The following is a 144179-nucleotide window of genomic DNA, read 5'->3' as shown; positions in this document are numbered from 1 at the left end:
TCTCTGCTTGAGCAGTTGGATTACTTACTGGACTTTGTGTTTACTTCGTTACAATGCTGTTGCTCTGTAAACACCCAATTTGCACTCTTGGGTTTAAAGTGTGGTAGAGAACCAATTTATTATCACAGAAGCAAACATACTTTGGGGTCACCAGAGTAATTTTAATCATTTGCATTTCATTACAGCATGTGCATTATTAAGTCTTGACAGCGTGGATTCTGTCTGATACATTGATGTTTCCCCATCACTGCTCTGTCCATGATTTGTTGGATTTAGCTTGTCATTGACCAACTGATCACCTTTGGCCACCAGATGTGAATTCCATTTGCAACTGCTTTCATATTTCTCTGCACCAAATAGTCTCATGAATCCTGGAAGTTAAAGAGCAGGGTTGTAAGTAATGAGTCCAGCCTCAATAGTTTATGCTGACTCCTGTTTGTTCAACTTCATCCATCTTACAAATACCTCGAATCATAGAATAGCACATCACAGAAGGAGGTCATTCGGCCCATTGAGTCCGTGCCTACTTTTTTGAAAAGCAACCCAGTTAGTCCCATTCCCTTGAGCTTTCCCCAGGTCCCTGCATTTCTTTTTCCTTCAACTATTTATCCAATTTCCTTCAAAGGCTAACATATTCCCGAACACATCAGGCCGTGTATTCCACATCCTAGCCCCCTGTTGCTTGAAAAGGTTTTCCTTCATGTTTGCCTCCTGTTCTTTACCTTAAATCTGTGCCCTCTACTCATTGACATATCAGCCATTGGAAACAGTTTGGGCTGGATTCTCTGGCTGTTCACACCAGCAGGACCCTTCCGTCCCACTGCAGTGAATGGAGATTTGGTTGAGGGTCAAATTCTCCATCCTCTCTGGCAGTGACGGCAGGGCATGAATGGCCAGAAAATTCTGGCCTTTATCTCTATTGACTCATAAAATCGTAGAACCTCTACACTGCAGAAGGATACCATTCAGCCCATCAAGCCTGCACTGACAACAATCTCACCCAGGCCCTAACCCCATAACTCATTTACGCAGCTAATCCGCCTGACACTAAGGGTCAATTTAGCATGGCCAGTCAACCTAACCCACACATCTTTGGACTGTGGGATGAAACCGGAGCACCTGGAGGAAACCCACACAGACACTGGGAGAACATGCAAACTCCACAAAGACAGTAACGCAAGGCTAGAATTGAACCTGGGTCCCTAGCGCTGTGAGGTAGCAGTACTAACCACTGTGCCATGGTGCCGTGAACCCATCATAAGTTTGAACACCGCTATCAATCACCGGGAAATAAGAATATTGGTTTGAACTGCTTTTTCCTTCTGGTCAAACCATGATTTTTTAATTCTCATCTTTGATTTTAAATCCCTCCATGGCCTTGTCCCTCCCCATCTCTTCAATTTCCTCTATTCCCCACAACTCTCCAAGATATCTGAACTCCTATAATTCTGGACCCGTGTCCAACCCCAGGTATAACTGCTCTGCCATTGGTGTCTGTGCCTTCAGTTACCTGGGCCCCAAACTCTGGAACTCCCACCCTACAACTCTCTACCTTGCCTTATTCTTTTAAGGCACATCTTAAAGCCTACCTCTTTGACCAAATGTTTGGTCATTGGATACAGATGGAGGTTTTGTGGAGCAGTGGATAGTGTCCCTGCCTCTGAGTCAGAAGCTTCAGGTTCAAGCCAAATTCCAGGATTTGCCGGTCATGGAAGGTATGTTCATAATGTGGTTGAACAGATTGATTGTCAATCTCTGTATCCTTCCAAGGCAGTAAGAGTGAGGGAGTCTTCTGGTCTGCCAGAGTTGTGTGGTTGCTGCAGTACAACAGCCTCCATATGTAGACTCTTGCCACATGCTGGACTCTTTGTTTTTAGGGACTGCCCAAGAAGAAGATCGTCTGGTGTAATATCTCCTGTTGTGGCTCGGTGGAACTTGGGTTTCTTGCTTGTCCTTTGATCTGAAGATGTTCATCATCTTGGTGTTTGGTAGAGTTCCAGTGGGTATATAATTAATGATTAAGGCCTATCTGTACCCAGAAGGTCCTTCTGCCTGTAGGGCAGGATATTGCAGGTGATTAAGTTTTCCTGGCTCGCATTTTCCTCTTGCAATCTCTCTGCCTCTGATCTGTGCTTGCTTTTGAAGGATTTTTAAACCATTTTTTATTTGGTTGCTTGAGGTGCAGTGATCCTAGGGGAGCTTCCTAGGACTTGAAGCTGATATCAAAACTCTTAAATGAAGCCTTCAGAGTGCCTTTGTAGCGTTTCCTTTGACTGGTCTGAGACTGCACCCCAGACTCAAGCCCTCATTAGACGATTCATATTCACCTTCATATCAACATCCTGGGGGTTACCATTGACTAGAAACTGAACTGAACTAGCCATATAAAAACTGTGGCTACGAGAGCAGGTCAGAGGTTAGGAATCCTGTGGAGAGTAACTCACCTCCTGACTCCTCAAAACCTGGCCACCATCTGCAAGTCAGGAGTGTGACATATCAGCCATTGGAAACAGTTTGGGCTGGATTCTCTGGCTGTTCACACCAGCAGGACCCTTCCGTCCCACTGCAGTGAATGGAGATTTCGTTGAGGGTCAAATTCTCCATCCTCTCTGGCAGTGACGGCAGGGCATGAATGGCCAGAAAATTAATCACCTGCAATATCCTGCCCTACAGGCAGAAGGACCTTCTGGGTACAGATAGGCCTTAATCATTAATTATATACCCACTGGAACTCTACCAAACACCAAGATGATAAAATCCTACACTAGCTTTTCACCATTCTTCTTGTCACCTGATGAAGGAGCAGCACTCTGAAAGCTGGTGTTTCCAGATAAAGCTGGTGGACTTTAACCTGGTGTTATGAGATTTCTTACTGAGCCCACCCCAGTCCAGTGCCGGCATCTCCACATCTTGTAAAGAATGTGTGACCTGCACCCATTTCCTTGAGCTGACCTTCCTCAGGTAGACAAATCAGACTGAGGGCAGCGATCTGGAAATTGTACCCAGCCAGTTCTCTCCTGACAAGAGCATTTCTTCTCTCTGCTCTGCCTGTTGTGGTGTAGTCCATGAGAATGCGAATGTTCCATGTGCCAATGGTGGCCAGTGTCACCTTTACTTTTGTTTAATCGAGATTGTCTGACTACAGCATTGATGGACCAAGTTGTTACTGTTGTTGTCTGATGTATCCAATTCAGATTGCGTTACTTATCTACTTAAGATATAGCCATGCTTCCCAGTGCTTCCTCATTATCTATTTTTATTCTGTCCATTATCCCTACATTTGGCATAGTTCTGACATAGTCCTGTTCCTCGGTAAATACCAATGCAAAGTATTCATTTAGTACTTCAACCAAACCTTCTGTCTCCACCATCAGGTTGAAGTTTTGATCTCTAATTAGTCCCGTCGTTCCTCTGACAATCTCTTTTGAGTTAATACACCTGTAGAAATCTTTATTCCTTCCTATATTAACTGAGATCTATTCTTGCCCCCACATTTCCTCTGTCTTCTTTGTATTTTCAAGCTTGTATCTATCAAGTGCCATCATTTTCTGCTTCATCCTCCTCTCCAATTCCTTGGTCATCCAGGGAACTCTGAGTTTGGTTTCCCCCACATCCCCCCTTTTATAAAAGATGTGATTTCTCAATTATTTTATGCAATTAGTTATTTTGACACAGTCTGACTTGTGCATGTGTTTAGCGTAGAAATTAATCCATTGATGGTGTGACCTAGGCCATGTTGGTTAAGGAGGTTAATTATTCACAGATTACTTACGTTTCACAAGAAGCATTGCAGATTGGGAGAAACAAGGCCATGTGTATCAAGGGATAGGGATTAAAGGAAGGTACATAAGTAGATATAGATCAGCCATCATCATGGTGCATCATGGGGCTGAATGGCCTGCTCCCATCCCTTATGCTCTAATGTTAATATATTCAGCCGTTCCTGAAAATTAGGAATTGTAATTCGTGTCAAAATACTCCCCCATGATATATCCTCCATGGGATGTGCTGTTTTTATGTGCATTGGGATGTTTTGAATGTCGGCTGGTTAGGAAGCACAATTGGGAAAATTGATTTTTAATTTGTAAATGTTAGCAGCAGCCTTCTGGGTGCTTTATAACCAGTGGAAACAAGAAAAGAAAACACGATGAGAACTCCAGCTGCAGCTGACAGCCAGAACTGGCAGGATAAATTTCAGCTGTAGGATTGCAGACTTGTGCCTGCAATGCTAATGTTCCCATTCTCTCCTCACCAGCTGAGTGTGTCCACTTTTCTCTGATTTTAGAAGCCAGGTTTGACCCTATCATTGATTCCCAGTCAACGTGATATCAGGCGGATCTGTTCCACTCACTCTCTGGGAAGTCCACTCTGAAGTGCTGCATGGGCATCTACACCAGGAGGTTATCATCTACACCAAATGAAGCATTTCCCACTGACAAACACTTAGGAAGCCCCTGGAATCCTGCAAACATGCAGTCTGTAAGATATGAAAGTTTCTTAGAGGGCAAAGACCTGAGATGTGAATAGAGGCCTCTCTAACCTCTCTAGTGTTCATTCCTAACCTCAAACCTTTCCTGCACTGATTACCACTCCTTTTCAGTTTGAGAAGGACGGGGGTGGTCAGCCACCCTCTGCCTAGCATGCCCAATGAGCTTAGGTGGTGAGTTTTGGCAGCCTTTTGGACTGCATGAGGCATCATAGGTAGGCTCAGTGTTCACCGCCCCTGATGACTGCCCATGCACACTTCCAGCAGTGATTAGTTTATGCACATATTCTAATACTGTCTTGCCTATACTGACTAATGAGGTACAGGAAGCTGCCTCTTTACTCCAGTTAGTGTGAGTTGGGAAACTGATGTACTTGTGGGGCCCGATTTTACCAACAATTTGCGCTTGTTTTCGGGCGCGAAATCGCGGTAAAGTCGGGTGTGAGGCCTTTATCGCAATCTGCACCCGCCTCCGCGCAGATCGCCACTTTACCGAGACCCGCGAATGGTGGGGATCCGTTCCACATCCAAATCGGACACAACGACGATTTAAATGCATTTGCATGCATTTAATTTGAATTAATGAGCTGCCCGCCCAACTCTATCAGCATTTCCCCCTTTACCACCGCGCTTGCCGATCCGGAACCGCGCTTTTAGGGACCTGCTAAATAAAAGTCTGAGTCGGGTGCTCCAGCCTCTGAAGAGCGCGTTCAGTGTTTCCAACGGCTCTCTGACTCAGATCAGTGGTGGGGGGGGAGGAGGGAGGTGGGTCAGATCATTCTCTGGTTGGAGGGGGGAGGAGGGGAGTGAGGTCAGATCGTTGTCTGGTTAGGGGGGGTGGAGGAGGAGGAGACGGGTCAGATGTATCTCTGGCGGGGGGGAAGGCCGATCGTTGTCTGGTGGTGGGGGGGGAGGCGGGTCAGATGTTCCTCTGGAGGGGAGGGGGAGTGAGGCCAGACCATTCTCTTGGGGGGGGGGGGGGGGTGAGTGAAGCCAGACCATTCTCTGTGGGGGGGGGAGGGAGGGAGTGAGGCCGGATCGTTGTGTTGGGGGTGGGTGGGGAAGAGAGTGAGGCCAGATCGTTGTCTTGGGGGGGGGGGGGGCGGGGGTGGCGGGTAAGATGTATCTCGGGGAGGGGGGGGCAGATGGATCTCTGGTTGGGAGGGGGGCAGATGGGTCTCTGGTGGGGGGGGCAAATGGATCTCTGGTGGGGACGGCAGATGGATCTCTGGTGGGGGGGCAGGGGGGTCCGCTGCCACTCTGCAGGCGATCGGTGGGGGGGGGGAGAGGGGGGCAAGGGTGGCGATTGGTCTGGGTAGTGGGGCGGGTAAATAATGGGGCACACACACATCACTGTCCCCCTTATCCATCACCCCCCACTACCCAGACCGATCGCCACCTCTGCCCCCTCCCCCCCCACCAAACGCCCGCAGAGTGGCAGCAGACCCCCCTGCCCCCCACACCAGAGATCCATCTGCCCCCCCCCCCACCAGAGATCCATTTGCCCTCCCCCCCCCACCAGAGATCCATCTGCGCCCCCCTCCCCCCGCCCCAAGATATACCCTCGCTCCCGCTTGTCACTCCCGGGCCGCTTTCTCTACTTTCTGCGGCTCGGGAGCGATCCGACACAGGCGCGCTTTTTCCAATTTCTTTTGAAGTGCGCATGCACAGTTCAGAGCTCCGATCATTCTAGCAGCGCTAAGCCCCGCCCACAGCGCAAATCGGACTGGAGGTGGCTGAGAGCATAGGGGGGCGCCTGAAAGCGGATTTCTAAGTCGGATCTGTACTCCGCCCAGATTCGGCACTTAGAATGAAAATGGTAAAATCGGGCCCGTGGTCCTGCTGTCTTTTGAATTAAAGGAACTGGATCCAGTTGTTGCTTTGTGAAGATTGTGTTTTAAGCTGCTGAGGCCCTAAGCTCTTAAATTCTCCCCCTTAAATCCCTCTGCCTGTTTCTTCTCCCTCAAGACACTCCTTAAAACCGACCTCTTTGACTGAGCTCATCTCTTTACGTGCTAAGTTTTGTTCAATAGCATGTTGGGATGTCTTCCATCATAAAGGTGCTATATAAAGTCATTTATCAATTTATTAACAAATTGACCAATTTACTCACAGTTGCAAATTTGGGGTGGATTTATGCACACTGTAGGAACAAGACTCTATCAGTGCAAACTTATCAGCTGGAGAGATAGGTCAAGTATGACCTAGAGAAGCAGTGCTGCTTCTACTGTTGTCCTGCAGTGCTTAGTGAGGGTTACACCTTCAGGAAACAGTCCTGCGGCTTCCTCCCATACAGGGTTGATGTGATGGCTCAGCCTCTTCCTGTTATCCTCTGGATAGAGGATTTGCCTCCTGGCCTCCACTGCATTGAGCAGCACCTCCAAGCATGCATCACTGATTCTGGAGATTGGTGGGCCATCCCCGGGTGCCTTTTAAATATGGCATCTGGAAATGATGACAGGGTGCACACCATCCAACCCTCCCTGCCGTGGAACAGTTGGGAAATCCCTGACTGTATCATTAATGAGGTCTGTGTTGTGTAATATGGCATGAATTCCCAGCCCTAAGGCTGGAAACACTCATGGTTCTTCCTCCCACCACCCACTGTTCCTGTCCCAATTATCACCCAGCTCCCAAACACCAGTTTTTAAACAATGTACTCCTGGGGTCTGGGTGTCACTGGCATTGATCACCCATCCCCACCTACCCCATTATAACTGGATGGCTTGCGAGGCCATTTCCGAAGGCTGTTACCAACCTTGATTCCCAGAGTACCTTCCTGACCCAACTAGCCCCACCCAACTATCCTCCAACCCGACTATCCCGATGCAACCACCACCCCCTTGAACTGACAATTCCCAACACCCACCCCTGGCTACCAGCCTAACCACCCTCCTGCTCCTCCCGACCACCTGACAACCCAATCCCTGGACCCAACTGTCCTTTCAACTGACCTACCCCCAACTACTCCCTCACCCACCCCTCTACCTCCTCACTCACCCACCTGTCAACCTACCCACCCCCCCTCCCCCCGCCACACCCACCCACCCACCTACCCACCTAACATACTCATCTTCTCTCCATCGTTTCTCAAAATGGCTTTGGGACCTGTAAACATCCCGGAAAACAACAGTTAATAGTGTAAAAAGGGGGCTTCACTTGGCTGCCCCCAATAAACCTACCCAATGAAGATTTGATTTGATTTATTATTGTTACATGTACTGGGATACAGTGAAAAGAATTGTTTCTTGTGCGCTATACAGACAAAACATACTCAGAGTATACAGGAGAGAAGGAAAGGGGAGGGTGCAGCATATAGTATTACAGTTACCAATAGGGTGTAGAGGAAGAGCAGCTTAATATATGGTAGGTCCATTCAAAAGTCTGATGCAGCAGGGAAGAAGCTATTTTTGAGTCAGTTGGTACGTGTTCTAGGACTTTTGTACCTTTTTCCAGCCGGAAGAAGGTGGAAAAGAGTATATCTGGGGAGCGAGGGGTCCTTGATTATGATGGCTGAACTCACCAGTAATCGCAACCCATATTCGCCATTTACCGACTGCCCCACATCTCTCAGCCACTGACCGTGGCAGCATCTGCTTTGCCACAATGCAAAAATAAAACATGAAACCATGCCATATACAACACAAAACTCAACTCGTCATCATTGATCCTTCTTTTAGTGCCAGGTTTTGCATGTGTCTTTACCCAGGGGCATTGGCAGCAACTGACTGGGCTGGTTAACTGAGAACTGCAAGGGCACTGGTGAAGTGGGTGGAGTGGGAGGAATGGGAGGACATGCTGCCATCCTGAGAGAGGACAAAAAGAATGTGCACCATGGAACCACTGCCACTGCCCTGGTGCAGGATCTCAGCAATCCTAGTAACCTGTTGGAGGACAGATTGCTGAACTGTTTGTGAGATCGGTGCACATTGTAATCGAAAGCCATGATGGTTGCAGTGCAAGCCTGCATGTCTGTAAAGTGATCATCCATGCCCTCAGTCTGAGTTTCCCTGCCGCAGAAAGACATTGATTGGCTTCCACTTGTGCTGTAGTAGAAGCTGAGATGCAGCATCATAGTTGTGTCCTTAAGTGTGCCAATGGAGTTTGCCACCACTCCCACCCTGGAAAGGATGGGCACCAAGCTTGGCAAAAAGCCCCATGCCAAGTTCAGACTGGACTCCTCCAAGCTCCTCCCTGTTGAACACAGGATTTCTGGCAGGCTACACCACGCATTTCATGATGTATATCCACCATCCTTCTTCTGTAGCTCAACCTTTTGAAAGGTTGTTCTGAATTATTCACAGCAGCACACTTGTATGGGACTTTAACCCTCTGACACTGTACAGATTTCCACCCTTTTGCTGTTCTCCAAGTGATTGTATAATCTACTTCATGAAATATAGTTTGCTCTGTGATGTTTATGGTACAGGACTTTCCTGAATTCTTAATTACCCTGACTGTTTAAATGTTGATTACAAATAGTCTAAGAACTCGAAATGTGATCCACAATTATTAAATGATACATGTCTAACTCAATTTATCAAATGGCCTGAATCGGATTTCCATATTGGAAAAAGGGGCATGCATGTTGAAAGTTGAAAGTTTCTCTGCTCTGCATCAATCATTTAAATGTATAACTGAACAGGGAAGGTCCTGTGACGCAGTGGGTAGCGCCCCTATCTCTGAAATAGACTCTCCGGGTTTGAGTCCTATCCCAGGCCTTGATTGGCAAGGTGCATTCATAACATGGTCAAACAGGTTATTAAAACAGCAAAACAGTTTTTAAACAATGTATTCCTGGGGTGTGGGTGTCACTAGCATTGATCACCCATCCCTACCTACCTCATTATAACTGGATGGCTTGCTAGGCCATTTCCGAAGGCTGTTGTTACCAGTCATCTGAGATTCAGTTGGTAGTGCTCTGTCTCTGAGTGCAAAGGTTGTGGGTTCAGATCAACACCGGCACACCAAAGTAAAGGATAAGACTTTCAGTGTGAAGGGAATGATGCCCTATGATGCCCCTGCCATTGTATAGGGATGATATTAAACTGCTGTCCTATCTGCCCTCTCAGGCGAATGTAAAAGATCCTTTACACCATAGAATCCCGACATTGGAGAAAGTGGTCATTTGGCCCATCGGGTCTGCACCGACTCTCTGAAAGAGCATTTTACCCAGGCCAACCTCCCTGACCTATCCCCACAACCACGCGCATTTGCCATGACTAATCCACCTAACCTACACATCTTTAGATGCTAAGGAACAATTTAGCATGGCCAATCCACGTAATCTGCATGTCTTTGGACACAAAAGGACAATTTAGCATGGCCAAGTCATAAGAGCAGAGGAATGCTTCTTGGTGTCCTATAACTATCCCTCAAGCAAATAGAGGCCGGGAGCATTTCCAGGGCCCGGGGCCAGCATGTGTGCAGGAAGTGTCTCCAGCTGCAGCTCCTGGAAGCCTGTATTTTGGAGCTGGAGCGGCGGCTGGGGACACTGTGGCACATCCGCAAGGCAGAGAGTATCGCGGATAGCACGTATAGAGAGGTGGTCACACCACAGGCTCAGACTCACAGACAGGAAGATAATGGGTGACCACCAGGCAGAGCAAGAGAGCTAGGCAGGCAGTGCAGGAATCTCCTGTGGCTATTCCCCCGCAAAACAGATATACTGTTTTGGATAAGGTTGAGGGGAATGGCCTTTCAGAGGAAAACAGCAACAACTAAATCCATTGCACCATGGTGGATTCTGCTGCAGAGGGGAGGAATAAAAACTGTGGGAATGCAATAATTATAGAGGATTCAATTATAAGGGGAATAGATAGGCATTTCTGTGGCTGCAAACAAGACTCCAGGATGGTATGTTGCCTCCCTGGTCCTAGGGTCAAGAATATCTTGGAGTGGCTGCATGACATTCTGAAGGGGGAGGGCGAACAGCCAAAGGTCATAGTACACGTTGATCCAACAACATAGGTAAAAAAAGGAATGAGGTCCTAAAAGCAGAATATAGGGAGCTAGGAAGCAAGCTGAGAAGTAGGATCTTAAAGTTAGTGATCTCAGGATTACTACGGTGTGCCACGTGCTAGTCAGAGTAGAAACAGCAGGATACATAGGATGAATACGTGGCTGAAAAGATGGTGTGAGGGGAGGGTATCAGATTCCTCGGGCATTGGGACTTGTTCTGGAGGAGGTGGGACCTGTACAAACTGGATGGGTTACACCTGGGTAGGATTGGGACTGATGTCCTTGGGGGGGTACTTGCTAGAGTGGTTGGAGAGGGTTTAAACTGATATGGCAGGGGGATGGGAACCTTTGCAAGGTTTCAGAGCAGGGGGAATTAAGAGCAAAAAGAAAGACAATAAGGAGAATAATGAAAGTGATAGGCAGAGAGATCAAGGGCCAGAGTCAGATAAGGACCGAGTAAAAAATAGTAGGAAAGGGAAAATAAATGTTAAAGTGCTTACCTTAAGGTTTAGTACCTGAATGCTTGGAGCATTCGAAAACAATGGATGAATTAGTGGCACAAATAGATGTAAAGGTGTATGTTATAGTTGGCATTATGAAATGTGGCTCCAAAGTGACCAAGGATGGGAACTAAACATTGAGAGCTATTCAGTGTTTAGGAAGGGCAGACAGAAAGGATTTGAGTACAGGGATAGGGATGTTTTGCTTCACTTGTATAGGGCATTGGTGAGGCCACATCTGGAGTATTGTGTACAGTTTTGGTGTCCTTATCTGAGGAAGGATGTCCTTGCTATAGAGGGAGTACAGCGAAGGTTCACCAAGCAGGTCTGTCACATAAATTGGTTAAGATTATATTCACTGGAGTTTAGAAGAGTGAGAGGGGATTTCATAGAATTAGACAGGGTAGATTCAGAAAGAATGTTCTCAATGGTGGGGGAGTGCGAACTAGGAGTCATTGTTTGAGGATGTAAAGGGGTAAACCTTTTAGAACTGAGGTGAGGAGAAATTTCTTCACCCAGAGGATGGTGAATGTGTGGAATTCACTACCACAGATTGTAGTTGAGGCTAAAACATTGTCTGATTTCAAGAAGAAATTAGTTTTAGCTCTTTGGGTTAAAGGGATTAAGGGATATGGGGGGAAGAGGGAATCAGGATATTGAATTTGATGATCAGCCATGATTAAAATGAATGGTCGAGCAGGCTCAAAGGGCCGAATGGCTTACCCCCGCTTCTAGTTTCTATGTTTCTATTATCTGATCTTTATCATATCTACTGAGAAATCGGGGTGTGCTGTGCAGGTTGCAGCCAGAATCTCTGTCTCCCCCTAGGGAGTGGCAGTCCTCTGTGATGTGCTGTTTTGAAGCCTTGCTACATAGATTCTGTCCCATGGTTTGGACCCTTCCCCACATTGCTTCTCTGTGTTGGTAGTTGGGGCAGGCTAGGGCTTGGTTTGTTAATTCCTGTGAAATGTATTTATTTATTTTAACAATTCGACCACTTCCCCCTCCCCAAGTTCCGAACAAGGAGAATATTTAAACAAAATCACTGGTGTAAGGAAGGGAAGGTTATTCAGAGCTGTTGACAATCTCTGCAATTCTGTCTGATTTTCTCACCCTGATTCCACTCTCTAAGCTGCAAGGATTTCTGGAGTGTGTCAGTCATCACTCTTGGAAGCATCACGAGAAAGGACACGGAAGAGTGATTCTTGTTGAAAGTTGTCTGTGTGTGTGTGTGCCTGTGTGTATATGTGTCTGTGTGACTTTGTCTATGTGTGTGTGCCCGGACTGTTTCTATGTGTATGTGTGCATGTGTGTGTCCGTGACTGTGTCGATGTGTCTGTTTGTGTGCATGTGTCGGTGCCTGTCAGTGTCTGTGTGTGCATATGTGTATGTGTTTATATGTGTGTGTGTGTCAGTGTCTGCGTGTTGGTGTATGTGTGTATACGTATATGTCTGTGTGTGTGTGTCTGTCTGTGTCTCTGTGTGTATCTGTATGTGTGTGTGTGTTTGGAAGCTGAGGCACTGCTGCCCCCTCCTGGTCATTTTCTCCACTCAAGCAAGAACAAGGGCTGGATTTTCCAGCAGGCTTTCCGGTGTTGGGATCAAGTGGGAGATCTGAGCTCGCACTTGTCAGGTGCCATACCGGCTCAGGAATATTCCTGGGCTGGCCTTCTATTTAACTGCCTTTGAGCGAGCGATCCTGAGGGAGGTTAGAAATCGCGAGAGCATCTCGGTATAGAGATGCCCTCAGTAGTGAGATAATTTAAGATTTTAAAGAAGGCAAGCAGGCAGGAGCCTCTAATCAGAATGGAAAACCCCTCCTTTTGTTTCATTCTTTCATGGGATTTGGGTGTCACAGCTAAGGCAAGCCCATCCCTAATTGTCCTTTGAACCATCTGCAATCCATCTGCTTCCGTATAACTGAAGGGTTTGCTCGGCCATTTCAAAGGGTAGTTAAGAGTCAACCACATTGCTGTGGGTATGCACACATATATTGGTCAGATCAGATAAAGACTGCATATTTCCTTCTGCAGTGAAGTTTTGCAACAATAGGTAATAGTTTCATGGTCACCATGACCATGAAACTATTACCACGGGCGGCACGGTAGCACAGTGGTTAGCACTGCTGCTTCACAGCTCCAGGGACCTGGGTTCGATTCCTGGCTTGGGTCACTGTCTGTGTGGAGTTTGCACATTCTCCCTGTGTCTGCGTGGGTTTCCTCCGGGTGCTCCGGTTTCCTCCCACATTCCAAAGATGTGCGGGTTAGGTTGATTGGCTATGCTAAAATTGCCCCTTAGTGTCCTGAGATGCATAGGTTAGAGGGATTAGTGGGTAAATATGTAGGGATGTGGGGGTAGGGCCTGGGTGGGATTGTGGTCGGTGCAGACTTGATGGGCCGAATGGCCTCTTTCTGTACTGTAGGGTTTCTATGATGACTGGGACTAGCTTTATTAAAAACTTAATGAATTTAATTTTTAAAAACCCGCTAGCTGCTGTGGGGGGATTTGAACCCAAGTACACAGAACATTAACCACAGCTTCTAGCTTGCCAGTGCAATAACATTACAATGCACTGCAGTCCTCTGCCTGTGCCTGAATGTAGGCCACACGTTGCCCGGTGGCGGGATCCCCTTTGGGAATGGGGTCTCTGGTGGGATTTTATGACCCAGCCCCAGAAAACTTCCTTGATGTTGGGAATTCTTCAGGGAGCCTGTTAATGTGGCTCCCCATTGCTTCCCCAAACCCATCTGGCTCTCCTAGAGCCCTCCCCCCAACCCCCACCCCAATCCAGAGACAAAACAGATTCAGCCTCTTCAACATCAGGAGATGCTGAAGCACTTTGCAGCCAATGAATTAATTCTGAAGTGTAGCCACTATGGTCAATTTAGAAACGCAGCAACCCATTCATGGGGAGAAGCAATAAATACATTTCCAATCAATCAAAGGAAGGGTCTGGTAATGAATTAATAACTTACCCTTTACAACTAGTAATGCCCATATACCCTCCATATTTTATCCCATATCACCCCATATTGTGTGGCAGCCTTAGCTCAGTACATTATGCACATGCTGCTGGCTTACAATCACACAATGTTACCTTCCCCAGTTGATCTAATACTTCAAGAGGAATAGGATTAGGGAGGTGGTAGTGTTAGAACAGTTATGGCAGTGAAGGATAATACATAAATTCATATCCTTAAATATTGACTATCAAATAGAATGTGATCAAAGGAACTTGAAATGAATTGAATAAAGCTCAGAAAGCCACAGTAATGTCCACTGTGCTGCATACAAATTAAAAGAGGTCCATGCTCAACCTAAAAATTTAACATCAGGCAATCGAGAACATACAGCAGGGAGATCAAACTGAAAACCTTCAAGCTCCACATCAAAAAGCAGTTCATTCTGTATATATAAGCATTTGTATTGATGTCTTTCATTGCACAGAGCTGGGTCCCAGACTACTGGCTGGGAATACCACCACACCTTTTACAATTAACATATCATAGAATCCCTACAGTACAGACGGAGGCCATTCGGCCCATCGAACTTGTACCAATAGCAATCCCACCCAGGCTCTTTCCTCTTTACCACATGTATTTACCCTCCTAATCCCCCTGATACTAAGGGTCAATTTAGCACGGTCAATCAATCTAAGTCGCACATTTTTGGACTGTGGGAGGAAACCAAAGCACCCGGAAGAAACCCACGCAGACACGAGGAGAATGTGCAAACTCCACACAAACAGTGACTTGAGGCCGGAATTGAATCCGGGTCCATGGCGCGGTGAGGCCTCAATGCTAACCATTGTGCTGCCCCAATGCTCAATTCTCAGTAATGAAAAGGGGCATTCTCCATGTGATTGAACTAAAAATCATTCGAGAAAAAGACTCAGATTCACTCCCGTGACAATCTGTCCAGTGTGTTTCTCATCCCAGCAGGGACACGAGAGGCCAGCACATCCCACAGCCAGTCAAGGAAAGTCAAATTGGATGTGTCAATTAAGAACAGCCACCAATAATATAACAATACTAACCTGGTAAAATGCCTCAATGCACCTCACAGAAGTGTAATCAGACGGGATTTGACACCAAGAAGGAGATATTAGCACAAGTTGATCAAAGAGGGGTTAATTAAAGGATGCTAAAGGAATGGGGAACATGAGAGGCTTATGGAGTAAAATCCAGGGCATGGCCACTGATGGTGAGGCAGTGAAAGAGATGGAAAACAGACCAGAATGATTAGAACATCGAGTTCTCAGTGGGTTAAAGAATGGGAGGAAATTAACGGTGAGGCCATGGGGGGATTTGTCACAAGGTTCCACTGCTACCAAGCCCCCACTCTTTCTCTATTGCCCATCAAAACAGCTGCAGAGCTCAAGGTCAACTCCCTTCTCTGTTCCTTAGGATAATCTATAGTTTTACAAGAGGGTGAACATGCTTTTAACAATGCCCAGGTGCAACGTGATGCGAAGCAAACATGAAGAGAATGATCCAATATCTAGTCACAGCCAGTTGAAAAATTGTCTGAGTCAATATGCTGTGATAAACTTTTCTCTCCCAAAATTCAAGAAGGGCAACTATAAAAAGTAGTCAATACTCTTAATTTACGTGCATTACATGATTAGGCAAATTACTTGGATATTTAACTGCAACAGATAGTCTTCTTCGTGTCAAAGAGATCTCTATTTATCTTGTTATCTGCCACGTCTATACTCTGTGGGCTATTCAGTGTATGTTTCTGTTCACCTTGCTTGCTAATTAGCCTGCAGATATAGAAACAAAAACACAAAGGCTACAATTAAAAACAGGGAAATGCTGGAAATGTGGCTTAGTCACTCCTTGAAAAATTGCTTGAGACTGGGCCTTTGGTACTTTCATTGCTGGCTCACTGAGGAAGCTGTTGCACTAGAGAGACCCAATTGGGTTTATCAAGGATCTGGTCACACCAATAGTTTGAGAATTTGGAAACATGGGATATTTGGTTAATGTTTTGTTTATTAAATCAAGTCAATTTTATAATGAAACAAAGCCCATTAAAGACAATGTTAATAGATGTAAGTACTGATATCACAGATCAAGGATTTCTTCAGGAAACTGCAACTGTATCATGTTGAATGCTTGTGATAGCCTCAGCAAGATTAGACTGGATGTCCCCTATCGAGCTCCAGTTTCCGTATCTTCCATGTGTTTAATTACTTTTTCAAAAGGTGGTTTTTTTATGTTAACACATTCTAACTATATTTGGTGAACCTTCCTTCAAAACGTCTGTGCAGTAACATCTGTCTCTTGTCCATTCTGCGCACATACCTGACCTGATTCTAGGACACAGTGGAGCAAGAGCCCCATGGACCCCCATGTAAATGCTGCCTTACAGCTGGTTTTGCATTGGACTCCGGAAGACTCACAGCCAAACTGATTGCTGCCATAGACGTCCTAAATCCACCTTCTTCATACCTACAGATTCTGTAACAGGATGGATTCAATAGGCCAACAACCAGTGGGATAGTAAGAGAGGAGCAAATTTGCAGGGAAAATGCAAAAAAGGTGCAAGAAGTATAGAGTAGTTAACTGATATTAATCGTGTATGCTGGAATAGACTGAGACTGTTGGCTGAGGATGTGCATGCTTGTAATGTACACCTCTGCAAACAAAAGTGTTCAAAGATTGGCTCCAGTTCTGTGCATCACCACCTGGCTTCCTGGCCTATAACAAGTCCGAGCTGGGATGGCAAGCAGCCTGTTAGCAGCAAAAAGCCAATTAAAATGATCATGAAGACAATTTGCAGACATTTTTAGAAGACTGCAGAACTTCGAGAATGACACATAAAATCCATAGAATCCCTACAGTCCAGAAGGACTGGAGGAAACCTACGCAGACACGGGGAGGACATGCAAACTCCACACAGACAGTCACCCAAGGCTGGAATCAAGCCCAGATCACTGGCACGGTGAGGCAACAGTGTTAACCATTGTGCCACCATGCACTGTATCTGCAACTTGTCAGCTCACAAGAGACTAGAACAGAAGACTAGACTGGGTAATTCACTTTCACTAGAGTTGAGTTCACACTGTGAGATAGGCACGCAGAAATGAATCAGTCTTGCAAGTGATGGTACAGAGGTTGCAGTAGACACCATTTAGATGGGGCCAGATATTCAATCTGGGCAGAGCTCCTTTTCTGTGAGGCTGCCAGTCAGATGGTAAAATGGCAGACTGAGAGTTTGAAATATAACAAGGCAATATTACTGGTTACACCAGGTAGAGGTCCATGTTACATGACTCCCACCTCTCCACATTGTCTTTGGCAAGGTTTGTATATCCCTTGTCTGAGTCTCTAACATTGTTAGATGGGGCGGCACAATGGCACAGTGGTTAGTACTGCTGTCTCACAGTGCCAGAGACCTGGGTTCGATTCCCAGCTTGGGGTCAATGACTGTGTGGAGTCTGCATGTTTTCCCCATGTCTGCGTGGGTTTCCTCCAGGTGCTCCGGTTTCCTCCCACAGTCTTAAAGACTTGCAGATTAGGTTACCCGAACAGGCGCCTGAATGTGGCAACTAGAGGAATTTCACAGTAACTTCATTGCAATTTAACGTAAGCTTTACTTGTGACTAATAAATAAACTTTAAAAAACTTAATATCCCAAACGTTAAGAATTGAAAATAAGGTTGTGGGGCCCTTTGTCCCCACAGATGTGTAGACTCCAGTTAGCCAAACTGGCTTATGAAATGAAGATAGCCTTTGCATAGTTTTCTTTGAATTTGTGCAGCCCACGGGGATGCAATCATTGCCTCTTCAGAGATAACGAGGTACATGTTTCCCTTATACTGCCAGACAGCTTTTTTTGTTTGAGAGTCACAGACAGGCATGACTTCAACCATTCAGAAGATCTTTGTCCTGCTTCTTAACATTTTAGAAAAATCCATAAATATATTCCCTTCCTCTTCCATCAATTCTGTTCTTGTTAAAGTTCAACTAGTAGGTGAAGGTCACCTCACTTTCACCACCCCTGTGACCCATGGAGGCTCAGGTCATTACTTCATTAATCCAAGGCAGGTTCAGTTTCCTATCATAAGAATTATACAGGGTGAGGTCTTAGTTCCTTCACAGTAGCCTAACCAACAATACCCACATCCTATGAAGGAATGATAGAAGCTAAGGTTTGACAAGCTATTGAAAACTACAACCTAAAGCAGTAATTATAATAAGTAGTATGAAACCTCTCTCAGGTATTGTGTTGTAGGAAGTTGAGAAATAAATACATAAATATATTCCCTTCCTCTTCCATCAATTGTTTCCTTGTTGAAGTTCAAGCAGTAAGTGCAATATTTCACCACCCGTGTGACCCTTGGAGACTTGGGTCATGACTTCATTAGTTCCAAGACATGTTTAGCTTTCTATGCAGGGTGGCACAGTGGTTACAACTGATGCCTCACAGCACTAGGAATCTGGGCTCAATTCCGGCTTCAGGTAACTGGAGTTTGCACATTCTCCTATGTTGGCGTGGGTTTCCTCCGGATGCTCCGGTTTCCTCCCACGATCCGAAATGCATGCTGGTTAGGTTGATTGGCCATGCTAAATTGACCATTAGTGTCAGAGGAATTAGCAGGGTAAATATGTGGGGTTATAAAGATAGGACCTGGGTGAGATTGTTGTCGGTGCAGGTTCGATAGGCTGAATGGCCTCCTTCTGCACTGTGGAGATTCTATGATTCTATTAGGTTGTCTACATAACTAAGTATTACATGTTTCCCTAAAGCCTCTTGTGAGAATTGCTCCCTGACACTTGTTGAGCTATTACCACAATGAACCTTGAAATAAATTACCTGCTGCATTTTTGCATAGAGTTCACAGTAGTGCATTCAGTCTTAACAACTTCTTCATTTCACTTTCAATTAACCGCTTACTCCAGTTCAGGTTTGTGGGGAGTCGGAGCCTATCCCGACAGACACACATTTCATTGCCAATGATCCTCAACATGAGTGCTATTTCACAGTATTATTTACCTTGGTGTCTTCTCAGATGAAGAGTCACAATTTTGGCATTTGTGATGTCATTTTACACCAATGCACTAATCGTGTCCTTTAGCGAACGACAAGAGAATGGTCCCAAAGGAAAACAGTTTTGAAACAGTCTCCAGTTTACTCAACTCATTCCCAGAATCCAGAATGGATTGCCAGTAATTCTTATACTGACCATTATTGAGATCCACTTTGAACTTAGCCTTGAACACTGTCAGAATACAAATTCTCTCAGAATTAAAGATCCATGGGACAAGGGAGAATGACGAATTGAAGGGAGTTAGCATTGGTAAGATCACAAGACGATAAGACATAAGAACAAAAGCAGGCCATTCAGTCCATCAAGTCTGCTCAATTCAATAAGGTCGTGACTGATCTGATATGCAAATCCTCAACTCCACTTTCCCACCTTATCCCAATAATCCTTGATTCCCTTACTGATTAAAAATCTGTCTATCTCAGCCTTGAACATACTTAATGACCCAGCCTCAACAGCCCTCTGCATTAAAGAATTCCACAGATTCACTACCCTCTGAGAGAAGAAATTCTTCCTTACATCTGTTTTATATGGGCAATCCCTTATGCTGAGACTATGCCCTCTGGTCCTAGACTCTCCCACAAGGGGAAACAACCTCTCAGCATCTACCCTAAGTGCCCAAAGAATCCTATATGTCTCAATAAAGTCACCTCTCATTCTTCTAAACTCCAGTGAGTACAGCCCTACCTACTTAGTCTCCTCATATAAAAGCTTTCCATACCCGGGATCAACCTAATGAATCTTTGGACTGCCTCCAATGTCACTATCTTTCCTGAGATAAGGAGACCAAAACTGTTCAGAATATTCCAGGTGTGGTCTAACTAATATCTTGTATAATTTAAGCAAGACAGTCCTATTTTTATATTCCATTCCATTTGAAACAAAGGCCAGTATTCCATTTGCCTTCCCTATTACCTGTTGAACTTGTATCCTAGCTTTTTGTCATTTATGCATGAGGACCTCCAAATCCCTCTGTGCTGCAGCTTTCTGCAGTCTTTCTCCATTTAAATAATATTCAGCTTCTTTATTCTTCATACCAAAGTGAATAACTTCACATTGTCCTACATTATATTCCATCTGTCAAGTTTAATAATAAAATTGTTGGGCAAGAAGCCCAGGTTAATGCTTTGGGAAAACAAATTCAAATTCTACCAATGCAGCTGGTAACTTTGAATTCAATTAATAAATCTGGAATATAACGCTAGTCGCAGTGATGGTGACCATTACAACCTTCAATAATTGTTGTAAAAACCCATCGGGGGTTCGTTAAGGGCATCATTAATTAAGGGTTCATTAATTCTTTTTAGGTAAGGAAATCTACTATCCTTACCTAGTCTGGCCTACGTGTGACTTCAGACCCACAGCAATGATGTTGACTCTTAATTGATCCTCTGAAATGGTCCCATAAACTACTCATTTCATGATCAATTAGGGATGGGTAATAAATGCTGGCCCTGCCAGCAATGCCCACATCCCATGAAAAATAATAAAGAAAAAATTGCTTTAGCGTAACTTCCCTTTAGAAGTAAAGCATAATTCTTGGTTTTCTTTTTTTCTAGTGGCTTTGCTGACCTTGATGTATTTGTAGTGCAAGATCTCTTTGTTCCTCATTAAAATCATAAGAACTAGGAGCAGGAGTAGGCAATTCAGCCCCTCGAGCCTGCTCCGCCATTTAATATGATCATGACTGATCTCATCTCGGCCTCAACTCCACTTTCCTGCCCATTCACCATAACCCTACAAACTCTTACTAATTAAAAATCTGTCCACCTCTTCCTTAAATTTACTCAATGTGCCGGCACCCACCACACTCTGGGGTAGTGAATTCCACAGATTCACGACCCTTTGAGAGAAGTAATTTCTCCTCACCTGTTTTAAATCTGCCACCCCTTATCCTAAAACTATGACGTCTTGTTCTAGATTGCCCTACAAGAGGAAACATCCTCTCCACATCTACTTTGTCAATCCCCCTTATCATCTTGTACACCTCAATTAGATCTTCTCTCATTCTTCTGAACTCCAGGGAGTATAGGCAATAACTGCCCAATCTCTCTTCATAAGACAAACCACTCATCTCTGGAATCAATCTAATGAACCTCCTCTGAACCGCCTCCAATGCAATTACATACCTCCTCAAGCAAGGGGACTAAAACTGCGCACAATATTCTAAGTACAGTCTCACTAATGCTTTGTACAGTAGCTGCCATATTTCACTACTTTTATATTCTATTTCTTTAGTGATAAATGCCAAGATTCCATTTGCCTCCCTTATTACCTGCTGTACCTGCAGACTAGTTTTCTGCGAATCATGCACTTTACCTGCCTAGACTTAGATCTTCCAATAACACATGACCTGCTTTAATTCCTATCAAAATGAACTACCTCACACTTATTTGTTTTGCTGCGGAGAACTCAGATGAAGACTCTGATGGGTCAGTATTCAGAAAAAGAATGATGAGCATGCACAATGTAATGCTTTTTCTGCATTAGCAAGTTATGTATAGTAAAGCAATGCAGCTCTGATTATTGACATTACATGCTGTGACATCACTGAGGCATTCCCTCTTGCATCTTAAACTGTGATGAAGCAACATCTCTCTCAATAATCTCTGACCTGTTGGTTAAGTAATCCACACCTATTTGTTTGCTCTTTGCTGTAGAAGAGGCTAAAGCCCCAAAACATAATAGTAAGGAACAAAACTGACAAGGGTCAACCAAACTCAAAACGTTGGCTCTATTCTCTCTCCACAGATGCTGCCAGATCCGCTAAGATTTTCCAGCATTTTCTGTCGTTGGTTCAGATTCCAGCATCCGCAGTAATTTGCTTTTATAAAACTGACGACGAAATATGTTTTCCAGCAAGATCGTCGACAAAGACCAGTTTTAAATAAAACTGGCAACAAGGAAACAGAAAAGATAATGCATCTCAGCTTCGAATCAAGAGTCGATTTTCAATGGACCACCGCACCATTGATCAAAAGTGCTGTAGTTTTAGCCATGGAAATGGCTTTTTAACATTTGCTCTGGGTGAATACTAACTTTTAAGTTGCTAAAGACACTCTGGGCCGTTCCACTATAGTTTTTTATTTGACGCGGCCTTGAGACGGCTCGGAGAATTGGAGCGCGGGAAAAGTAATCATCAGTAAACATAGCGGCAATACAGCTTAATTAAAGAAATCAGTGGGCTCAAAATCCCTAAAAATGAGAAAATCATGTAAATAAGGGGGTAAAACTAAAATTAATAATTTTACTTACTGAATTGGAGAGTCCTTACGGGCTGTGCACCATCGCACGTTCCAACATCAAATATTGTGTCTCACAGAGGGAGAAAACCTGATTTTTGAAAGGATACTGCTCCAACAAAGATAGAATAATAATAAAGATAAATCAGAATTTAAATTGAAATCTTCTGGTTTAAAGACAACTTGGTGTTTGCTATAAGAATAAATAGAACAAAATAATAAGAAAAAAATGAAAAAGATTTCTCTTGATGTCACAGTGCTTTCATCATGTCTACATCGGCTCTCCGACAGAGAATCTTGCCCATGCCCTATCCGCATAACTCCACACATTTATCCCGCTAATTACCCTAACCTATACACCTTGGGACACTGCGGGGCATTTTACATTGGCCAATCCACCTAACCTGCACATTTTTGGACTGTAGGAGGAAACCGGAGCACTTGGAGGAAACCCATGCAAACACTGGAAGAATGTGCAAACTCCACGCGGACAGTCACCCGAGGTCAGAATTGGAGCTGTGAGGCAGCAGTGCTAACCACCATGCCAACCCCTGGCCTTCCATTTCTGAAGTGGGAGTGCTACCAACCTGACATTGGTGCGTAATTACAGCAATTAGATTCTTGCGGTGTAGAGGATGTACCTGATTGCACCCAGTTAACAGCAGAATAATACATCTCTGGTTACATAGGACCCCAGCCCTTCAAGCTGGCTATTATATTATATTATATTATTATTCATGTAAATTGAGTCTGTGTCTTTATAAGCTCTGTTTGTGAACAGAATTCCCACTCACCTGAAGAAGGGGCTTAGAGCTTCGAAAGCTTGTGTGGCTTTTGCTACCAAATAAACCTGTTGGACTTTAACCTGGTGTTGTTTAACTTCTTACTGTATTATATGACCAGCAAGTGTCATGGGAAATCCATTTACCGGTCCTGTACATATTTGGGTAAAAATGCCAAATGTTGCAAGAGGATTTAAGAATCAAGGATGGAAGTTATACAAACGTCCCTAAGTAGGACAATGTAGTAAAAACCCATCACAATATCAATCGATGGGTCAAAAATGTCACTGAGATTGAAATTGGTACTCAAGGGACAAGATAAGGAGCAGGAGGGCTGTCTCTGATTTCCGTGTTCATTGGTAAAAGGCTGTGACATGTTATAACCTGGAGCATGAGCAAGCTGTACTGAGAACACCATGACTAATTATTCTCCGTTTCAGCATTCACATTGCAGAGCTCTTGAGCTCTTGAGAAAGATCACATCAGACTGGAGTACCAGGCAGTGTCTGAGGCACATCACCAGCTTCCGTGTAAATTCCCTTTTTCGTGCTGAGCGAAATCAGGAAGTTCCCCAGGAATTATTCCTCTGATTTGATTCAGGTAGCCTTCTTTTTCTGCTGATGTGATTGCTTGTGTGCATTGAATAAGTTAATGAAGCTGATAGATATGCACAGATATCACAGACTGTGACATGGGTGAAAGCAGAAAGAGAAATGAATGTAAATCTCTTCAGTGAACAACATATTCAGAAGAATTGCATTTTAAAAGATTAATTTGCTTCATAAGTTATGAAAAGGCTCAGAGAGGCAGGGACATTGTCTGCATTTTAAAACAGCGTTATGCTTTCTCAATAGGAATCATTTTCCATACAAAATCTTTCTCTTGAGGGCTGTAGTTTTCTATTTTTAGTATTCAGTTGTAAACAGTTGTTGAGACACATTAGATATGTAAAAGTTGTTGTTTACCTCTTTGTAACTATGAAAGTGTGGAGATTTTGGCAAGAGGCTCTCAGACTTCTGCGTGGAGTTTTGGTCAACTGTGATCTTATTGAATGGGAAAACAGGCTCGAGGGGCCGAGTGGCCTACTCCTGCTCTTAATTTGTATGTTCGATCGTTCATATGTATATCTGTTTATCAAACCGCATTATAACGTGTAGATGGTTTGAGAAAAATATAAAGAAGAAAATCTTGCATTTATACAGTGCCTGGGGATGCTCCAAAGTACTTTATAAGCATTGAAATGTATTCACTGTTGGTGTAAGAGAATGCAATCACTAATGGGTGCACAGCAAGGTCCCGCAAAGAGCAATGTAACAAAAGATCAGGACACTTCTTTTTGTTTTCATTGAGGGATAAGGATGGGAGAATGTCTCACTCAAAGAATAGTGCATCCAACTCCCTCAGTTCTACACTATGGATGTTACCCTGGATTATGTGGGCCACCCATAAACTACATATGATCCAAAGAGCTTAACTCTCTTGGGGTGTCTGAGAAAATTGAGCATGGGGGTGTATAGTACTAAGGGAAATCAATCTTCCTGTGCATGAGCAAGATGATTGCTCCTGGGAAAGTATCCTGAGGAGAAAACAGCTATCGCAAATAATACGAGGCAATTGGCTTCCATTCGGAAAAAAGTTAGCCTTGACAATTAATACATAGACACTTAACTCTCTCTACCCTGATCACCAGATATTATACTTGGGTTCGACTAATCTGTTAACCAATAAGATGTGTTTCCATGTTTTAAAGTAAGGGTTACTCTCTCACCTTTTGCACCCCCCTTTCATACCCTGAGCACATTGTTCACTGAACTGCCTCCTTGGTGCATTCAGCTCGCTTATTTCTGGTTCTTTAGGGGTGTTTAGTCATAACTGAGAAACCATTTGCTCTATTTCCCTTATGCCTTCAACTTAATGATACATAGAAAAAGGATTTGATAGGGTAAATAGAGAGAAAGTGTGCGGGGGAATTTAGAACAGGGGGCAAAACCTCAAAGATGGAGCTGGTCTATGTAGGAATGGAATGGAGCTGGAGTTTAAACCCCAACAATGCCACCCTCCCCCCACTCCCCCCCCCCCCCCGCCTCCCCCCACTCCCCCCACTCCCCCACAAACATCCAGAACAAAAAACTAGTTCAAAATTTTCAAATCCCAGTAAATTTCAGTAAGATGTGCACCAGTAACACTGGAGTTCCATTTGAAGGTATAAAATATCAGTTCAGAGCAGTAATTCCTGAGTGTGCAGCAGACGAGGCACCAGGCAGCATGGCAGCTAATGGTGGGGTGAAAGACAGGCCAGGTTCAGAAAATCCGAGAGCTCTTTATGGCTGGAGGAGGTTACAGAGATAGGGAGGGGTGAACACATGGAGGGATTTAAACACAGTTACCAGGTTGAGCAGGTGGGGATAGGGAGTTAGGGCACTTAAAATATGCCATGTAGCTATCCAACCATCATCTTATACCAACCCCCGCCAAGAAAAACAGTTCAACTGACCTTTTTAAACCAAACTTTTAAGAATGTAACAAGCAGGGAGGAAAGGTGAGGGGTCATCCTTTAGGGAAGTGCCTTGTGCACATCAGGAACATTCTCTCCCCCCCCCCCCCCCCCACCCCCAAGATGTTACCCCCACCCCTTCAACTTGCCACTTCTCCCCTGACCATCAAAACCCCCCCCCCATCCCTGAACCCCCTTTGTCCTCTCCCAGCCCCAGGTTCCTGGATCATACCCTGTCCAAAACATGGGATTTTCCTAGCTCCAGATGCCATTGTTGTCTTCATCCTGGGGCTTGCTTGTGGCACCCTCTACTGAACACTGGCACTGGCGTGACTGCCAGAGATATCTGTTGATTTGATTGGTTGGCAGCTCCTGAGGGTGGGGCCTTCCGCCCGCTGAGGGGCTGAAGTCCCACTCCCCCCTACTTGAGACTGCCTGCAGTATGTCATTGCTGCAGGGCAACCTTGTTTAATGTAAGTCCAACATTTCTTCCAGGTGGTTGGCTGGTTGGAGGGGTGTGAAGGTGAGCAAATATTCCCCACCCCCACCCCCCACTCCTGGAAGCACTATTTTCGCAAAAGGGCAGATGAAAGAAAGTCAAGAACTCTCTCCTGCACCCATTAGTGCTAGTTAATTGCATTTAAGAGATCAATAGGTTTTTGTTGGGGAAAGTTATCAAGGATTTGAAGCAAAGATGTGAGAATTGAATTGAGGTACAGGCGAGCCATTATCTAATTGAATAATGAAAGAGTCTCAAGGGGCTGAATGGCCTCCGCCTGTTCCTACATTTCCATCCTCTGCATACTTGCACCCTGATTGATTGACTGTCTTGTTTTTATTCTAGCTTTATTAGAATTTATTTTTACAATGTTCTTTTGATAGGATTTTGGTAATTATATACGAGGGTAAAAGGAGCTCCAGACACAGAATAGTCTTTGCGATTGTTCAGCACTCTCCTCGAATCTCAGTGACCAGTGGAAAGATGCTGCATCTGAGAGTCCAGCTTTTGGATGACACCTATGAAGTATTTGAGGTGGAGGTAAGATTGAAGACATTGATATGGTATTTTTTTGACTACTGGGGGGGGGGAAGAGTTCTTGTCATGGCGACTTAGAATCAAAGATTAGAAGTGAAGAGTAAGACTCTCTGGCCTCCATTCAGCGTTTTTCTCGGCTGTCAGAGGGGGCGCGCTGTTCACTGGCCGAGGGATCCTTTGGTCCTGCACTGTCAATTGAAATTCCCATTGAAGCCACCTCACGCCATCAGGATACCAGCAGCAGGGGGTGTGCCACCGGCAGGACTAGAGGATCCCACCGGCATTAACGGCCAGAGAATTCCGGCCAGAATTTAAAAATTGATTACTGCTCTGGTGACAGATTTATGTAATGGTTCAAAACCTCCTCTGAGTGGCACCCCTTTTAAATATCTATACGTTTCCAAAAATCCCCTATAAATACTGACACATTCCCAGGAACCCCCCTGTAAGTACTGGCACACTTGCAGGAACCCCCCTGTAATTACTGACACACTCCCAGGAACCCCCTGTAATTACTGACACACTCCCTGTGATCCCCTGTAAATGCTAACAGATTCCTAGGGACCCCCTGTAACTACTGAAAACCTACTAGGAGCCCCCTGTAAATACTGACGCACTCCCCAGGATCTTCTGTAAATACTGACACATTCCCTACATAGTCAACCCTCACTAGGGTCCTCCTCACTAATATCTAGGGATTTGTGGTATAATTAGAGGAATTGTCCTCCAGACAAGTAACAGCCTGATGTAGTCATATTCACCGAATCAAACTTTACAGTAAACATCCCCGATTTCACCATCACCATCCCTCAGTATGTCCTGTCCTACCAGCAAGATAGACCCACCAGAGGTGGTAGGCTGGCACAGTGGTATACAGTCAGAGAAAGTTGCCCTAGGAGTCCTCAATATTGACACGTAGCCCCATGAAGTTTCATGGCATCAGGTCAAACATGGGCATGAAAACATCCTGCTAATTACCAAACACCACCCTTGTTCAGCTATCTATGAGTCCTTCTCTATGTTGAACACCAATTGGAACGGTAACACAAGAACAGAATGTGCTCTAGTTGGACTTCAAGTCCATCAGAAAACATGGCTCGTTAGCACTTCTACTGACTGAGCAGGCTGAGCCCTGAAGGGCATATCTACCTGACCGGACCTGGGATAGGTGGCAAGAAACCAAAATGAGAGAAAATCCTACTTGAACAAAGAACAAAGAAAGGTACAACACAGGAACACACTCTTCGGCCCTCCAAGCCTGCGCCAATCATGATGCCTGCCTAAACTAAAACTGTATGCACTTCCAGAGTCCGTATTTTTCCATTCCCATCCTATTCATGTATTCGTCTAGTTGCCCCTTAAATGCCGCTATTGGACATGCTCCCACCACCTTCCTGGGCAGTGAATTCCAGACATTAAGCAGCCTCTGTGTAAAAAAATTGCCTCGCACATCTCCTCTAAACTTTTCCCTATGCACCTTAAACCTATGTCCCCTAGTACTTGACTTCTCTACCCTAGGAAAGAGCATCTGACTATCCACTCTATCCATGCCACTCATAATCATGTGAACCCCTCAACCTCCGTCATTCCAGTGAGAACAAACCGAGTTTATCCAACTTCTCATCATAACTAATACCCTCCAGACCAGGCAACATCCTGGTAAACCTCTTCTGTACCCTCTCTATGTTGAACACCAATTGGAATGGCAAGGATAGATAATTTTTTGAACAGTAAAGGAATTAAGGGTTATGGTGAGCGGGCGGGTAAGTGGAGCTAAGTCCACAAAAAGATCAACCATGATCTTATTGAATGGCGGAGCAGGCTCGAGGGGCCAGATGGCCTACTCCTGCTCCTAGTTCTTACGTTCTTATGTTCTCTCCAAAGCATCCACATCCTTCTGGTAGTGTGGCGACCAGAATTGTACACAATATTCTAAATGAGGCCTAAGGTTCTATACAGCTGCAGCATGACCTGTGAATTTTTATACTTAATACCTCGACCGATGAAGGCAAGCATGCCGTATGCCTTCTTGACTACTTTATCCACCTGTGTTGTCACTTTCAGTGATCGGTGGACATCTCTCTGCCTGTCAATACTTCTAAGGATTTCATCATTTACTGTATAATTCCTACATGTATCGGACCTTCCAAAATGCATTATCTCACACTTGTCCGGATTAAACTGCATCTGTCATTTCTCCGCCCAAGTCTCCAGCCAATCTATATCTTGCTGTATCCTCTGACAATCCTCTTCACTGTCCGCAACCCACCAATTTTTGTGTTATTTGCGAACTTATCAATCAGACCAGCTACATTTTCCTCCAAATCATTTACATATAGTGCGAACAACAAAGGTCCCAGAACTGATCCCTGTGAAACACCGTTAGTCACAGCCATCCATTCAGAAAAGCGCCCCTCTACTGCTACCCTCGGTCTTCTATGGCCAAGCCAGTTCTGTATCCATCTTGCCAGCTCTCCTCTGATCCTGACTTCACCTTTCATACAGTCTAACATGAGGTACCTTGTCAAAACTTTATTGAAGTCCATGTACAGAGCATCCATTGCCTTTCCGTTATCTATCACCTTCATCACTTCCTCGAAAAACTTGATCAAGTTAGTGAGGTATGACCTCACCTTCACAGAACCATGCTGTCTATCACTAGTAAGTCCATTTGTTTCCAAATGTGAGTAAATCCTGACCCTAAGAATCTTTTCCAATAATTTCCCTACCACTGATGTAAGGCTCACCGGCCTATAATTTCCTGGATTATCCCTGCTGCCCTTCTTAAACAATGGAACAACATTGGCTATCCTCCTGTCCTCTGGAACTTCACCTGTAGCCAAAGAGGGTACAAGGCCCCAGCAATTTCTGCCCTTGCCTCCCTCAGTATTCTGGGGTAGATCCCATCAGGCCCTGGGGACGTATTTACTTTAATGCTTTTTAAGAAGCCCAATACCTCCTCATTTTTGATATCGACATGACCCAGAGTATCTACACAACCTACCCTATGTTCCTCATCCATCAAGTTCCTCTCTTTGGTGAATACTGAAGCAAAGTATTCATTTATTATCTCGCCCATTTCCTCTGGTTCCATGCATAGATTCCCTCCACTATCCTTGAGTGGACAACCGTTTCCCTGGCTCTTTACATACATATAAAATTCCTTAGGATTTTCCTTAGTCCTGTTTGCCAAGGATTTTTCCTAACTACTTCCTTAAGCTCCTTCCTAGTTCTTTATATTCTTCAAGGGCTTCATCTGTCCTAAGCTTTTTAGGCCTTACGAATGCTTCCTTTTTCTTTTGACAAGGCTCATAATATCCCTCGTTATCCAGGGTTCCCGATACTTGCCATGCCTATCCTTCATCCTCACAGGTACATGCTGGTCCTGAATTCCAATCAACTGACATTTGAAAGACTCCAACATGTCGGATGTTGATTTACCCTCAAACAGCCTCCCCCAATCTGCACTCTCCAGATCCTGCCTAACGTTGTTGTAGTTAGTCTTCCCCCAATTTAATACCTTCACCCGAAGACCACTCTTGTCCTATCCACAAGCACCTTAAGACTTACGGAATTATGATCACTGTTCCTGAACTGCTCTCCTACTGAAACTTCGGTCACGTGGCCGGGCTCATTCCCCAATACCAGGTCTAATATGGCTCCTTCCCGAGTTGGGCTACTTACGTATTGTTTCAAGAAACCCTCCTGGATGCTCCTTACAAGTTCTACCCCATCCAAGCCCCTAACAGTAATGAGTCCCAGTCAATATAGGGAAAGTTAAGATCACCCACTACAACAACCCTGTTGTTTTTGCATCTTTCCAAAATCTCTCTGCATATCTGCTCCTCTGTCTCCTGCTGGCTGTTGGGAGGCCTCTACTAAACCTCCAATGTTGTGACTGCATCCTTTCTATTCCTGAGCTCTAACAATATTGCCTCACTGCCTGAACCCTCAGAGGTGTCCTTCCTCAGTACAGCTGTGATATTCTCCTTAATCAGTAAAGCAACTCCCACCCTTTTATATCCTCCTCTATCCTGCCGGAAGCATCTAAATCCTGGAATGTTTAGCTGCCAATCCTGTCATTCTTTCATCCAAGTCTCTAATAGTAACAACATCATATTTCCAAGTACTAATCCAAGTTCTAAATTCATCTGTCTTACCTGTTCTACTCCTTGCATTGAAACAATGCACTTCAGATCACCAGTCCTGCTGCGTTTAGCAACTACTCCCTGCCTGGTCTTCCTCTTAATCTTAACTGGCCTTAGTCTGGAGCTCTCCCTCAGTTATTTCTCCTGCTGACCTACTGCTCTGGCTGACTTTACCCTCATTAATATACTTGGGAAGAAACGGCAAGATTCAGGAAGAGGCCATAAGAAGCAGAGCCGCTGCATGTACTATTAAAACATGGATTCCTTTATTCCCTTCAGGACTCCCTCTGCTGGTGTATGCAGTAGCCTTATGTGGAGAAAATGTACAATGCAATTTTCAATGCACTTCACTGTCCACAATAGTATTTGTAGGCGAGACCCCCCCCCATTACACAATCCTTTCAGAGATTAAGCCCATTCTCACATTGAGGAAGTCCTCCACCATCTGTGTGGCATTGCCGGTGAGCTAAAGAGGATAGATTAAGAACAGATCTAGCAGCTCAAAACTGAGCACCATATGACACTTTGGGCCACTCATAACTGCAGAATTGTGTAAAACCACAATCTGTAATTTCATGTAAGCTTGTCCATTATCTATAAGGCATAAGTGAGGTGATGGAAAAACGTCTACTGTAATATCAGTAACAGTTAAAAGGGTCACTACCAGCCAGGGCAAAGCAGCCTGCTTGATCAGCAGCCAATCTGACAATTTAATCATCTAACAATTTCAGGACCAGTGGACTGTGCCTCCAGTCTGTGCCATCTACATGTTATCATAGAATCATAGAAACCCTACAGTGTAGAAGGAGGCCATTCGGCCCATCGAGTCTGCACCGACCACAATCCCACCCAGGCCCTACACCCACATATTTTACCCACTAATCCCTCTAACCTACACATCCCAGGACACTAAGGGGCAATTTTTTAACCTGGCCAATCAACCTAACCCACACATCTTTGGACTGTGGGAGGAAACCGGAGCACCCGGAGGAAACCCACGCAGACACGAGGAGAATGTGCAAACTCCACACAGACAGTGACCCGAGCCGGGAATCGAACCCGGGACCCTGGAGCTGTGAAGCAGCAGTGCTAACCACTGTGCTACCGTGCCGCCGTTATGCTGCAGTAACTCATCGAACTCCATCAGTAGCACTTTCCGAACCCGTAACCTCTACCACCTACAAAGTACAAGGACAGCATTTACCTGGGAAATCACCACCTGCAATGTTTCCCTCAAAGTTACACACCATCCTGACTTGGAACTATATCGCTTCACTGTCACTGGGTCTAAATCTTGGAACTCGTTCCGTAACAACACTGTGGATGCATGTACAACACATGGACTGCAGTGGTTCAAGAATGCAGCTCTCCACTACATTCTCAAGGACAATTAGGGATGGGCAACAAATACTGGCCTTGCAAAGTGATGACCATGTCCTCGAGATGAATAAAGAGGAATCCTCAGTGATTCAGTGAAGACTTTCTCCACAAATTACTGAATTGACTGGACAGATGAGACCTCAAGTTTGATCTCAGTCAGAACTGAGTTTTTCAGTTAATGAGGAAGACCCTTCAATTGATTTATCATCCCTGACCTGGAGAGAGAGAGAGAGTTTCCAACGATAATCTTGTACTGGAAGACAGTGGCCACGATTTTCCTGCGGGAAAATCGTGGCCACTGTCTTCCAGTACAAGATTATCATCAAGTAGCGTAGCAGGAAGAGAAATTTAAGCGGGAGGCCAAAAATGGGAATTGTGACTGGCGAGGATGATTAAAATGTGTGTCTCTACATTTGCATCTGTTTAGTGAGCCCAGGATGCAATTGTCTGTTACACAGAGTGCGGTAAATTCATTTAACAAAGTTTGCCCAGGAAATAGGCTTTCCTGTCCAGTGGACATGTATTTTGGAAAAATCACGCCCAGTGTCTGTGTGTATTCTTGCATAAGTGTGGGTGTGAATATATGCATATGCGTGTGTGTGTGGTACATGAGTGAGTGTTTGTGAGTACCTGTGTTGTGTGTTAGTATGTACGTGTGTGTTTGGTGCGATTCTCCCACCCCGCCGTGCTAATTTTTTAAGGCAGTGGACCGGGAGAATCACACGACAGCCGATTCATGGGATTCCAGCAAGCATTCGCACCGCGCTTGCGTCTCCCAGGCCCAGATTTCCGGCGGCGTTTGCGTGGCGCCAGAAATCGGCTGGGTGGCGGGGCTAGCATTTAAATAGTATTTTACATACTATTTAAATGCTATTAGCGGACCCAGGACTGAATTCTCCGAGTTCGCTAGCATCTCTCACCCCGCCAGAGTGTATCACTCCAGTGGAGATTACAGTTGCTCCGCACTTTCGGGGAGCTAGCGGCCTGACCCCGCTGGAGTGAAGGGGGGGGGTAATCGGGGTCCCCCAGGGAGTCGGCTAGTGGGGGAGGGTGTCCCCTGGGTATTGTCACCCTTGCAGTGCCAGTCTGTGCCCCCTGGGGCAAAGTGCTCATGCACAGTGGGCTCCTTGGCACTGCCCACGAGGCATAGGGCAGTGCCAAGGGGGCGGGCCTGATGGGAGGAGGCCATTTTTCCCCTTGGGCAGTGCCAGGGTGCAAGACTGGCACTGACAGACTGGCACTGGGCATCTCCCCTTACCCCCGATGTCCCGGGCGTGGGGTGGGGGGGGTGGCCTCTCTTCCCTCCAGCAGGGAGACACGAACGGGTCTGGAGAATTCATGGGCCCACTAATCATATGGAAATGTAGATTTCTAAATGATAATCAGCTCCGTGCCGATTTCCGGCAGACAGCTGATTACGTCAAGAATCTTAGGCTTGGAGACATGCGGAGGCCGTGATGCCCAGCGGGAAACTCACGAAATGGCCGCTGCTGATGTCTCCCGGCCCGCTGCACTACTAGAGCAGCATAGCGGGCTGGGAGAAACACCCCCCCGCCCCTTCCTCCCCCCCCCCCCCCCAGCCCCCAGTGTGTTTCTGTGTGAGTGTGTGTTTGCGTGTGTGTCTGTGCGAGTGTGTTTGGTGAGTGAATATATGCTTGTATGTGTCTGAGTGTTTGTGTGTGTTTGAGAGAGTGCATGTGTGGGAGAGTGTGGTTTTGTGTGTGGGAGAGTGTGTGTGAGAGAGAATGTGGTTGCGTGTGTCAGCCGGGGTGGGGCAGTCTGTCTCCGGGGGGCGGGGGGGGGGGTCTGCCTCCTGTGGCAGGGCAGTCTGCTGGGATGGGGGGGATCGTCACTGCTGGGGAGGGCGGGGGGGGGAGGAGGGGGGAGGTGGAGGTGGAGATTGGGGAACTCTGGGATGAGGGGGGCCGGAGCTGACCAGGGGATGGTCGTGTGGGTTGTGATCAGGCCATGGGGGGACTGGAGGGACAGCACTGGGGGGGTCCCAGGCTGGCCAGCGATTGAGCTGCCCTACAATCGGGAGGATGATAGTTTGGGGCCATTGCGCAGAGGCCCACAACTGTCAGACCTTGGCATGAATAGGCCCCGCCCCTGAGCTTTTAATGAAATTCATGATTGTGACCTCTGGGAGATTCAAGTTTGAACTTCCACTGAAAAAACAATCGTGATTTACACCAGTTTTCCCGTGAATTCAGCACTTAGAACCTTTTTGGGAGAATCATCCCCTGTGTGTCTGAGTGTGAGTGTGTGTGGGAAAGAGTGTGTTTGTGTCTCACCCACCCATCATTCCAATTCTATTGAGCTGCACTAGTTCCCAATTCAATAACACCTACTGTTTAAAATATCTATCCCTGTGCTTAAATCTCTCCATATGTTCACCCCTCCCTATCTCTGTAATTTCCTCCAGCCATAAAGAGCTCTCTGATTTTCTGAATCTGGCCTATCTTTCACCCCACCATTAGCTGCCATGCTGCCTGGTTGCCTCGTCTGCTGTACACTCAGAAATTACTGGCAGCAATATTCTGGCATGTGCCCATTTAGATGATGCTCTTAGTGGAGACAGTTAAACCCCATTAAAATAACGAGTTTAACTTCTGGATTAAAATACAGACAGACAATTGTTGTACAAACACTTCCTGTTCTAGGCTTTCATGTGAGATGTTATCACAAAATATCAACAATTTCACTGAGTATTTTCTGCTGGATTCTTGTTTGTGAAATATTTGATCAAATTAATACATAAAAATAGCACAGAGTTGAGTGAATCCACTCTTATGATGGGTTACATAATAGAGCTCTCTGGATGAAGACCCTTAGGATAATAAGGCACATGTCTTTCGTTAAGAAGCTGTCATTGTGGAATGAGCAGTAGGCACTGGCTGGAGCTGCTCAGTGTGTTATTTTGGTAAGTGGAGCACCAGTAATGATAGCAGTATGTCTCTGTCGATAATGGACTTGACTCTCCTGACGACAGTTGCTCTGCACATTAACAATAAGTGTATCTATGAATTAATTCATTTTATGTAATGCTTCTCTTTACTACAAGCAGTTTTCTAGGTCTTAGAAACCGTAGGAAATTGACTAGACGTGAGGCCATTTGACCCATTGTATCTATACAGGCTGAAAAGGGGCTATCCAGTCTAATCCCACTTTCCAGCTTTTGATCTGTATCCCTATAGATTACTGCGCTTCAATTTTTTTTTAATTCTGAGAGGATTTCTGCCTCTACCACTCTTTGGTAGAGTTTTGAGTTTTAGACCTCCACCACCTAGGTGGTAAATATTCTCCTCAATTCCCTATTAAACTTCCTACCAATTACTTTAAATCTCATTGCAATTATTGACCTATCTGCATAGGGAAATAGGTCCTTCATAACTGATAAGTCTCAATTAAATTTCCACTCGGCCTCCTCTGTTCCAAAGAAAGCAAGCTTGTCCAATATTTCCTCATAGCTGAAATTTTCCAGTCCCACGATAATCTTCACAAATCTCCTCTCTACCTTCTCTAGTTTAATCACATCGTTCCTGCAATGTGCTGGCTGTAACTATACTGGGTACTCTAGCTATGGTCTAATTAGTGCTTTAAAAAGTTCTAATATGACTTTCCAGCTTTTATATTCCATACCTTGATTGGTAAAGGAAAATATTCCTCATATCTTCTTACCCACCCTATCTACTGTCAGCAAGACGCCTAATTTATCTCAAAGTAATGCACAAATGACTCTAATTCTAAATCAACAACAGATTTAGGGGCGGCATGGTGGCACAGTGGTTAGCACTGCTGCCTCATAGGGTTAAATTCCTGGCTTGGGTCACTGTCTGTGTGGAGTTTGCACGTTCTCCCCATGTCTGCTCCAATTTCCTCCAACACTAAAGATGTGCGGGTTAGGTGCATTGGCCATGCTAAATTGCCTCTTAGTGTCCCGGGATGCATAGCTTAGAGGGATTAGTGGGATAAATATGTGATGCATAGGGCCTAAGTGGGATTGTTGTTGGTGCAGACTTGATGGGCCCGAATGACCTCCTGCTGCATTGTAGGTTTTCTATGATTGATTAACAGAACTCTAAAATATCCCAGAGCTTACAGATTCTTTCAGAAATCTTCTCAGTTTTCTTATTTCTCTGGCTCCATCCACAGATTTAAGCAATCAAGCACAGTTTCACAGATCAGAAAACTAACATAATCAAACATAGGTCAACCAAATTATAACATCTGCCAGTTTTGTTACATTTAGTAATTTGTGGACATTTACTCCGAGGTTCCTCTGCACCTTTACATTTTCCAGTATCCCAGCATTTATTGTATAGTCTCTTACCTTGTTTGTCCTTCCCAAATGCATTACCTCACATTGCTTCAGATTGAATTCCAATTGTCACTTGTCCACCTATCTGACAAGTCCATTTATAATTGTCGCAGTCAACAGCTTTCTTCCTCACTATCAGCCAGTTTTGTATCATCTGCAAATTTCTTAATAATGCCACTTACATTTAAGTTGAAATCATTGATATATACCAGGAAAATTAATGGTCCTAGTACTAATCCATGTGGATCCCCACTAAAACAGTCTTCCAGTTACAAAAACACCTATAGACCATTACCATTTGCTTCCTGTCATTAAGTGAATTTTGGATCCAACTTACTACTTGGCTCAATGAGCTTTTAATTTACTGAACAGTCTTCCACGTGACATCTAGTCAAAAGCCTTGATAAAATCCACATAGGTTGCATCATACCTGCTACCCTCTTCAATATCCTTACCTCCTCAAAAAATTCAATTAAGTTAATCAAAAATGGCTTTCCTGTAACAAATCCCTACTGACTATCCTTGATTAAACTGTGCCTTTCAACAAGATGATTTATAATGTCTTTTAGAATTTTTTCCAATAATTTGTCCACCACCGAGGTTAGACCGACTGGCCTGTAATTACTTAAACTATCCCTTCCTCCCTTTTTAAAGAATGGTCCAGCATTGGCTGTTCACCAGTCATCTGGCATCAGAGAGATTGGAAAATGATCAGAGAATTTAAATCCTCATTACTATGTCCAAGTATCTCCCTGGTCTCACCTAAGCCTTTCACTGTAACCTCCTCTTGACCTCTAACTCTCCAATAATTCTGTGTTCCTCCAACACTGTCCTCTTGTACATCTTCCACATCATTCACCCTGCCATTGGCTGCTGTATCTTCAGCTACCTAAGCTCTCGAAATCCCTCTGTAAACCTCTCCTCCTCACTCTCCTAGTTTAAAATAATCCATGAAACCTCCCTCTTTAACCAAGCTTTTGATCATCTGTTGTAGTATTGCCTTATCAAATGACGAGTCAAATTTTGTTTGGTTGTGTTACATTAAGAGCATTTTACAAATGAAAGTTGTTCTCTGGGGAAGGGTAGTTACAGGAACCAACCACGCATTGAATCAGTGACTAAGTTATTGGCAATAGTGACATATTGATAAATTATATTGGATACTTTGACTCTGTCAGCTGGATGTTACAGTATCATGGGCCTTTAAAGTGGCAACTGGGACCCAATTCTGACTTTTGGAACTCTCTGCCTCAGAAGGTGATGGAGCTGGGGTCATTGAATATTTTTAAGGCAGAGGTAGATAGATTCTTGTTCCAATTCCAATTCTCTTCCTACACCTTGACAGATTTTCAACTGTTTCCATACCTAGCTATTTCCGATACAGGTCGCTGGTCCGTTGCCAGGGGCTTATAGCTTGAAGGGCACTACTCCATGTCAAGCATGCCAGACCAGGAGTCTCTCCCACTCTTACCGCCAGCTATTTGTGTTTTTGGAAGGATTTGCAGGTTGACACCCTCAAACTGTTTGGCCATGACTAAAATCTACCTTCCTTGGCCATCAAGTCCTGGAGTGGGATTTGAACCTGGAGCTTCTGGCTCACAGGCAGGGACACTACAGATTGCACCACAGGAACTCCAATAGATTCTTATTAGGCAGAAGAATCAAAAGTTATCGGGGATAGATGGAAATGTGGAATTTGAAACACAAACAGATCAACCATGATATTATTAAATGGCAGAGCAGGCTCGAGGGATTGACTTCTGCTCCTATTTTGTACGTTTATATAATTCCTGGAATCTTAGCTCCCCCAGTTTTCAGCAACATGGGATAAGGATATGGATTGGTGCAGCTCACAACCAGGCCAGCATCCACTCCTGATCTGGCCTGCTCCATTGCAGAGTTGGGCTTCTTCAAGAAGTTAGGCCAGCTTTTCAAGGAGTTGTGGTCCACACCCACTCGGAGGGGTCATGAATCATAGTCTGGCTGAGGGAATCTTTTGCGAGGTAAGTTCGAAAGGTCCACATGCCAGCTGATGTTCCCACACCCAACCTCCTGGCCCCTTATGCTCTCCATGTCAACCTATGCTCCTCCACCCACCCCACTACCCCTTCATACTATCCACGTCAATCTATAGCATTTGTATGCCCATTCAACCAGCATATTCTCTATATTAAAGCAATGAAACCTACAGTGACAACAATGTGTGAGGAAAGCTTTTGAAACAACATGTGTGGAAAAAAGCAATCATTCATTCATAGTTTTCTTTAAAGATTGCTTTTACTGCAATCCCATGAAAGTCTCAATCATCCAGAACCGTATAGCATCAATAGCAGAAACTGCAAGCTCTTGACACCTTTCTTTTTTGTCTAAATAAACATTATGAAATTGACAGAACAGATTACAGAGAAATATCTGTCGATCAAGGATTGTTTTCCCTTGGGCTCAGCTGTTTCAAAAAACTAATGGATTCCTGGGCTCCGAGTCAAGAATGCTGGCTGCATTTATATAGCATCTTTAATGCAGTAAGAAATCTCAAGGTACTTCACAGAAGCATTTCAAACTATGTTTGACACCAGGTGAATAGAAGATTTTGATCAAGGTATTCAAAATTAGGAATGGCTTTGATGTAGTAAAATAAGGAGAAACTAGCAGGAGAGTCAGTAACCATGGTCTGGATTATACGTTGGGGAGGAGGGGTGGGGTGCAGGATCCCTTACACAATCCAACACCATAAATTTAAGGCCAAAGACCCCAATAGGAGATGAGAATTTTCTTTTACACAATGAGTTGTTCTGATCAGGAATATGTAACTTGAAAGGTGATGGACATGAATGTAAAAATAGTTTCCAATAGGGAATCGGATAATTAAATATTGTAAGACTATGACAAAAAGGCAGGGAATAGGAATAGTTACAATTAGCTAGTACAAACAGAAAAGGCTGAAAGGCCTCCTTCTGCACTGAATCAATGATCATGCTGAGGTGGTGGGGTATGAGGGGGGTGGGTGTTGGCTGGGAATTAATCTTTCGAATAGGTGCAGAATCCTCCTGCACATATTAACATCGATGTGATGTTGATTTTGGTGGCTGCCAGGTTCCAATGTAAACATCGATGACCAATAGGTGGTAGCCATGACCCCAGTGCAAGATGCATCCAGATCCTTGTGCCAAGAAATTGCTGTATGGTTCACCCACTGGGAAAAAGGTATACCAATTACTAATCATTGTATCCAAAAAGAAAACATGTTAAATGTGGCCTGTGTCCATTACCAGAGCAATGGATCAGGCCCATCGTAGAAAGTAAGTTCAATTCCTTTGCACATCCTTTATGTCCACAAGACAGGAATGACATGGCCTTCAATTTAATACCTCATCCAAAAAAATGACCCTTCTGGCAGTGCAACATTCCCTCAGTACAGCACTTAAATGTGAACCTGTATCATTTGCTGAAGTCTTTGGAGTGGGGCTTTAAACCTCACCCTTCAGACTCAGAGACATCACGACTGCTAATGATCATCTTGCTGCAGAAATATATTGCAATAGGTTATAATTATATTGATAAGGACTGATCAGCATTTTGGTAACTTTTTAATGTTATGGTAGCTACATTCTTAAATTGAGGATTGCACCCTCTCGTTATGGGCTTCACCTTGAGATTCTTTCTTTCTATCAAGCCTAATATATCCTTTAATAATTTTAAACACATCTCCCGCCAACCTTTTAAAATCAAGGGAATGTAAACCATGCTTATGCAACCCTGCCTCATAATTTATGTCTTCAAGCCTTGGTATTAGTGACTATTTACAGCTTCCCCTCTAAAGGCGATATATCCTTCCTGATGTGTGATGACCAAAACACAGTTACTCCAGATAAGATTCAGCACAACTGGTGTATCGGTTCCAACCTTGGTGCCCTTGAAAAGAACGAAGGGGAGTTTGTAATCATACTTGCAAATTAAAAAGGAATGGCATGAGGTTTTTTGGTGCGTTTTAATAAAAATCATATTCAAACCCTTTAAATGGATTCTCTACCTTTAAAATCTAAAGTGCATTAAAATTAGGATCCATTTGTTTATATTGTGATTGTGGGAAATTTCTTTTAGTAATGGGGAGTGTACACATCAAAGAAACAGACAGCTCCTTGAAAACGCTAAGTCAGAGCTTCAGTAACTGCTGTGGGTTGATTACTGATAAATAGATGCTGTTTTGTTTAGCTTGCTGGAATGTTCTGCCTTGGTCTGCACAAAATTATAGTTATTATTCATTTAGACACATTAATGGTTAGTTGGATTACCAGCTAACACAAAATGGGCTCACCAAACACGACCACAGTGACTTTAAGAACAACCAGTTCTGACGTAGATCATTAGTTGAATTAATCACAGTGATTAGCTACAAACAAAAATAACAAGAACTGTAATGATAGATTCTGGATTATACCTCCCACTAACTCTTTCCTTCCATCTGACAGGGACACACTCCCGGGACATCCCCTGTAAAAGCAAAATTGATCTTCCACTATCATTAATTGCATCTGGTTGGGGCAGGGGCAGCTTTCAGTCAAAGTGCAGCTATTATGCTGTCCATTGAAAGTCAATGCCTGAGGATGGAAAATATTTTCAGGGAAAGAACAGAAATAGATGTTGTGAAAGGGATGAGCTTCTTAGAGAAGCAGTAATAGAATGGTTGAATGTACAAAGTATATTAGCTTGTCTGTGGAGTGATTTTTTAAAAATAAATGGTTCCTGGAAATGTCTCATGTTTGGGTTAATTTATTTGTGTATATGACGAAAACAATTGTTAATTTCATGTCAATTACATTGTTAAAGTTTGTCCATGTCATGTCAGTTACATTGATACAGGTATTAATTGTCTTTGAGCATACATAACTAGGGGATAGTTGGGATACTGGGTACAGTGGGAGAAGAACTATGAGACTGAACAAGTCAATAAACTCTCAATAAAGAAAAGTTGGTTTTAATTTCATCAACCAATTTGGATTCTATTAACAATCATTAGCTGCGTTTATGCACTTGACAGCATTGCAAGTGTTCAAAAAGAAAGCACTGATTTCTTCTTTAAAGCCATGCCACAGAATTAGATTTGGAGCATTAAGAGCAGGTGAATATTATCAAGATGTTTGCCAGCATTTCACCATCATTGTTTTTCTATTTATGCGCTTTTTACTTGGAGGAGAGTGTGAATAACTGGGAAGACTGATAGGATTTTGACATTCCATTATGGGAATGTTCCTTCAACAGCTGGAACCATATTATACCAGCCCTGAGAGGAGGATTATAGTCTTATATGGTGGGAGGGTTTTGGAGGCTCCCATAATCATATGGGAAAGGGGGTAGGCACCCACACCCACCCAGATGTGAGTCCCGTAGTCGGATGTCTGTCTGGATTAGGTGGACTGATTTCCACTTGCTGAGACTGTGCGAAATGTGATTCAATCACTGCACCTCCAATCTCAGAGTCACTGAGCCAACAAACTAATGACCAGTTACTAAGCCAGTGATGTTCTGGAATGTAGCATGTCACACATATGAGCAGAGCTTTCCTGCTCCTGCTCTGGCCAGACTCCTATTATAGACAATGAGGGAGAAATCCCGCACTGGTGCTTTGCCTCTGGACGCTCCGGTTTCCTCCCACTGTCCAAAGATGTGCAGATTAGGTGGATTGGCCATGTTCACTTTCCCTTTAGTGTCCAAATATGTGTAGGTTAGATGGATTAGCCATGGTAAATGTGCAGGGTTACAAGGGTATGGTGGAGAGGTGGGTAAGACACTCTGTCAGAGAGTCGGTGCAGACTTGATGGGCCAAATGGCCTCCTTCGGCACTGTAGAGATTCTATGATGAGTACAGAAGTGAAAACCTTGCCATAAAGCTTACCTTAATTTACACATCTATTTGTAAATATTTCAGGTCGAAATTGTACCTGTTTTCCAGGCATAAAGCAGGAGCAAAGCAAAACAGTTTAGCAGTGGGATGGTACATGCCCAATCAGTGCAGGTAGCGATCCATGGGGTAATTTAGTGGGTCATTGTTTCGATGTCACAGGACTTGAGGTGCTGTGAAGTTTATCAGTGACCTCATTGAGAATGAATTCTCACGTCTCCTAATGTAATACTGGGCAATGATATGGAATCAGAGGTGAATGTTTATTAATCTAACTTTTCCTCAGCAAAAAGCCACTGGGAAGACTCTTTTTGATTGTGTCCGTCACCGCCTGCACCTCGTTGAGGAGGACTACTTCGGAATGGAGTTCAACAATCGCAATGGGAATGTGGTAAGCGCCAGAAATCGCTGTCTTAGCAACCGTTGCAAACACTGCAGCGCTTGTTAATTTAGAGGCTCAGGCTTTTTCTGTGTTGTAATATGAAATGGAAAATCCAAGAGTCATTGAATGGTTACAGTAATGATGGAGGCCATCCTGCCCATTGTGTTCATGCTGGCTTTCTGCAAAAACAACTCACCAGATGCCACTGTCCTGCCATCTCCCCGTGTTTTCTGTTAATGATTCAATTTCCTTTTGAATGCCTCAATTGAATCAGCATCCACTACATTGTCAGGCAGTGCATTCCAGACCTTACCCACTCACTGTGTTAAAAAAATAGGCTTCCCGCCTGTCACCATTGCTTCTTTCGCTAATTACCTTAAATCAGTGCCTGCTGCTCCTTTCTCTTTTCACCAATGGATCAGTCTCTCCCTATCTAATCTCCAAACCTTTCATGATTTTGAACGCCTCCTCTCAACCTTCCATTCTCCAAGCAGAACAATCCCAGTTTCTCCAATCCATCCACGTAACTGAAGTTCCTCATCCCTGGAACAATTATTGTGAATCCTTTCTGCACCCTACCAATGCCTTTACACTCTTTCTAAAGAGCAATGCCCAGAACTGAATGCAGTACTCTAATTGAGGTGAACCAGTGTCGTACACATTTAGCTCAGCTGGCTGGACAGCAGGTTTATGATGCAGAGTGACTCTAACAGCACCGGTTCAATTACTATACAGGCTGAGGTTTTCATGAAGGCCCTGTCTTCTCAACCTTATCTCTCACCTGAGGGTGTGGTGATCCTCACGTGAGCACTTCTCCTCAAAAGGGAGAGCAGCTGATAATCAGCTGGGACTATGGCGACTTTACCTTTACAGGTTTAACATAACATCCTTACTTTTGTGCTTTGTGCCCCTATTGATAAAGCCTGGAACTCTGTATACTTCAGTAACTGTTCTCTCAACCTGCTCTGCCACCTTCAATGATTTATGCACATATATACTCAGGTCCCTCTACTCCTGCGCTCCCTTTAGAATTGTGCCCTTTTTTATTCTATATTATCTCTCTGTGGATTTCTTTTGGAGAAAATGAATCATTTCACACTTTTCTGCATTCAATTTAATCTGCCTCTTGCCCTCCTATTCTACCAACCTGTCTATGTCCTGTAAGATAACACACTAACCTCCCCACAGTTGACGATACTTCCAAATCTCGTGTCGTCCACAAATTTTGAAATTGTGCCCTGCATACTGGAGTCTGGTTCATTAATATATATATCAGGAAGAGCAGGGATCCATATACTGACCCCTGAGGAACTCCACTATGAACCTTCCTCCAGTCTGAAAAATAGCTGTTCATCACTAATCTCTGTTTCCAGTAACCCAGGCAAGCTTCTATCCATGTGGCTACTGTTCCTTTTATTCCACGAGCTCTAACACAAAATTGTTCAATATTGTAAAGAGCCATTTTTTAGCTGTTGATATCAACATGTTAAATAATCAACAATCACGTTGTATAAATATTATTTTTCAATTAAGGGCTCTTGAAATTTTTAAAGGTTATAAAATATTTGAAGTATCAACTTATAGATTCTGTGGCAGTCTTTCACACACATTCAACTAATTATGAGCACAATGTTATGTAATTGTTAGTCAGTTGCCACATAGCAAGATCCCACAAATAGTCATAAAATGGGTAGTCAGTTGATCTGTGTTTGGTGATTTTGGCTGCTGGAGAATATTGACCAGGATAGCCTGTACATTTTCCAGAATCTTCCTTCCTCGAATCAGTGCCCATGGTGAATCATGTCCAGATATGATATGAGTGTTAGCTGTCCTCTAAAGCTCCTCTCATCCTTTACTGGATGTAACATTGAATACAGGAGTTGGGATGTCTTGTTGAAGTTATACAAGACATTGGTAAGGCCACACTTGGAATACTGTGTACAGTTCTGGTCATCCTATGATAGAAAGGATATTATTAAACTAGAAAGAATGCAGAAAAGATTTACTAGGATGCTACCGGGACTTGATGGTTTGAGTTATAAGGAGAGGCTGGATAGACTGGGACTTTTTTCTCTGGAGCATAGAAGGCTGAGGGGGTGATCTTATAGAGGTCTATAAAATAATGAGGGGCATAGATCAGCTAGATCGTCAATATCTTTTCCCAAAGGTAGGGGAATCTAAAACTAGAGGGCATAGGTTTAAGATGAGAGGGGAGAGGTACTAAAGTGTCCAGAGGGGCAATTTTTTCACAGAGGGTGGTGAGTGGCTGGAACAAGCTGCCAGGGGTAGTAATAGAGGTGGGTACAATTTTGTCTTTTAAAAAGCATTTAAACAGTTACATGGGTAAAATGGGTATAGAGGGATATGAGCCAAAAGCGGGCAATTGGGACTAGCTTAGTGGTTTTTAAAAAAGGGCGGCATGGACAAGTTGGGCCAAAGGGCCTGTTTTCATGCTGTAAACCTCAATGACTCTAATAGCTGAGCTCAGTCATGTCCAACATATCATCTGCTTATTGCCAGGTTTAATGAATCATGGTGAAACAATATTATAACAGCACCTCAAAATACAGACAGACTGTCCACCACCCATTTTCAACATTATTCTGTTGCTACTGCAAATATGGATTAATCAACATTGGCAAAAATTGAAGAGGATTCCTTTTACATGTTACAGCCTAGTTAATCATGAATGACGAACTTATAGCATTCCAGAGCTCTGGAGGGTACTCAAGAAATGAGTACTCACTGGAATGAGGGGAGAATATTCCAAAATCTCACCATATCAATGACAGAAGTGAGGAACTGTCTCCCCTCTCTCTCCCAGTGGACCAGGAGGATCAGAGAATAGCCTGGGAGCACAGCGAGCATCATAGCTAGGGGAAGATGCACAGCAGCTCCTGTTCAAGGTACAGCAATTCCATTCCGTGAATCAGAGATTTGGTTATGCACCAACTCTTTTAAGTATCAATTAAGTTTGGGGAAGGAGATCCAAGGTCCCATCAGAAGACAAATGGACCTCGTTCTTTCAGGCCTGAAAAAAACATCAATCCGCTTTTTAATCTAAGAAATCATGGGCCAGAATTTCTCCCTATGCTCTTTCAGCGCACTGGTTAATGCCCCTTGTTAAACTCCCTTAGAGGCTGTCTTCACAAACTTGTTGCCCTGCTTACCTGCTTGTGATGCCTCTGGTTTTGTCACCACTATGAAAATTCTCAGAAACTGCATTTGGCATGTCGGATATCAGCAGTTGTAATGAAAATCAATATGCCATTTCTTAAAGAAGCCACGATTTACTCAGCTTTCCACTGGAGGATGGTCAGAAAGACTTTCTGTGGCTGACTTCCTGCCCTTTTCCAAAACATGGTGACTCCCTCCCAGTTGTAGCTCCCCCCACCATTGCCCTGATTGGAATCAGCCAATTTAACACAGACCAGGAACCCAATGTTGGCCCTTTACCCAGTGCCACACCACACAAGCCTTTGCTCACTGAGTTGGTGGAAGTTTTCTTTTAGTTGAAGTGACCCAGCCTATGTTGTATATAATTGTATCCACTCTGTGCTGCCACACACTGATCTGGATCTCTGTACTAATTTCAGGTTTGGTTGGATCTCTTAAAACCTGTTTTAAAACAAATCAAAGGTGAGTAATGTGCACATTTCTAAAACCTCTGACCAAATGCAAAAGGTTTCTTACTTTAAATCAGAAATTATGTGGGGAATGATTAGGCATAACACGCATCCATGAATGGAAAGCCAATGGAGTACAGGGGAAGTTTTGGAAGTGGAATTTACAGCTAAATACAATGGGAGTAAGAAATTGTGCTTCAAACTGGCAATGGAATTTTCACACTAAATCCACTGTTACACCAGAGCAAATTAACATCTGGCCTTTAAAATTAAAGCTTAGACTGAAGGAGGGAATGTGACAGCAGTCTGGTGGAGAATAGGAATTGCGGTGACTCATCCACTTTAGTTCCCATTAGAAGTTGTGGCCTAAATATTTTGTGGCTGTTTCTCCAATCTCCAAGGTTCTAAAGTGGACAGAATAGGTACATAGAACATAGAACAGTACAGCACAGAACAGGCCCTTCGGCCCACGATGTTGTGCCGAGCTTTATCTGAAACCAAAATCAAGCTATCCCACCCCCTATCATCCTGGTGTGCTCCATGTGCCTATCCAATAACCGCTTAAATGTTCCTAAAGTGTCTGACTCCACTATCACTGCAGGCAGTCCATTCCACACCCCAACCACTCTCTGCATAAAGAACCTACCTCTGATATCCTTCCTACATCTCCCACCACGAACCTTATAGTTATGCCCCCTTGTAATAGCTCCATCCACCCGAGGAAATAGTCTTTGAACGTTCACTCTATCTATCCCCTTCATCATTTTATAAACCTCTTAAGTCTCCCCTCAGCCTCCTCTGCTCCAGAGAGAACAGCCCTAGCTCCCTCAACCTTTCCTCAAATGACCTACCCTCCAAACCAGGCAGCATGCTGGTAAATCTCCTCTGCACTCTTTCCAGTGCTTCCACATCCTTCTTATAGTGAGGTGACCAGAACTGCACACAATATTCCAAATGTGGTCTCACCAAGGTCCTGTACAGTTGCAGCATAACCCCACGGCTCTTAAACTCCAACCCCCTGTTAATAAAAGCTAACACACTATAGGCTTTCTTCCCAGCTCTATCCACTTGACTGGCAACCTTTAGAGATCTGTGGATATGGACCCCAAGATCTCTCTGTTCCTTCACAATCTTCAGAACCCTACCTTTGACCCTGTAATCCACATTTAAATTAGTCCTACCAAAATGAATCACCTCACATTTATCAGGGTTAAACTCCATTTGCCATTTTTCAGCCCAGCTTTGCATCCTATCTATGTCTCTTTGCAGCCTACAACAGCCCTCCACCTCATCCTCTACTCCACCAATCTTGGTGTCATCAGCAAATTTACTGATCCACCCTTCAGCCCCCTCCTCTAAGTCATTAATAAAAATCACAAAGAGCAGAGGACCAAGCACTGATCCCTGTGGCACTCCGCTAGCAACCTGCCTCCAGTCCGAAAATTTTCCATCCACCACCACCCTCTGTCTTCGATCAGATAGCCAGTTACCTATCCAATTGGCCAACTTTCCCTCTATCCCACACCTCCTTACTTTCATCATAAGCCGACCATGGGGGACCTTATCAAATGCCTTACTAAAATCCATGTATATGACATCAACTGCCCTACCTTCATCAACACACTTAGTTACATCCTCAAAAAATTCAATCAAATTTGTGAGGCACGACTTGCCCTTCACGAATCCGTGCTGACTATCCCGGATTAATCCGCATCTTTCTAAATGGTCGTAAATCCTATCCCTAAGGACCTTTTCCATCTATTTACCAACCACCGAAGTAAGACTAACCGGTCTATAATTACCAGGGTCATTTCTAATAGGTGTAATATCACTGTTGTCATTAAAACAATCCTGTCCTCCTTTCTAACAGAGACATTTTGTTTCTCTGCTTTCCATTTTCCCTTTTTCTATGGTTCTGCGTTTGCATAGAAGCCGTCTCTAATTTCTTCTAACTCTGATGAAAGGTCATTGATCTGAAACGTAAACTGTTTCTCTCTCCTCAGACACTGCCTTACCTGCCGAGTATTTCTGGAATTTTCTATTTTCATTTTGGGTTTGATGAAGTAAGCATAGCTTTCCCATTTTGAAAGTATCAACTTTATATGAGATAAGTGAGCTGCTTGATGAGATAAGGATCATTACTTTTGTTTTTGTTATTTAGTTACCCGTTTTGGATAGGCCATTTTAATGGCTTTAAGTGTCGGGAGGAAGATTCAAGATTTAAGAGGGGAGGTGGTAACATGTTGTGATTTAGAGAGGCTGAGTGTGTGGGCATATGCATGGCAGAAGCAGTATAATTTGGATAAATGTGAGGTTATCCACTTTGGTAACAGAAATAGAAAGGCAGATTATTATTTGAATGGGTGTAAAGTGAGAGAGGTGAATTCTCAGCGAGACCTTGGTGTCCTCGGGCATCAGTCGCAGAAAGTAAGCGCGTAGGTGCAGCAGACAGTAAAGAAGGCAAATGGTATTAAGGCCTTCATAACTAGAGAATTTGAGTATAGGAATAGCGATGTTTTACTGCAATTGTATGGAGTGTTGGTGAGGCCACGCCTGGAATATTATATACAGTCTTGGTGTCCTTATCTGAGGAAGGATGTTCTTGCAGCGAAGGTTTACCAGGCTGAATCCTGGGATAGCAGGACTGCTATAAGAGGAGAGACTAAGTCGGGTTAGGATTATATTCATTGGAGTTTAGAAGAGTGAGAGGTGATCTCATAGAAACTTATAAAATCCTAACCGGGTTAGACAGGATAGATCCAGAAAGAATGTTCCCGCTGGTGGGGGAGTCCAGAACTAGGGGGTCATAATTTGAGGATAAAGGGTAAACCTTTTGGGACTGAGGTGAGGAGAAATTTCTTCACCCAGAGAGTGGTGAATCTGTGGGATTCACTACCACAGAAAGTAGTTGAGGCCAAAACAGTGTGATTTCAAGAAGGAATTAGATATAGCTCTAGGGGCTAAAGGGATCGGGTGGAAGACAGGATCAGGATATTGAATTTGATAATCAGCCAAGATCATAATGAATGGCTGAATGGCCTACTCTTGTTTCTATTTTCCAAGCATGTTTCTATGTATTGTCACTGGACTAGTAATTCAGAGGCCTGAACATCAGGGCTCTGGGGACCTGGGTTCAAATCCCACCATGAATTCAATAAAAATCTGGAATTAAAAGTCTAGTGATGACCATGAAACTATTGCCGATTGTTGTTTTAAAAAAAACTTTTTAGGGAAGGAAATCTGCCATCCTTACCTGGTTTGACCTACATGGGACTCCAGACCCATGGCAATATGGAGAGAGAATGCATCTAATGTTTCAAGGGTCATCCAAACTCAAAATGTTAGCTCTGTTCTCTCTCCATAGATGCTGTCAGACCTGCTGAGATTTTCCAGCATTTTCTGTTTTTGTTTCAGATTCCAGCATCCGCAGTAATTTGTTCTTATCACAACAATGTGGTTGACTCCTAAATGGCCTAGCAAATCATTCAGTTCAAGGGCAATCAGGGCTGGGCAATATACGTTGGCATTGCCAGTGACACCCACATTCTATGAAAGGAAAAGAAATGAGCAGATGGCATCGTAACTGCTGAGTCATTGATTCATGATCGTGTTTATTGCTGTAGTGAACCCACCTCAACTTTCATTTGTGAGTGGATTCGAGCGGAAGACATTGTCATTTCCAATTTTCAGCATCTGCGGTATTTTGCTTTTATTTTATCTTTGTGCTGCTTTCTTCATTGCCAGCTCCTTTTAATTCTACCAAATGAGGAGGTTGAGAGCTGTATTGCCAGGGAGAAGCTCAGGCACCTGATATCATTGCCTAGCATTCTCAGGTTGGATAGGGCAGAACCTGATGTTCAGCAATTCCCCAGAGTTCTGCCTGTACCTCAAAAGTTCACTACCTGCAATATTGCTGGGTCAACTGAGTGGCACAGTCCCTATCACTGATAGAGGGCATGTGCATGCAGACACACTTTGCCCATGACTTTCTCTGGCTGGTATAATGAGGTAACACTATTACTGTGCTCTATTTTATAATGAGAATGTTGTAGGTCATGAATAAGACTGCATGCAGTGAAATTAGCTTCACTGAAACTGTAGTCAGTACTGAATAATTGCATTCTTACAGCATTTCAAGGGAATTACACCCTCCTTAAGGACACACAATGTAATTGAACATTAACAAGGTGCATTCGCAGCATCTTGTTTTTGATAATTATTACTTCTTAGATTTTGCCTTCAGTTTACCTTAATGAGGTGTGAACTATTGAGTAAGGATAGCTCTTACTTTCCAAATGTTTAGGTTTGCTATGACCAGCAACTCTGAAATTGACGTGTGAGCAAATGGTTATGCTTATAGATGTTGGGCCAATATAAGCAGCCACCCATTTTAAACATGGAACTTTTAATTGGGGGGATACTGTATTAGTGCTGAAAATATAAAGCCTGCCCAAACTTAGTTCAAATACAGCTAATGAACAAAAGAAGCTTTGATTCCATAATTTCAGGCTGGAGTTGAAGTCAGGTCACAAAGGGTCATCCTGACACAATCTCTCAGACCTGTTGCCAGCTTTGCAACATCCGTATCAGGTGCCATTTGATTGTTGAAAATCAAGGTACGAAACTTCCCGCAAAAGCTCGCAAGTCATTTCTTCTGGCTTTCTGTTCTGGTACATCATTAAATTTAAAGTAGAAAAACTATCTAAGAAAAGGCCATTTAATTATTTTGGATTCATGAAGGGAAAGTCGTATCTGACGAATTTACTGGATTTTTATGAAGATGTGACTAGTGCGGTTGACGGAGGGGAACCGGTAGATGTGGAGTTTTCAGATTTCCAAAAGGCATTCGATAAGGTGCCTCACAAAAGGTTGCTGCAGAAGATTGGGGCACACGGAGTTGGGGGTAAGGTGTTGGCGTGGATTGGGGATTGGCTATCTAACAGGAAGCAGAAAGTTGGAATAAATGGGTGCTTTTCTGGTTGGCAGTTGGTGACCAGTGGCGTGCCGCAGGGATCGGTGCTGGGGCCTCAACTGTTTACCATTTACATAGATGATCTGGAGGAGGGGACTGAGTGTAGGGTAACAAAGTTTGCTGATGACACGAAGATGAGTGGGAAAGCGAATTGCGTGGAGGATGCGGAAAGTCTGCAGAGAGATTTGGATAGGCTGAGCGAGTGGGCGAAGATCTGGCAGATGGAATATAACGTTGGCAAATGTGAGGTTATCCACTTCGGAAGAAATAATAGTAAATTGGAATATTATTTAAATGGAGAAAAATTACATCATGCTACTGTGCAGAGGGACCTGGGGGTCCTTGTGCACGAATCGCAAAAACTCAGTCTGCAGGTGCAGCAGGTGATCAAGAAGGCGAATGGAATGTTGGCCTTTATCGCGAGGGGGATAGAATATAAAAGCAGGGAGGTCTTGCTGCAACTGTACAAGGCACTGGTGAGGCCACAACTGGAGTACTGTGTGCAGTTTTGGTCCCCTTAGTTGCGAAAGGATATATTGGCCTTGGAGGGAGTGCAGAGAAGGTTCACCAGGTTGATACCAGAGATGAGGGGTGTAGCTTATGAGGAGAGATTGAACAGATTGGGTCTGTACTCGTTGGAGTTTAGAAGGCTGAGGGGTGATCTTATAGAGACATATAAGATAATGAAGGGGCTGGATAGGGTAGAGATAGAGAGATTCTTTCCACTTAGAAGGGAAACCAGAACTAGAGGGCACAGCCTCAAAATAAGTGGGGGCCGGTTCAGAACAGAGTTGAGGGGGAACTTCTTCTCTCAGAGGGTAGTGAATCTCTGGAATTCTCTGCTCATTGAAGTGGTGGAGGCTACCTCGTTGAATATGTTTAAATCACGGGGAGGTAGATTTCTGATCGATAAGGGAATTAAGGGACATGGGGAGCAGGCGGGTAAGTGGAACTGATTCGCCTCAGATCAGCCATGATCTTGTTGAATGGCGGGGCAGGCCCGAGGGGCTAGATGGCCTACTCCTGCTCCTATTTCTTATGTTCTTATGTCCATGAGGAACAATGTGCCTTGCTGGAATTTTCTATAAGTAGTGTCATCCTACTGCCAATAAATGGTATCTAAATATCTTTGTGCTCATTCATTAATACCATGTGAATGTTGTCACACTGGAACAAGTGGATACATTCGTCTCTTTAGGACAAATGATAACAGAAGATGTTTGTGGTGACTGTTCCTTTAAGGGTCACACAGTGGAGTAAGGGTCATATAGCTTGGGTGACTAATCGGGACTCTGAGTGTGAATCATCCCATGGTGAGAAGGATTCTTAGGCAGAGGTATTTTGGGAGCTGGCTACAGTTATATGGCTGCTGTACACTTCTTGTTAATAAATACCTTTTGTGTTTGCTAATGTGTCTCTGGAAGTGCATCTTTACAATGTCAGATGTGATGCTGAAATTAAAGGAAGGAAAGAAATAGCCTGAATTAATTTTGTGAAGATGAAGGATGGGTTAACAACACAAAAACTCAAGCTTGTAACAAGGAAAAATTCATAAGATTCTACATTCAATCCACTTTCCTATTTGCCTTAGAAACCTGGGAAATAAGTAAAGATCTGTGGAAGAAAATAGAGGCCTTGGACATGTGAATGCTAAGATGTATGTTAAAAATTCCAAATATAGATCATAAGGCAAGTGAAGAGGTGTTTGAAATTGCAAGAGTGAAAGAACTTAGTGACATCCAGAAATTAAAGTGTCAGTATTTCAGCCATTTGATCAGAGCTCAAAAGCTACAGAGATCTCTTCTAGTGAGCAAAGTGGAGGGCAGCAGAGAGAGGGGTCGACCTGGGCGTAGTTGAACGACAGACTTCACAGAATGGGTGCAGATGTGGATGTGTGAAGATGCCACTAAACAGACAAGTGTGACAGATTAGAATTTTCTGGGCACTCCGTTCACAGAAGTACTTTGTGGAAATGAAGCAAGTCATTGAGGAGGGAAATTTTATTCCCTCATTCGCTGGGAGCATCTTCTTCAGCTATCAGCTTCATGACAATCTGGCATAGATGAAAACCTCAATGTGGGATTCAATTACTGTGTCTTTCAGTACAGAAAACAGTCTTCTTAGTGCCCACCCTCCTGCCTGCTTAATCCTCACCTCCATTGACAAGTTTGAGGTGTTTATAGACTTTTTGTCATGAAAGTCAAGACCATCCTATCAGCTGCCTCTCCAACATCAGCTAGTCCTCTAGGCCAAGTTTCTTCTAACGTTTCCCCCCTGTCCAGGCCTTGAACTCACATCTGTCTCTAATTTCTCTCCTCTTCAAGCTCAACTTGTTCATGAGACCCACCTCCTGCGTGCTTGATCCTATTCCCACTAACACGTTGACCACACCTAACTCCCCCTCCTGCTGCTCTTGAGCTTATTCATGCCTTTTCTACCTCTAGATTTGACTATAATAAAGCATTCTACCCTCCATAAACTTGAGGTAATCCAAAACCCATGTGACCTTATCTCAACTTGCACCTATTCCTGTTCACCTATCACCCCGTGTCCACTGATTTATCTTGATTTTTAAAATTTTCATCCTTGCTTTCAAATCTCTGGCCTCACCCCTCCCTAACTCTGCAATCTCCTCCAGCCTCACAAGCCTATGAGATATCTTCACTCCTCTGAATCAGGCCTCCTGACCCTTCCACCATTGGTGGTCTTGTCTTTAGCTGCCTAGGCCCTAGCTCTGAAATACCTTTCTGAAACTGGATGCTGGGTGTCAATTTAAACATTCCAGATTGAGATCGATAGATTTTCATTGTGAAAGGTTCACAAAGGATGTGGAACAATGACAATGAAATGGAGTTGAAGTTCAGATTATCCATGGTCTGATTTAAATGGCTGAAAGGCTCACAGGCTGAGTGGCCCACTTATGTTCCTATTTGTTTCTGATTTATGTATTACGTAGGATGTACAGCACAGAAACAGACCACCAATTCAGGCCAGTGTTTATGCTCCACTTGAGCCTCCTTCAGTTTTTCCACATCTAAATCTATCATTCTGTGCTCTCTATTCTACCTTGGAGACTTGCACAATTTCCCCTTACATACATATCTGGATTAGCACAACATTAAAAATGAATTTCAAACAAATATTTAAAGTATGAAGAAAATATAAACAATTTGTTGAACAGGGGCGGCACGGTAGCACAGTGGTTAGCACTGCTGCTTCACAGCTCCAGGGTCCCGGGTTCGATTCCCGGCTCGGGTCACTGTCTGTGTGGAGTTTGCACATTCTCCTCGTGTCTGCGTGGGTTTCCTCCGGGTGCTCCGGTTTCCTCCCACAGTCCAAAGATGTGCGGGTTAGGTTGATTGGCTAGGTTAAAAAATTGCCCCTTAGAGTCCTGGGATGTGTAGGTTAGAGGGATTAGTGGGTAAAATATGTGGGGGTAGGGCCTGGGTGGGATTGTGGTCGGTGCAGACTCGATGGGCCGAATGGCCTCCTTCTGCACTGTAGGGTTTCTATGATTTCTATGATGATTTCAATGTCAAAGCAATAAATTGATAGTTTAAAACACTGAGTAATTATTAAAATGACCATTAATAAATGCCAACAGCAGATCTAACGAATAAACTTTTATTTGCCTTTTTGCTTAAGAGGCAGAACTAGAGTGACTCAGATAAGGCCTCAAGTCTCGGTCACCAGGGAATGGCAAGGGTTCAAGACCCAAACATAGGAGTGGGGTTTAATGAACACTGACCTTGTGTTAGGTTTTGATGGTGTATGTGCAGAACTGACCTCAGTGAAGTTCATATGTAAGTAAGGGTCGGAAGTATGTTACCCTCTCCTGTTTTCCCGCCAGTTGGGCACTTAGTTTTTTTTGGGAGAATCCCAGCCAAGATTTCAGGACTACGTAATGAACTAATCTACAACTGATCTTCATCTTCTTTACACAACAAAAAGGGGGGAAAGGAGATGTGATGGGCTGTGCACCAGTTGCAACAGCTTAATCATCTTTCATCCCATATGAACAGTTATGTATTGTTAGCCTGTTCAATCTGTATGTTATAAAGTGATTCATACACAGTGACGTTTTGCACCACACTATTACAACCCAGTACCACCTGTTGACCCAACTTAAATGGGGAAGATGTGGACCAAGTGGTCATGTGGTGATGTAATGATGCGGCTGCATAAAGGGTCACGTGAAGGGAGTACGGGAGTTCTCCCGGAGTGTGGGCAGAGTATAAGCATGTAGAGCTGCTCAGACTAGTGAAGAAACTATTGTTGTTCTAAATCCTTGGTCACCAGTTATTGGAACCCAGCACTTCTACAGAACCTCTACGCATTCTCCCATGAGTCCCTTGACTACCACACTGGTACTCACTCTGCTTTCAGATGTAAAATATCCATCTCAAGCTTTGAGCAAAATTTACAAACAGCCAGTGTCTTGGAAAATAGGTATCTACATTACTGGCTTTTTAGAAAGGCAATGGATATTTCTCCCTTACACAAAACTCCTGACAGGCCCTTGGCCAGATTGGAACATAGGTTTATTAACAATATGACCACAGACAATGTTTTCACTGCAATGCTATCTATTGACTTTTTGGCAAGCCAACAGTTCTCTCCCAGGTGGCCAGGCTACCCATACTGAAATTATACTGGGCAAGCCCCAACCAGCTTAACATCCTTCTTTTAAAAGTTGGGGATTGATCTGACTTTCCTTCATTACTCCTCTTTACTCCCAAGCCTGTTTCAGCTTCATCTTTGGGTCAGGGGTCAAGTCTGTGGCTTACAGTCTCTTTATAAATCAAATATTCAGTTCAGGTTTTACAGTGGATTCAGAAACCATTATTTGATACAAAGCATGTATTCATGACATCTGACTCACTGCACCCACCTTGGGAAAAATTGTTCTGAATGATGGGACCTTCATTCCGGGGGGAGCGGTAGGGACAGTGTGTGTGTGGGATTATGTCAGGCCCAGTGACCCTGGATACAGATTGAAAGCTGACGGAGGGGCTGCTGAGTGGGCTGTTTAAAACACCTGCCTTGGGATTATTGGGACTTTGCCCCAGTTGTTAAACATTCCTTGCCTGTCCTTCCAATCCTTATTTGTCGCATTCCTTCACCCCTCCATCCACTCCCCAAGCCCATATCTTCCAACACAGTCCCCATCCATCCTCAATGTCTCCTTATAGCCTGCATGCCGACTTAATGCCAACTCACCCTTTGCCCTTATATCCTCTGTGCCAACTCACCCAGTATCCACAGTGGGTAGACCTCAAGAGCCATGCTAAGACAAAATACAATTCAAAATATCAATTAGAGAGTTCACTATGTTTAAAATCCACTCCCATTTGTGAAGACCCATTCAAAAACATTTAAATACCCTTAATTATATAATCTATTTTCAATATAAACAGATGGGTATTCATGACACCACATAAAAGACAGCTAATACTTTAATCACGTCTTTGAACTGTCGATGCAACTGTGAACCCATGGCCTCCAATGTGATAATGACAGGTTGTGGAAAGCAGCCATGGATAAATAATGTTACATGGCAGCGCTTAAGGTTATGTCATCAAACAATTATTGAAATTGCTAGACCAGATTTTTAAAATTCTCACAGACATAGACAGGCAGTTTGTTTTTACAGTTTTTGAGCAGCTGGTCATTTAAATATTTTGACAGCCTGGAAACAGTTCTGCAGACCTTATCTGCACATCAAGAGCATGTATGACTTTCCTAAAGATTTGTAACTCTCCCACTATGAGATAAGGCTTTTGTTGCAGCAAAAATGGGATCTGTTTAAACTCAGCTGTTTAAACTGAGTCCAAATGGTCTTGTTGAGTTTGGGATTCTCAGATGTGGGAGTCACATCCTCCCCCATTCCAACCCCCCCCCCCCCCCCCCACCCCACACCCCCCACCCCTCTCCTCACCCCAGCAAAAATAGGATATGCAGCAAATGAGAGCAGGACCCCCACCCCTCCCAACCCAACTCTCCAGTGAAAATAATATATGTCAGAATGGGACTTCTGGATCCCGGTCCTTCTGACCATTTTGGAAGATCCCGACATCTTCAAGACTCTATGAACATCGAGGCTTTTGTATACTCCTCACAACTTGCTTCCACACTTATCTATGTATCTTAGCATGTAGTCCCTTCATCCAAGTCATTAATAAAGATTGTAAATAGTTGAGCCCTTGTACTGACCCTGGTGGAACTCTACAAGATTAGATTCAAGATTGTACTGGATAGTTGAGTGAAGGAAAATATGTTGATGGATACAGGAACAGGGTGGGTAAATGCAAATAAAACGTTTTGTTTGAATGGGGGATAAAAACCAACTCTATGAGGGCTGACTGGTCTCCTTCTGCATTTAGCATGCATTTCTGCATATATCCCTGCCCAATGAATGGGAACAAGTTCCATGTTTTATTTGTGAAGCCTTTGCGATCAGTAATGCCTAACTGGTGATGTTCATTTTCTTTTGACAGGGGAGAAGAACGTTCTATTCCAATTTGTAGTGAAGTTCTTTCCACCTGATCCAGGACAGCTACAAGATGAATTGACAAGGTGGGTATTAACCTCTCCTACACTGAAGAAATCACTCAGTTAAAGTTACCATTAAAACTCTATGGTGAACACTGTATTGGCCCACACTTTGCCAATGCTTTGGAAAATCCGTTTATATCATGTGTTCTGGAGTGAGACTTAAAACCACAACCTTGGAAGGTTGGGCAACCACTGGCATCTTGATTCTACTGCAGTGGGGGGGAAAGAGATTTGAAGAGGTTCTCATAATGGGAAAGAAGGAAGACAAGAGCAGAGTAGGAAAGTCTGCACTTTCCAGAGAAGCATTCCTTTAATGTGTCACGAGAACACAATAAAGAGGTGCAAGAGTGGACCAACTGGCTTGTCAAGTCTGCTCCACCATTTAATATGATCATAACTGATCTTGGCTTCAACTCCATTTTCCCACCCACTCCCCATATCCCTTATCTCCCTGAGAGGCCAAAACATTTGTCTATCACAACCTTAAATATATTCAATGATCAAGTGTCCATAGCCTTCTAGGGTAGAGAATTCCTACCCCAGGGTTCATAACCCTTTGAATTAAGTCATTTCTCCTCATCACAGTCCTAAATGACCAACCCTTACACTTTTCTGTTTTCAATTCTTGTACTCACACATCAGGTCATGAACTCAGCTTTCCACATGACTGCTTTTGCAAAAGCTCAAAGTAACTGATGAAAATATAGGGGAGGCCCCCATCAGTGATTGTCATTACAACGCTTAATGTCAATTTATGTCCCGCTGTGATTAACAGAAACAAAGCACATGTAACCTACACCTTCTATAGATAGTACAGCATTCAGCAATACGTTCACCAATTATCTGAAGCACTTTTATGATCTCCTTGTCATTTCTTAAATTCTAATTTTCTTTTAAAGTTAATGATTAGAGCATGAAGTCATTGCTAATGAGTAAACAGGCAATTAACATGAGGCTTAAAATCAGATATGTTTTAGACATTATCTTCAAAGGTTGAAAGTATCATGAACTGAATGCTATTTATAGGAGTGAAGAAGTTAATTGTACCTGTGTTCTATATTATAGCCTACCTTCACTTACATTTTCTCTTTATTATCTTGTCTTTCAACAACATTTAATACAGATTCATTTATTTCGACTTTTGTCAGTATCTCTCTGTTAATATGTAGCATTTGTATACCATCCCATTCTCTTCCATTGTAGTCAGAGCTACGAGACATACGAGTAGAGTGCTGAGAGAATACTGCACTGTCAGAGGTACTATTTTACCGATGAGTTTTTAAACTGAGATCCCATCTGCCCTCACAGATAAATGTTAATATCTCAATTTAGCTCAACAGAAAGGGCATCATTCTGGTGTCCTGACCAATATTTATCCTTCAAACAGCATCAATAAAACAGATTAACTGAGCATATTTCTGAATGCTCTTTGTAGGATTGTGCTGTGTGCAAATTAACTGCTTTGCTCTCTACACTATAATAATGACTGCACTTCAAAAGTACCTAATTAGCTGCAAAGTGGTTTGGGAGGTCCTAAAGTTATTGGAGGCGTTCTATAAATGCAAGCTATCTGTCTGCTGTCTGAGGCTGAGCCAGTCTATTCGCATCCTCAATGGCGTATTTAAACCTGTGTTGCACTTCCAACTCCTTCAGCCATTCAATCGCTTGCTTCCACATCCATATTACTACATACCTCTGCCACTCTTCTGGCCCATCTTCTGCCTCCAGACTCAAACTATTCCAATGTCCTTCAGGTTGGTGTCTCACCTTCAAAGCCTTATGAACTTAAGCTCCACCAAACCTTTGTCGCCAATATCTAGCACTACCTATCACTGCTATGGTATGGAGGTGTTGTTTTTTTCAATGGGACATTAAACCGTGCCTCCATTAGCTCCCTCAGGTTGATGTAAATGATGCCATGGGCCAACTTGAAGAGAAGCAAGAGAGCTCCCCCTGGTGTTTCTAATAAATATTTGTCCCTCAGCCAAAACCTAAACTTATTGTTTAGTATGTCGATGCAGAGTGTATTGTGAAACAGTAGGGGTAACTCTCTAAATAAAAGCAAATTACTGCAGATGCTGGAATCTAAAACCAAAAGAGAAAATGCTGGAAAATCTCAGCAGGTCTGGCAGCATCTGTAAGGAGAGCAAAGAGCTGATGTTTCAAGTCCAGACGACCCTTTGTCAAAGCTTTGAGTTACCCCTTTGTCAAAGGGGCTGTTCAAGATGTGTTGTAGGAGATGAGAGAGTTACCCCTTTGTCAAAGGGGTAACTCTCTCATCTCCTACAACACATCTTGAACAGCCAAGATCGCTGCCGGAACTTTTCTTTTCATAAGACTTAGTGATTGTAGGATGAAAAGTAGATCATTATTCCTAAAAGACAAACTGCACAATTAACAGTAAACTCAATAAGTATTAGTGCTGTCAGCTGCCTTGTTTGAAGCAGGAAGCACTTAGCCCTCTCTCTACAGAGCACCAACATTGACAGTACTTGCACTTGGGATTTGCCTAATAATTTACTCCTTTTAGGATAAATTTGGTGAGCTGTCGGCCTTAAAGCGAGAGAAACACAATGGTGTGGCAATGCTTTTTGTGGTGTTAGACAGACTTACATCAGCCCAGTGGACTGCTTGTGGTTATTCTCCATTGATATCGTTGGAGCAGCTTGTAGTTAGAGACAACACCGTTGAACAAATTTCTCCCCCAAAGTATTGCTATTGTGGAACTACAAGAACAGATTTGAATCCTAGAACAGAAGTCAAAACTTCAGAAAGAAGAAGCTATAGCTCTCGCTTGGAACAAATTGGACAAAGCTAATACTGAGGGAGGACAAAAAAATGACAGCATGCAAAATGATTCAAGGGCTGATTGAAGAAGAATATCATTTTGTATTGAAGTATTAACATTACCTCAATGACGTTAGTAAAATGGATCAAGAGGATTTTACTCAACAGAAGAATGAACTACTGACATAAAAAGGAAACAATGGTAAACTTTCTTCTCAGTGAGAAGAACGGAGACAATTTATAACTTGGGACGAAACATAAAGATTAAAATGCTCCTGCATTTAAACAGGAGGAGGATAATTCAGTTGTCATGTTTGTCCGGCTGCGACATTCTTTACCAACCTAGACAATAAAAAACTCCAGCCATGAAAAACAATGGACATCCAGAATCAGAATTTGGATCTGATAGTTTAAAAACTATGTTTGAAAGTCAACTTGCTGTTGAAAATATAATGTCTGGTTCCACCGAAAAACATACAGAAGCATATGGAAATCAGATGATGGACAGAGTTGTGACAGATGCTAGTTACAACTCATAACTAATGGAATTCAAAAATTATAGGGACAGTCTGCGATGACATTGTGTTTCTTGACAAAGTCTCTCAGACTGAAATAATTGACAAATCTTTGAACCTAGGATATGGAAATGCTGTGAAATTTATATGCCAGGAGAAAGGAGATTTACTATGATGCATAACGGAAGGTGATGTCTTAAACAGCGAAACAAATTGTCATTCATACAAGAGGAAGGACTTTAAAAATCTATGAGGAATAAACTTGAACTCCTAACTGGTGCATGCATTTTGTTGATACAGATTTAACTTTGTGATGCTGCCAAGAAGCATAGTTTGTCGGCAAAAATGGCAGCACAAATGGAGAATATTACTTGTACTGTATGTAATAGGTTAGTTATAAAAATCTGCTGAGTGCTATATATGTGAACAGTGGTTTTGAAACTCATCAGTACAGTGTTGGCTTTTCATCTCTTAGCGGGGAGATAATACAAATATAAAGTTTATAAGATTGTCATGTTTTGGAACTGTGTCTTTCATTTACAATAAAATGGAAGGGGGTCATGTGACCTGTTCTGAAGTCTGCCTATCAAGAGACAGAGATGACATGGTTGTTAAAGATTAAAGGAAGATCCTGATTGTTTCACTGGAAAGAAGTGTTCACACTTTCAAATAAGGGTAGAAGCATTTGTCTTTACAGTGGTTAGACTGCTCCTCTCCAAAATCCAAGGAAGGTGCTAAGAATGTTGTATTCTAAACAGTTATACTTTAAACTGTCTACTTACTTTCAAGTTAAAAAGTTGGGATCTCAAGGATATCTAATCAGCATTTCTACCTGGATACAAAGCCCATGTGATTCACATTGCATAGATATGGGCTTTGAGAGAGGAAGGGTTTCTATGAACAAAAACTCATGGCTATAGTTAATCTACTAGGATCAGGGGCAGACAAAGAACAGTTAAGAGGCTAAAGGTCTCTATGGTATATCATGCAGGAAGGAATGTAGGTAGGAGCTTGCATTCAGATTGAAAAGAGGACATTTGTGAGGATTTAAAATGTGGCTGTAAAATTTGCCTAGTCTACGCTAGAAGCATGATCACCAGAAAAAAATTCACTAAGATAGTTCCAGGCTTAAATGTTATTAGGTTGGGAAAGGAATAAAATGGAAGTAAACCATAGGAAGTTAAGAATCACTTCGAACTGTGTCCATGAAAATTGAATGACAACTATGGGATACAGTAAAGTATACCTGTGAGGTAGGTTTTTCAGTTTTGTTAAAGGTAAATGGGAAAAACTTTTGATCTGTAGTTTAAAGTATATGTTGCCTACAAAAATAGTGCTTAGTTAATAGTAGTTTTAGTCTGTTACTGTAAAAGTCTTAAAACATGAATTTTTATTGTGTCATCCTTTCAGCTATTAACTGGACATTCAAGTTTATTTTAAGTTATTCCTCTCTATGGGGATCGTAACAAATTGCACAATTTTGTATTGATTACATCCTGACACTTTCATTTTTTTCTTTACCTTTTAACCTGTTCATATTCAGCCAAGAAACCAGCTCAGCATGAGAATACCTAGAAACGGACAATAAATTATGACCATGCTAGGAACTCCCATAACCTGAGAATGAAGATAAAATAAAAAAGACTGATATTTGGAGAATAACTCAATAGACTATTGGATATCGATCCCAATTACTTTGTCCTTAAGGCGTGTGACCCTTTGGAGATGTGTCACTTGTCATAAACAGTTTTGAAGTATTTCCTCAACGTTGCCCATGATCAATATACTTGTATGTTGATGTGTATTTCTTACCCTGGGGGTGAGTGAGTCCTATTAAACTAAACCCGCAGTAAGGCCTTCTGTACTTAAAAAGAAAAAGCTAGTTTATTTCTACACTCTTGCTCTGGAGGTTACTAAAGAAAACTATGCCGCTCACACACACACAAAGATTAATTACTGAAGAAGAAAAAAAAATCAATATTTGTAAAACTTGAATCGAATTTAATCTCTTTTGTTTGATGCCGGCTTATTATTGTTGCTTAGTTGAGTTGTGCTGTCTGAGGTGAAAGCTTTGAAATTGCAGCATTGTTTCAGCAGCTGTGATGGCTTCCACAATTGATGTTGCAGAGGTTGCTTTCACAGGTAGCTTCGGAGATAGAACAGGATAAAAGGAAGGGACAGAGGTCACTTGCTTCTCTGGTTCTTCAGGCACCGTACTTTCCAAACTGCTCAGTTAGTTATAGCAGAACTATTGGCTGTTTCTGGATGACTTCCTCTGTCTCTCCCTGTTGGGTAGCAGTTTCTTCTCAATATGTCTCCGTCATGTTGTTTCATGATGGTTCTGGTTTCTGTAGGCAGCTTCCTGCCTTTTCAATAGCTTTAAGGAAAGCCAGGATGGTGACTGTCTCAAAATTGTCAAATCATACTCCCAAATAAGAAAACTGGTTAGACCATGTCTGGGGCTTATCTTAGCCATTGTCTTTTAGCCAAGATAATTAAAATTTAAATATCCCTGCCACTAACTTGAATGGCCTAATTCTTCATATGTAACAGACTGCAACAAACTGTTCACACCTTAAGGTTCCTTAATTGTCAAGGTTGTTACTCTTAGAGGAAAACCATCAAGTCAATGGATCTTATTTACACTTGTCAACCACTCATGGAATTTTAAAAGTCTTTTCATGTCTGGATAAATCTATTTGTAATCCATTTGGAGCCTTCTGGAAGCTTGAGAACATTGCAGTTGTAAAGTCAGGTGTCTTTTGGCAGCCATTTTGAGGTCCACTACATCCATTTTAAAAAGGGAATCTTTTTTAATAAAATATGTAATTACACTTTTCATACATAAACTGTTCTGTCTCAATGGCCTCACATTCAGATAGGGTGATTCTGAAAGGTGTGACACTGTACATATGTACAGTCAGTTAAACCTTTGGCAATTCCCTATTTACCCTCTCCTCTTTGACACTGTTCTCAGGAGAGGAAATGTTTCTCTGCAGAGGCTGATTAGAAGATTGAATGCTTTACTACAAGTCACTTATGAATTAAAAATGAGAACATCATTCAAAGAAAATTGGATAAGCATTTGAAAATAAAGAATATAGACTGATGCAAGGAAATGGAATTCAGGGAGAAAGGTCTATTTGACTCGTACCTTTATAGCATCTTTCATGATCACAGAATGTCCCAAATGTTTTACTATTAATTATATAGTTCTGACATCCACAAAAAACAGATCAGATCCAATCCAATCAATTACTACCCATCGGTCTAGCTCAAACATCAGCAAAGCGATGGAAGGTTTGGATGGTTGTGGTTATTGAAAGGTAATCATCTCAGGATTGCTGCAAGAGTTTACCAGGCAGTCTCCTATGCTCTGCCATCTTCAGCTGCGCCATGCTCAGCCTTGCTGCATCAGAATTGCACCATGTTTAGTTCCATTTGTAACTCCTCAGATCGATCTCTGAATGCAGCGAGACCTGGAAAACATTCAGGCTTGGGCTGATAAGCGGCAAATAACATTTGTGTCATACAAGTGCCAAACCAAGACCATCTCCAACAAGACAAAATCTCACCATCACATTCAATGGCATTACCATCACTGAATTGTCCACCATCAACATCTTGGGGTTACCATTGACAAGAAGCTGAACTAGACTATTGAAATCAGTATTGTGGCTAGAAGAGTAAGTCAGATGCTGAAATACATGGCAAGTAACTCACTCACTGATTCCCCCAAAGCCTGTCCACCATCTACATGGCACAAGATGTGATGGAATACTCTCCACTTCTCTGGATGAGTGCAACTCCAACAAGACTCAGTAAGCTTGAACCAACCAAGGTAAATTAGTCTGCTTGATCAGCACCCCTTCCACCACCTTAAACATTCACTCCCGCCATCACAGACATGGTAGCAGCAGTGTGTATGACATTCAAGATGCGTTGCAGGAACTCACTAAACCTCCTTTGACAGCGTCTTCAAACCTGGGACTCATACCAAAAAGGCATGAGCAGCAGCCACATGCGAATGCCACCCCCTGCAAGTTCTCCTCCAAGTCACATACCATCCTGACTTGGAACTATATCGCTGTTCCTTCACCATTGGGTCAAAATCCTGGAACTCCCCAACAGCATTGTTGGCATACCTGGATGGACCTACATGGACTGCAGTGGTTCAAGAAAATGCTCACCACCACCTTCTCAAGGGAAGTTAGGGTGGACAGTAAATGTTGACCTTGCCAGTGATGCCCGCATCCCATTGACGAATAAAAAAGTGTCATCACTGTTGGAATGTAAGAAACACAGCAACTAATTTGCATATAGCAAACAGCAATGAGCTAAAACCAAATGAGCTGCTTTAACTGATGTTTCTTGAGGGTAAAATATTGACCAGGAATTTGAAGAGAACTCCTTGCTTTTCTCTTCAGATAAAGTCATAGAATCTTTTATAGCCAGTTGAGTGAACAACTGGAACTTTGGTTCCATTTGAAAGGCAGCACCACTGATAGTGCAGCACTCCTTCAGTACTACAGTGAACTGTCAGTCGACATTTTATAAAACAGGCATTGAGTCCGTCATCGCCAATCTCAGAGCCAAGAGCCACAGCTGACTTACAGAGGGCTGCATGGTCTCTTCCTGTGCTGCACTTGCTGTGAGGTGCCTCAGTGGGGAGTCTCGGCTCTGATTTCAGCCTTGCTCAAGGTTCAGGTTATTCTGCCTGCCTGACTGACAACTACACTGCAAATGGCTGAAGATATTCTAACTGAACTTGTTACTTCCACAGGTATCTGTTTGCTCAGCAAATCAAACGGGACCTGGTTTCTGGGAGACTTCATTGCAATGACAACAGTGTTGCACTGTTACTTTCTCACATCATCCAGGGTGAGTAATGCCTAAAATATCCATCCATTGGAGTTCTAAAGAGACTTAAATGTCTCACTGAGCAGTGGGTGAAATCTGGGGTCCCTGCCTGACATAGCAGTCATGTTATTTTTCTTTTTTAATATCAAAGTTTCAGATTTATGCCCATGACAGAAAGTACATGTGTTTATGCTGACTTACTGAGGCTGGTAGCTAGAGTCCAGGTTTCAGAGTCATGTTTGCCCAGTCTTGGGGGATGCTTGTATTCTGCTGACGCGTAACGAATGAAGCAAGTGCTCCTCTTCCAGTCTGCTCTGAAAAGCGAAGGGTCTGAGCCTTGCTGTGATCCTCCCCCAATCTCTGAGAAGCAAACACCAGTGAACATGGGAAATCTGAACTGATATGGTATACATTAAAATGCAATTCCAGCTCGGACCAACATCTGTCATTTCCAAATGCCTATACCACATGACCATGTGGCTCACTACCACCTTCACAAAGGCAATTAGTGATGGGCAACAAACACTGACCTTGCCCCTGCTGGTCATATATCGAGGTGAAAAAGCAAAACAAATTCTAATGTTAATGGTTCCGACTCATTCGAGAGATTAACTTGGGTAGGGTGCCTCCTGGACAATATGGAATTATCTGCTCAATGCACACCATTCACAGTCAGACCATGTATATAATGAGCAGACTGTCCATATATCCTGTCATAGACTTTCACCCCAAATTAAACTTCCTCCACTGTATCTTGCTCATTTATTTCTTACTCTGGTTTGTTGCACACATCGTTCTTTACCTTTCCTCTCTTTGTGTATTTGTCTTCCTATCTTGAAGCTGAAGTTGGTGATTTTAATGAAGAACTGAACCGAACACATTTACAATCTAAGATATATATTCCAAACCAGGAACATTTGATTCACAAAATAATGAATTTTCACCAGAAACTTGCGTAAGTATAAAATAAAATCAGTAAAGCTTCACAGAACTCAACATGAAGAGATATTTTAGATCTTTGATTCAATTGGCAGTACACTTGCTTAGAGTAAACTTAGAGTGTCCCATAAAGTACCGTAGAATCCTGACAGTGCAGAAGGAAAACATTTAGCCCATCAAGGCTACACTGACTCTCCAAAAGATCATCCTACCAAGTGAGTCCTAGTGCAAAGGCTTGAGCATTTAATCGGGATGGAGACTCCAGTATGGTACTGCAGGGAGAGCTGCATTGTCAGAGATGTGGTCTTTTGGATGAGACCTTAAACCTTCTCTTTCAGGTGGGTATCAAAGATCCAAAGGAACTATTTTGTTCTCTGTGTTCTGGCAAGGGTGGCGTGGTGGCACAGTGGTTAGCACTGCTGCCTCACTGCACCAGAGACCCGGGTATGATTGGGTGACTGTCTGTATTGCATTTGCATATTCTCCCCACGTCTGCTTGGGTTTCCTCCGGGTGCTCCGACATCTGTCAGATAGTCCATGCAGTCTCAATGGGCCTAATGCCTCCTTCTGCACTGTAGGAATTCTATGATTCAACTAACATCAAGAGAAAAATAGATTAACACATCACGCATCAGATTGCTATTTGTGGAGCATTGTTGTGTGCAAATTCAATATTGTGTTTCTCTACATTGAAACCTCAAATGAATTCACCTCAGATGATTCGGAGAGATTTGATATATTCAATTTGATGATGCATAAAGAATGCCTGGCAAAGTCATTGATCATTCAAAGGTCACTAAACAATCGGACAAGGTTGTCTTTAATTATTTACTTATATGCATTTATGACTAACACAGGGAGAAATTTTTTTACGCAGTATCTTTTCTACCTTAGAGAGCTGTGTATGTTCAGTCATTGAGTTGATCAAGACTCAGATCAATTGATTTTTGAACACTAAGGTAATCAAGGAATATGGGATAGGACAGAAGTTGGAGTTGATGTAAAAGTTTAATTGTGATCTTATTGACCAGCAGAGTGACTTCAAGGGATTGTATGGCCTAACCATGCTTCTGTTTCTAATGCTCTTTGCTGATTTATATTTGGTTAGAAAGAATGCAGAGATTAGTTCATATGTCTTTGTTATTTGCTTTCCGACAAGTTGTAGAAAGTGGGTTATGAAAAAATCAAGAGGTCCAACCAATGTTGCCCTATAGGGCAACCTTGGACATCCCCCCCCTCACTGCTGGTAACGACAACTACCAGCGAAGGCAGAATCTTGAGTGAAATATACATGAACTATTTCAGGCTAACACAAAGGAAGATGGTTGTGGTGGTTGTCAGTCAATCATCACAGTCTCATGACACTGATGCAGGAGTTCCTCAAGGTAATGTGCTATGCCCAACCATCTTCAGCTTCATCAATAACCTTTCTCCTATCATAAGTTCAGAAATGGGGTTGCTTGCTCATAATTGCAACCATCTTCAGCCAGAAGTGCCAAGTGAATGATTCATTTTGACCTCTTTGTGAGGTTGCCAGCATCATAGATGTCAGTCAATTCATTCCCCCAATATAATAGAACGGCTGAAGGCACTGGATACTGTAAAGGCAATGGACCCTGACAATATCCTGGGAACAGTACTTGTGCTCTAGGACTTGCTGCACCCCTAGCCAAGCTTTTCCACTATAGCTACAACACTGGCATCTACCCATCATTATGGAAAATTGTCCAGGTATGCCTGTCTGTAAAAAGCAGGACAAATTCAATGCGGCCGATTACTGTTTCTACTCTCAATCATAAACAAACTGATGAAAGGTGTCACTGACAATGCTTCAAGCGGCACTTACTCAGCAATTGTCTACCTACTGATGCTCTGTTTGGGTTCTGCCAGGGTCAGTCAGCTCCTGACTTCATTACAGCCTTGGTCCAAACATGGACAAAAGAGCTGAACTCTGGAGGTGAGGTGAGCCCTTGACATCAAGGCTGCATTTGACAGAGTGTGGCATCTTTCATTTGAGACTTTAAACCAAGGTCCCATCAGCCTCTTTGGGTAGAGGTAAAAAATTCTTCGACACCATTTGGAAAGAGAAGAGGGGTGTTCTCCCCAATAGCCTGGCCAATATTTAGCTCTCAATCAACATCACATAAAGCAGGTTACCTGGTATTTATCACATGGCCGTTTGTGTGTTAATCAGCTTCCATGTTTCCTACATTACAACAGTGACTACTGTCAGAAGTACATCATTGGCTGTAAAGTGCTTTGAGACATCCAGAAAAGTGCTATATTAATGCAAGTTTTTTTAGCTTTTTTAAAAATTCACTCCCTCCATCACCAATACACAGTAACAGCAGTGTACATAACACATGCAAAATGCACCACAGCAACTCACCAAACCTCTTTGACAGCATCTCCCACAATCTGTGACCTCCACCATGTCGAGGAACAAAAGTAGCAGGTGCATGGCAACACTACAACCAGCAAGTTTCTCTCTCCAAATCACACACCATCCTGACTCAGAACTATATTGCTATTCCTTCAGCATAACGGGGTTAAATTCTAGAACTCCTTTCCAAACAGCATTGTGAATGCATCTACAGCAGATGGACTGCAGCCATTCAAGAAGGTGGCTCATCACCACTGCCTTCTCAAGGGTGATTTGGGATGGGCAATAATTCTGGCGTTTTGCCAGTAATGTTCACATCTCGAGAGCGAAACAACAGCTGGGTGTCACCTCCATACAGATACAATGGTTCAGGAAGAAGGTCCAGCCTCAACTTCTCGAGGGCAACTACAAATGGGTAATAAATTTTGGCCTTGCTAATCACAGCTACATCTGAGAATGAACTCATAAAAATTCTCCCTGCTTCATTCAAATGGATGCATCTTGAATGTCACTACACTACAAACACACAGAATGGACTTACTCTGAAAGTGTTGTTGTAGGGAAAAATCCCTTGTACCAGTGCATTCAAGGAGGTCGAGTCGCAAGGCAAAGTTCAAAGCGTTTTTCTTTATTGTACAATTACTGGGAACCCAGGGAGAACCAACGTAACCAGCTCCGAAACAGTGGCTTGGCCATGTTGATCTCAATCCTTTCACATCAGCTCTGGATCTTTATAGGGATCCAAATTCGACCGGGAACATTTGATTATGCATTTTTACGATATGTATAAAGTGGTCTGTCGGGTCAGAAAGTTCTCTGGGAGGCTTGTCAATTTGTATGGTGTGTGTTTGTGTTAATGGGACTACCTGTTCTTGCCCCGGTGTTTTAATGTGTTTCCCATTATCCCCTCTATGTGTCTCCTTATCTGAATTGACCTCATTGTTTTGTGTCTGTGTTCCCTGCTTGCGAGATTAGGTGTTAATGTCATTTTGCCCTGCTGTGTGTAGGGAGATTTAATCTAATCTTTTATTCCTTTTACCCTAGTTTGTTAAGTTTCTTTGCCTGCCTTGGCCATTTTATTCCTGTAATATTTTATTGATAGTCTGGTTATGCCATATAGCCCACTCTCGGTCTTGACTCGCAGATATCCCGATCTTCCTTGGCCAAAGGCCGGTTTAAAATGCAGCTTCGCGCTGTTGCTGGGCAGAATAAGGATCTTTCGTTGGCTTTGAAATTTAAAGGTCTCTCAGCTGTGCAGAGGGGGTTTGAACGAATATCCATCCGGGTGTTCCCCTTTGCATTGTAGGCACGTTATGAATGGTGCCAATATGGCTTTTGGAAAATTGCCTACTTCAGTGTAAATGTGAAATGGTAACAACTTTCAAATTTGAGCTTAATATCCTATTTGTTATGAACCCCATGTTTGCCCATCAAGAAAGGATTCTTGTAGGTTTTAATGAGATTCTTTGCTCATAGTTCACGAATAAATCTTTGACTTTTGCTCAGTGGGCTGACGTCGGCTCAATCTGAAACTCGCCTCCTGGACACAGCTCGCAAGTTGGAGATGTATGGCATCAAACTTCATCCAGCTAATGATGGAGAAGGAACGCAAATCAATCTGGCTGTTTTACACATGGGCATATTGGTTTTCCAGGTGGGTTAAAACTTGTGACTGGTGCAACTGTTGTGAAAACGTATCACATCACAGGCTGCATCACATGTAGCAGTGGTGTAATGGTATTGTCACTGGACTAGCAATCCAGGGTAATGCCTTGGTGACCCGGGTTTGAATCCCACCATGGCAGATGGTGAAATTCGGATTCAATAAAAATTTGGAATTAAAAGTCTAATGATGACCATGACTTGATTATCATAAAAACCCATCTGGTTCACTAATGTCCTTTAGGAAAGGAAACCTGCTGTCCTTACCTGGTCTGGCATACATGTGATTGACTGCATTGTGGTTGACTCTTAACTGCTCTCTGAAATAGCCTAGCAAGCCATTCAGCTCAAGCACAATTAGGAATGGGCATCGAATGCTGGCGCTATCCATGAAAGAACCTGGCCCATGAAAGATTTTAGAAAAAGCTGCATTTGTTGCAGAATTATAACAACAATCTTAATAGTCAGACTCTGTTTTTGTCTTGCCAGGTTGTTTTGCTTGGTCAGTTGAAGGGACCTGTCTGTTGGTGGGTTTATTCAGAGGCTGGAGCCTGGCACATGCTGAGGCAAGTGTATACATGGAGAACTGGAGCACATGATGCAGGCGCGGCCACCAATAGTTAGAGGTAGTGGGTATGGGGGAGGGGTTGGTGAAGAACAAAATCAGTGGAAGGTAAGTACAGCCCAACCACCAAGTTACCCCAGATAGGAAAATTGTTTTCTGATGGATGGGTTGCAAGTTCTGGGAGAGATGGGGATACCAAGGGTAGGATGGTATTGGCATGGGAGGGTTGGAATGGCATGGGAGGCTTGGAATGGCATGGGAGGGGTGGCATGGGAGGCGTAGCTGAAATGATTAAATTGGTTAAATATAAGTAGAATGGAAGGAATAACTATTCAACACAAATTATTATTCAAAAGTTATTCTTTATGTTAAAAATGAAGATTCACTGAAATAGAATGAAAAAGTTTTGGAAAATCTGTCATGTGAATTAATTCACCTGAGTTGACTCTGTAGATGAAGATGATGATACTCCCCAGAGTTTCTACTCAGTCTAACTCTAATGGACTTGTCACTGTACAAATTTAAAATCTAGGAACAGTTATAATGGTCATCATTACTGAGGCTAGCTTTATATTCCAGATTTATTCATTGAATTCAAATTCCATCAGCTGCCATGCTGGGATTTGAACCCTTGTCCTCAGAGCACGAATCTCAGTCTCAGTCTCTGGATTACTAGTCCAATGACATTAGGGTGGCACAGTGACACTGCTGACTCAGCGCCAAGGTCCTGGGTTCAAATCCAGGCTTGTCCACTGTCTGTGTGAAGTTTGCACATTCTCCCCATGTCGGTGTGGGTTTCCTCTGGGTGCTCCGGTTTCCTCCCACAGTCCAACAATGTGTGGTTTAGGTGGATTGGCCATGCTAAATTGCCCCTTAGTCTCAGGAGGGCCAGCTAGGGTAAATGCATGGGCTTATGGGGATAGGGTCTGGGTGGGATTGTGGTCGGTGCAGACTTGATGGGCTGAATGGCCTTCTGCACTGTAGGATTCTAAGATTCTATGACATTACCACTATGCCACCATCTCTGCCATTACACAGTGGAATTCAATTAATAAATCTGGAATCCAAAACTCATCTTATTAATGATAACCATAACAATAAAGCCTCATCCAGTTCACTACTCATTGAATGCCTAGAGTGCAGAAGGAGGCCATTCGGCCCATCAAGTGTGCACCAACTCTCCGACAGAGCATCTTATCCAGGCCCTATCCCCATAATCCCACATATTTACCCCACTAATCCCCTTAACCTGCACATTAAGGGACATTTTGGCATGGTCAATCCACCTAACCCACACATCTTTGGACTGTGGGAGGAAACCGGAGGAAACCCACGCAGACACAGGGAGAATGTGCAAACTCCGCAAAGACAGTCACCCCAGGCTGGAATTGAACCCGGGTCCCTGGTGCTGTGAGGCAGCAGTGCTACCCACTGTGTCACCAGACCATGCCGCTTATTCTGTCATATTTTCGGTTGGATGAATTGGCCATGCTAAATTCTCCCTCAGTGTACCCGAGCAGGCGCCAGAGTGTGGCGACTACGGGATTTTCACAGTAACTTCATTACAGTGTGAATGTAAGCCTACTTGTGACTAATAAATAAACTTTAAACTTTACTTTTACCTGGTCTGGCCTACATGTGACTCCAGACAGTGCAAACTACGCAGTTTAAAGGTAATTAGAGCTGGGTAACAAATGCTGGTCTTGCCAGTGATGCCCACATCCCCTGAAAGAATAAAGGGGGGGAAAAAACCTTTTTGACTTCTTCAGTTACTGTGACCAGTAGAATTGCTAACTTCATATTTGAGTCTTCCTACCCACGGAGAATGCTTCTATTCCAGCCCCATTTTGTTCATCCTGCCATTGGTGGGTTGTGTTTCCAGCTGTTTAGACCTTAGCTGCTAGAAACCTTTCCTTCTGTAAAACTTTATATCATTTTAAGATTGCTTAAAATCTTAGACCAAGCATTTGTTCACATTTATATAATTATTCTGATGACTCTCCTCTTAAGCACCCCAGAAGGTCTTACTACCTTAAAGGCATCTTACAAATGCAAGTTGTCATTGATGTGACAGGATTGATATCAAACTATTATTCTCGTAGGGCAAAACGAAGATCAATACATTCAACTGGGCCAAAATACGCAAGTTGAGTTTTAAGAAGAGGCATTTCTTTATCAAGCTCCATTCCAACATCTTTGTAAGAGTTTTCTTCTACTTCCATCAATATACAAGATTAATGTGCATCAAGTGATTCTTTGTCCAATAATATGTCCTGTCTCCAAATATGACAGACCACCTCGTGCAAGGATTCCTTGGAGTTCCTGATGGCAAGCCGCAATACATGCAAACACTTTTGGAAGACTTGTGTGGAGTATCATGCCTTCTTTAGGCTCCCTGAGGAACCCAGATCGAAACCTAAGCCCATCCTTTATAGTAAAGGATCTTGCTTCCGGTACAGGTATTGTGGAGAATTCTTGCTTGGGACATTGCTCTGCATTTTGCTAAAATATCATTTTAATTATTAGGACAAAATTCAACTATTCAGGAATACGTAACATTTTACAGTGTCAGACACATTTCAACAAGTGGTAGTCTTGCCCCCAAGTAAGAAGGTAGTTGATTCAAGCCCCACTCCCGAGAATTGGGTGCAATGTTGTATATTTCATAACTGGAATCTATGCAGAGGTGAGACTAGTTTATATGTGTGTAACTGGTTTTATTCACAATGTCCACTCCATACTTCATCTCTGGCTTCCAGCTCTTTATGTGGAAACGCCGGCGTTGGACTGGGGTAAACACAGCAAGGAGTCTAACAACACCAGGTTAAAGTGCAACAGGTTTATTTGGTAGCAAACACCACTGAGTAGATTTCCACTCCATCTGATGAAGGAGCAGCGCTCCGAAAGCCAGTGGCGTTTGCTACCAAATGAACCTGTTGGACTTTAACCTGGTGTTGTTAGACTCCTTACTGTGTTCCAGCTCTTTCTACAGTTTATTCACTTTGCTCTGAGTCCAGACCCCAGCGTAACCATTCAAGCAGAGTGAGCGTCAATAGTAAGAACACTCACATAATCAAAAGCAGAACAACTCAGCTATTGAACGTATTTCAGGCTGACGCTCCGGTGCAGTACTGTGGGATTGTTGCACTATTGGAGATGATGTCTTTCAGATGAAACGCCAACCCAAAGCCTTGTCTGCCCTCTCAAGATGAACATAAAAGATCCCATGGCACACTTTTGAAGAAGAGCAGAGGAACTCCCTCCAGCACCTTGGCCAATATTTTCCCCTCAAGCGACCTCACTGAAATAGATTATTTATTATCATATTTTTGTGGGATCTTGCTGCGTACACATCTACTGCTATATTTGCTGTATGACAGCAAAAGTACTGAAAGGGGTTTTGAAACACCTTTAGGTGATCAAAGGTGATTTATAAATGCAAGATCTTTCTTTAATTTTTACCTCTGGTTTCAGTGGAAGAACTCAGAAACAACTGGTCGAATATATGAGCAAAGGAGATTTCAAGAAGGTGCCGTTTGAAAGGTAATATTCACAAGACAGTCAATCGCAAAAGTCAAGATCATTTACAATTCCATTTTCTTTCTTACATAAAATGACTTTGAGTCAGGACCACAGAAACCAGTCATTCAGTTCAACAGGTCAATACTCCACATGAACCTTAATTCATCTAACACCATCAGTATATCCTTCTATTCCTTTCTCCCTCATGTACCTTGCTAGCTTCTTAAAGTCATCCATACCATTCAACTGGTTCCACTGCTCCATGTGATGGAGAGTTCCACTTCTCATCACTCTCTTACTGGCACCCGTTTCTCTTCAGTTAACACTTGGTTATCTACTTGAATCTTTTACGCACTTAGCTGCTCGATCCATTAGAATTGTCAGTTCGCCCTGAGTCAGAAGTTCAGGAATAAAGCTCCTGATCTAAACTGACAGTGCAGGACTGAGGAGTTCAGAAGCAAGCTCACTCAAGTAAGGCATGCTTACTGGCTCAGAAGATGGTAGAAGATCTTGTTACAAGCACCGTGACCAACATTCATCCCTTAACCAAAAACAGATCAGTTAGCCACTTAGATAAATGCAAATTACTGGATGCTGGAATCTGAAACAAAAACAGAAAATGCTGGAAAATCTCAGCAGGTCGGATAGCATCTGTGGAGAGAGAACAGAACCAAATTTAAAATCTGGATGACTTTCATTGTTAGAAGTCTCACAACACCAAATTAAAGTCCAACAGGTTTATTTAGAATCACGAGCTTCCGGAGCGCTGCTCCTTCATCAGCACTCACCTGATGAAGGAGCAACACTCCGAAAGCTCGTGATTCTAAATAAACCTGTTGACATTTAACCTGGTGTTCTGAGACTTCTTACTGTGCCCACCCCAGTCCAACGCTGGCATCTCCACCTCATGTCTTTCATTATTGAGTTAGCTACTTACTTCAATTTCTCACCTCTGAGTCAGACAGCTTTGAGTTCAAGCACTATTCCAAAACTTGAGCACAGGCTGACACCGTGTAGTACTGAGGGAGTGCTGCACTGTCATAGGTGCATCTTTCAGATCAGATAGTAAACAGAAGCCCTGTCTGTCTGCTCAGGTGGACGTTGTACTATTTTGAAAAGGGGAGTGACATTCAAACAAGTGCTGTCCCTTTATGATGACGAATTGTTCTTTCTTTGATGCTTTTCAGGAGGTGGTGCAACGTACAATCTGAGGAAGATTCATCAGCTACGGACCTTGAACTGGGGAGAAGGGTTAGTGAAGGAGACGTTCCAAAATGATTGTGTTCTCAGTTATCCATTGCATTCATAAGGACTGCTTCAAAAATTATGACACAAAGATTAGACAAGATACTCAGGAGTTGAGTTTCTGCTTGGGTGGGATGGATAAGTCTCCCAAACATACACTGTAACTTCAGCACAAGATTGGTGAAAACCCTAAAAATGATCCGGAGATTTCTCCCAGGCACAGTTCAATAATTAGACCCAAAAATACACACAATGTTGCCATCATTTTTCCAAAGTCAAGTGACACTCAAGAACCTCTCATTCTCATCAGAACACACCCAATCTTGCAAAGTGAGCATAAGACAACATAAGCAGGGGAACAGAAAACCCAGGCAAATACTCCCTCTTTAAGTCTGTGCTGGCATAGGGTTACCTAAGAAGCTGCAATTTGACGAAGCTTTTCCATTTTGCAGGCTGAACTATAAAATAGTGTCAGAAACAGAAAATACAGAAGGGAGCTTTCTTTCAAATCAAAATAAAAAATTCAAATTAGAGACCAGAAATACGAGTTCCTCTTCTTTCCAGCTTTCCAGAAATCAGGTGGCGTGTTGAGAAGTCCGTGAGAAAGTGCATTTGGAGGATGCTTGTGTTAATGAGTTGGAGGCGTAACTAGTTTTGTTGGCAGAGCTTCATTCGGCCAAAGGTTTGACAGATGGGTGTTTAATATCAAGAAGATTTGTGCATATTATAGTTACGAGTATACCTCACTTCTGGCCAAAACTGTCCCAACACGTAAACAATGTAATTGGTTCATACCCAGTTACAGATGTCTCTAGGTGCAAATATGGACAGTGCCACAACCCTATGTAATCTCGAAATCTAATAACTTAATTATTAAGGTGCTGTCTACTTCTTGGAGCAGTTGTGGTTATCAGGCTAGATCGTGACATTGTGTGGTATTGTAAAATGGCTGATAGTGAGCCAGCAGCCCACTTTACATCACACCCCATTTGTAATTCCCATTAAACAGGCTGCTAACTCACTGTTTACCATTTACACCAACACACTGAAGTCAATATTTACCCAACCAGAGCATGTGTCTCTAATCATCCTGTTTCATTGAAAATCTGAGGAATTAAACTGTGTCTTCTCTCTATTTCAGGTCAAAGGGCAGCCACATGATCTCGGGAACACTGAGCAATCAGGAGGCACCCGGGTTAAGGTGCGGCAGAGACCAGCAGAGTGGGGGAGGAAGGAGTCAGCAGTGGAGATTGTCTTTACCACTGAATTGGAGCGCTCCAAACCTGAGGCTGCCCCAGCATTCGAACCCTTCTCCAGCAGTGATGTCTCCACTCCCTTTGTCAGTGACAGTGGTACTGAGACCAAGAAGGATTCAGTCCAACTGCAAAAATGCAAACAATCTTTTCAAAATAACAGGCCCAGGAAGGATACTGATACAGAAGAGTTAACGTGCAGGAACTCACCTGAATTCACAATTGGGAGCCAACGTTTCAGCAATAATTTCCCAAATTTGGACATTGGTCAAACTCATCAGGTGCCAAGATGCACTCCAATGGATGAGGAAATAGTTCGGCCTTCAGGCATGGCTCGTCCAGTAAGCCTGCCTGCTCGCAGCTTTTTTGCCAATCATGGGCTTTACCAACAGACTGTGATAAGGGGTAGCTATGGCAACACTCTGAATGCAGTGAAGGAGGAGGAGAGTCAGCAAGATGACAGCCTGCAGCCTTCTAGAAGATCACACAGCCAGTCAGATATGAAGACACTTGGCCTACTAAATGTGCCAGAGTTACGGCCCATGACCAATTACCTGCCCCTGGGTTGGAGACAGAATCCCAATAAGCTAAGGCCTTTGCATCCAGCACATATGATGCTACAGCGCAAGGAGGCCCTTCAGACGACAGAAAGATACATCAGCAGTGGTACAGAGTCCAGTGACTCAGACTCTGAAATAATTAGCCCCTACTTTCATCCTCGACTATTTGGCAAAGCTCTTCGATCTTCACAACTGAAGGGAGGCCGGTTTTCCTCAGCCAGCCCCCAGTCAGGAGAAGGTGCTTCACTTGATCGGAACTCTGCTGAAGGGATGCATCATTTGACGATATATACCGACTTCATTTAGTCCGAGATTTATCCAAGGTTCACAGTTTCCATGTCCAAGACCAACCATTGCCATCATCACCATCACCACAGATTGACTATTGTTGGGAGTTCAGACAAACTCCCCTAATCCTCTCCATAAGGTGCCACGTGAACCCCGAGGTTGTGCATTGGACTGTCCATGGTCTTCTGTCATTACTCTGCCCTATACAGGGGTTGTGGAGAAAATTGGTTATTTAAAGAATTAGCTCATCTGCTTTTCAATGATGGATTCCTCCATCAACAGTTTTGGTATCAGACGTGACTGAGTTAATTAACCCCTGCCCAACACTCATTGCTGATCTGCCATGGGTAGCACTTTCTGTTGTTATGGTAACCAGTGTAACACCATTCATGCCATTTACATTTAAATCACATTCAATCGCTCTTTTGTGCGGTCACAAAACAGGTTATAGAGAAATGTTAAAGACTACGATTATCATATAGGAAGAAGTTTCAAAATATGCTGTAAGGCAGACGTCAGTTATACTGCCAGGACTGCCTTAGTATAGGTTAGTGATATATGGATGTAGAGCTTCATGCTTGGCTCACCTAAGTCGTCAATGGATTCCATCGAAATGCTGCATCCCTGGACCACAGTTACACTACTGCCAGTGAAAACCTGAAACATTGTAAGATCCCTTCAAGAAGGGAGTGTCACATTTCTTGCTATGATGTACAAACTGTGTTCCGAGCTAAACGTTTGTAATAATCAACAAATGACTGAATCAATGTGAACACTGCAGTATAACGACAACAGTCCAGCTGTACGAGGCTGTAACACTATACATAAGAGAGCATTGCAATGATGTGTTTTATATATGTTCACTACTATTTCCCCAAGAATTGGCTTAAACGTTTTAAGAATCATTGTGGTATAGGAGGTGGTCATTCAACCCATCAAATTCATGCCACTTCTCTGTTGAGCAATCTAGTCAATCCCAAATAGAAAAGGATAGAGTCAGATTAAAGAAAAATGGAGGGAACAGATCAGTAAATGTGCTTCATGGAATCCATTAATAGGTTGATTTAAACATTCAGTAACCCTGTCTGAACAACATGTCAGAGCAACATCAACTAGTTTATTTATTTTAATATTACACAGCTTTGCTTGAAGTAAAGGGCAGCCAGTGGCATAGTGGTTAGCAATGCTGCCTCACAGTGCCAAGGACCCAGGTTCAATTCCAACCTTGGGTGACTGGATGACTGTGTGGAGTTTGCACATTCTCCCTGTGCCTGCGTGAGTTTCCTCTGGGTGCTTCGCTTTCCTCCTCGCAGTCCAAAGATGAGCAGGTTAGGTGGATTGGCCATGATAAATTGTCCCTTATTGTCCCAAGGTGTGTAGTTTAGGGGTATTAACAGGGTACATGTATGGGGCTATGGCAATAGGGCGAGCGGTGGGCCTTCTTACAATGCTGTCAGAGTCAGTGCAGACTCGATGGGCTGAATAGCCTCCTCTGCACTGTAAGGATTCTATGACGTGCAGGAGAGAGCTTCAGCAGCGTTTAATTGTCATTAAATTGTCTTGAGGTTTCTTCTTGTAAACAATATTGTAGACTCTTTAAGGTATAGCTTTCACTTATTAGCCAAGTAGCTGCTTTGAATATCTCCTTGTGATTATTTGGAACTGTTACTTTTCCTATCTTCAGATGTTACATCGTTGAAATTCTGTATCAGTAATCCATGGAGTACAAGCTTAGGCTCGCACCATGTCACCAAGAATGAGAGTTCAACCGAGTTTAATAAAAGTGATCATGAAAGCTGTTGGATTATCGTACAAAACCCAACTGGTTCACCAATATCTTTTAGTTGCCATAGAGATTTCCATCTAAATGTTAATAAAATTTGGGGCATAACATTTCAATTAAAAAATTGTTCGGCCTCAGGATGTCTCCAAGTGTTTTACTGTCAATCTGTGCACAGCATGCTAGCACCAAACTGATAATGATCAAAGGATTTTATCTTTGGCATTTTTTGAGGGATATTGGCTGGGACACTGGGGAGAATTCCCCCACTTTTCTTCAATAAAGTTCCACGGAGGGCAGATGTGACCTCAGATTAACCTCTCAACCAAAAGACCGCACTTCTGACTGTGCGGCACTCTCTCAGTATAGCACTGGAGTACCAACCTAGATTATACACTCAAGTCTGTTGAGTGGTATTTGAACCCACAACCTTCTGGTTCAGAAATGCTACAGCTATAACCAAGCTAAAAAGTTATTGAAAACTTGCAACTGTGCACCTAAGGTTTTGAAGAAATGCCTCATCACAATAAGCATATGGATATTTGCCTTTATCAGCCGACGCATAGAATGCAAGAACAGGGAGGTTATGATGGAGCTGTATAAAACGCTTGTTAGGCCGCAGCTAGAGTACTGTGTGCAGTTCTGGTCGCCACATTATAGGAAGGATGTGATTGCAGTGGAGAGGGTGCAGAGGAGATTCACCAGAATGCTGCCTGGGCCAGAGCATTTTAGCTATGAAGAGAGGTTGGTTAGGCCGGGGTTGTTTTCATTAGAGCAGAGAAGGCTAAGGGAGGACCTGAATGAGGTGTACAAGATTATGAGAGGCATAGATAGGAAGAAACTTTTCCCCTTAGTAGAGGGGTCAATAACCCAGGGAAATAGATTTAGGTTAAGGGCAGGAGATTCAGACGATTTGAGGAAAAATGTTTTCACCCAGAGAATGGTGGGAATCTGGAACTTACTGCCTGAAAGGGTGGTGGATGCATTAGCCCTCACAACATTCAAGTAGTATTTAGATGAGCACTTGAAACGCCATAGCATGCAAGGCGACAGACCAAGTACTGGAAAATGGGGTTAGAATGGATAGGTGCTTAATGGCAGGTGCAGATACAATGGGCCAAAGGGCCTCTTTCTGTGCTGTAAAACTCTATAAAGAGGAATATAGCGACAGAGCAGAGAATTTTCATTTGTGCAATTTTCATTTCCACACACCCAGAAATGCACTGCCTCGAAGTGTCGTGGAGACAGGTTCAATCAAGGCATTCAAAAGGACATTAGATGATTACTTGAATAGAAACAATGTGCAGGGGTACGGGGAAAAAGGCAAGGGGATGGCACTAAGCCCTCTGCACCAGCCCTCTGCATTATGTCTGCACCAGCCTCTGCTCGTTTGCAGAGCTGGTGCAGACACAATAGACCAAAATGGCAGAACAGCTTCGAGAGTCTGAATGTCTACTCAGTTCCTAGGATGCTCCGCGCAAACCCTCTAAACAATCCCCTAATCTTCAACAAATACTCAAAAGACAGGATGAGGATGATTTAAATATTTATTCATAAAACCATTCAAAACCCATGACTAAGAATAACAAAATGTTATCTACAAAAAAGATTTACAAGACTACCAATGGTCACAGATCTTGCTAACATAGCTTGCTCACCCCTCCTTACATATTTCTATATTTACACCGCTACCACTTTTTGTACACACACTTACAAAAATATTGCTTTAAATCAAGACATGAATTGTGGCTGTTTCAAAATTACCTCCAAAACAAAAAGGATCATTTCTTTTAAACCTAGAAAAAAATTGGCCTGATTTTGTTGCACTCAGGATGAAAAGTTGCTTGGTTTGGCTGGGTAAATATATTACTGCAACTGGAGCCAGCGGAGGTTTAATACTTGGCAATTTTGTGATATATGCAGGGCGCCAAGAACACTGTGTGAAATGATGAACACTAGTGGCAACTAAATTTGATTCTGCCATTGATATGTTGCCTAATCACCATGCACAAACCAATCAATTGTTGAAATATTTGGCAAAAAAATCTAAGCGATCTATATATATATATATTGATATGTATCCCAAAAAGAAACTGCGCAAAGGTGAAATGTACAGAACAGGTAAAAAAAAGATGAAAGATACAATGGTATATCTTTACATTGTGCCCCGCACACTGAACAGAACCAAAGAGTCAGAAGGGAAGTGTAAATACCCTGGGATGATTGGTAACAAAATATATACACACGCAATTCTCTGTCTCTCTCTCCCTCTCTCGGGCTGGGTGCGGAGGTCTGTCCATTCCTGGGTACCGTGGCGAGCTCTGCAACTGAGGAGTGCAGAGCCTCCCAACTTATTCCAGGATGTCCCACTGCTGCACTCACTGAGAGCTTGGAACCGAACAGAACCAGTCATCCTCAGCACAGTTTTATACATTTGTTCTGTTTATTTTTGCCTGAATGGGGACAGCTCTCTTGCCAGCTGCTGGGAATTCAGAGAAATTGGAGGGCTGGTTGGAGACAGGGTGGTGGTTGGTGGGAGTGGGGGGCGGCAAGTGGGTGAGAATGAAGAGCACTTTTGATTTTCCAATGTTTGGGGATGTGTCAAGCAGGAATCCCTGCCACTCCACCCCTCCCGAGCCATCCCATCCTCAAGGTATTGGCGCTTGAGACTTGAATTCAATTTTAAGGGGGGTGGGAATTGGCCAACTGTCAAAGATCTTTTGTATCTAAAAGCACTGAGATCCATAATTCCAACACTTTTTAGAGTTCACGGACAACTGTACAACTGTGTTTGGTTGGCATCTGACCTTTCACCCTGGTGCCATTCCATGTTCAGATAAAAGACACTATGAAAGAAAGCTGCACACAGTCATCTTGTTACTAATGAACAACAGAGACATTTTCCACAAGCTTCCATCGCAATTCTATCAAAGAACAGGTAGGTTCCTCTCAAAGAGGGACAGCAATTGTCCTGATGTGCAGGAAGATGGCTATACACAGTGGCTCAACTGCCATAGCTGGCAAGACCACAGGAGAAGAATGTAGAATTTCATTTAAGCAACTCCTTCCTTACTTAACTTCTGCTGTAGGTTCAGCAATTACCCTCTCCCCTTTCCTCCTTCACTACCCATACCAGAAAAAAGCTGGTGATGGGAGGAGAATGCTGATTCTGTCTCTCCACTGGCCTCTTCTGCTTCTCATGCATTGGGGTGTATACCAAGTAAATACTGTGAGTCTACACAAAGCTTCGATCTGGACTGCGCCTTTTCATACGACCACTTTCAACAACTCTCTTGCGTCATTAAGGGTACTCAGTCCAGGTCAGCCCCTTTCAAAGCAGGGAATGCCAAATCGAGCTACAGAATGAACTGACAACACAGCTGGGGGCTTCTTGAAGGTTTTCTACCAGTCGAGCCTTAAATCTATCTGTATGGGAGGGCATAGGGAGGACTGTTGCTTTGCAACAAAGGACGCGTCCATTCTTCAAATGGGTTACTCTAGTAGAGACACAAGGCAAAAAGGTCCAAGGAAGTATGACCCATGGTATGAGAGAAATGAAGTGAAAGGTCAGCGCGTTTTAGCGTGTTTGCAAAGAAGCGATAATGTTCTTTTTTTGAAGAATGGATCTGTTACTTTCTCTTGGACCTTGAAGCAAGAACACATGGTAGTTCTGAAGCAGTTTCAGGACACTGGACTGAAGAGTGTTGGTCAGCAAAGTCCATATGGATTTTGCTGACCAACACTCTGTGGGCGCCAGAAGCAGAGATTTAGGTTCCACCTGAACAACAATATCTGAAATATTATATTTCTGTTACAAATTTACCTTGGTCTTTAACAGGATGTTAAAAAAAACTAGCAATGCATAATAACATGTTGCAAGAGCAGACGGCATAGTAGGTTGTTATTTTGAGAATGAACCATAGCATTAAGGGGTTCAAGATGTTGTATTTGAGGACCATGAAGGCTGTTTAACATGGAGCCTTCAGGGTAGTTGAAAAATGTAGATACTTGAATTCCTATTACTTTGTGAATAATTCAAGCAGAATGGAGCAATAGCACAAACATTAATGCTTCCAAAATCTCAAATCAAATAGGACCTTGCAACAATCCAGAAAATGTAAGCCTGAATAGGTGAGCTGCCTGATTCTTGGTGGATTATCAGACTTTGGGGATGGACGCACTTGGCATAGCTGGTTTCAAAATAGCCACTGGCACAACACGGCACCAATAGTCAAGGAGATGGGGGTCAGGATTGGGCACTCCAACTGAAATCAAGCTCAGGCTTGGCTTGCCACGAGGTGAGGAGATGGAGTAGACACATACCTTATTATTCAATTCATTACATCCGTTTCCCATGGTGGCCATTTACCAGCTGCACTCAGATATGGAGAAATAGAAGTTTGGGGGGAAAAAGCACCCAGCCTGCTCCCAGTTCTAGAATAATCAGCAATGTCTTTGTAAAGTCACATGACATCACCCTCGCTTGCTCCAAACTGCACAACCCTGATTTCCCTGAGCTGGGTCCAATCGCGATGGAGTTTAACAGAGATTTAGGATGACTGCTTTACACTTTCCTAAACAGACATCACCATCAAAAATGGCATTTAACTCAGCTTTGGGCTTTGAGATTTCTATTTAAATAATTGAAATGTACAGTAGAGGCAAGGTTTCTCCCTATTAGGTTTTTTCTTTAAAAAAATCAATCATTTCAGGCTTTCCTGCAGTAACTGGGAGTTTTCTTCCTTGGCCTTCATCTTTTTTATTGACAAACCTCATTGTTAAAAATACGAAAGAGTTAAGAACTGTTTTTGAGAGAGAACAGGGATGTGGGAGGTGAGAAGGAAACGCTTCTTCATTCTCGGAGGTGTCATGTTTGGACATTTGGGTCCTGATAAAAGAATCCAAGTCGGCAGGTGGCGGCTTTAGGGTGCTTCACTGGCTGAAAACCTAATGCAGACAAGAGATCATAAAATTAGAAAGTTGGCATTTTATAAAGAACAATGAACTCTCTGAATCCTCTGTAAATTTGAGGTCATCCAAAAATATATTCTCCACGTCCTAACCAAGACCTATTCACCTACAACCCCTGCAGTCAATGACCTAAATTGACACCCAGTTCGGCAATGCCTGAAATTTTAATATTCTTATCCTTGCTTTTAATTCCTCCAGAAAAACACCAAAGAGACAAAAGCTGCTGTGAAGGCAGTGTCATATTTACCTTTTAAGAACTTGGAAGCTGTGAAGCCGGATTCCTGAATCCAATCCCAACGGGAAAAACATTGGACCTCCTGATATGAAAGGTACAAAGTACCTTCAAAAACAGAGTTTTGATGAAGGATCATCCAGACTCAAAATATTGGTTCTATTCTCGCTCCACAGATGCTGTCAGACCTGCTGAGATTTTCCAGCATTTTCTGTTTTTGCCTCAGATTCCAGCCATTTGCTTTTACCACAAAGTGCCTTGTTGCCCCTCTCTATCTCTTCAAATTCCCGACAACTCTCTTGAGATATTAATGCTTCTCCAATTCTGGCCTCTTCCATATCACTGATTTTAATAGGTGGTCAAGTCTTAAGCTTCCTGGACCCTAAGCTTTGCAATTCCCTCCCTAGACCGCTCCACTTCTCTACTGCTCTCTTCTAAGTCACTCCTTACCTTAAACCCACTGCTCTGATCAAGCTTTTGGCTGCTTATGCTAATGTCCCTTTATGAAATTTTGTCTGGTAATGTTCCTGTGACGCTTGGGCATTCAACTATTCGATGTTAAAAGTATTATATAAATGCTTGCTGTTCATTATCAGTTAGTACTTCATTTTACGGGGGGTATAGTGTAGTGATTATGCTACTGGACTAGTAAGCCAAGGTGTTACAAATGATGGAGGGAAATAAACTGAAATCCCCAATTCCCTTCCCTTACTGTCCACAATCAGTGTCGTTTTGGAAAGGTGGATATGTGTTCCTAAACCCCCTATAACTCAATTTTAAAGAAGTGGCAACATATGGTTGTGGTTAAATAAAGAGGACTACTTATTCACACAATCACCCCAAAAATCTAATTACCAGGTCAGTCGCACACCAAGAAAGATACAATTAAAGAAGATGGTGCACTTTTACAAGGATCAAACCAAAAGAATAGTTAACACTTCACGTATTTGGCTTGTTGTGAGCCACTGTGGGTCAGGTGAAGGAGGAAATCTTTTCTACAGTTCAATTATAATTTCGATGAGTTCAGGTAGCTAGAATTGAATATCAAGATTCCCTCAAAGTTGTGAGTGTTCAGCAGGTCATGAGGTTAGGCACTTTGTGGTTTTTATATCAGGAGGTCCAATGTCTTCACAGGTGGACTTGAATTTAGGAATCAGGCTTCGCAGCCTCCCAGTTCTTAAAAAATAAAAATGACACTGCCTTTACTGCAGCAGTTGTCTTTTTTGTGTTTTGCCGCAGACTGCCCAGGTCTTTTCTGGATCAAAATTCATCATCCTCAGTTGGATTCAGTCACATGACCAATGCTGGTATTGTTTAACCAGAATGGTTTCAAAGTCCACAGATATCATGATACAGTAGCACACAGATGGTGGTCTTTCACACTTACTTTGCGGATAGCTGTTCCCTTCCACTGTCTTTTGTGAAGCATTGGTTTTGGAGCTGATAAATCTAGAGGGTCTGCTAATTCTGTGTCTGGAGAAAACTCCAAACAATGACAGGAATCAATTCCACAAAGAGGTGCTTGTCTAAGCATGTCCATATAAGGGGAAGTATCCCTTCCCAGAATTAGAAATTAAGAACATTCTGGGAGCTTGAGATATTCCGTGCTAACACTGCAATGGCCACTTGGCCATTGGTAGCCATCTTGTGAGTGTCCATTTTAGAAATACAGGACAATTCCAGAAACTTCCATTGGAACACAGTCCAGTTTGGAGTCATGAATAGGACATGCCTTCACAGCTTTTAGCAAAGGCATGAGGTTCAAATTCAGTAATAGAACGTTTAGCTAAAAATAAAAGTCTGGAAGTGTAAATCTGGTAGCAGTAAAAATGATCACAAAGCTGTTGAACTGATGCAAATACTCAAATGGCTCACTAATATTCTTCCCTTAAAGAAGTGATTACACTGAAGGGGGTGCAGAAGAAATTCACAAGGATGCTGCCTGGGATGGAACATTTAAGTTATGAACAGAGGTTGGATAGGCTTGGGTCGTTTTTCTTGGAGCAGAGAAGACTGAGGGGCGACCTGATCGAGGTGTACAAGATTATGAGGGGCATGGACAGTGTGGATAGAGAGCATTTGTACCCCTTAGTTGAAAGGTCAGTCACAAAAGGACATAGGTTCAAGGTGAGGACAAGATGCTGCATAAAAGACTGATCCAGAAGGTGAAATTGCAGGGGATTGGGGGTAGGGTACTAGATTGGATTGATGATTGGCTGACTGACAGAAAGCATAGGGTCGGGATAAATGGGTCCTTCTATGGCTGGTGAAATATAACTACCAGGGTGCCTCAGGGGTCAATCCTTGGACCTCAACTGTCTACAATCTACATAAATGATCTGCAAGCAGGGACAGAGTGTAACATAGCAAAATTTGCGGATGATACTAAAATAGTTGGGAAAACAGGCAGTGAAGAGGAGAGAAAATATTCCACAGATGGATGTAGATAGGCTAGGAGAATGGGCCAAAATTTGGCAGATGGAGTTTAATGTGGTTAAGTGTGAAGTTGTCTATTTTAGCAAAAGTGGAGTTTGGAAGGATGAGGGGGAATCTGATCGAGGTATATAAAATTTTAAGAGGGATTGACAGAGTAAATGTGGACCAAATGTTTCCACTTGTGGGACAATCTAGAGCAAGAGGTCACAGGTATAGGTTGAAAGGCAGTAGATTTAAAACTGAGATGAGGAGGAACAAAGTCTCGCAGAAGGTGGTGAATTTGTGGAACGCGCTGCGTGGTGGGGCCAGAATCGTTGAATGGTATCAAGAGGGAGATAGATACATTTCTAACGAACAAAGGGAAAGAAGGATATGGGGAACAGGTGGGGAGGTGGATTTGAGACCAGTGAGAGATCAGCCATGATCTGCTTGAATGATGGAGCAGGCTCGAAGGGCTGAATTTGCCTACATCTGCTCCTAATTCCTATGTCCCTATATTGTTCTTATGTGAGGGGCAGGAGGTCCAGGAGGCAGGTGAGGAAAAGCTTTTTTACCCAGAAGGTGGTGACGGTCTGGAATTGCTGCCTGGGAGAGTGGTAGAGGGGGGTTGCCTCACATGCTTTAGAAAGTACCTGGATACCTGGCATGTCATGCCATTCAAGCTGTGGGCCAAGTGCTAGTAAATGGGATTAGGAAGGAGTTCAGGTGTTTCTCACGTACCGGTGTAGACTCAATCGGCCAAAAGGCCTCATCAGCGCTGTATGATTCTATGATTCCAAGAAGGTACTCAGTCTGTTCTACATCGGACTCCAGTCCTCTGCTCAGTGTGATTGATACTTTACTGCCCCGCCAGCTGCGCGCACACCCCAATATAAACTTTGAGGTATTTTTTGCACTGTTAATGGTAGGGATGGTTTTATTTAAGTGTAATTACGACACAGTAAAATGAGGCATTGTTTAAAGAAATGGGCAGCTAGCTCATCACCCTGGTGGACACTGACGGTGCTGCACTTTTCCTACTGAACTTTCTATAGTCTAAAATGGCATACAAGCAAGATTTGAACACAGCAACCGTTAGAGAAAGCATCAGTTGTGCGATTGTGGAAATCCCACATAATTCAGCTGGTGTGGGTGATTCATGTCTCTGAGCGGTCATTTTGACTGGGAGCTAGGGGAAAGGGTTTAGACCTATACTGCAGGATGGCTGTATGATCTCACCCAATCCATATGATAAGGGAAGCTCATTCGCAGACATTGGAGTATCCCATTGCCTTCAATTCAGAGTTCTGGTCTCCACTCTCTGGGAATGTTTGGAATGGGGTTCCCTGCTAAGTCACATTGGATTCACAGATTCTGAGCTAAAGGTACACTCCTCTTAGAATCTGTAGAATCACAGAATCCCTGCAGTGCAGAAGGACACCATTTGGCCCACTGAGTTTGCACTGACTCTCTGAAAGATCTCACCCAGGCCTGTACATTTACCATGGCCAATCCACCTAACCCCCACATCTTTGGACACTAAGGTGCAATTTACCATGGCTAATCAGGGTGGCATGGTGGCACAGTGGTTAGCACAACTGCCTCAGTGCCAGGGACTTGGGTTCAATTCCCAGCTTGGGTCACTGTGTGTGTGGAGTTTGCACATTCTGCCTGTGTCTGCATGGGTTTCCTCCGGGTGCTCCGGTTTCCTCCCGTAGTCCAAAGACGTGCGGTTAGGTGGATTAGCCATGCTAAATGGCCCCTTAATGTCAGCAGGACAAGCTAGGGTAAATGCATGGAGTTATGGGGATAGGGCCTGGGTGGGATTGTGGTTGGTGCAGACCCGCTGGGCCGAATGGCCTGCTTCTGCACTGTAGGATTCTATGATTCTAATTCACCTAATCTGCATATCTTTGGACACAATTTAGTATGGCTAATCCATCTAACCTGCACATCATTGGACTGTGGCAAGAAACAGGAGCAGTCAGAGGAAACCCACACAGGCACGACGAGAATGTGCAATCTCCACACAGTCACCCAAGGCTGGATTTGAACCCGGGTCCTGGGCGCTGTGAGGCAACATTGCTAACCACTGTGCCACAATGCCATCCATACCGTTACGTCAAAGATCGCAATGTATTATCTCGCTGCTAAATTGGGAGCAATGTTTATTATCCTTGCCCTTCTCTTTTAAGGCCAATAAACGTAAATAAGCACAGCCCGAGAACAGCTAATGGCTGATTGCTGCTGCAGAGGATTGTTTGTGGATTGGTAACAACTGGTAGATTCCTGGCTCCGGATCAGAAAATAAAACAGCAGGAAATGACAGTTTTGATTTTGTCCCCCAAATGTTATTTATTCACCGGGGCATTCCCCAACTGCTTAGCTGTGGTTTGACAAATGACGTGCAGACTTTGCATGCATAATATTTTCAAGATCTGATAAGGTCAAGACAAATGTTTCATCGAGATAAGGTGAATGCTAAACAAAGAGAAGGCTGCAAGCATAAGGAACATGATGAGAACTTTTCTTGTGTTTTTACCTGGTATCACAGATAGAAAATTTGCATTAAGATAGCACCATGCCAAGGTGCCCCACAGGAGTATAATCAGACAAAAGTTAATGCAAAACAAAACAAGGAAATATAATGATTAATTTGGAGAGTTAGTCTGCAATGAATTGGGAACACAGTAAGAAGTCTCACTACACCAGGTTAAAGTCCCAACAGCTTTATTTGGTAGCAAAAGCCACTAGCTTTCGGAGCGCTGCTCCTTTGTCAGGTGAGTGGGAGATCTGTTCACAAACAGGGTATATAAAGACACAAACTCAATTTACAAAATAATAGTTGGAATGTGAGTCTTCGCATTCCAACCATTATTTTGTAAATTGAGTTTGTGTCTTTATATGCCTTGTTGGTGAATAGAACTCCCACTCACCTGACGAAGGGGCAGTGCTCCGAAAGCTAGTGGCTTCTGCTACCAAATAAACCTGTTGAACTTTAACCTGGTGTTGTGAGACTTCTTACTGTGTTTACTCCAGTCCAACACCGACATCTCCACATCATGAATTAGGAAGGCAGATGGAATTATGTCATTTATAGCCAAGAGAACAGAATATACATGTGGGAACTTTTTGCTGCAAATGTATAGGGCATTGGTGAGACCACATCTGGAGCACTGTGTGCAGGTTTTGTCTCCTTATTTAAGATAGGATATAAATGCACTAGAAGCAATTCAGAGAAGGTCCAACAAAGAACAAAGAAAGTTACAGCACAGGAACAGGCCCTACGGCCCTCCAAGACTGCACCGACCATGCTGCCCAACTGAACTAAAAACCCCTACCCTTCCGGGGACCATATCCCTCTATTCCCATCCTATCATGTATTTGTCCAGACGCCCCTTAAAACTCACTATCGTATCTGCTTCCACGGCCTCCCCCGGCAGCGAGTTCCAGGCACCCACCACCCTCTGTGTAAAGAAAACTTGCCTCGTACATCTCCTTTAAACCTTGCCCCTCACACCTTAAACCTATGCCTCTTAGTAATTGACTCATCCATCCTGGGAAAAAGCTTCTGACTATCCACTCTGTCCATGCCCCTCATAATCTTGTAGACTTCCATCAGGTCGCCCCTCAACCTCTGTCGTTCCAGTGAGAACAAACCAAGTTTCTCCAACCTCTCCTCATAGCTAATGCCCTCCATACCAGGCAACATCCTGGTAAATCTTTTCTGTACCCTCTCCAAAATCTCCACATCTTTCTGGTAGTATGGCGACCAGAATTGAACACTATATTCCAATGCATCCTAACTAGGGGTTCTATAAAGCTGCAACATTTTTTAAAATTGCTAGGTTGACTGATACTTGGGATGACGGGGTTATCTTATGAGGAAAGGTTGGACAGGCTGGGCCTGTGTCCATTGGAGTTTAGAAGAATAAATGATGATCTTATTGAAACAGATCAGATCCTGAGGAAACTTGACAGGGTGGATACTGAAAGGATGTTTCCTTTTGTAGGAAAGACCAGAATTAGCGGACACAGTTCAAAATTAAACGGTCTACCATTTAAAATGGAAATGAAAAGAATTTATTTCTTCGGGGTCGTGAGTCTTTGGAACTCTCTTCCCCAGAATGTGGTGGAGGCAGGTCATCGAATATTTTTAAGGCAGATGAAAATAGATTGTTAACTGATAAGGGAGTCAAAGGTTATAGGGCGCAGGCAGAATGTGGAATTGAAACGATTAGATCAGCAATGATCTTACTGAATGGTGGAGCAGGCTTGAGGGGCCAAATGGCTTACTCCTGCTTCTAATTTGTATGTTGGTACCTGTGCGACCAAACACTTGATCAAAGGGGGTGAGAGAGGGAATAGACAGCTTAGAGCCTCGGAGGGCCAAAGATGGGGCAACGTGACAGAGGGAAATGCGTTCAGAGACCAAAAGAGAAAATGCTGGAAAATCTCAGCAGGTCTAGCAGCATATGTAAGGAGGGAAAAGAGCTGACGTTTTGAGTCCAGATGACCCTTTGTCAAAACGTATTTTATAAATATGTTCAGAGTATGTGTAAGAGGTCAAAGTTGGGGGCACAGTTCTCAGAAGTTTATAGGGCTGGTTATAGGTTACTGAGTTAGAGACAGATGCAATTTGTGAAGCTGTGAATTGATTGTAAAAGGATTGATATCACTCCTTCACAGATCTTTACTAGCATGGATTTATTTAGGTTTAGAAAGATTGAATGATAAAGAAAAATAAATACCAATACAGCTAAACAAACATCTCAATAAATAACGTTAGATTTATCATTAACATATCAGTGACAAACAGAGGTTCAGTATTTCAAACATTTCCCAACATGGTACTAACCTTTGAAACCTATCTATTAGTTTCTTTATCATCTTCTCTGTGATGCCTGGGCAGCTGGCTTCCACCATGTTAATGCTTTTTTCAAGTTCGTTTATTGCTTCAGTCTTTGCTGTGTCGCCTCTTTCCTGTTCTTTAAGCTGGTTTGAGAAAGATGTATGGGTTTTAGTTTTGCTCTGCATACTCGCTCTTGTGAAAACAATTTAGGTGCGCCCTTACAAGCAACCTCTTCATTTCACCCACCTCAGCAAAAAGAGGAGCGATCACAGTCGACAAACACACTGATAGCTTCTTCAGGTCTTGATCCTACAGGACGGAGGAATGATAATGTTAATAGCTGCTTCGATCAGTGTGAAATTACTGGCGGAGGTTCCGTGGCCTGGACCAGTGGCGGCAACATGTAATCCTTGAAGCTAGAACACTTGGTGAAATCTCTCAGTTTCCCCAACTCCATTCACACTTCACTATTGGCATAAAGTTCTGAGTTTAAATTCCACTCTAGAAAGCTGAGCACAAAATCCTAGCTGGCCCTCCATAGATGTGCTGAGAGTGTGCTGACTGTCAGTGGTCTGGCCTTTCAGCCAAGATGCTCTTAGATGGTTGTGAGAGATCCAACGACACCATTTGAGGAGAAGGAGAGAAACCCTCCCCAGTATCCTACCACCACAGCCTTCTCCACCAACATCCAAAATCAGATGAGCCAATCAGTATCACATGAATTTTGGTGGAGTCTTGCTGTGCACAGGTTGGCTCTGCTGTGTCTCTTCCATTAAATACATGAGAATCACAGCTGCTTATCACTCAGGACTGTGGAATATCTTTCCTTCACAACCTGCTGCTCTTTTTCAAATTAAACCATCCTATTCTAAAAGAATTTCAACAGAAGGAAGGAGTATCAGGCCATTCCTCATGGAAAACAAAAAGTTAAAGTTTATTTATTAGTCACAAGTAAGGCCTACATTAACATTGCAATGAAGTTACTGTGAAATTCCCCTAGTCGCCACAGTCTGGCGCCTGTTCGAGCCAATGCACCTAATCAGCAGGTCTTTCAGAATGTGGGAGGAATCCAGAGCACTGGAGGAAACCCATGCAGACATTTAATTACTTACTGTTCCATTCTGCAGTTTCTTTTGGTCAGGCTTCTTTCTGACTGTGGTGAAGGACCATTCGATGGGTTTGGCATTTTTATTCTCCTTGTCATTACTTCCACTAAAGAAAAGAGCAAAGGTTAAAGGGTCACATGGCATCTCTTCAGAAGCTTGTGTTATCTGTTCAGTCACAGGCGAACACTCCAACCACAGAAAAGTCTCACCCACAAACCTGATGAAACTTGCTTGGCACCGTTCCCGCTTTGCTGCACTGTGACACAAACTGCAGTAATGGGACTATTGCTTCCCCGGAGATCAGCTTGCTTGGCTGGGGTTGAAGTCTTTTGCTTTATATTGGGCAGTACTACAATAGGCCGTAAATTTATCCAAACAGCCTCTGGCCAATGACCTGCCCAGAGACCGGAGGATTCCAGTTTGGACTTAGGATGGAGAATGCACCAACACTCGGGAAAAGGCAAGCAAGGAATTACACAACATCCTGCAGGAAGAAAGGACTTCCGATCATTCCCTTGTCAAATTTTTAAGAACACTTCCAAGTCACATGACAGCCATGGTTAAACGGGTAGCAGCCCAACCTCTGACTCAGGAGATTGTGATTTTAAGACCTATTCCAGGGGGATTGGCACTAAATGCAGGACAATGTCCTCGGTTTGTATTCAGGGAGTGTGACATTGCCCGTATGCCATATTTCAGACAGTGGGGCAGTTCTCTCTGGTGACTTGGCCAATATTTATCCCTTAATCAACATTATTAAAAATAGCTTATCTCAGAGGGCTGTTGCTTCAACCCGAAAATTTGTCAAAACTTCAACGGTACAAGGGTACAAAAGAAATTGGTAGTAAATGAAAAATGTGTTTGTGCTCATCTGTGCTTGCAAGTGTGTGCACACGTGTGCCTTTCTGTGTCTATGCAATCTGTTGATGTGGATGTGTGCGCGCCTGTGTCTGCGTGCGTATGCAGAGAGGTGTGCGTGCAAGTGTGTGTGCACCCGCACGCAAGTGTGTGCCTTTCTGTATCTGTGCGATCTGTTGGTGTGGATGTGTGTGTGTGTGTGTATGCGTGGGGGTGTGCGTGCAAGTGTATGCACGTGTGCATGCACGCGAGTGTGATTGCACATGCATAAATGCATGTACACCTGTGTGTCTGTGCATGCGTCCTTGTGCGCATTTGTATGTGCACATGCATGCCTATGCCGTGTGTACATTGCTCTCCGTATGTGTGTTCGTGCATGTGCTTCAACAACTGAAAGTGACATCTGATTAATTGCATATGAACACATTTTGCTATCTCACTTTTATACCACTATTAGCACCTTATCTCGTCTTTAACACTGCCATTAATACTCCCTTTCTCTTATGCCCATGACATTTTTGTCAATCTCTATCTCTCCTAGCTCACACCTATCCACAACTTTCTATTTTGTTCCACCCACTCCACTTCCTCTTATACAGTATGAAATCCATCATATTTCACCCTCTCTTTAGTTCTGAAGAGTTATAAGGATGCAAACCTTTAACCCTGTTTCTTTCTCCACATCTGTTCACTTCTCCTGGACATTCTGCTGAGCATTAATTTTTTTAAAAAATTCATTTGTGGAACATGGTTATCGCCAGCTGGCCAGCATTTTTCCTACATGGAGTCACATGTAGGCAAGATCAGTTAAGGACGGCAGATTTCCTTCTGTCAGATGGGATTTTCCAACAGTCATGGTTATCATTAGATTCTTAACTCCAGATATATTTTATTGAATTCAAATTCCACCACCTGCCGTGGTGGGATTCAAAACCAGGTCCCAAGGTGAGAGGGGAGAGATACAAAAGTGTCCAGAGGGGCAATTTTTTCACACAGAGGGTGGTGAGTGTCTGGAACAAGCTGCCAGAGGTAGTAGTAGAGGCAGGTACAATTTTATCTTTTAAAAAGCATTTAGATAGTTACATGGGTACGATGGGTATAGAGGGATATGGGCCAAATGTGGGCAATTGGGGTTAGCTTAGGGGTTTTTAAAAAAAAGGGCGGCATGAACAAGTTGGGCCGAAGGGCCTATTTCCGTGCTGTAAACCTCTATGACTCTAATAATCTATGAGATCTGCTGAGTTTTTCCAGCATCTTCTGCTTTTATATTGGATTAGTTGTGCCTATTTCATTATTAATTTCCTTATTGAAAATATCCTGTTCCCTGACAACCAATATGCAGATAATATTAGCTTCAAGAATGACAAAAAAATGACTCAGTTTTCTACTGTGCACAGAGTTGGGGCAGAAATCCCAGTTTGCCAGTCTGTGATAGCAATAAATTAACATCCAACCAGTCAGGACTAACATCATCTTATCAGGCATCCATTCAGGAGTCACATCTTCCAGTCAGGACTGCCAATGTCATGGACAAAAGCTACAGAAGTGACCTTCTTTCACTGCACTTGGTCAAGATGCTAAAGATGGCCTTGGGATTTGTTCCACACTAATTTGCCTTGCCTCCCAGGAGGAGCTTTCTATTCAGTACCTCTTCGCAAAGGTATGACTTAACAGAGGGAATGTGTCTTGCATCATGCATCTCAAAGTATGGAAGCTCAAGGTGAGCTATTCTACGAGTCCCCTGATTTTCTCCCTTTACTATCTTCTTTCCTGAAGGCAAAGCAGGAAAAATGCAGGAATGTGGGACTAGGTGAGTTGCTCTTGCAGAGAGCCAGTATGAAAAAACTGGGCAGAATGGTCTCCTCCTTTGCCGTAACATAGAACATAGAACAGTACAGCACAGAACAGGCCCTTCGGCCCACGATCTTGTGCTGAGCTTTATCTGAAACCAAGATCAAGCTATCCCACTCCCTATCATCCTGATGTGCTCCATGTGCCATCCAATAACCGCTTAAATGTTCCTAAAGTGTCTGACTCCACTATCACTGCAGGCAGTCCATTCCACACCCCCGAACCACTCTGAGTAAAGAACCTACCTCGGACATCATTCCTATATCTCCCACCATGAACCCTATAGTTATGTCCCCTTGTAACAGCTCCATCCACCCAAGGAAATAGTCTTTGAACGTTCACTCTATCTATCCCCTTCATCATCTTATAAACCTCTATTAAGTCTCCCCTCAACCTCCTCCGCTCCAGAGAGAACAGCCCCAGCTCCCTCAACCTTTTCTCATAAGACCTACCCTCCAAACCAGGCAGCAACCTGATAAATCTCCTTTGCACTTTTTCCAGCGCTTCCACATCCTTCTTATAGTGAGGTGACCAGAACTGCACACAATATTCCAAATGTGGTCTCACCATGGTCCTGTACAGTTGCAGCATAACCCCATGGCTCTTAAACTCCAACCCCGTTAATAAAAGCTAACACACTATAGGCCGTCTTCACAGCTCTATCCACTTGAGTGGCAATCTTCAGAGATCTGTGGATATGGACCCCAAGATCTCTCTGTTCCTCCACAGTCTTCAGAACCCTACCTTTGACCCTGTAATCCACATGTAAATTTGTCCTACCAAAATGAAACCTCACATTTATCAGGGTTAAACTCCATCTGCCATGTTTCAGCCCAGCTTTGCATCCTATCTATGTCTCTTTGCAGCCTACAACAGCCCTCCACCTCATCCACTACTCCACCAATATTGGTGTCATCAGCAAATTTACTGATCCACCCTTCAGCCCCCTCCTCTCGGGCATTAATAAAAATCACAAATCGCAGAAGACCAAGCACTGATCCCTGTGGCACTCCGCTAGCAACCTGCCTCCAGTCCGAAAATTTTCCATCCACCACCAACCTCTGTCTTCGATCAGATATGATGTGGAGATGCCGGCATTGGACTGGGGTGAACACAGTAAGAAGTCTCACACCACCAGGTTAAAGTCCAACAGGTTTATTTGGTAGCAAATACCATAAGCTTTCGGAGCGCTGCTCCTTCGTCAGATGGAGTGGAAATGTGCTCTCAAACAGTGCACAGAGACACAAAATCAAGTTACAGAATACTGATTAGAATGCGAATCCCTACAGCCAGCCAGGTCATAAAGGTACAGACTGTCTGTATCTTTAAGACCTGGCTGGCTGTGGGGATTCGCAATCTAATCAGTATTCTGTAACTTGATTTTGTGTCTCTGTGCACTGTTTGAGAGCACATTTCCACTCCATCTGACGAAGGAGCAGCGCTCCGAAAGCTTATGGTACTTGCTACCAAGTAAACCTGTTGGACTTTAACCTGATGTTGCGAGACTTCTTACTGTGTTCGATCAGATAACGAGTTGCCTATCCATTCGGCCAACTTTCCCTCTATCCCATACCTCCTTACTTTCATCATAAGCCGACCATGGGGGACCTTATCAAACGCCTTACTAAAATCCATGTATATGACATCAACTGCCCTACCTTCATCAACACACTTAGTTACCTCCTCAAAAAATTCTATCAAATTTGTGAGGCACGACTTGCCCTTCACGAATCCGTGCTGACTATCCCGGATTAATCCACATCTTTCTAAATGGTCGTAAATCCCATCCCGAAGGACCTTTTCCATCAACTTACCAACCACCGAAGTAAGACTAACCGGCCTATAATTACCAGGGTCATTTCTATTCCCTTTCTTAAACAGAGGAACAACATTCGCCACTCTCCAGTCCTCTGGCACCATCCCCATGTGGAGGAGCACTTCAGCAGTCACGGGCATTCAGCCTTGGATCTTCAGGTAAGCGTTCTCCAAGGCGGCCTTCACGACACACGACAGCGCAGAGTCGCTGAGCAGAAACTGACAGCCAAGTTCCGCACACATGAGGACGGCCTAAACCGGGATGTTGGATTTATGTCACATTATCAGTAACCCCAACAGCTTGCCTCCTGATCATGCAGAATCTTACTAGCTGTTCTGTCTGGAGACAATACACATCTCTTTAACCTGTGTTTAATGTTCCCTCCACCCACATTATCTGTACCTTTAAGACCTGGCTGGCTGTAGAGATTTGCATTCTAATTAGTATTCTGTAACTTGATGTTGTGTCTCTGTGCACTGTTGGAGAACAGATTTTCACTCCATCTGACGAAGGGGCAGTGCTCCGAAAGCTTATGGTATTTGCTACCAAATAAACCTGTTGGACTTTAACCTGGTGTTGTGAGACTTCTTACTGTGCTTACCCCAGTCCAACGCCGGCATCTCCACACCATCCCCATGGACAGTGAGGACCCAAAGATCAAAGCCAAAGGCTCTGCAATCTCATCCCTTGCCTCCCAAAGAATCCTAGGATATATTTCATCAGGCCCCGGGGACTTATCGACCTTCAGTTTATTCAAAACTGCTCGTATATCCTCCCTCCGAACGTCTACTTCCTCCAGCCGATTAGCCTGTAACACCTTCTCTTCCTCAAAAGCATGGCCCCTCTCCTTGGAGAACACTGAAGAAAAGTATTCATTCATCACCTCTCCTATCTCTACTGACTCCATACACAAGTTTCCACTACTGTCCTTGATGGGCCCTAACCTCACCCTGGTCATTGTTTTATTCCTCACATAAGAGTAAAAAGCCTTGGGGTTTTCCTTGATCCGACCCACCAAGGACTTCTCATGCCCCCTCCTAGCTCTCCTAAGCCCCTTTTTCAGCTCATTCCTTGCTAACTTGTAACCCTCAATTGAGCCATCTGAACCTTGTTTCCTCATCCCTACATAAGCTTCCCTCTTCCTTTTTGCAAGACATTCCACCTCTTTTGTGAACCATGGTTCCCTCACTCGGCCATTTCCTCCCTGCCTGACAGGGACATACCTATCAAGGACACACAGTATTTGTTCCTTGAAAAAGTTCCACTTTTCATTAGTGCCTTTCCCTGACAGTTTCTGTTCCCATCTTATGCCCTCTAATTCTTGCCTAATCGCATCATAATTACCTCTCCCCCAATTATAAACCTTGCCCTGCCGTATGGTCCTATCCCTCTCCATTGCCATAACAAAAGACACCGAATTGTGGTCACTATCTCCAAAGTGCTCTCCCACAACCAAATCTAACACTTGGCCCGGTTCATTTCCCAGTACCAAATCCAAACCATTCTATTATTCTAGGTTTACTGGTTCACTTGGGAAGAGGAAACATTGAAAATGAATTTAGGTTACATTGAAGTTTCGATTTCAACTTGAGCATTTATTGATCTTTCCCTCAGAACTTAGACTCTTGAAAGCTGGCACCAATTGCAGACACCCAAACACAGAATCCTCTCGAGGACAAGGTCACCCTTATACTGGGCCACTGCTAAACTCTGCACTCCATTGAGTTGGAGCAGAAGCAGAGTCTTGCATTGAAATAAGTGTATTTCCCACTGCTATTGCCCAAACTAGCACTTTATACAGTCAGTTGATACATAAAAGACTTATTGAACAAGATAACAAAAACATAGTATTTTAGACAGATTTTGGCCTCTTGTAGTTAAAGCAACAATCAGTTCAATATTTATATCATCTCCTTGAATAAGCAAGGCTTCCCTTTCCCAAATTCATGGTGTCTGCTCTTCCCTGAATCTATACCAATCGTCCTTTCCCAAATCCATACTGACATTTCCCAACTTTTCCCGATTCCGGACCGTCCACCCGGTCAATTGGAGAGGTGGGTGTGGATGGCAGGTGCTTTTGGGTAGGGCAGGGTAAGGCCCAAGGCTCCATAATAGTGATTCCAACAAGTTGGAGGTCATTTTTGAAGAAAATCATTCTCAGGGCATGGGTGTCACTGGGAATGCCAACATTTGTTGTTCATTTTTAATTGCTCCAAGAAAGTTATCACAAGCCCCCTTCTTCAAACACTAAAATAAAAGCAAAACACTGCGGATGTTGAAAATCTGAAATAAAAAATGATAAACTCAGCAGGTCTGGCAGCATCTGGGAAGGGAGAGAGAAACAGAGTGAATGTTCTGAGTCCAATATGACTCTTGCTTGGAACTGTTCCGAATCATCAACTCTGTTTCTCTTTTTCCAGATGCTGACAGACAAGTTTTTCCAGAACTTTATGCTTTTCTTCTTCTGCAGAAAGTTCCGCACACGAGGACGGCCTCAACCGGGATCTTGGGTTCATGTCACACTATCTGTAACCCCCACGACTTGCCTGGACTTGCAAAATCTCACTAACTGTTCTGGCTGAAGACAGTACACATCTCTTTAACCTGTGCTTCACCCTCTCTCCACTCACATCGTCTGTACCTTTGAGACTTGATTACCTGTAAAGACTCGCATTCCAACCATTATTTTGTAAATTGAGTTTGTGTCTTTATATGCCCTGTTTGTGAACTGAAATCCCACTCACCTGATGAAGGAGCAGCGCTTCGAAAGCTTGTGGCTTTTGCTACCAAATAAACCTGTTGGACTTTAACCTGGTGTTGTGAGACTTCTTACTGTGTTTACCCCAGTCCAACGCTGGCATCTCCACATCATCACTTTTACTGGGACCAGGTTTTTTCACTTCCATAATTATTTACAAATGCAATTCAAATTCTCCAACTGTTTTGGTGGGATTTAAATTCTCGCTGACTGAATTATCAGTCAAGGCCTCTGGATTACTGATCTTATGACAGAACCCCCACGCTTGCCGTGACAGATGAAAAAGCACTTACGAATCTGACTCATCGGAACTGGAGTCATCATCACTGTGTCCTTCTGCCTTCCACCTCTTGTAGCCATCAATTAGTTCTGTTAGATACGAGGTCTTCTTGCAGTTTTTAATTATGAACTTATGTTTGAGCAGCTCCTTGGCTGTCGGACGCTAAGCAAATACAGAAAGAGAGATGGAAAGTCAGGAGGTTCTGCTACTTCTTCAAGACTGAAGACTTGTACCGACTTCTGCAAACAGATGGAGAAGTCTTCTGCTGACTTACACCCTGTCACTGAGAGTCTGATTGCTTGTGTGTGAAACAGCCCTTGGGAAAAGTTTTCTATGTTTTTGTTTCCATGGCATATGGGTATCGTAGGCAAGGCCAGCATTTGTTGCCCATCTCGAATTGCCCTTGAGCTGAGTGGCTTGCTCGACTATTTCTGGGGCAGTCAAAAGTCAACAATATTACGGTGGATCTGGAGTTACATCAGACCGGGTACAAACCGTAGAGTCAGCCACCTGGGTTTGTACCACAATTGGCAACAGTTGTCATGGCCACCATTACTGAAGCTAGCTTTCTGTTCCAGATTTATTAATTGATTTAAATTCCACTAGCTACCATGATGGGATTCGAACCCATGTCTCCAGTGCATCAGCCTGGGCTGCTGGATTACTAATCCAGTGACATTAACCCCAAACAATCCTCTCCTTCTCTCCTGTCCATGTATGAATTGAAATGTAAATGTAAGAATTAACTTGAATACATGGCAATGTTTGCTCATAAGCAAAGAATATACATTTTGAGCTCTGAGGACAAAGAGGAAATTCTGTTTTAAACCTTCAGCTTTTTATATTTTTCAACGATGCACCAGGCAGGATCCATGGCACAATTGATATGAGCCTGTCATGGGGACACAGAATGACAAAGGTTCCTCTAAAAAATATTTTAGAAATGCAAGACCCTCGAGTGAATTCAGGCCTTTAGATACTTACAAACGAAGGGTCCTTATTCAAACATGAGTCTACAAACTCCTTAAAGGACTTGCTGAACTCTCCGCTTAGAGTTGGCGGGTTGTTTTTGGGAATAAGAAACAGAACCCTCATTGGATGCATGTCTGAATTGGGTGGTTCGCCCTTGGCCAGTTCAATGGCTGTGATTCCCAATGACCAAATGTCTGCCTGCAAAAAGAGAAGGGAGATACTGATACATGTATGACACACTGTGCAAATACAGCAAAACACACAAGATGCTCCAGTGTTGCAGTTCAGTAAAGGAACAGAAGTTTACAGGGAAACCTGCAACATACTACCTCATGGAGGGAAAGAAGAGGAGAAAGAAAGTGTAACAGAAAAAATAGAGAACACAGAGAGAAAGGGATAAACAAAAGGAAAATGGAGAGAGAGAAAAGAGGGAAAGAGTTGGTATTATGCAGAGTCTCCACAAACTGCTATGGGCATTACAACCAATGAAGAGCTTCTGAAATCTAATCGTTGTGTTATGTAGGAAAATGACATCCAATGAGATTTGCAGAATTATAGGGAAAATACGGGAAGTAGCACAGTGGTTAGCGCTGCTGCCTCACAGTGCCAGGGAACTGGGTTTGATTCCGGCCTTGGGTGACTGTGTGGTGTTTGCATGTTCTCCCCGTGTTAGCGTGGGTTTCGTCCAAGTGCTCGATTTCCTCTCTCAGTAACAAAGATGTGCAGGTTAGGTGGACTGGTCATGGTAAACTTGCAGAATTACAGGGATAGGGCAAGGGGACGGGGGTGGGGGTCGGATCTGGGTAAGTTGCTCTTTTAGAGAGTCAGTGCCAAATAGCCTCATTCTGCACTGTAGGGATTCTATTGTTTCTATGACAGCGAGTAGGACTGCTTGAACTGCCCTTGCAGAGAGCCTGTATGAAATTCATGGGCCAAACTGTCTCGTACTACACTGCAAGACTTAGAGTCATAGAGTTTTACAGGACAGAAAGAGGCCCTTCGTGTTTGCACCAGCCATCAAGAACCTATCTATTCTAATTCTATTTTCCAGCACCTTGTCTGTAGCCTTGTATGCTATGGTGTTTTAAGTGCTCATCTAAATGCTTCTTAAATGTTGAGAGGGTTCCCACCTCTACCACCCTTTCAGGCAATGAGTTCCAGATTCTCACCGTCCTCTGGGTGAAAGAGATTTTCCTCAAATCCCCTCTAATTTCCTGTTTCTACCTTAAATCTTTGTCCCTTGGTTATTGACTCCTCTACCAAAGAGAAAGGTTTCTTCCTATCCATCCTATCTATGTCCCTCAATCAAGACCCCCTCAGCCTTCTCTAACCTAAGGAAACAATCCCAGCCTAACCATCCTCTCTTCATAACTGAAACACCAGCACAAGCAACATCCTTGTGAATCGCCTCTGCGCCCTTTCTAGTGCAATCACATCCTTTCTATGATCTAGAGCACAGAGAGCGATGTGATAACAGTCAGGTACTTATTCCTCAACCAGTATCACTAACAAAAAGTCAATATGGCCACTGATCTTTGTGGGATCTTGCTGTGCACACATTTACTGCTTCATTTCCTATAATACAACAGTGACTGCACTGCAAGAGGGCTTCCTTGATTGGAAAGCGATACTAGACTTCCTGAGGTTGTGAACACTGCTGTACAAATGTAAATTGTTCCACCTTTACTGAAGTGTTGACAGTTGCCTGGAGAAGCCAATGGGCTTGTGTCCTGCTCCTGCCTAGTTATCCCAACAACAGCGGGGTGGCGGGCTGTTTAAAATTAGGTAAAGTAATCAGGGGGGAGACTACTTCCTCCAGCTACAAAATCAGTGACGAGAGGTCATTAATCCAAAACGGTCACTGACAGAGAAAGATTAGGAGAAATGTCATTACGCTGAGGATTTCCAGCATGTGGAATATTTTTTCACACTGAGTGGTTGAAGAGTCCAGTATCTGAACAACAATTTGCATTTAAATAGTGCCTTTAATGTGATAAGTCATTCTGAGGAAGGTCCAAAGAAATCTGACGTTGAAGCCATGTATGGAGATATTTGGACAGGTAAAAGAGGCAGATTTTAAGGAACATCTTAAAAGAAGAGGGTGAGATAGAGAGGCTTAGGGCAGGAATTCCAGAGTTTACAGCTTTAGGCTGCTAAAGGCGTGACCACCAATTGGGGATTAGAAGATGATAGGGGATTGTGGGGCTGGAGGAAGTTAGAGAGAAGAAGGGGGACAGAGGGCGAGAGCACAGAAGGAATTGCACAGCAGTATGAGCATGTTAAAACAGCGGGGTCACGAGATTCAGTGTGGGTCAGGCAGCACGGCAGGGATGGGTGAACAGGATTTGGTGCAGTTTATAGTTTGTAAGGGTAGAATGGATAAATATTTCAAGTGGAGGGCAATTCAGGGCATGAAAAAAAGCAGGACTTAGCTTTGAATTGTTGGCAAAAAGCTGGTACAGATATAATGGGCCCAATGGCCTGTTTCCTTGCTGTGGGGTTGCAAGCCATTGTTTTGCCATACTCTTACCTTGGAGTCATAAGCAGATTGCTGAATGACCTCTGGTGCCATCCAGAATGGCGTGCCAACGAAGGTGTCCCTTTTAATCTGTGTGTCAGTCAGCTGACCAGCCACACCAAAGTCCGCTAATTTAACATCACCTTGCTCAGATAGCAGGACATTGGCAGCTGCAGGAGCAAGAGAAGGAAGACAAAAGGTTAAGAAAACATTCACACCACATTACACACATCAGAGACCTGGTTGATTCCCAGCTTTACCTTTAATATCCCTGTGGATCTTCTTCTCTGAATGCAGGTAGTCTAAACCTTTGAGGATCTCCTTTAACATGGTCGCAATTTGGAATTCGTCGAAGGGCCCTGCTTGGAGCTGGAAGAGAAACTTTCATTAAAAACCTGCAACTTGTCTGAAAATGTCCAATCCATCTTCTAACTGCTCTAGATATGCAGATCCAACTGAGTGTCATGGTGGATCACCAGCTTGATCTTTGAGGAAGCACAAAGATTGGTCAAGATGCTGGAAGACTTGAGAAAGTCCAAGTGACAGAGGCAATTATTACAACACTAATGTAAGGAATACCAGCAGGTCTGAGAGTGTGTCCCTTGCAAAAACACAGCTTAATGAGTTTAACACAACATCCATGAAAGTCAAAAGAGACCTTTCGTGACTAAGGTCCGTCTGACCATTTTGAGAAAATATCCTCGTACCATCCCTCGCACACCTTGGGTGGGATTTTAAAGCGTCTATGGTAGTCATGATGTGGAGATGCCGGTGTTGGACTGGGGTAAACACACCTGAAGAAGGGGCTTGCAGCTCTGAAAGCTTGTGTGGCTTTTGCTACCAAATAAACCTGTTGGACTTTAACCTGGTGTTGTTAAACTTCTTACTGGGATTTTAAAGCCAGCCTTGCTCGCCCCGAAATCATAAAATCCTGCCCGAGCTCAATATACCTTTCCGTGGTCTGCCCCTTGCCTGCTCCGATTCCCGTGGTGGGCAGGATAGTAGAATTCCAGTCCTTGCCTATTGAGCATTCCTTCAAGTATTCATCTTTCTCAAATTTGCTCATATATCAGCCCATCCTGCTACAGAGTCCATGACTACATTAAACATATTGACGTTAACATGGTCTAGACCCATTAAAATCCTGAATCCAATCATATAGATCTCACTGGTCCTTCGCACCGCCGAGATAAATATTACCAGCTTCTGCAGCCTCTCCTAAGTACTTTAGCACCTCCCCCCCCCTCCCCGCCCATCCCAACTATTAACTCTGTTAGAAAGGAATGGTAAACTTACATTTCTATAGCACTTTACAAAGCATTTTTGAAGTGAAGTTACTGTTATAATATAGGTGTCAGCTATGAATCAATTGGTAGGACTTTCAGCTCAGTTAGAAGGCAGTGAGTTTGAGACCAGCTCCATATAGTCCAGGTTGACATTCCAGTGCAGTAATCAGGGAGTGCTGCATTGCCTTCGTTGCATTGCTCTACACTGCACTCACATTACAGTGATCAGCACTGTAATAACACATTAGGTGAGACAATACCTCAGATCTAGCACAGTGTGTTGCCTAGCAATGCATTTACAAGAAACAACAACTGAATGTACATCATGTTGATAATGTAATAATTGGCTGCCCTTGTGTGTTGAAATGAATGGCTGCCTAAATTAGTTTTTTCTCTTCAGTCAATTATTCAGTTCATCTGCCTCCATCACACTCTCAGGAAGGTGCATTTCAGACTTTAACCACACCTATGCTTCTTGCGTCAGTCACCTTAAATCTGTGTCCTCTGCTTCTTCGCCTTTCTGATGATGGGAACAGTTTCTCCCTATTAGCTCTGTCCTGGCCCCTCATGTTTTTTAATACCTCTAGCAAATCTCCCCATAACTTTCCATTCTCCAAGGAGAACAGCCCCAGCTTCTCCAATTTATCCACATAAACTGAAGTCCCTCATCCCTGGAACCATTTTTGTAAATCTTCAATGCCTTCGCATCTTAAATATGTTGCTCAGAATTGGACACAATGCATCAATTGAGCTTGAACTGGTGCTTCATAAAGGTTTATCATAACTTCCTTGTTTTTATATTTGATGCCTCTATTTATAAAGCGCAGGATCCTGATGCTTTATTAATTATTTTCTAAACCTGTCCTGCTACCTTCAATAATTTGTGCATATAAGTCCCTCTGCTCCTGCACCCTTTATTTTATACTGCATCCCTTCATTTATCCACCAGTTCACACTTCTCTGCATTGAATTTCATCTTCCATTTGTCTACCCATTCCACCAACCTTGTCTGCATCTTCTTGAAGTGTGTCACCATCCTCCTCACAGTTCACAATACTTGTTTACTTTGTGTCATCTACAAATTTTGAAACTGTGATCTGGATCTTGGTGCACAAGACATTAATAGAAATTAAGAAAAGCAGAGATCCAAATCCTGATTCCCAGAGAATCTCACCATATACTTATTTATCTCGGAGGTGCGAAGGACCAGTGAGATCTATATGATTGGATTCAGGATTTTAACGGGTCTAGACCATGTTAACGTCAATATGTTTAATGTAGTCATGGACTCTGGTATGAAGTACAATCGTTTGCCACCACTCAGTTTCCTGTCATTCAGCCAGTTTTGTACCCATGCAGCCAATGTTCCTTTTACCCGAGCTCTAACTTCACTCACATCTCTGTTGTGCAGCACTTTATCAAATGCCTTTTGGAATTCCATGGAATCCAGACCAACCACATTACCCTCATCAACTCTCTCTGCTCTCTCATCAAAACCCTCAATCAAGTTAGTTAAATACAATTTGCCTTTAACAAATCCAAGCTGGATTTCCCCAATGAATCCACATTTGTCCAAGTGACTGTTCATTTTGCCCCAGATTATCACTTCTGAAAGCTTTTTCACCATCAAGATTAAACTGATTGCTCTGTAGTTGCTGGGTTGCACCCTTTTTTTGAACAAGGGCGTAACATTTGAAATTCTCCAGTCCTCTGGCAACACCCTTGTATTTAAGAATGATTGGAAGATTATAACCAGTCTCTGAAATTTTCATGCTCACTTCCCTCAGTATCATAAAATAGACTCCTACAGTGTGGAAGGAGGCCATTTGGCCCATTGAGTCTGCACCAACCACAATCCCACCCAGGCCCTATCCCTATAACCCCATGCATTTACCCTAGCTAGTCCCCCTGACACTAAGGGGCAATTTATCATGGCCAATCCACTTAATCCGCACATCTTTGGACTGAGAGGAAACCGGAGCATCTAGAGGAAAGCCATGCAGATACGGGGAGAACATGCAGACCGGATCCGCACAGTTACCCAAGCCAGGAAACGAACCCGGGCCCCTGGTACTGTGAGGCAACGGTGCTAACCACTGTGCCACCATATCCTCAAATGCACTTTACCCTCTCTTGAATACTTATCAACTGTTAAGTGAAGGCAGCCTTTCTAATACCTCCTTTTTATCAACTTTTAGTTTAATGTCGCAATTACCTCCTCAAAGAACAAAGAACAGTACAGCACAGGAAACAGGCCCTTCGACCCTCCAAGCCTGTGCCGCTCCTTGGTCCAACTAGACCAATCGTTTGTATCCCTCCATTCCCAGGCTGCTCATGTGACTATCCAGGTAAGTCTTAAACGATGTCAGCGTGCCCGCCTCCACCACCCTACTTGGCAGCGCATTCCAGGCCCCCACCACCCTCTGTGTAAAAAACGTCCCTCTGATGTCTGAGTTATACTTCGCCCCTCTCAGCTTGAGCCCGTGACCCCTCGTGATCGTCACCTCCGACCTGGGAAAAAGCTTCCCACTGTTCACCCTATCTATACCCTTCATAATCTTGTATACCTCTATTAGATCTCCCCTCATTCTCCGTCTTTCCAAGGAGAACAACCCCAGTCTACCCAATCTCTCCTCATAGCTAAGACCCTCCATACCAGGCAACATCCTGGTAAACCTTCTCTGCACTCTCTCCAATGCCTCCACGTCCTTCTGGTAGTGCACTATGACTTTAGCACATGCAAGGTACTTGCTTAATATGTCAGCTATGCCCCCTACATCCTTGTGTTAATCTTCTGTTTCCTAACCAGCCCCATTTCTCTTCCTTCTGATCTTTTATTCTTTATATGCCCATAGAAGTCTTAGACATCCTTTTATGTGAGCTGCCATTCTCTTCTCATACTCTCCCTTTACTTCTCATTACTTTTTTCACTTTCCCCCTGGAACTTCCTATGTTCCACCTGTTCTCATTTATATTATCAATCTGACATCTATTGTATCCTTTTTCTGCTTCATCTCTCTTTTTCATCAGCCAAGGAGCTCTGGCTTCGTTTATCCTATCTTTCTCCCTCATCTGAATGCATCTCAACCGTACTTGTAATCTCTTCTTTAAAGGCAGGCCATGGTTGCTTGTCAATCTATGATTCCAATTTACCTGGCCCAGATCTATTCCCACCCTACTGTCATTGGCCATCCCCCAGTTAACTATTTTTATTCTGGATTGCTCCTTGACTTTTGCCATTGCTGATCTAAATGCCGTGAGAATTGGATCACTACCCCCTAACTGTTCCCCAAATGTCACTTGACTCACCTCAATCCCCAGAGGCAAATCCAGCAATGTCTACATCCTCATTAGACCGGAAACACGCTTCTCCAGAACATTTTCCTGAACAGACTTAAGAAACACTTTCCCCTCTCTGTCCTTTATACAATTATATTCCTAATCTGTTTTTGAACAATTGAAGTCCCCCATTATCACTGATTTATGATTCTCGTATCGATCTGTAATATTTTTGCAAACCTCCTCCCCTACATCCTTCCCACTAGTTGGTGGCCTTTTGAAGAAACCCAATGGAGTGTACTAGTGTCTCCATTGCTTTTTAGCTCGAATGAAGAAGGTTCTGTCCAGCACCCCTCTGGGGCATCCTCCTCCCTCCGTAATATTTTCCTCAATCAATATGGCCACTCCTCCCCCTTTGTTTTTACTTGTAGATCTCCTGAACTCCTCATCACCCCACCCTTCGCCACCGCTCCTCCAGGGTGTTCAGTAGCCATTCAGTGACAGCCTTCTCCTGGGCACCAGAGAGGTAACAAACCATCTGGGATTCACATCTGTAGAACAGAACTGCCTGTTTGTTCCCCTCACTATTGAATCTCCTATCATTGTTGCTTTGCCTAACTTCCTCGCGTACAGTTGAGCTAGCCATGGACTTTACGATGGCTGCTTCCCCAGAGGAACCATCATCCTCATCACTGTGCAGAACAGAATACTGGTGGGAACTGCACTAAGGGAACTCCGGCCTGCCTGCTGGTCGCCAATCCCTCTCTCTGCCTGTAAATCATTAAGCTATGGGGTGACCACATTCAGAACATAAGAAATAATGGCAGGAGTAGACCACTCGGTCCATCAAGCCTGCTCCACCATTCAATATGATCATGGCTGATCTTGGGCTTCAACTCACTTTTCCTGTTGGTTCCCCATATCCCTTAATTCCATGAGAGACCAAACATCTGTCTGCCCTAGCCTTAAATGTATCCATTGCTGGAGCATCCACAAATCTTTGGGTAGCAAATTCCAAAGATTCACAATCCTTTGAGAGAAGTAATTTCTCATCTTAGTCTTAAATGATTGTCCATTTATCCTGAGACTGCATCCTCGTGTTTTAGATTCCCTAATCAGCAGAAACAATCTGTATCTAACCTATCAAACCCCCTCGGAATCTTATAGGTTTCAATGGTATCAACTCTCACTCTTCTACACTCCAGGGAATATAAACCCAATTTACTCAGCACCTCATCATAGGACAACCTCCTCATCCCAGGGACCAATCGAGTGAACCTTCACTGCTTTACCTCCAATGCAAGTCTATTCTTTCTTGAACATAGAGGCCAAAACTAAACATGCTCTCCATGAAAGTCTCAAATCCAAAATACACATGCAAATATATTTAGGAGCACTTCAAATACCAAATAGATAGCACAAATTCAATGCAAACAGTTCGACAATATGTCTGTGTTAAGTTTTTGCATCCAAATCTGCAATGAATGTGGAGTCATAACTCACCCGCTTCTGCATTTAAACATCAAGTAAACATGAATGAAAACCAATATCACCGTTAATTAGAAATGTATCAACAGGAATTCACTGGGCATGGGCTAGTTTCAATCAATATTACAGTGAGTAGATATGGCTCACTAATTTCACTACTCTGAATCACTGCTAGAGGGCGTGCAAAGTTTACAGTTCTGAGTTTCACAATCACATTGACAAATTGGGCAAAACACTGGGTGCCTTACGCTGTGGAAGGAGTTAACCCAGCAGCTGAATCATGGTCATTGATGCTATCTCTTTCCATTCAAACTTGGCCCTACAGACAGCTGAAAGACCCTAACACAGCTGGAAAGCTGCACCCTGGGGGGAGCATTACCCCCACCAACTCTCCTTGGGGAAAGCCAGCAGTCAGGAACCAATCCCCTCAAACAACCAGCAAACATGAAGCAGCATTTACAAGCAATAACACAATCTCTACCGCCCTTTTTATTACCCAACGTCTTTCTGCACAATCACTTACACAATGTATTAAAAACTGGCGAGCTATTTCCTCAGTCTCTCTGTGACCACAAAGCAATCAGGAAACACAAAAAGCCCCAGAAGCTGCAGTGTAATCAATGCAAAGCAATTTCCACTTGCTGCTTTCCGGCTGTGTGGGGGTCTGTGGGGCTGAGTTTGAATGGGAAGAGGGAATAACTATGGGGCCGATTTTACCAAATTGGTTCTAAGTGACGGGTGCGGTCGTAAATCAGACCCGCGCCCGGCATCCACGCTCCAGCGCCCCCATACGCCTTTTTTCGGCGTGGGTCCAGTGGGCAGGGCCTAGTGCATTTGCATCTGTCGGAGCACCGAACTGTGCATGCGCAGTTCGAAGCCATCAGCACTCAGCGCGCCCGAGCGTGAAAGCCAAAGGCAGCCCTGACAGCACTGCTTTCTGCACTGCCTTTGACTTTCCCAGCTGGGGGGGGGGGGGGGGGGGGGGGCCTGCGTCCCAGGGTGGTCCGATCTGGGGGGGGGGTGTGCTGCCGGGGTGGTTTGCGGGGGCGGTCCGCGAAGGGTGGTCGGGGGCGATTCGGCGGTTCAGTTGCTGAGTTGAAGCCCCATCGGACTTGAATTCAGCAACACGGTAAATGCGCAGGTGCTGATCGGATCGGAGCCTCGTAAAGTGGGAATCCTTGGGTAAGTTGGGCGCGGGCTTCATTAGGCCGATTCAGATGCATGCAACTGCATTTAAATCGGCCCGCTGGCCGATTCAGGCACGCGCCGGATCAGCGCCCGGATCGGCCGTTGGTAAAGGCGTGATTGGCCTTGGATCGGGTCTGGCCCGGCCCGCGTTTTAGGCCCGACGCCAACTTTACCATGATTTCGCGCCCAAACTTTTGGCAATATCGGGCCCTATGTTTCAGCTGTTGGCTTTGCTCTTTCTGCATTTTATGGCACCTCACCCATTCTTTGTCAGAATGCAGAGTTGGGCAGCATAATTCCACAGGCAGACACCAGCTGGTAGCCCAAGCCTGGCCTGGCACAATTTGGGTAAACACAGTAAGAGTTTTAACAACACCAGGTTAAAGTCCAACAGGTTTATTTGGTAGTAAATGCCATTAGCTTTCGGAGCGCTGCTCCTTGGTCAGATGGAGTGGAAATCTCCTCTCAAACAGGGCACAGAGACACAAAATCAAGTTACAGAATACTGATTAGAATGCAAATCTCTACAGCCAACCAGGTCTTAAAGATACAGACAATGTGAATGGTGGGAGCATTAAGCACAGGTTAGAGAGATGTGTATTGTCTCCAGACAGGACAGCCAGTGAGATTCTGCAAGTCCAGGAGGCAAGCTGTGGGGGTTACTGATAGTGTGACATAAATCCAACATCACGTTTAGGCTGTCCTCATGTGTGCAGAACGTTGTCAACGTTGTCTACTTGATACGCTGCAGGAAAGGATGTCCCGAGGCATGATACATTGGGGAAACCATGCAGACGCTACGACAACGGATGAATAAACACCGCTCAACAATCACCAGGCAAGACTGTTCTCTTCCTGTGGGGGAGCACTTCAGCGGTCATGGGCATTCAGCCTCTGATCTTCGGGTAAGCGTTCTCCAAGGCGGCCTTCACGACACACGACAGCGCAGAGTTGCTGAGCAGAAACTGATAGCCAAGTTCCGCACACATGAGGACAGCCTAAACCGGGATGTTGGCTTTATGTCACACTATCAGTAACCCCCACAGCTTGCCTCCTGGACTTGCAGAATCTCACTGGCTGTCCTGTCTGGAGACAATACACATCTCTTTAACCTGTGCTTAATGCTCCCTCCACTCACATTGTCTGTATCTTTAAGACCTGGTTGGCTGTAGAGATTCGCATTCTAATCAGTATTCTGCAACTTGATTTTGTGTCTCTGTGCCCTGTTTGAGAGCAGATTTCCACTCTATCTGACGAAGGAGCAGCACTCCGAAAGCTAATGGCATTTGCTACCAAATAAACCTGTTGGACTTTAACCTGGCGTTGTTAAAACTCTTACTGTGCTTACCCCAGTCCAACGCCGGCATCTCCACATCACAATTTAGGTAAGCACAGTAAGAAGTAAGAAGGGCCCTGGCAGACATAGTTAAAATGTCAGTATTCACGGGGGAGGTGCCGGATGATTGGAGGGTGGCTCATGTTGTTCTGTTGTTTAAAAAAGGTTCCAAAAGAAATCCGGGAAATTATAGGCCAGTAGGTTTGATGTCAGTGGTGGGCATGTTATTGGAAGGTGTGATAAGGGATAGGATCTACAAATATTTGGATAGACAGGGACTTATTAGGGAGAGTCAACACGGCTTTGTGCGTGGTAGGTCATGTTTGACCAATCTATTAGAGTTTTTCGAGGAGGTTACCAGGAAAGCGGATGAAGGAAAGGCAGTGGATGTTGTCTACCTGGATTTCAGCAAGGCCTTTGACAAAGTCCTTCATGGGAGGTTAGTTAGGAAGGTTCAGTCGCTGGGTATACATGGGGAGGTAGTAAATTGGATTAGACACTGGCTCAATGGAAGAAGCCAGAGAGTGGTTGTGGAGAATTGCTTCTCTGAGTGGAGGCCTGTGACTAGTGGTGTGCCATAGGGATCGGTGTTGGGTCCATTGTTGTTTGTCATCTATATCAATGATCTGGATGATAATGTGGCAAATTGGATCAGCAAATTTGCTGATGATACAAAGATTGGAGGTGTAGTGGACAGTGAGGAAGGTTTTCAAAATTTGCAGAGGGATTTGGAGCAACTAGAAAAATGGGCTGAAAAATGGCAAATGGAATTTAACGCAGACAAGTGTGAGATATTGCACTTTGGAAGGACAAACCAAAGTAGAACGTACAGGGTAAATGGTAGGACTCTGAAGAGTGCAGTTGAACAGAGGGATCTGGGAATACAGGTACAGAATTCCGTAAAAGTGACGTCACAGGTGGATAGGGTCGTAAAGAGTGCCTTTGGTACATTGGCCTTTATAAATCGGAGTATCGAGTATAAAAATAGGAGTGTGATGGTAAGGTTATATAAGGCATTGGTGAGGCCGAATTTAGAGTATTGTGTACAGTTTTGGTCACGTAGTTACAGGAAGGATGTAAATAAGGTTGAAAGAGTGCAGAGAAGGTTCACAAGGATGTTGCAGGGACTTGAGAAGCTGAGTTACAGAGAGAGATTGAATAGGTTGGGACTTTATTCCCTGGAGCGTAGAAGAATGAGGGGAGATTTGATAGAGGTGAATAAGATTTTGATGGGTATAGATAGAGTGAATACAAGCAGGCTTTTTCCACTGAGGCTAGGGGAGAAAAAAACCAGAGGGCATGGGTTAAGGGTGAAAGGAGAAAAGTTTAAAGGGAATATTAGAGGGGGCTTCTTCACGCAGAGAGTGGTGGGAGTGTGGAATGAGCTGCCGGATACAGTGGTAAATGCTTTTAACATTTAAGAAAAACTTGGATGGGTTCATGGATGAGAGGGGTGTGGAGGGATATGGTCCCAAGTGCAGGTCAGTGGGACTCGGCAAAAAATGGTTCGGCACAGACAAGAAGGGCCAAAAGGCCTGTTTCTGAGCTGTAATTTTCTATGGTTCTATGGTTTTCTAAGTCTCACAACACAAGGTTAAAGTCCAACAGGTTTATTTGGCAGCACTAGCTTTCGGAGTCTCAGGCTCCTTCTGAGCCTGAGACTCCGAAAGCTATTGTTGCTAAATAAACCTGTTGGACTTTAACCTGGTGTTGTGAGACTTCTTACTGTGCTTACCCCAGTCCAACACCGGCATCTCCACATCACAATTTGGGTGAGCAGAGACCACCAGAGATAATTTGGCATGGTGACACAGTGCCTAGCACTGGTGCCTCACAGTGCCAGGGACCTGGGTTCGATTCTCGGCTTGGGTCACTGTGTGGCGTCTGCACATTCTGTGTGTGTGCGTGGGTTTTGTTCGGGTGCTCCAGTTTCCTCCCACATTCCAAAAGGCGTGCTGGTTAGGTGCATTGGCCATGCTAAATTCTCCCTCAGTGTACCCAAATAGGCGCCAGGTGTGACGACTAGGGGATTCTCACAGTAACTTAATTGCAGTGTTAATGTAAGCTTACTGCTGACACTATTAAATTAACTTTAAACTTTAATTTAGCTCCGGTCACCTCCCCCAAACACAGGTCATTTCAAAGGGGAAATCACTCTTTGCTCTATCACTTTAAATACATTGCTGGCTTATTTTGTAAGGTTTCGACATGTCTTCATGATGATGATGATAATAATGCCCTGCTACAACATTGCAGGGGCTTCTTTTGGATCCAAAAGAAGTCAATGATAAACTGCAGCAGACACTAGGAGGAATTCTCTGGCCTTCCAGGCTTGTGTTTCTCGGTGGCGGGAGGTGGCTTGCTGTTCATTGGCGGTGGGATTCTTTGGTCCTGCCACTGTCAATGGGATTTCCCATTGATTTCACCCCACCATGCCGCAAAATCTGGGAGGGGGTGCGCTGCCAGCGGGACTGGAGAATCCCACCTGCATGAACATCCAGAGAATTCTCCCCCTTTGGATTGGGTTACTGTACTGGGTAGGGAACAGCCCAAGGTGACAGCCAGCCAAAGAGAAAGATTAGCTGGATATCCAGCTCCTGTGCAGAAACACAAGAACGACAAGGGGAGAAACCTTGGGATGTTGGAGGGTAAACACCAACAAAATAGTAATAGTATGATTAAGTACCAAACCGCCACCTTTTCTGTGCCTTCCACGTTTAAATGACAGACAATTTAATCTTCTTGTGTCTATCTTTCTCCATTAGGACAAACAATCACATATGATTGGAAATAGGAAGAAAGACGACCATATTCAGTTTAAAAAGCTGAACAGGAGGCAGAGGTCAAGAGACTAAAAGATGGGCAGGAAGCGTCAGATAGGTTTTCTTTCGAGCTTGTGCACTGGGTTATAATTACAGAAGTCAGACCTGAGTGTGACCTCAACAAGGTTTGCGGTGGAGCCAGAATGAGATGGATTTCAATGAAGCTGAAAAAGAGGATTGCTCTCGGTAAAGCCACAATGACTGCTGTTCCAGCTGTCAATCTGAATCCAGAACTGCTTCATGTTCTAGTACAGCCCACTGCCCAATGGTAAAGGACCGCAAGTTGGCACACAACACACACACACAGCCTTCTGCATAACAGGAAGTCAGGGAGAATAAAAGGTAAAAGAACATCGAGATAATCAAGAAGCACAGTTATATACCTTGAGAATTTGCAATTCTACAACTGATATATTGGCCACTTAAAGAGCGAATTATAGTCATTGAGTTTTACAGCACAAAGAGGCCCTTTGGTCCTTTATGTCTACCCTGGTCATCAAGCACCTATTCATTCTAATCCCATTTTCCAGCACTTGGCCCGTAGCCTTGTATGCTATTGCGTTTCAAGTGCTCATCTAAATGCTTCTTAAATGTTGTGAGGGTGCCCACCTCTACCATCCTTTCAGGCAGTGAGTTCCAGATTCCCACCACCCTCTGGGTGAAAAAGATTTTCTTCAAATCCCCTTTAAACCTCCTGCCCCCAGGTTATTGACCCCTTTGCAAAGGGGAACATTTTCTTCCGATATACCCTATCTATGACCCTCATAATCTTGTACACCTCAATCAGGTCCCCCCTCAGCCTTCTCAGTTCCAAGGAAAACTACCCCAGCCTAACCAGCTATTCCTCATAGCTGGAAAGCCCGGGCAACATCCTGGTAAATCTCCTCCACACCTTCTCTAGTGCAATCACTTCCTTCCTATAATGTGGCAACCAGAACTGCACACAGTGTTCTAGCTGTGGCCTAATGTGCGTTTCATACAGCTCCATCATAACCTCCCTGCTCTTATATTCTATGCTTTGGCTAATAAAGGCAAGTATCACATATGCCTTCCTAACCACCTTATCTACTTGGCCTGCTGCCTTCAGGAATCTTTGGACATGCACCCCAATGTCCCTCTGGTCATCGGTACTTCCTAGCGTCCTATCGTTCATTGTGTATAGCCTTGGTTTATTAGTCTTTGCAAAATGTTCTCATCATTCTGTTTCTTTTCACACTTCACCATTAACTCTCCCTCTCACAGTCCCCTATCAATAGATAAACAGGCATAACAATTTCAAATGAATTATTAACCCAGATGTTTTATCCCTTCTGTTTGTTCGATGGGATTCAATGGGGTCCAGGGATCCCAGCTAAACGCAAATGGCAATGTCAATACAATCTCCAGTCAGTCTATTTAAACAATTGGCATATTACACTTATGTCAATTCATTATTCTCACAAGGTCAGGCTCTATCATACCATCCAACCAATCTTAGCTGATATTTCCACCTCTGGTTATTCAAACAAAAACCAGGGACTATGTTGTGCTGCTCATGATGAATTGGAGTTTTACAGCGACATGTATTATCTATTACTCTGCTGTATTCACAGGCTCAACTGTGGATCGACTGGCAGCTGCTTTTAAACCCCTTGTCCTCCTGGAAGATAGCAAACCCAGCCTGGCCTACTCATGTTTAGAAAGTTAAATATTTCCAACACTCTGAAGCACAATATCTGGAATGTGACTGGCTCAGATTTTCACTCAGACAGAATGTTAGAAAACAGAAAGGGAGATAAACTTTTCCAGATTTTAATCTTGATTTAGAAAGGGATCGTCATTGCAACAAGTTGCCTTTATGTAGCAGAATGTCTGATGACCCCCACCATTGTCAGCTATCAAGCTGCACTGTGCCTGCCAAAGAGTTGAAGACAGGGTGGGACTTATGGAGGACTCTCAGCAAACAGATCATCCATTCAACAAACTCAGCCTTCTCTCCAATCATGGAACCCCATTTTCCATGATTCCTACTTCATCAATGATCCCTGCTCCTCCTCGATGATATTCTCCCTCTCCAGAGACTTGAGTCCATAATCAAGGTTGACACTCGAGTATCAACCTTGGGTAGATAGGGTAGATCAGAAGAAAATGTTCCCCTTTGCAAAGGGGTCAATAACCTGGAGGTAGGAGGTTTAAAGGGGATTTGAAGAAAATCTTTTTCACCCAGAGGGTGGTGGGAATCTGGAACTCACTGAGGGAGTGCTGCACTGTCAGGTGAAATGTCCTCTCAAGTGAACATCAAAGATCCCACTGCAACATTTTGAAAAAGAACAGCGGCCTTCTCCCCTGTTTTCTGGCCAATATTTATCCCTCAACCAACATCATTAAAACCAAATTATCAGGTGATTATTGCATTGCTTTTTGTGGGATCTAACTGTGCGTAAATTGGTTGCTGGCTTCAATTATAATAGTGCTTCAATAAACATAAAGGCTTCGGGGAGTTATGAGATTATGAAAGGCACTACAGTATATAGATGCCTGTCTCTCTTTTGTGTTACTAATCTTGCAGAGCTAACGTTGTATGAAACTATCTTGCACTAAAGGTGAGAAGCAGTCAGACTGTGATTGTCAACAGACAACCATCAACATAAGACAAATTAATAAATCATGGATTAAATGGAAGGAGATCAGAAATGATAGCAGGGAATGAGTGTTTCAGAATCGGGAATTGATGCATGTGATCTGTCCTGCATTTTGTGTTATAATCAAACGCTTCAGCTATCTCAGCATCTTAAATACAAGCTGATAATCTACTGTCCTACAGTGGATTTGCCAACCGTCCTGGATTGTGCTGGACGTTTGCCATTACTTTATTAAAGATCCATCTCCCAGACATGCCTCTAAGCCATACAGAAGGAAAATCAATGCAACACTTGCACCTGTTTTACTCCAGCCAGACTCTCAAAAATATTCAGGGGTCAATGGGGCCCTGGCACCCACACAGGTAAAACCATGCAGTGGATAGAGCTAGTTCTGGAGTGCAATGGATCATGGGTAGTGCAGCCACCATTAGCCCACCTTTTCCAACAGTTCACCAAATCAAAGGCTGCAACTTCAGTAGGTTCAAAGGAGATTTTAGATAGAGACTCCCTGTGACAACAGTCAATGGATAAATTAGATACTTACCAGATCCAAGGCTGAACCGCCTCCCAAATATTCCATTATAATCCATAACTTTGTCCCCTGTGAACAGAAAGGTACAGAATTCATTAATTGGCATGATCTGACATGGGACACATATTAGATTGTATATTCTGTGTCACCAGTGTCCCGAGTGTATACAGAGCTGGTGAACACGACCACATTGTACCTACTAAGGAATGTGCAAATTCTGAATTCTTTCCTTAGAACAAAAATACTGCAGACTGCAGTATATAAGTCAGGGTGGCATGGTAACACAGTTGTTGGCACTGCTGCCTCACAGCGCCAGGGACCGGAGTTCAGTTTTGACCTTGGGGGACTGTGTGGAGTTTGCACATTCTCCCCATGTCTGCATGGATTTCCGCAGGTTTCCTCCCACAGTCCAAAGATGTGTAGGTTAGGTGGATTAACCATGGTAAATGTGTGGGGTCACAGGGATAGGGCAGAGGGGAGGGCCTGGGTGGGATGCTCTTTCGGAGAGTCAGTGCAGACATGAAGGACTGAATGGGCTCTTCCTGCTCTGTAGGGGTTCTATGATTTGAAGTTTGGAAAAATCCTTGCAAAAATGGAGGTCACGGAGTATAAAATGTGAACCAATGATGTTGGTGCAGAGGGACCCAGTTCAGTTTGCCGGTCACTATGCATGGTTTGCACTGTGTGAAGGTGTCTTAACTCCCATATAGCTTCTTGGCAGCAAAGCCTGCATTGCCTGATCCTGCTTGATCCTATGCATTGACTTATAAAGCAAGTATAACCCTAAACATTCATTTCTGGCTGAAAAGTAGAAATTCATCTCAGAGGCCAAACATTGGATTGAACCTGCTTTTTGACACCAAAAGAAAAGGGTTGTCTTGTATGACATCATCTACAGTTTTTCTTGCCATTTGTTTTTATTTGCTCTTGGGATGTGGAAAACGTTTGTAAGGCCATATTTTACTGTTCTGAATTGGTCCTGAGAAGGTCGCGTGAGCTCCCCATCCTGACAGGTCTGTCATGGCTCAATGTAATATATCCAAGTTAGTTGATGAAAAAGTTAGGTGGCAAAGTTAATTTGTAAGGAAGCTACAAAACGATATAATGAAGTTATATCAGTGGGCTAGAATGTGGAACGTATTGTGGAGAACTGTGAAGGTATCCACTTTGGCAGGAAAAACAGCAAAGCAGATTTATTTTGAATGGTGAGAAATTGTGCGGTGCTAGTATTCAGAGGGACCTGCGTGGTCTTGTACACATACAGGGACTGTAGTTAGGAAGGCAAATGGTACCTTAGAGTCTATTATAAAGGCAATTGGAAATAAGAGTAAAGAAATTTTACTCCAATTACACAGGGCTTTGGGGAGACCACACATGCAATTTCGGTCTCCTAAGGAGGTGCAATGAAGATTCACCAGATTGATTCCGAGGGATGAGGGGAGACCTATTTTCCCACAAGGGAGAGAAACAGAAAAATGTTGACCTGAGACGGGAACTATGTTTCTCTCCCTACTGATGCTGCTGAACATCAGAGTGTATAAGATGCCATATTTGAGATCAGGTTACAGGCCTCCCTACAAATCACTGAAAATCACAGCCAGACAGCAGTTTTGTCTGGTCAGCAGAGAGAAGCTCGACTTTGCAAACTATCACAGCCCGATGCAGGGGGAAGATGGTCTCTAGTCAATGGGACACATCTCAAGCCATCTAAGAATTCTGGGAGATTTGTCCTGGTGTGGCCAGAGGGGAAGAATCATTGGAGCAGACTTGGCAGGCACCAGATTTTGGAAACACTCAAAATACTAAGAAAAGTGCCTGGAGATGTAACTCAGTTACTATTCAGCAAAACAGGGCTACAGGAATCAACTAAAGCTGTACGCAACTGTAGTCTGTCTGCTTTAAGGACTGTAATTCCAGAGAGAGTGTGAAGGGGGTTAAGTATAAAAGGAAAATGTTCCTTTCTATAGTTTAAAGTACAAGTTGCCTACAAAAAGAAAATAGGTTTTCATCAAAGGTGTGTCCTTCGTTATAGTTAAGGTTTTAAAACGTGAAATCTTGAGTTGTTTTTCTCAGCTAATAACTGGAAGTTCATATTTCCTTTTAAAAGTTATCAGCCTCTACAAAGATCGCAAAACATATAAAATTCTTAAGATGCTAAGCGGAAGTTTTCACTAGTGGGGAGTCTAGTGCTAGGAGGTGTCACAGTCTCAGAACAAAGGGTCGGCCATTTAGGACAGAGATGAGAACAAATTTCTTCACTCAAAGGGTTGTGAACCTTGGATTCTTTACCCGAGAGCGCTGTGGATGCATATTCAAAACAATGAGCAACTAATCCTTAGGATACCTAGGAATCAAGGATATGGAGTTAGCGTGGGAAGATATACCTGAAGAAGATCATTCCCGATTTAAGTGAATGGTGCAGCAGGTTCCAGGGGCCGAATGACCGACTCCAACTCCTAATTTATACATTCTATGATCAGTGGGTAGCACTTTTACCCGAGTCAGACGGTTACGAGGACATAATCAATGCTGATTCCAGTGCAGTACTGAGGGAGTGCTTCACTGTCAAAGGAGCTGTTTTTGGTTCAGACATTAAGACGAGGCCCTACCTTTCCTCAGTTTGATAGAAAAGCTCCCATTAAGATCCTATTACAGCAGGAGAACTCTCCTGGTGACCTGGCTAACATCTATCCCATTAATAAAACTCTCATCTGGTCACTACCACATTATTATTTGTGAGAGCCTGCTATACCTAAATTGGCTTCTCGGGGTTTTATAATTAAAATAGTTATTACACTTCTGGAGTACTTCACTGGTTGTAAAATGCTTTAGAGATATTCTCAGAAACTCGATGTTTTTCTTGGTATTGTTTGCTTCATTCTTTTACAGGCTGTGTGTAGGCCGGTACGACAATGTTGTCAGGTTATTAAAAGCGACAAGCCAGCATGGTCTTGTTTTTATTGGTACCAGTCCACAAATTATTTGATTTAGTGAACCATTTTTTCCCAGCTTGCCTTGGTTGGACCTGAACTTGTGAACTCCACATGGCCAGCCTAGAATCATAACCAGCTGGTTACCATACCATACCCTGAATGCAAAATAATGTGAAGAGGTTATTGAAAACTAGGAACTGTGAGCCAGAGGAAACCCACGCAGACACGGTATATAAGAGAACCTGATGAAGGGGCAGCGCTCCGAAAGCTAGTGGCTTGTGCTACCAAATAAACCTGTTGGACTTTAACCTGGTGTTGTCAGTGAAGGCACAGAGCACAATAATGTACCCCCACCAAGGATGATGTGATGAAATTTCAGACATCAATTCCTTATTCAAATATAAACAGAAGGAACAGAGCCCAAGGGCGGCACTGCTGCCTCACAGACTGGGGACTAGGTTCAATCCCCACATGAGTCAGTGTGTGTGCGGAGTTTCCAAGTTCTCTCGAGGCTGCGTGGGTTTCCTCTGGATGCTCCGGTTTCCTCCCACAGTCTGAAAGACATGCTGGTTAGGTGCATTGGCCATGCTAAATTCTCCCTCAGTGTACCCAAACAGGTGCTGGAGTGTGGCGACGAGGGGATTTTCACAGTAACTTCATTGCAGTATTAATGTCAGCCTACTTGTGACTAATAAAAAAATAAACGTTAAATAAAAGTGATGAGCAGATACAGAAGGGTAAAAATGAGCAAGTTTGATGCTGTTCATTACACAATCATCCAGTTGTGTGCCTTTGACTGATCATAGAATCTTACAGTGCACACAGAGGCCATTCAGCCCACTTTGTGCGTACCAGCTCTTTTACTGGGCGATCCAATTCATCCTACCCCTTTCTTCATTTACCCTCTGGTTCTTTTGCCCATGACCTTAAATCTGTGTCCTCTCTTTACCAATCCTTCTTCCATTGGAAACAGTTTTTTTACATCCACTCTTAAAAATCCTTCCTCATTTGGAGCACCATTATTAAATCTCCCCTTCAGCTTCTCTGCTCTGATTCCAGCCTCTCCACAGATCTGAAGTCTAGGCTCAGCCATGGCTCAGTGGTAGCAGTGCGACTTCTTAATTTAAAGGTTCAGCCCCCGCCCCCCCCCCCAAGACTTCAGCACATTGACTAGGTTGATACACCCATGCAGTGCTGAAGCAATGCTGCACTGCTGGAGTGCTGCAGCGTTGGAGGTGCTGTCTTTCAAGTGGGATGTTAAATCCATTTGCCTCTCAGGTGGACATAAAAGAGTCCACTGCAGTGGGATCTCAAAAGGAATGGGGAGATCACCCCAGTGTTGTGACCCCTTCGCCAACATCGCTAAAGTCGGTTGCCATTTTTCCTATTTTACAACGATGACTATATTTCAAAAGTCATTCACTGGCTGCAGAGGTCTTTGGCATATCCTTAGGTCATAAAAAGAGCTCTATAAATGTAAACTATTTAAATACACCAGGTGACAAACTGCAGCTGAAGCATCCAGCAGCTGCCTGTATGACACTCTTAATAAAACCAGAGCACCCTGTACAACACCAACAGCACCAGCCTGCTGTAAAATTAAGGCCATCATCCCTCTCAAATACTTGGACTCCCTGGAATTAACAGTTGGCCTTCCAGACACTCCTGCCATCAATCCAAAAGAATAATCATTGGGATATGCATTTGTCCCTTTCACACCAGCCAAATTCACAAGTGGGCTGCAGATTTCCCAGAATGCAACAGGGCTGCAGAATTCCCAGAATGCAATAGGGCCACATAATTCCCAGAATGCAACAGGGCCACATAATTCCCAGAATGCAACAGGGCTGCAGATTGGACCTGGAATGCAATAGTTCAATCAGTGTTGGCAAACCATAGTACACGTCCACCATCCATCTACAACTTAGCAAGTGTTGCTGCCTGCTCTAATAGGAGGCCCCTTCTTCAGTAGAAATCATACAAACCATCTAGTACTTCAATAAAAATATAGGCAGAAAATGAGCAGACTGACAAAGTCATTTGGTAAAATGCTTCATCATCAGAATTCTGAAACAAGCACCAAGATGTAGCTTGGCTGGTGGTGAGAAAGAACCTCCCAGTCACCCCCAGAGTCTCACTCCATTCACACGTTGCCCCTGAGGTAACTGTGGTGAGGAAGGAATTAGAAGAAACAGTTGTCCACCTCGTTCTGGAACGTGCCTTTGTAAAGAAGATCTGGAAAGAAAAATTGTGGTTTTTGTTGAGGTTTATCCCGAGCAGCTCTCTGATGCAGGACTCAGTGCTCTACGGGCTGTTCCCAGGAACGCACACCCAGACAAACCTCAGTTGTGGCTAGAGGACCATCAATTCAGTGAAAGACGCTCTTTGGTCTGCCCGAATCTTGATTGTTTTTTAGTGCAAAGAGTTGTTCACAATCAAGTGCTACAGACAGGCACATTCCAAAGCCCAGGACTACATGCTGAGGGACTCATTAAAGCTTGGGGCAGCCACCACAGAGGCGCAATGGAGGAAGATCGCTGTCGAAGGACTTGCAACCATAGTGTACCGAGGGGCTGTGGAAACTACCCAGGCTGTTTGCAATGTATATTGTAAATACCATGAGTATTGGGACAACTCATAGTGGAACTTGCTGTATGGATAAAAGTTGAATTCAACAGCACTTGCTGTAACATTTAATTTGAAATAATTTAGAACTTACTTTTGTAACTAAAAGTATATTTTTGGAAAAGCAAAGTGGAATGAGAATGAGCATGCCCTGCCCAGTGGACGAGAAGTAACTGACAAAGAAAGGGCAGCTTTTTGCAAACTACAGATTTGCCCAGAGGCAAAGTTGGTGTTTTCCATTAATTGGTTGACTAGCTCAGCCTATGTTTGATATCTGTAGGCTTCAATGATCGAGTGAACAGCTCTCTGAGCAGAGTTAAGAGGGCAACAAGATCCTCTCTACAGGGTGACACAGTGGTTAGCACTGCTGCCTCACAGCGTCAGGGATCCGGGTTCAATTCCTGGCTTGGGTCACTGACTGTGTGGAGTTTGCACATTCTCCCTGTGTCTGTGTGGGTTTCCTCTGGGTACTCCGGTGTCCTCCCACAGTCCAAAGATGTGCAGGTTAGGTGAATTGGCCGTGCTAAATTCACCCTCAGTGTACCCGAACAGGCGCTGCAGTGTGGCGACTAGGGGATTTTCACAGTAATTTCATTGCTTTGTGAATGTAAGCCTACTTGTGACTAATAAATAACTAATAAACTTTAAAGTTCGATGAGTCACAGTAGTTAGCACTGCTGCCGCACAGCACCAGGAACCCGGATTCAATTCCAGCCTTGGATCACTGTCTGTGTGAAGTTTGCACACTCTCCTATGTCTGTGCTCCATTTTCTCCCACAGTCCGAAGATGTGCAGGCTAGGTGGATTGGCCATGCTAAATTGACCCTTAGCGTCATGGAGATTATCAAGATAAATACGGGCTGAGGGATTATGGGGATAGAGCCTGGGTGGAATTATTGTTGGTGTAGACTCAATGAGCCTCCTTCCGCATTGTAGGGATTCTATGATTCAATGATTCTAAGCCTGTTTCTCTGTTTCTGGGGCCCACCAACTTGTGCCCGAGAAAGATGGTATTGAAATGATGCGAGAGGTTAATTAAACATAAAGGGTGAACATGGCGCTAAGTGACACTTATTCTGAAGCATTTTTATATGAACAGAGATCAGTACAAAGAACCATTTTCTCTTTGGTATCATGCGGCAGTATAAATGTGACAGAAAACCCAAAGGCAAATCTGAATTGGTGGAATCATCAATAAAACACTATCCATACTTTCAAACCCCATTAACATTTTACCATTAATGAACCTCACAAATGCTTCAGTACTGAAACAATGAACTCGAGAACCTGGAAGTAAACAAATTCAGAACCTGCATTCCACCAACAGACATCTCTGATGAAAGGACAGTCAACTCAAAATTTGATTTTGCTGAAAAATAATGGTGAAGCTTATGATACTGACTATCACTAAAGCACAAATCAGACTGCACATGCACAGTTAAACGTGTAAATCAGGAAGTTGATGTCTGAGTTTCCCTGCTCCTCCAGAAGCTACACTATACTGCAATCATCCCACTGGGAGACACAGCCTTGAAACACAAGGAAATAGAACTATTTACGTGATAGATACCCACTATCGATACCATAAAAGGTTGTGAATTATCCTTTGAACTGTCAATTAATTTTTAACAGTGCTTTAAGTCTTACTTACTGCTAAACAATCTCTTTGGCATTAAACATTAACTTTTCCAAGTATGGAGTCTCATTCTCTCAGAGTTTAATAATTAAAGATCAAAGAACAGTACAGCAAAGGAACAGGCCTTTCAGTCCACCAAGCCTGCACCGACAGATGATATCTTTCTAAACTAAAAATCTTTTATCTCTATGCAGTCCATATCCCTCTAATTATGTACCTGCCAAGATGCATCTTAAACACTGCTATTGTATCTGCTCACCACTTCCTCTGGCAGCACTTTCTGGCACTTACCACCCTCTGTGTAAAAAACTTGCCACTCACATTTACTTTAAACTTCCCCCCTTTCACCTTAAAACCTTGTCCCCTAGTAATTGACATTTTTACCCTTGGAAAAGACTCCGATCATCCAATCTATCCATGCCTCCCATAATTTTGTAAACTGCTATCAGGTCGCCCCTCAGCCTTCGGAGTTCAAGTGAAAACAAACCCACTTTGTCCAATTTTTCCTCATAGCTAATACCCTCCAAACTATGCCACATCCTGGTAAACCTTTTCAGTACCCTCTCCAAAGTCTCCACACCCTTCTGGTATTATGGCGACCAGAAATGTACGCAATGTTCCAGATGTGGCCGAACTAAAGTTCTATACAGCTGCAATATGACTTGCCAATTTATATACTCTATGCCGCAATCAATGAAGGCAACCATGTCATATGCTTTCTTGACCACCTTATCCACTTATATTGCTACTTTCACTGTGCAGCATGCAGCCATGCTCCTGGGAGTACAAGCTCCTGGGAAAGGAGACTGCTGGCCAGAAAACAAAGTCAAAAATAACTACATGCTGCCGACACAAATGGAGCTTACGAGTCATCTTCCGGTGGATACTGGAACTCTGGAAGGCAGCAGGAGAAAGCAAACATTGCTTGTCATAAGCAGCTGACTACAGATGAAGTCTGATGTCAAATTCCAAAATAAGCCAAGCTTCTGAGCTGTTGACCAAGGATCGAACCTGACATCTTTTGAGTCTGGAATTAGTTGCTCATTGCAAACTTGCTCACAAGGCTGATTGAGTAGAGTCCATCAATCCAGTTCTAGAAGAGTGCGGTAGAATTCAATGTGGGTAGAATTTTAAGGATACCAAATGATCAGCGCTCGCCATCCCGAGAGCTGGTGCCTCAAGCACAGCCGCCGACTCTTGAACTCCCACGGCCAGTCAACCCTGGATTGAAAATTGATTGACAGTGGACAGGACTTCCATCCGCCCTTGGAAGGATGACCCATCCGTGAGAGCTGTCGACCAGATTGACCAACAGCTATTCAACCTGGCCAGGCACAATGCTGCAGTGGCTGGAAGGGGGTGATTGTGGCATCGGTGGGGGGGGGGGGGGGGGGGGGGGGGGGAGCTGAGGCTGGGCAGGATAAGGGCCTTAGGAGATAAAAGGGCAGGTTTCCTGTGCAAGATCCTGCCCAACTGAGCGTGAACTTGTGTCCAGGTTTCGGCAGATGGATTTCCAGAGTGAATTCAGTCCATTCAATTTTATGCTCCCCAACTGGTGTCTCAGAACCCTACTTTGAGGGGAGCGTAAAGTCCAGGAAGTCTGGACAATGAGACAAGGTTTCAAAGCCATCTGGCAGCCTCTCGAATTTAACACTCACTCCCCATAGGGAGGAAGAATCAAACAATGGAACTTTGGGAGGGACAGACATTCTATGACCCTTGTCTGACTACTTAAGGAGGTGTAAAATCTCACAGGACACTATTTGAAGAGAAGCAATTTCTCCCAGTGTCCTGGTCAACATCCCTTCCTCAGCCAGCATGTAACACAAACTAGCCATCACTCACCACAATTTTGGTGTGATGTGCGCAAACGTTTTTGCATTGCTTGTTGTTCCTTAGTCACACCACCTCAACTTATAAAAACAAGCTTGCATTTATGTAGTGCCTTTCATGACCATCAGATATCTCAAAGTACTTTACAGCCAATGAAATATTTTTGAAGTGTGGTCATTGTTGACATATAAGAGACAATATAGTCAATTTGTGCACAGCAAGCTCCCACAAACAGCAATGTGGTAATAACCAGGAAATCTGTTTTACTGTGGAGTTGGTTGTGGGAAAATATTATCGCGAACACATGTAATAACTGCCCTGTTTGACCTCAAAACAGTGCCACAGGATCACTTATATCCAATTAAGCGGACAGATGCTGCCCTGGTCTCATCCAAAAGATGGCACCTCCAACAGTGCAGCATTCCCTCAGTACTGAAATGGAGTACCAATCTTGATTTTTGTGTTCAAGCCCTGGAGTGAGATTTGAACTCAGAACCTTGTGATTCAGAGATCGTGAATGCTGCCTAATAATGTTAAAGTACAGCTTCTGGGTCATTTTCTCCTCCCATCCCTGGTCCCCAATGTCTTTTGTCAAACATACCCGCATTAAAACATCAGCATTTAACTAGTACCCTGATGTATTGCTGCACTTTCAAAGACTTCATTCGTGAACAAAGGATTCATTTGCAAGGGTATACAGGAGCAGCAGCATGTCTGCAGTTACTTCTGGAATACCACTGCTGAAGAGAACTCCTCCCCCTGGGGTGATTCCCCACTCAGTCCCAATTGGTCGCCCAGGCCAGGTGATCCTTACTCTGTTCCTTTAACGGCAACATAGCATTCACATCACCTTAATATAGAAAGGCATCCCTATGCTTAAGGGAGACAAAATAGACACCAAAGGCTGTTTCATTAGGAGTGATCAAATGCTTGCTCAAAAAACAGGTTTTATGGAGTTTCAAAGGAGGTGGAAAGGGGTAAAGCCTAGATGGCAGAAATCAGATGTGCCAATGGTGGGGTGAGGGATATACAAGATGCCAGAGTGAGAGGACTAGAAAGTGGTAGGGATGGGGAAGCTAAACCACAGGATAGAGATCAATGAGCTATCTTCCTCCCACAAACAATGCAGAATGCCTACTGATGATATTAAAATGAAGTTGACTGGAGGAAACTGGATTGTGTCCCAGGAGCAGCGTAAAACAGTCCTCACAAAATCATACCACACACTGTACCTGTACTGGCTCCTTGAAAGGGTTCTCCAGCTCTTAAGCCCTGTAACTTATCCCCTTCAAGTAATAATCAGATTTCCTTCTGAAAGGAGCTCTTGAATCTGCTTCCACTATCAGGCAATGCACTGCGGAGCATAACTTGTTGCATAAAAATATTTCTCATCTCCCAGCCAGTGGAAAAAACTGGCTATCCCCTCATCCTGAGACACTTCCAGTATTAAACCCACCAGCGTAGGTATTCTCCATCAAGGACATTTCGCTTTAAAAATGTACCAATTAAGATTCCTTCATTGTCACTGGGTCAAAATCTTGGAATTCCCCAAGAACATTGTGGGTGTATGTACACCACATGGATGATAGTGGTTCAAGAAGGCAGCTCACCACGTTCTCAAGAGCAGGAAGGGATGGACAATAAATGGTGGCCAAGCCAATGATGTCCACATCTCATAAATGAATAAAATAAAAGCTACGCAACACCTGGAAATTCAATGATAGATTCAATGGAAGTAACTGAGGGAGATCAATATTAGTAGAGAAATGGTGCTGGGAAAAGTGATGGCATTGAAGGTGGATAAATCCCCAGGGCCTGATAATCCTAATCAGGATAATCTTGATAATTTCTAGAGCCACTTAAGGAAGTGGCTCTAGAAATAGTCGATGTATTGGTGGTCATCTTCCATGATTCTATAGATTCTAGAACAGTCCCTGCAGATTGGAGGGTAGCTAATGTCACTCCAATATTCAAAAAGGGATGTGGAGTGAAAACAGGGAATTATAGACCAGGAAGCTTAACATCGGTAGTGGGGAAAATTCTCGAATCCATTATCAAGGACTTTTTAGCAGAGCATTTAGAAAGCAGTGGCAGGATCAGACAGAGTCAGTATGGATTTATGAAGAGGAAATCATGCTTGACAAATATGTTGGAATTCTTTGAAAATGTAACTAGTAGAGTTGACAAGGGGGAGTCAGTTGATGTGGTATATTTGGCAAAGTCCCGCATAAGAGGTTATCGTGCAAGATTGAAGCGCATGGGATTGGGGGAAATGTATCGAGATGGATAGAAAACTGGTTGGCAGAGAGGAAACAAAGAGCAGAAATAAATGGATGTTTTTCAAATGGCAGGCAGTAACTAGTGGAGTGCCACAGAGATCAGTGCTGGGACCCCAGCTATTCACAGCATATATTAATGATTTGGATGAGGGAACAAAATGTAACATCTCAAAGTTTGCAGATGATACCAAACTGGGTGGGCGGGTGAACTGTGATGAGAGTGCAGAGATCCTTCAGCATGATTTGGAGAGGTTGGGTGAGTGGGCAAATCAATGGCAGATGCAGTGTAATTTGGATAAATGTGAGGTTATTCACTTTGGAAGCAAAAACAAGGCAGCAAATTACTACTGAATGGATGTAAATTGGGAGAGGGAAGTGTGCAGCGGGACCTGGGTGTTCTTGTGCACCAGTCACTGAAGGTAAGCAGGTGGTAAAGGCGGCAAATGGCATGTTGGCCATCATTGCGAGAGGTTTCAAGTAGAGGAGCAGGAGTGTGTTGTTGCAATTATACAGGGCCTTGGTGAGACCACACCTAGAGTATTGCGTGCAGTTCTGGTCTCCTTTTCTGAGGAAGGATGTCCTTGATCTCGAGGGAGTGCAGCGAAGGTTTACCAGGCTGATTCCGGTGATGGCGGGACTGATGTACGAGGAGAGATTGACTAGGTTAGGATTGTTTTCGCTGGAGTTCAGATGATTGAGATGGAATCTCATAGAGACTTATAAAATTCTAACAAGATTAGACAGGATAAATGCAGGGAGGATATTCCCGATTGTGGGGGAATCCAGAACCGGGGTCACAGTCTGAGGATTCAGGGTTGACCATTTAGGATGGAGGTGAGGAGACATTTCTTCACCCAAAGCTTAGCTAGCTTAGACTAGTTTAGAGGTTTAAGACTAGCTTAGGGGTTTTAAAAAAAAAGGGCGGCATGGACAAGTTGGGCCGAAGGGCCTGTTTCCATGCTGTAAACCTCTATGACTCTAAAGAGTGGTGAGCCTTTGGAATTTGTTACCACAGGAAGTAGTTGACGCCAAAACATTGAATGTAGTCAAGAGGCTGCTGGATATAACACTTGGGGCGAATGAGATCAAAGGTTATGGGGAAAAAGCAGGATCAGGCTACTGAGTTGGATGATCAGCCATGATCGTAATGAATGGCGGAGCAGGCCAAATGACCTTCTCTTATCTTCTATGCTTCTATTGACACCAAAGCCATTCACTGGGTCAGCTGCCACCAAAATACTATTTATTCCAGAGATTAATCACTTCCAATTGTGCTCTACACATCCTGGGGCTGGAGCAAGGGATGCACTCCCATTCATAATCTGGGCAGCACCTCCTCAGCAGAAACACATCATCAAACTGCATCACGTCATTAGTTAGATCACAGTCACCAGTGCCGTTCTGAGCACCCAGTTATAGGACAGTCAAAATTCACTCAAATAATAGCAGCATTGAATGATTCTAATTACCAATAAAGACACAAAACAATGGGAGTTTTTTCAAAGGAACAGCGAAAGTCTTGGAGAATCTAAAGAGAGCCTTTTCAGGGCTGTGAAAGCTTTCGCAATGATAAACAGTTGTTAAATTGTTAGCAGGAGGACACTGAAAAACAACAGGAACAAAGAGGAAAAGTTATTTTAAATAGACGGTCAGAGGGACATGAAATGCTTCACCACGAGAACATAACATGATTCAAAAAGGACTTTGCAATCCATTTGAAAAGAAAGACTGGCAGATCCACTGGAAAATGGAACTGGAGCAGATAGTTCCAGTAAAAAAGCATGACGGAGCAAAGTGCTCCCTTTAATACTTTAACTTCTATGATTCAATTGTAATAAAGTACATAAAATTGTTCACTACCTTTAAATATGATCCAAAATATTTGGTTACATATGGACTATCACATTGGCTTAGCACAGTAATTTCCTGTTGGATATCTTCAATTTCGTCTTCAGCTTCTTCTAGGTCAATGATTTTGATAGCAACGACTTGCTGCGTCCGATTATCAATTCCTTTGAAAACTTCACCAAATGACCCCTTTCCAATTCGCTCCAGTTTGGTAAACAGTCCCTCAGGGTCTGCCCGGTGATTCTGAAAAACAGAAAAATAACATTAGTAAGATCGAGATCTCATGCTTGGTGTGATAAACTGACAGCTGTTTATTACATACCCTCGCTGCGCCTGCCACCCCCCTCCCCGCCCTCGCTGCACCTGCCGCCCCCCCCTCCCCCCGCCCTCGCCCTCGCTCCGCCTGCCCCCGCCTTGTGAATTGCACTGGCTCGAAGGGCAAGAACTGCGAGTGCATTTGGAAACAACACCATCTTTCACCTTCCCCTCCAAGGCAGACATCACACCGACTTGCTAAGATATCAGCCATTCCTTCATTGTCAGTGGGTCAAAATCCTGCAACCCCCTCCTCTTGAACAACACTGCGGGAGTACTTTCACCTCAGCAATTCAAAAGGATTCATCATTTCCCGCTGAAGGGAAACTTATAATGGACAACAAAATCTGGACTTGCCAGTGAGACCCATATCCCAAAAACAATTTTTTAAAAATATGACCCTTCCCCCACACCCAATTACAATTCCTGCACAGTGCCAAGTCTTTTGCTAATGAGCCATCGTATGGATTTTAACCCGAGACAAAACTGAAATAACAGTTTACAGGGCTAGCAGCAGGTCAAGATGCCTTTATTCTACTTTACCTATCAATTCCTGTTCAAACTACAGGCCTCATCCGCCCAGTGAGAGGTTTCTCTCATTCTGAACAAATTAAGAAAGCCAAAAAAATGCCTCACAACAGTGGTTGAAAGGGCAGACAGCAAAACATACATTCCAAGGAGTTCCAACCTTTTAATCATCTTCTCTCCTATGGTGCAATCTGCTTCCTTGCCAGAATTTTTTGGGACAAACTCCTGGGTGAGAGCACTGGGGGAAGGGAAAGGGTAACTCTGGAGAATGGGAAAACTGTACGATCTTTCTGGATAAATGAACCAAGGTGCGCCAAATGGTCTTACTAACCTGCCAGTATCTGATGGCCTTACAATGCCCAGATTAAAGGAATTGGGACCAAGGGGTGTGGCATGGCTGGCCGCTGTGAAGTTACCGGATTGTAGAAAGGAAAAACCTTTGGTTCTATTAATTGGGAACCAAAATCTTTAATGGAGTTTGGGGGAACCACATTCTGCAGATACATGCACCTTTCACAGAAAATCTGCAGCTCTGACCACAATTTCAGTAATTATTTACGATTGCAAAATTCTAGGATGTGTGCTCGAATACAAAAGGACAATTAATTTTTCATTGCTAACCAGAAAGAAATCCTCTCATGGTCTCTGAGTTACCGTCTTGCAGTCTGTGCCATTGCCAAAGACCTAGAATTTAAATGCCAATCAAGTTTTCTTTCCAAAAATGCATCAATCTGGTAAATGTTGCCACACCAGTAGAAGTTTGTTGAGGCTTTAGAGATTTAGGAGGAAGAGAGAGAGCAGGCAAAAACGTCTTCACAGAGAATTGTGGCAGTCACTTAGGGTTGGGCCAAACCTCAGAATTGCAAGTCACTCCATAAATTGTGGTGTGCCACATCAGTAAACTAGGCTGTTGGAAGTTGTGACTTACTGATTGGAAAGTGGGTTGGGGGGGGGGGGGGGGGGGGGGGTTGAAGAAGAGCTCGCAATCACCTCCCAGACGCTAACTATTCAGCGCAAACAGTGCAACTGCCTGAGGGAGGCCGGATTTAGTGAACGAGGCAAAAAGTAGGTCATCAGTAAAGGTTAAACTAGATAGGTGGATAAAGGAATGTGAGGTGGAGGGTTTGGGAACAAGGAGGACAGAGGTAAAAGGCATCAGAAATAGGTTGGGTCATTGCAGAAAACAACAAGCTCTCCTATCAAAATGGGGCGAGTCGACACTGCCAGATCATACATCAGGGCGATTCCGTTTGACACTACAGTCGCTGATACTCAACAAATGTTTGTAACAAGTCCCTACATGATGGCACTAATGGGCGTTTATCCTTTTCATATCTTAAGACTGCCAGTTGGAGCTCAATCATAAACAACCTGCCTCTCCCTTTCCTTCAGGCATAATTCCAAAGTCCTTTTCCCTGAATGGTTCAAGGTAAAGGCAGGTGAATGGGAGCTCTTCTCATCTTTCCAATCAGCAAATCGCAGCTTCCACCATCCGCACTTATTGGTATGGTATTGAATGACTTCCAGTTATAATGATAGGCCCACACCCAAAGTGGCCGATCTTCTCACTACGCAGGTGTTTTAAAGTTTAACGTTTATTTATTATTGTCGCAAGTAGGCTTACATTAACGCTGCAATGAAGTTACTGTGCAAATCCCCTAGTCATCACACTCCGGTGCCTGTTCGGGTACACCGAGGAAGAATTTAGTGTGGCCAATGCACCTAACCAGCACGTCTTTCGGATACTGATGCACTTCAAGAAGACATTCAATATCAAATGTTGGCACATGGGAAAAAGTGAAGTTGACACAGTATTGGAGGAATGCGATTATCAAAAATCTTGGATGGGATTCTTTGTCCTCCCCGTGGTGTGTTTCGCAGCAGCGGGAGATGAACTGCCACTGGCCATCACTGGGATTTTCTGGTCCCGCTGCTATCAACGGGGTTTCCCACTGAATTCACCCAACACCACCGGGAAACCCACAGCAGGATTGTGGTGCCAGAAGATCCCACTGGCACGAAAAGCAGAAAGATCTCGTGCAATATCATCCACAGCTGTGCTGATTTGATATGTATAGAGCTGATCACAGTCACTGTGATACTGTCATCGTTAGACTCATGAAATGTTTCTCTCCCTATATCACAGCTGCTAAACTCCAAGAGTGAAGCCTGTGCCATGCCTGCTTGAGGGAATTCTTAATCTAGCACAGAGACCACAATCAGTAAGGATAGGCAACAACACATCCTCTACGATCATCCTCAACACCGGTGCCCCACAAAGCTGCGTTCTCAGCCCCCTACTACACTCCTTATACACCTATGACTGTGCGGCCAAATTCCCCTCCAATTCGATTTTCAAGTTTGCTGGCGACACCACCATAGTGGGTCGGATCTCAAACAATGACGAGACGGAGTACAGCAATGAGATAGAGAATCTGATGAACTGGTGCGGCTACAATAATCTCTCCCTCAATGTCAACAAAATTAAGGAGATTGTCATCGACTTCAGGAAGCGTAAAGGAGAACATGCCCCTGTCTACATCAATGGGGACGAAGTAGAAAGTGTCGAGAGCTTCAAGTTTTTAGGTCTCCAGGTCACCAAAAATCTGTCCTGATCCCCCCATGCCCATATATTTAGGAAAGCTCACCAATGCCTCTACTTTCTCAGAAGACTAAGGAAATGTCAGCTACGACTCTCACCAACTTTTACAGATGCACCATAGAAAGCATTCTTTCTGGTTGTGTCACAGCTTGATATGGCTCCTGCTCTGCCCAAGACCGCAAGTAACTACAAAAGGTTGTGAATGTAGCCCAATCCATCACGCAAACCAGCCTCCCATCCATTGACTCTGTCTACACTTCCCGCTGCCTCGGCAAAGCAGCCAGCATAATTAAGGACCCCACACACCCCGGACATTCTCTCTTCCACCTTCTTCCTTTGGGAAAAAGATACAAAAGTCTGAGGTCACATACCAACCGACTCAAGAACAGCTTCTTCCCTGCTGCTGTCAGACTTATGAATGGACTTACCTTGCATTAAGTTGATCTTTCTCTACACCCTAGCTATGACTGTAACACTACATTCTGCACTCTCTCGTTTCTTTCTCTATGAACGGTGTGTTTTGTCTGTATAGCACGCAAGAAACAATACTTTTCACTGTATGTTAATACATATGACAATAATAAATCAAATCAAATCAAAATCTCCCTAACCCGACATATCTACCTGCTAATTCCACTAACCACATCTTGGGACACCATGGGACAATTCATCATGGCCAATCAACCTAACCTACACATCTTTAGAGTGTGGTAGGAAACCGGAGCACCTGGAGGAAACCCACACAGACACAGAGAGAACATGCAAACTCCACGCAAAATTGAACCCGGGTCCCTGGCACTGTGAGGCAGTAGTGCTAACTACTGTGCCTTTGTGCGGCATCATGGACCAATGACATTCTGGGTCAATGTTCTGAAAAGCTCAAGCACAAAAACTTAAGAAGAAATAGATGTCAGAGAGGGAAAGTTTAGGGACAGGGATCAAAAGCTGATGGTAAAGAGGTACACTTTGAGGAAGATCTTCGAGGGGCCAAGGGAGGTGGAGAGACAAAGAGGTCCAGGGAGAAAGAATTCCAGAACACAGGAGGCATCCTATAATTTTGGGGAAAGGGAGTACAAGCAGACAGCAACAGGGAAACTAGGCTGGGCTGTAGGTTCCAGATATGGGGGAAGAGAGGCCTGAAAGGGAAATCATTGGAACCTAATCTAGATCAACAAGGACAGGGCTGATGGATGAGTGGGTCTTCACTTAGGATAGAGTATGGGCAGCAGTTTTGTGGGCTCGCTGGAAAACAAGATGTCAGTCAGTGGAGAACTGGGTTATTCTAGTCTAGCGGCAAAATAGAGAATTTTTTAACTTCTTTCATGGATATGGACATCACTGACTGAGCCATAACCTTTTGCCTGTCTCTAATTGCCCTTGAGGAGGTGTTTAAGAGTGAACCACATTGCTGTGAATCTGGAAGTCACATGTAGACCTGACTGGTAAGGACAGCAGATTTCCTTCCCTAAAAGACATTAGTGAACTTCAACTAATGAATTTCAATTACTAGGGGGCATAGGTTTAAGGTGCAAGGGGCTAGGTTTAAAGGAGATGTACAAGGCAAGCTTTTTTTTTTACAGAGGGTGGTGGGTGCCTGGAACTCACCGCCGGGGGAGATAGTGGAAGCAGATACGATAGAGACTTTTAAGGGGCGTCTTGACAAATACATGAATAGGATGGAATAGAGGGATATGGTCCCCGAAGGGTAGGGGCAGCATGGTCGGTGCAGGTTTGGAGGGCCGAAGGGGCTGGTCCTGTGCTGTAATTTTCCTTGTTCTTTATAGCGGATGGGTTTTTACAACAATTGACAATGGTTTCATGGTCATCATTAGACTTTTTAATTCCACCATCTGCCGTGTTGGGATTCAAACTTGGGTCCCCAGAGCATTACCCTGGGTCCCTGGATTACTCATCCAGTGACAATCCCACTATGTCACTATACTGAGGAATTGGATATTAGTGGGGGTAGGGGAGGCAATGGACAGTCTGGAAACAAAATTTAAGATTAAGCTCAAGCTAGACACTAAAGTTGTGAACAACTTTGGCAGTAGCCAGGCAGTGAGCAGAGTTTGTAGTGATGGCCTAAGATGATGTGTTTTGTTTTCTGAATGTCTGGTTGAAGATGACTTCATCCAATGTTGGATACTGATGAACAGTATAGACAGGGGTGGTGGAGAAGCAGAGTTGCAAATCATTGAGTGACCTATAGAAGCTGACCCTGTACCTGTGAATGGTGTCACCGAGGGACAGCATCTCACCAAAGAAGAGGAGACAGCTAAGGGTGGACTCATGGGGCAACTGAAGGGTAGAAAAGTGACTGCTAGAATAGGCAAGAGTAAGTAGATCCAGGCAATAAGCAGTCTCACAGAACTGAATGACACAGGAGTGGGTCAAGGGTAGGTTTCCTGAAGACCAGGGTGATGGCAATGGTCTTAGAAGTAAATGGACAACACCAGAGGACAGAGTGTCAGATAAAGTCAGCTAGCATGGAAGAGCAAGCAAGGACATGAATAGGAGTGGATGTGTGGGAGCAGAAAGCATTTTTAATGGAATTGATGAGTTTGGAGATGGAGGGAGAAGATAAACAGTGAACTTAAAGTGTGACAAGAGTTCAGGACAGTGCAGGAAGCAGCAGAAACAGAAACACAGAGGGCGGATTATTGTCCCCTCCATCTGAAGTCAATGGACCTCTCACTGCTCCGTCCCCCACAACAATCACCATGGTGGGCAAGACAAGGAAATTTAGGCTGTGGTCATTATTTGTGATGAGTTAAATGCAATTTTTGGCAGGTCTGAATGTTGCTAGTCACCCCTCCTGGAAATGGAAAGGTGAAGATTTCTAAACATAAGCATATTTTTGGGTGATGGAAAGGGGTATGGTTCTTTGTTTCTGATTGGGGAAATCAATGAAGAGTGGTAATCAATTTAACATTGTCAGTAAGAGTATGAAGAAAGAGGTTAGGAGTAAATCCTTTGCACAGAGTGCTGTTGGAGTATTGGATGTTTCGGCAGAAGCCGTTACATCTCAGGACTTACTCAGTTAATGGTAGGGCGTTGGGGAGAGTTACAGAACAAAGAGATCTAGGGGTACAGGTTCATAGCTCCTTGAAAGTGGAGTCACAGGTGGACAGAGTGGTGAAGAAGGCATTCGGCATGCTTGCTTTCATCGTTCAGAACACTGAATACAGGAGTTGGGATGTCTTGTTGAAGTTGTACAAGGCATTGGTAAGGCCACACTTGGAATACTGTGTGCAATTCTGGTCACCCTATTATAGAAAGGATATTATTAAACTAGAAAGAGCGCAGAAAAGATTTACTAGGATGCTACCAGGACTTGATGGTTTGAGTTATAAGGAGAAGCTGGGTAGACTGGGACTTTTTTCTCTGGAGCATAGAAGGCTGAGGGGTGATCTTATAGAGGTCTATAAAATAATGAGGGGTACAGGTCAGCTAGATAGTCAATATCTTTTCCCAAGGGTAGGGGAGTCTAAAACTAGAGGGCATAGGTTTAAGGTGAGAGGGGAGAGATACAACAGTGTCCAGAGGGGCAATTTTTTCACACAGAGGGTGGTGAGTGCCTGGAACAAGCTGCCAGAGATAGTAGTAGAGGCGGATACAATTTTGTCTTTTAAAAAGCATTTAGACAGTTACATGGGTAAGATGTGTATAGAGGGATATGAGCCAAATGCGGGCAATTGGTATTAGTTTAGGGGTTTATAAAAAAAGGGCAGCATGGACAAGTTGGGCCGAAGGGCCTGTTTCCATGCTGTAAACCTCTATGACTCTATCTCTTAAGAGATGAGTGTAGAAATGGTTAAAGCAGGACAAAATATAGGGCTGTGGTGAAGAGAGGATAAGAAGTCTCACAACACCAGGTTAAAGTCCAACAGGTTTATTTGGTAGCAAATACCATAAGCTTTCGGAGCAATGCTCCTTCGTCAGATGGAGTGGTCTCTGTTCTCAAACAGGGCACAGACACAGAAATCAAATTACAGAATACTGATTAGAATGCAAATCTCTACAGCCAGCCAGGTCTTAAATGCACAGACAATGTGGGTGGAGGGAGCATTCAACACAGGTTCAACACAGGTGTATTGTCTCCAGACAGTACAGCTTGTGAAATTGTGCAAGTCCAGGAGTCAAGCTGTGGGGGTTACTGATAATGTGACATAAATCCAACATCCCGGTTTAGACCGTCCTCATGTGTGCGGAACTTGGCTATCAGTTTCTGCTCAGTGACTCTGCGCTGTCGTGTGTCGTGAAGGCCGCCTTGGAGAATGCTTACCTGAAGATCCAAGGCTGAATGCCCATGACTGCTGAAGTGCTCCCCCACAGGAAGAGAACAGTCTTGCCTGGTGATTGTCGAGCGGTGTCCAAGAAAGGATGTCCCGAGGCATGGTACATTGGGGAAACCATGCAGACGCTACGACAACGGATGAATGAACACCGCTCGACAATCACCAGGCAAGACTGTTCTCTTCCTGTGGGGGAGCACTTCAGCAGTCACGGGCATTCAGCCTTGGATCTTCAGGTAAGCGTTCTCCAAGGCGGCCTTCACGATACACGACAGCGCAGAGTCACTGAGCAGAAACTGATAGCCAAGTTCCGCACACGAGGACGGTCTAAACCGGGATGTTGGATTTATGTCACATTATCAGTAACCCCCACAGCTTGACTCCTGGACTTGCACAATTTCACAAGCTGTACTGTCTGGAGACAATACACCTGTGTTGAACCTGTGTTGAATGCTCCCTCCACCCACATTGTCTGTGCATTTAAGACCTGGCTGGCTGTAGAGATTTGCATTCTAATCAGTATTCTGTAATTTGATTTCTGTGTCTGTGCCCTGTTTGAGAACAGAGACCACTCCATCTGACGAAGGAGCATTGCTCCGAAAGCTTATGGTATTTGCTACCAAATAAACCTGTTGGACTTTAACCTGGTGTTGTGAGACTTCTTACTGTGCTTACCCCAGTCCAACGCCGGCATCTCCACATCGTGAAGAGAGGGAGCAGTGGGATTTGTGTGGAATTGATACACTGCTCTGGGTTGAGGGCGAAAGACAGTGGGATTAATGTTTGATTGACACATTGATTATAATTTTGGGAGAGAGTGGGTCGGTGCAATTTGACTCAAACTGACTCAAACTGACTCACACTGACTCAAAGTAACTCCTTCTGCTTTGAAGTTCATTGGATCAACCTATTTTGTCTTTGGATTCTTTGGTGAAATAGGAGGCGTGTCTTTTCCACTAGATGTTACAAATGACAGACCAGAAACTGCAGATGACAACAGTGAGTGGACAGATCAGACTAAGAGGTTCAATAAGAGGACAGTTTTAAATTAATTGAAACCCTAGAATCCTTTCACTGGTCAATACCTTCTCACTCCCTCTGTGGAGAAGGTCATCAGGAAGCCACATTTTAAAGTGGAATTTAAATATATTCAATCCAGAAAATGGGTCATTTTATTTTTGCTAATTTCTGGATAACTGGCAGTTTTCACAGAGCAAGGCAGATTGAAGTAAAATAGCATAGAGATCTCTCAGACTCTGCTGTAATTATACAATGAAAGTTCTTTAATGAGTGAGCTTGCCCTCTCTGCGCTTGATTTGTCAGTCGATATTCTAGCCACTTGGCAGCTGCTGTGATAAACTAAATACCAAAAATAAACTTCAAGGTTTGTTTTCTTATTGCAACAACGTCCACAGTCTTTGGCAGAGTGCAATCTGAATTCGCAGCTCAATGGGCAGGATTGTACTCTGCAGCCTTGGCTCAAGACAAGTTATTTTCTGTTTCTTTTTCTCCCTCCCCCGTCTCTTAGGTTCTTTCTTCCTTCTTTTGACAGTGCCCATCATTCCTCTAACCGACGGCAGGCTGCTGGCCATCTGCTAGGCCTCTGCTAGTGTCCAAAGGCCATCGAGTGCCATGGAATGTGGGAAAATGTCTAGACTGTGTCTACCTCCCTCTCTCTCACAAGCACACTCACACACATACAGACACACGCTCAAGTTCACACTTGCACACCCACAGAAGGATCCACCTCATAGCTTTGCCCCACCCCCCAGCCCAAGTGCATTCCTCCATACAGTAGCTGAGGCAAACTAAGGGGCTTTAATATGTGCCGAATCTCCCATGTGAAGCAATCTGCTATCATCCCCAAGCACTGCACTTGAGTTCATTGTGTCAACAAACTGCCATGTAGATTTTGATTCTTAGCTCATTGTAGGCCAAACACAGACAGCTGAATAATTTCCACTTCCACACATTCCCTCATGCTGTGGTCACAGTAATACTATTGAGTAACTGTACCTAACATATGGAGGTGGTGCCATTCTGGGCCAAGGTCTGGCCATCTAACCAAAGCAGATGGCAACCAGACTGTGCTTTCTCCAATGCTACTTCACTCATTGATTGTAAATCAAAAAAACAGGCCGAGAAGCCTGAGTTAGAGAGGAGGAAGTGCAAGTGTCTGCCCCTCACACAGCAAGGCTGCACCACTGGACTTGGCAAGGGAACTTTTAATACTCAGGTTATACATTAAAAGCACAAAATATTCTTGAACAATGAGTGCATTTGGGATTAAAGTGCTGTGGCTCAATGGGTTCCTCAAGGTCAAAGGTTGTGGGTTCAAGCCCCACTCCCATGTCTGGAACTCAAACATTTAGTGTGTCAGTCGAGTGCACTGCTCAGGGAGTGTTTCACTGTCTTTCAGATAAGAAGTTAAACCCAGGCCCCATTTGCCATCCAAAATGGACAAAAAAGATCCATTGGTATTATTCGAAGAGGAGCAAAAGAGTTCTTCCCAGTGTTCTGGCAATATTTATCCCTCACCCAGCAATACAAAAACACATTACCCAGGATTACAAAAACACATTATCTGATCAATCTGGTGTGACGACAATAATCTCTCCCTCAATGTCAGAAAAATGAAGTAGATAGTTATCGACTTCAGGGAGCAGAGTGGAGGACTTGCCCCATACATTTGGGGCATGAAGTGGAAATGGTCAAGAGTTTCAAGTTTCTAGGTATCCAGATCACCAAAAACCTGTCCAGGTCCCTCCACAATGACGCTATAGTTAAGAAAGCCCACCAATGCCTCTACTTTCTTAGGAGGCTAAGGAAATTTGGCATGCTCACTACGACTCTCACCAACTTTTAGAGATGCACCATAAGAAGCATTCTTCCTGGATGTATCTCAGGTATGGCTCCTGTTCTGACCAAGATCACAAGAAACTACAAAGGGTTGTGAACATAACTGAGTCCATCACACAATCAAGCCTCCCATCCATTGACTGAGTCTACATTTCCTACTGCCTCAGAAAAGCAGTCAGCTTAATCAAGGACCCCACACATCCTGAACATACTCTCTTCCACCTTCTTTTTGGGGAAAAAGATATAAATATCTGAGATCACGGACCAACCAATTCAAGAACAGCTTCTTCCCTGCTGCCATCAGACTTTTAATGGACCTATCTTATATTAAGCTGATCTTTCTCTGCACCCGAGCTATGACTGGAACATTACATTCTGCACTCTCTCCTTTCCTTCTCCCCTTTGAACTCTATAAAATGTACGTTTTGTCCGTATAGCATGCAAAAAACAATACTTTTAACTGTATCCCAATAAATGTAACAATTATAAATCAAATCAAATCAGTGATGCCAAACGAGTGAAACACTGCAGCAAAGAAGCTGTCTTGAGCTTCCCTCTCTACAGGTTCTTCCATGACCTCCCACAGTACCATCTCTGGTAGCAACCTGACAAGAGGCCCCAATGGTGCAGACATTCTAAGTGCACACAGAATAACACACAGTGTCAGCAGAAAGTCTAAAGGCAATGGAGATTGTGGTGTTACTACTTTGGACCTTGACTTCAGGAGGAAATTTTTAGTCCATTGATGCAGTGTCAGATATGTGAGCTACATTGGCAAGGATGTCAGTCACTGCCCACCCCAGTTATCCTGTGGGTGAGCCGTTGCCATTCTATCGGGTCTCATATAGCTTAGCAGTTTGCAAAGCCACATCAGACTCGAGTATGTCGGTGTGGAACTGGAGGAACCTGTACATCAGCTTGGCCCCTTCCTGTCCATCACTTGTATATGTCAGTGTAAACTCAGTAAGAAGTCTCACAACACCAGGTTAAAGTCCAACAGGTTTATTTGGTAGCAAAAACCACTAGCTTTTGGAGCGCTGCTCCTT

At 43.7% G+C, this 144179-nt stretch overlaps 2 protein-coding genes across 2 annotated transcripts; one reads left to right on the top strand and one right to left on the bottom strand.

Moving 5' to 3' along the window:
- Nucleotides 1-39553: 39553 nt before the first annotated feature.
- LOC144493134 (FERM domain-containing protein 7-like) lies at nt 39554-78437 on the top strand. Its single transcript, XM_078212035.1, has 13 exons — nt 39554-39610; nt 42592-42696; nt 50058-50146; nt 55585-55673; nt 57783-57861; nt 65926-66023; nt 66843-66957; nt 70831-70978; nt 73654-73755; nt 73844-74010; nt 75026-75094; nt 76261-76324; nt 77460-78437. Exons 1-13 carry the CDS (start codon nt 39554-39556, stop codon nt 78435-78437), a joined length of 2160 nt encoding a protein of 719 aa, XP_078068161.1.
- A 4030-nt stretch (nt 78438-82467) lies between these two features.
- On the bottom strand, nt 82468-132774 carry LOC144492806 (serine/threonine-protein kinase 26-like). The gene is made up of 10 exons (XM_078211266.1): nt 132547-132774; nt 119393-119449; nt 105089-105197; nt 104841-104998; nt 102323-102508; nt 101352-101500; nt 93782-93881; nt 92916-92978; nt 92676-92812; nt 82468-85146 (listed from the first exon to the last, which is right to left on the bottom strand). The coding sequence occupies exons 2-10, from the start codon at nt 119426-119428 to the stop codon at nt 85122-85124; spliced, it is 963 nt and encodes a 320-aa protein (XP_078067392.1). The 5' UTR covers nt 119429-119449; nt 132547-132774; the 3' UTR covers nt 82468-85121.
- Between the last annotated feature and the right edge of the window lie 11405 nt (nt 132775-144179).

Source organism: Mustelus asterias, chromosome 4 (genome assembly GCF_964213995.1).
Source record: "Mustelus asterias chromosome 4, sMusAst1.hap1.1, whole genome shotgun sequence".
Classification (NCBI taxonomy): domain Eukaryota; kingdom Metazoa; phylum Chordata; class Chondrichthyes; order Carcharhiniformes; family Triakidae; genus Mustelus; species Mustelus asterias.
The sequence above is the reverse complement of the archived record's forward strand: the minus strand, read 5'-3'. Positions and strand labels throughout refer to the sequence as shown.

Coding starts and splice junctions, on each gene's coding strand:
- LOC144493134 (XM_078212035.1), top strand. CDS start 39,554: ATGCATCCAGATCCTTGTGCCAAGAAATTGCTGTATGGTTCACCCACT. Junction 66,024..66,842: donor ACTTTCTCACATCATCCAGG/GTGAGTAATGCC, acceptor CCTATCTTGAAG/CTGAAGTTGGTGATTTTAAT. Junction 76,325..77,459: donor ACCTTGAACTGGGGAGAAGG/GTTAGTGAAGGA, acceptor TCTCTATTTCAG/GTCAAAGGGCAGCCACATGA.
- LOC144492806 (XM_078211266.1), bottom strand. CDS start 119,428: ATGGAATATTTGGGAGGCGGTTCAGCCTTGGATCTG. Junction 104,999..105,088: donor GATCCACAGGGATATTAAAG/GTAAAGCTGGGA, acceptor TTGCTCCTGCAG/CTGCCAATGTCCTGCTATCT. Junction 102,509..104,840: donor AATCTGCTTATGACTCCAAG/GTAAGAGTATGG, acceptor CTCTTTTTGCAG/GCAGACATTTGGTCATTGGG.